The sequence below is a fragment of the Dryobates pubescens genome, chromosome 16 (assembly GCF_014839835.1).
Source record: "Dryobates pubescens isolate bDryPub1 chromosome 16, bDryPub1.pri, whole genome shotgun sequence".
NCBI classification, from domain to species: Eukaryota; Metazoa; Chordata; class Aves; order Piciformes; family Picidae; genus Dryobates; species Dryobates pubescens.
Window position 1 is genome coordinate 25,036,621 of NC_071627.1, and position 139,787 is coordinate 25,176,407.

Sequence of the window (139,787 nt, forward strand, 5' to 3'; positions counted from 1 at the left end):
GCTGATGGCCAAAGTGCTCTTGCACTAGTGATCTCTAAGCCAAACCTCAGGAGCAACTCAGGAAACACCATTTTTGTCCCGAGGAAATGAAGTATTCCACTAAATGTTCTGTACCTAACTTAGTTAGGTTTGGGGTCTGCCCAAATTTGCCTGTGAAATTGCCAGGGGGGGTGGAAATAATGTTGCCATTGCTGCTTGGGACAATTCCTCATCTCCCAGCCAGCTGGCTTCCTGATGTTCTGAACTGGGCCAGGGTGCCTTGTTTTGTTGGCTTTGCCCTGGCACCTGGCCAGGGTGGCAGCTGATGGCCGCCTGGGTGGCTTGCTCCTGGGGTTAGATTGGGTTACTTGCAGTACTCCTTTCCAGGCTCCTTTGTCCCTGCCCCTGAGTGCAGGGCTCCCTGCAGAGAGAGCAGGGTGGTTTGGAGGGCAGGGTCCATCAGCTCCCATCTGGCAGCACCTTGGTGGTGCTGCTTGGCGCTGCTGTGGCGGCTGCCCTGTGCCGGGGATGTGCCACCCTCAGGTGAAGGTCGAGCTTCAGCCCTGCTGTCCCCCTGGAGTTTTGCTGTGGCATTTGTTTTCCTCTTGCACAAGCACAAAGTGCTGCAAATGCCTTTACTGGGTCCTTGTCTCTCCCTGTTGTAGGTCTTCTCCAAAACACTTCAGGCCTGATGTTCCTCTTGCCCATGGCAGCAAAGGTGTTTCTGCCAGATCAGGGCAAGAGCAAATCTCAGCTCTGCAGCCTGTAGGCTTGTAGCAAACAGCAGAAGTGGTTCCTTACCCAGGTCTGAACTTGGGTGGTTGAGTGTGGCTGCTGAGTGCCTCCAGCCCTAGGTTGTGCACCTGAATTGGATGAACAGTTCAGAAGCTGCCCAATGTCAGCTCCCACCCAAGTGCATTATGCACAGCTGTGCAGTGTCACCTGCTTTGCACATGCAGGTCAGGGCGGTGCTGTCTGGGAGCTTTGGTACCTGAGCAGCCTGGGACAGCTCAGCATTGAAACCACTGCTCAGTGTCACTGCATGCAGCAGAGCCAGAGGCCTCTCACCACCACATGGAGAGTGTGAGGGTCTTGACTTCCCCCAGCTGGTGTGCAGGGGACAGCACTCTCTCTCCTCTCTGGTGCTGGTCATCATGCAGAGAAAGTTAAAGCAGGAGATGGTGCAAATATTAAAACCACTGCTCTGAGTCACATTGTGGTGTTGAAGTGGGACTGTGGTGCCTGTGCTTATGGAAATGAAGCTGGAGGTGTTGCCCTCTTCCACAGGCTGAACCACTGCATGGGCACTGAGAGGTCTTCTTGAGCTGCTCTTCCAACCATCTGGGAATAAAAGGAGCAGTAAGGAAAGGGGAGAGAGTGTGAAGCATTCCAGAGGAGAGGCGATGCTGCTTTAAGTGTGCTAAGAGTGAGTCTGGGTACCAGGGAAGCACTCAGGTTTTGTGTTTACTGTAGGGTGGCTGCACCAAGGGCATGAAGCACTCTGGACCTTGCCCAGCTGAGTATTGCAACAGCTGCTGAGGTGGCTGCCAGTGAAACACAGACACTCCTGCTCTGGCTCAGTGCATTCACCAGAGGAAGTGTCTGTCTCTGTGGGCTGTCCTGTGGTGCCCCTGAGGTGGGTGGGTGTTGTGAGTCCTTGGCTGGAGACTTCAGTTGCAGACAGACCTCGAGAGTGGGTTTAGTGGGTTTCATCCCCATCTCCTCTACAACTCCCTGGTCTCTTTCCTGGAGCTTGCTCCTTGCTCTGGTTGTGAGCAGTGTCACCAAAGTGGAAAAGCAGCACTCGCCTTTGGGGCTGCCCCTGTGAGCTCAGGGGGGTTGCACTCTTGGACTATGCAGAATTCCATCCAGCATCACTTTAAAGAATGTGACCAAGAGAACTCTTGAATAAAGCTGTGATTTGTCAAGTGTCTGGTTTGGTTTTCTGTCACAACAGTTCTGGAAGAGAAACCAGTGTAGGCTTTGGGGTCCTGATAACTGCTTCTGACAGAGTGCCCCCACCTGCCAGCATCTCTGAGTGGGACAAGGTTTACCTTGCTTGGATGGAGTGAGGCTTGGGGCTCAGCATTGTGTAGCCAAGAGGCATTGCTGTATTTCAGCCTTGGTTTTGTAAGTCCTGGCACTGGGCCTGGACAGGATCTCTGAGCTCTCATTTAGCCTCTTGCTGGATCAAGATGCTTCCACTCCTGTCTCTGTAGCCAGGTGCTGTCTGTGGTGTGCCCCAGGTGAGCTGTGGCATTCCCTGGAACAAAATACCTGCATGGGAGCTGGATTTGTGTTTTAGTGATTGGAACTGAACACCAGACAGAGCACCTGGAGCCTACTTGGCTACAACTAAAAGCAGGGTAGGAGAAAACTGGTGGTGGTCTCCAGGCCTGGTGGCTTCCCAAGTCTGCTTGGAGTCAAATCCTTCCTCTCCTGTGTGTACTGCCAGAGCAGTTGGCCCTCACCAAAGTCCAGCACTGCTGTGGGCATGGTGCTCAGATTCTGTGTGGGTAACTTCATTGTTAGCTATGGAATTAGGAGTCCTGTTCAATCCAGCACCATCCACTGGTGGCCAGTGAGGACGTGGAACCTGTTTGCACTTAGCCAAGCCACTCTTCGCCCTGGTGCCTCAGTGTGGACAGAAGTGTTCTCTGCAGTGCTCTCCGTGTTCAAAAGCATCATTTACACAATAAACTGCAGCAGGAAAGCTGAAGATGAAAGTCTAAACATGTTCTGAGTGTGGTGTTTGTTGTGCTATCCCAGCCCCTGTTTGAAATTGAAGTGCCAGGAAGGGAGAGTAAGATTCAGGCTTGGAATGTGGAGAAAATGAGTTAAAAACCCTTCCTGTCAAATGCTGAGAGCAGGGCAAGTGCTGCCCCAGTGCAGGGGCTGCGGCTGAGGTGTTTCAGTAGTCTCTGTCAAGAGTTCTGTGTCTGTGTGCACAGAAGCAAATCCTCTGCCTGGGAAATTCTTTAAGCATGGGGAAAAAAGACATTTCCCTTCCTGACATTAAATGAGCTGGAAGGATCTGACCTTGCAGGGGGCTGAGGCTGCCGTGGAGTCCAGCAGCCCCCGAAGAGCTGTGGTATGGCTGGGGCTGTACCCAGGGAGGTTCGCTGCTGGGTCCTCTCAGCCCTGCTTGGCACAGTCCCTGACCAAGGCTGTCCAGCTCACTGTGGCACAGAAGTGTTTCCCACTCCCAGCTCTATCTCCTCCTTAGAAATGTCTGAACCAAGGGAACTTGCTTGCCTGCTCTTGGCCTAAAGGCAGCAGTGTGTTTGGTGGTTATGGTGGAGCAGCCATCCCAAACCATCAGGTGCCCCTTGGTTTTCTTGTGCCCCATTTCTCATGGCAAGTGTCCCATCAGAGTAGGAAATTCATGATAGCATTTTGGAGCCTGTGATGCCTTTCAGTCCAGGACCTCGAAGCTTTCTGCCTGCTGATGCTGCCTCAATACCCTTGTGAGGCAGAGGGCTCCTGTGATGAAGGTGAGGGGCAGAGGGGTTTGGTTGGTTGGTCACTGCCAGAGTAAGAGGAGCTCTCACAGCAGCCACCAGTGACACCAAATGAAATGATTCCTGCCGTGAGCACTGTGACAGTGATGGCAGAAGCCTTCCCCACGAGCAGGCCATGGAAAGCCCTGCACAAAGCAGGTGTCAGTTGGTGGTGTTTGGGGTCCCCTCTGCATTCCTAGCAGACGTGCTGCTCCCAGCTGGGGCAGGATGCAGCAGGCAGCAAGGTGAAAGAGCAGCACAAAGCCTGCAGTGTGCTGCCAGGCTGGGATCTGCTGGGGATTTCTGCTGCTGAGCTGTGCCGTGCCAGCAGCCACCACCCGTGTGAAGGAGGACTCAGAGGGGGCTGGCAGCGCTGGGGGCAAGGGCCTGGCCTCGGCAGATCAGAATTGCTGCTGCTGGGTTAGATGCTGCCCCTGCAGGGCTGGTACCTCACTGCCAGTGCTTTGAGTAACCCGGGGGCAGCGGGAGCTGGAGCAAACCCCTGGCATAGCTTAGGGCACAGAGGAGCTGTGGGAGACCTGATCTTAGCAATTCAGCGACACTTGAGTCCCCAAGGCCAGCGGGGACATAGCTGGGCTGCCGGCGGTGTAGTGTGACAGGCTGCTGCTCCGGGGGGTGCGACTGGTGCCGGTGATAGGTGCAGAGGGGCAGGCTGAGCTCGGGGGAACCTGATCGCGCCCTGCGGGGGGGAGCTGAGGTCGCTCCGGGTCTGCGGCACACGAGGTTCCTGGGCAAGGGAAGCTGCCTTCCTTCCAGTGAGAATGTGGCTCTGGAGGGCAAGGCCGGAGCTTGCATTCAGTCAGAATTTGTTCAAGCCCGTGTCAAAGGCTTGCTGAAACCGAAAAGCTTTGCTAGCAGCGGGAGGCAGGGGCAGCAGTGGGGACTGTGACACAGGGGCTGCCCCACAGGCTGTCCCTGCATCCCCAGGAGATACCTGACCAAGTTCCCAGCTGTGCAGTGGCGGAAGGGAGAAATCAGTTGGGTTGCAAAGTGTCCTCTTGCCGGTGAGGTAAAACGGAGAACAGGGCTCCTAAGGCTGCTCTGCCGCAGCTGCTTTGTGGGCTGCCCCTGGGGCTGGGACTTGGAAACGCTGCTGCCTGTGAAAGCAGAGAGGGGAGAGCGAAGAGCTGCGCTTTAGCCAGGCTGTGCCTGCCCGGCTGGCGCTGCGTGCGGCAGCTTCGTGTGAAACCTGTCCAGCGTCCTGCAGCCCAGCTGGGCTGTGCTCGCTCACAGAGAGCTGCCCATCCTTGGGCAGCTGCTGCCCAAGGACGAAGCTGAGGTCGCTTGTTTTGATGCACTTGACTTCTGACCAGAGATAAGCACGAGGTGCACAGCTCAGACCCGTATTTTAGGCTCTTGTTTATCTGTTGTCACTCAGAGATGGATTTTGAGTTCAGCCTGGAGTGTGGTTCCAGCCCCAGTGCTTGAATGCTGCTTGCTCTTTGCTTTCTTAGAGCAGGATTTTGGTTTAGGTTCAGATAAACTGGAACTGTAAAAGGGAGACTTCTGTCCATGCCTCTGAACTCTTCCTGTCATCGGGCTATAGACTAGATACAGAGATCAGATAGATCAGTGCAGCATTACCTATTGTGTGACAGATCTTGGCCACGACTCTGCAGATGCCAGCCCACCATTGCAATGTGTGAATGTACACACAAGAGGCTTACAAGAGCTCCCTTCAACGTGGAGTTGCTGAGCTGTGTCAGCATGAAATTGCAGAGGACATTAGAACCACAGGATACAGAATTAACCAGGTTGGAAAAGACCTCTGAGATCATCGAGTCCAAACTCCCACCCAACACCATCTGATCAACTGAACCATGGCACCAAGTGCCTCATCCAGGCTCTTCCTAAACACCTCCACCACCTCCCTGGGCAGCACATTCCAATGGCCAATCTCTCTTTCTGGGAAGGATTTCTTCCTCACATCCAGCCTGAACTGCAAAATTGGTTTAGAATCACAGAATGGTCAGGGTTGGAAGGGACCTCAAGGATCAGCCAATTCCAAGCCCTCTGCCACAAGCAGGGACACCTCACACTGCAGCAGGCTGCTCACAGCCACATCCAGCCTGGCTGCAAACACCTCCAGGGATGAGGCTTCCACCACCTCCCTGGGCAACCTGTGCCAGGCTTTCACCACCCTCATGGGCAACAACTTCTTCCTAACATCCAATCTGAATCTACCCATTCCTAGTTTTTTTCCATTCCCCCCAGTCCTATCATTTCCTGACACCCTAAAAGTCTCTCCCCTGCTCCATTTCCCCCTTTTCCCCTCAAACCCACAGCACCTGGACTCTGCTGGAGTCTCCTCCCACCCCAGCTGTGGCCACTTGGCCCTCCCCACCCTCTCCCCTATTTAATCCCCCCAGGAAGGGCAGCAGCCCTAAGCTGAGCCCATCTGGGCTGAGGATCCTCCTCTCGTCCCTGGTGAGTGCCCCTGCTGCACACTGGGTGATGGTGGTGGTGACTCCAAAGGCCGGGGGGCCTGCTGGCCCCCCGGTTGTTAGGGCCAACATTGGTGACTGCTCCAATCCCCTCCACGGGTGCTGGCTGGGGCTGAGCTCCTCTGGGTGGTGAGGGTCTTGCCCCCGGCTCTGGGCTGGGTGCAGGAGTGGTGGTGGTGGAGCAGGAGCAGGAGCTGTTTGGGCAGAGGATGTGATGCCAATTGCACTGCTTGGACCTGGAGGCTCCTGGAGTCTGCTCTCATTCCATAAACCTCTGCTGTTGTGCCTCACTCACAGACCACTGCTTTTCAGAGGCAAGGAAGGAAAGGAGGACAAAAGCAATGAAGCAGCTCTGGAGAAGGCATTCACTTATCAATCAGCTCTGAACAGGAAGCCCCCAGGAAGAGGGGCAGGGTGGAAGGGACAAGACTGCATCTCCTCTGTGGGGGTTATGTTTCATGGTGGTAAATGCTCGGGTGGGTGGGGGGAACATTCAAGCTGGCTTGGAAATCTCAGTCACACTTCTAAACCATGGCACCAAGGGCCTCATCCAGTCTCTTCATAAACACCTCCAGGGATGCTGACTCCACCACCTCCCTGGGCAGCACATCCCAAGGGCCAATCTCTCTTGCTGGGAGGAACAGCTAACATCCAGCCCAAACCTCCACTGGCACAGCTTGAGACTGTGTCCTCTTGTTCTGTACCAAGAAACCCCCAAAACCAAACAGAGAACCACCCCCAACAACAACACCACCCCCAAACCACAAATAAAGATTCTCAGGACTGTTTCAGTGGGAAAAGACCTCTCAGATGGTTGAGTGCAGCTGTCCAGAAGAGCCACAGTGCTCAGCAAAGTGTCTGTAACACATCCTGGGGAGGCTGGCAACCACTGAACACGCTCCTGTTTCACACCTAGCGCATTATCTGGTGCCACTCTTGATAGCCTTGTGACAGCTTGGTGGACAGAGGTCCTGATGCTGTCATTGGTCCTACAGCTCCTCACATCTTCACAGGATACCCTTGTGCAGCAAGGACTCTCTGCATGGACCTGGAGCCTTTAGTGACAGAGCTACTAGAGGCCACTGACATCTGCCAGTCTGAAGCTGTGACACGTTGATCCTTCCAAGAGACTGAGGCCTCCTTCCTCCCAGTACTCTGCAAATCATGGTTCTAGCCTCAAAATGTTCCAAGTGAAATAAAGCTGAGGGGTAAGAGGTGATGAATTCTGGTGTGTCTGGAAATCTGCAGTGATGCTGCATCCCAACACAGTTTTGAACTCCTTGGGTGCCGAGGAAGCCCTTGGCAGCTATGAGGACAGGGTCTTCATTGAATAGAACAGAACAGGGGGGAAAAGACACTTGAGATCATCCAGTCCAGCCTATCACCCAACTAAACCATGGCACCAAGTGCCTCATCCAGGCTCCTCTTGAACACCTCCAGGGATGGTGACTCTACCACATCCCAATGGACAATCTCTCTCTCTCTCTCTGAAGACTTTCCTCCTCAGGTCCAGCCTGAATCTCCCCTGGTGCAGCTTGAGACTGTATCCTCTTGTTCTGGTGTTTGCAGCAGCATTCACTGATGGCTCAGAAAGCCCTTCCATAGTCATCCTGATGAGCATCCCTGGCCATGGCAGGGGCATTGGAACCAGATGAGCTTTAAGGTTCCTCCCACCCCAGCCCATTCAATGACTCTGTAAGTTTGTGTGCTCCAGATACTTGTTTTGGCTCAAAGCATGACCTATTTGCCTACAAGTGTAACCTGGAGCCTTGAGTGCAGCCTCTGAATCATCCCTGCCTTCATCTGGCTAAGAGTTTCCGTGTTTGTCAGTCTAAGCAACTGCAAGCAGCATTGCAGAGCAAGTCCAGAGGCAAGTGAGCTCTGGCAACAGGGTTTGGATGCTGCCTTTTTGGCAGTATCCAGCCTCAGGTGTTGCTAGAACGAGAGGCCTGAAGCTCTCCAGAAGGATAAGCATAGAACCATGGGATCAGCCAGGTTGGAAAAGACCTCAGAGACCATGGAGCCCAACCTATTGCCTAACACTCCCTGACAGCTAAACCATGGCTCCAAGTGCCACATCCAAGGGACAGGGACTCCATTTAGTGGAAGCCTCTGCTCCTGGTAGGTTTTAAAGGCTAAAACATCCAATTAAACAAATCCAGAGTTTGCAGCAGGGAAAATCAAAGGCTTTCTGCTCTGCTGGTGGACAAATAACCACAAGAGACCCTGAGAGAACTCCAGATGTGCAGCTCCGGAGGGGAGAGCAGCTGGAGTGCTGGGAGCTGCCCGGAGCAGCAGCCAGGAGGCAGAGCAGGAGGCGGCAGAGCTGGTGCTGTCGTTCGCTTGTGCTTTGTCCCTGGCACCTGGGACACTTTTAGCACTGCTGGAGGGAAGTTTGGGTCTTCCTGCAAAGTGAGAGCTTCACTAGAGAGGCTTTGGCAAGGGTCTCCCAGCCCCCTGCTCCTCCTTGCTGCTTGTTGGGGGAGCTCTGATGAACAGCCCCAGAAGGCTATGTTGATGTGACATTGGGCCCTCAAGATGTCTATCAGGAGAACCTTTCTGATGCAGGGTCTTCGTTTGTCCTTCTCTTGCCCCCCATCTGCTATTGCCACGTCTGCAACAGCATTTGCTTGCTAAACTTCCTGTTGTTTTCTACTCTGTAATTTGCCTTGCCTCCAGAGTTTTAAACCCAACATGAATGGAGATATTTTTGTTCCTCAGGCTGTTTTGGGAGAGCTTTTCTTCAACAGCTCAGTGTCTAAAATCCTGGGGGAGAAATTTGTGAGGGGCTTGTCTATCAAAGAAGAAATTCTGGTGGTGGTTTGGGGAGAAATGAGGAAAACCAAACCCCAAGTGAATCACTGTGGTTAGCTGAAGTTCACAGAGCTGCTGCAAGACTGCAGAGAAGAATGTGTACCAGAACCTCCTGCATGTGACTGGGATGGAGGCTATTTGTGTCTCTGTAAACATGCCCTGATGAAATGCACACCATGGAGATGTGCTGCTCGAGTCCTCACCTGACCTGCTCAGCTACCGCTGGACTGGAGCCCCTCTGGGGGGACTAAGTGAATTTAACTCACTGCAGAACAGGGAGCTGCTGGAGAGGGCATTGGGAGGGAAGTTGGTCAGGCAAGGAAACCACCCAGGGTATTACCAGGTAAGAGGGAAGCTGCTGGAGGCGTCTGTAGCCATCTCACAGCTTCTGGACATGGGAGGACTTCACAAAGCCAGCATCCAGGGAAAGAAAAATCATCAAAACCTGTGTTCTGCTGGGAACAGCCCAGAGCTGAGGAGAATTCTTGTTACAGAGCTGTGGCTGAGGCTGGGGTCATTTCTGAGGAAACAAGAGGGGGGAAAGTGTCTCCAGATTGCAAAGGAGGAGGAAAAGTCATGGGAGAAGCAGGCTGTTCATGCTTAGCTTCGGTACTCGTTGGGTGGTGCTGATGGAGACCTGCCTGGCACAAGGCTAGGTGGGGAAGGAACCGGTCCTGGAGCCTCTCTCCACTGTGCCCTTCCCTGCTGCTGCTCTTTTCCAGGTGTCCCACCTGCATCCCTGTCACCTCTGCTCTGTGTCAGCTCCAGAGCCCAGCTGCAGCCCAGCTGGGAAGGTCAGTGGTGCTCAGTGGCTGTGGGAGGTCTGCCCTGGCACAGCAGCTCATCCAGCACCCCGGGCAGGTCTAGCTCGCTGCCCTAGGGAAGCTCAGACAGCCTTCTTGGGAGCCAGAGCTCACTGCCAGAGGGGAATGGGTGGGCAGGGAGCGGGCTGTGTGCTGGGTTGCACCAGGCAGGAGCTCCTGGGACAAGCAGCAGCCTGCCTGCCTCTGCCTGTGCAGGCAGGTGGGAGGAAAACCTGAGGCTGTCCTGGGAACTGGGGGGAAAGTCTCAGAAGCACAGAGGTGTTTTGGCTGGAAAAGATCTTGAAGGTCAGAGCCCAACCAGTAAGCCAGCACTGCCGAGTCCACCAGTAAACCAAGTCATGCAAAGAGGGAGAGCAGGAGCATGGAGGGGGAAGAGGAGCCCACTGGGATCCTGGATTTGCTCCATTCCCATTTTTCTTGTCTCAGAAGAGACAATGGAGCTCCTGTCTGCAGCAAGGGCCTGGGCAGGCAGTCCTTGGCTCTCCATCCACACAACATCCCCAGACCTGGCTCTGTGTCTGCCCTCATCTCTCTCCTGTGTAATGAAGCCCGGGGGGGGGTGGTGGGGTGGTGGTGGAAACCTCTGCCCTCCCCTTTAGCCCACAGCTCTGTGTCTCCCATGGGATTCATCTGCTCTCAGTGCCAGTCCCTGGGAGGTGTGGGGGGCTCTGTGCTAAAACTAAAGCATGAGCTGAAGTGGGAGGAGCAGCATCCCTCCACAAAGCCCTCAGTGCTACAGGAGAGGCTGCTGGTGGAAAGCCAGAGGAGGAGTTTGCATCAGCAGCCCAGGCTGCTCTGCCACTGCTGCCTGAGGGCCAGAGAAACCCCCAAGCCCCCAGTTCAGCTCAGTCCCTCCTCAGCCTGCGCTTGTGCCCTGCGCTGTCTGGCTGGGCCAGCTCTGCCAGCAGCCTGCCAGTGGTGACTGCTGGGGAAGTTCTGGCTGGAGATGACTTTCAGCTGGTGAAGGTGAACAACAAAAGGTTGGCACAGAGGAATAGGAGGGCAGGGATAGCTGAACTGTGTGAGAAGTCATCAAGGGGCTGCTGGGGAGAACAGGAATTCTGCCTCAGTTTGAGCTCATCGTGGTGTGCTGGGTATCATTGGTCTTGCCAGCTGTGGGGTAGAGAAGCAGTGCAGCCAGACTGCTTGGGCCCTTTGGGTTCATTGCTACCTGCTCAGCAGCAGCACACAAGGAGAATTGCTGAGGTCTAGGTGCAGGAGAAAAGCAGGATCAGACCTTGCATTTGACACCTGGAAAGGTTTGGGTTTGCTCACCCCTCGGCCACTGCCGCTGCTTGCTGCACAGGGGGGATGTGCCTGCAGCTGGAAGAGAGGAGTCTGGCTCCAAAAGAGCTCCTGGGGAGTGGGATTTCCAAAGGGCTCAGTTGTGATTCATGGCAGAGCTTCAGTGGAGTGGATAATCTGGATGGGGTCTCCTTTGTCCTATGAATTAGAATCACAGAATTGCAGAATCATTTTGGAAGAGACCTTTAAGGTCAAGTCCAGCTGTTAGCCAGCACTGCCAGGCCACCACCAAACCATGGCCCTCAGCACCACATCTCCACAGCCTTTCAACCCCTCCAGGGATGGGGCTGCATTCCCTGGGCAGCCCGGGCCAGGCCTTGACATTTTTCCTGATGTCCAACCTACAGCTCCCTGGTGCAACTTTTGAGGCCGTTTCCTCTTGTCCTGCCTCTTGTTCCTAGGGAGCAGAGACCAACCTCCATCTGGCTCCAGCCTCCTCTCAGGGAGCTGCAGAGAGCAATGAGGTCTCTCCTCAGCCTCCCTTTCTCCAGGCTGAACACCCCCAGGTCCCTCAGCTGCTCCTGTTCTGCAGATCCTTCCCCAGCCTCACTGCCCTTCTACAGACCTTCTCACAGCCCTCGATCTTCCTCTTGTAGTGAGGGCCCTGCAACAGATCCTTGGATACTGCTTCTCCTGCATGAGCTGTGGCAGCAAGGAGCAGCTGTCCCCAGGTGCTGCAGCAGCAGGCAGACTCTTGTCTCTCTAGGCAGCAGGCTGTCAGTGAGCCCTGGCTCGAGTGAGCACCGAGGCAAAGGGAAGCAGCCCTCTGGGCTCACCACTGGGCAGCAGCAGAAGCAAAGTGAAGCTGAAGCAGCCGTGCGCCAGGGCAGCAGCGAAGTGCCAGCGTGGTGCTAAGTGAGGGCTGGCTGCCATCGCCTCCTTGAAGCCCTCCGGGGGCTTGCAAAGTGGTGATGCAAAGTGGTGAGTCAGAGTGCAGAACAATAGCTGCTTCATCTGACATGTCCTGGGTTAAAGCACAAACAGGTTTCTCAAGGAGCTGGAGCTTGATGAACTGATGAAAAGGCAGAGCAGGAGAGGACATCTTTAACCCTGTGTTGGAAGCACCAAACGTTGCTGTAGGGAGCAGGGCTGTGGCTCAGACCCTGCCAGCTGCCAGGCAGCTTCCCACCCTCGGTGTCTGCATTCAGATAACCAGAGCAAAACCCCTGAAGGTTCATACCAGAGACCTGTGGCCATGGCACTCTGGGACATGGCTTGGTGGCCCTGGTGGTGTTAGGTCGATGGCTGACCTGGATGAGCTCAGAGGTCTTTTCCAAGCCAACCAAGGAGCATTAAATCTGATGTACCTATAATGCATCTCATCCAACACTGAGTTGTGGTCTGCAGCATCCTGCCTGGCCTCTTCTGCCTGTCCATCTTAAGGTGTAAGGTTGGTCCTGCTGAGTGAAGGGTGGTCCAGTTTGCAGGTGGGCTGCTCTTGGAGGGGGAGGTGCCCCCTGACACAAACCAAGCAGCCTCTTCCATGCAGCAGAGGCTCTGCTAGCTATGGTGCTATGCACACTACAGGGCTCCTCTGCTTCCTCCAGCAAAGCTGGAATCTGCCACCCCTGCAGTTTCCATGGTCCAGCAAATGTCCTCTTTAGGCATCCTGTAGAGCTGGTTGGCAGAAGTTGTCACCTGAGGATCTGAATGCAAGTATGTGCAATTAGTTTAAGAGTTTAAGTCAGAACAGTTAGGGAAGGAGGAGGTGAGTCCAGTCCCTCAATAACATCACCCTGCTCAGTCAGCCAGCTGGCCACAGTGTGCCTGAGCTTCTGTCTTAGAATCACAGAAGAGACCCCCAGGACCACCTGCCCCCAGCCTCTCTAGGGGATGGGCAGTTGCACTGAGCTGGTTCAGCACCCTGCCAGGATGAGTCTTCCGACTGTCCAGTGCAGAGGGCTCCACTGCTTCCCTTGGGAGGTGATTCCAGTGTCCAGCTGTGCTGATGGGGAAACATTTTCTTCTGGAGTGCCATGGGAATGTTCCCAGCAGCACCTTGTCCCCATCACCCTTTGTCTCTTCCATGGCACTCCTTGCACAAAGGGAGGCTCCATCCTCCTGGTACCTCCCTTTCTGTCCATGCAGATAAGGTCTCCCCTGAGCCTTGTCCTCTCCAGGCTGAACACCCCCAGCTCTCTCAGCTGTTCCTCACATGGGGGCTGCCAGTGCTCTGCCCATTCCCATGGCCCTTCTCTGCACAAGGGCTGTTCACACGATGGGTAAGGAATTTCCCGACGCTCTACCCCAGCCCTCTGCAGCTTGCTGAGTTAGAAGGCTTAGGTCTTGCCCAGGGCTGTTGCCATCTCTCCACCACAGCGCCTCTGGAGCTGTCTCCTCCGGTACTTGCTGCTCTCGCTGCTTTCCATCCGTAGGTGGCAGCAGGATCTAAACTCTTTAACCTCCGCACCGCTGCTCTGCAGGAGCTGCGCAGCCATCTCCAGAGCTTCTTGCCTGGGGCTGCTGTGAGGGGAGCAAACTCTTTTCAAGGCGCTAAAGGCCCTTTGCAGCTCCTGGCCGAACTGCCCTGTGAAGACAAACGGCAGAAAGCCCAACTGAGGGGTAAGAAAATGCCCTTGAGGACCTGTCTGGGTCAGCACAGCATTGCAAAAAGAGCCCAACGTTGTCCAAGCAGCTCCCGGAGAGCTGCGTGAGGCTCAGGGAGGGGCAGCCGAGCTCTGCTCTGTGGTTCTGAAGCCAGTTGGCACAGGTCTGCCACCAAAATCTTCTGAGAAGCAGCATCCTCCCCAGCACAGCCGGTGGCTGCTGCGAGTGGTGGCGGGGAGGGAAGGAGGGGGTCGGGTGCTGCTAGGAGGCCAGGGAGGCTCTCTGGGGCCGGCCCCCTCCAGCGGCCGTGGGCAGAGTGCTGCGCCCCTGTGCCCCGGGCGGGCACCGGCGGTGCCGTGCAGCGCTGACTCCGTGGGGAAGGAGATGCTTTTGGTGCCACCCATTGATGCCTTCTCCTCCCTGCTCTTCCCCAGCTGAAGGTGCCAAACCCGTGCTGAAGTGAGGTGATGGCCCTGGGGAAAGGACAGGTGGCACCCTGGGTGCAGGCACTGGCACAGGCTGCCCAGGGAGGCAGTGGAGTCACCGTCCCTGGAGGTGTTCAAGAAAGGTGTGGCCGTTGCCCAGGGATGTGGTTGAGGTCCTGTACCTGGAGTCATCCAAGCTCAGCCTTGCTGCGCCCCTGGGCAGCCTGCTCTAGCTGGAGCTGTCCCTGCTGCCTGCAGGGGCTTGGACAGGATGCCCTCGCAGGGTCCCTTCCAACCTGATGATCCTGCCGTGCTGCTGAGCTGCACTGAGCTCCACAGGGCACAGCTGTGCAGGGCAAGCAGGCTGGGGGCTTTGGACCAATCCATTGAGGAGCAGAGCTGGAGCTGGGTTGGGCTTCTCCTTTAGGTTTGCATTTGATGGTGTCACAGGATTAGAAGGAAATTGCTCCATGCAGGAGCTGAGCCTCTCAGTCCTCTTGCTCAGATGGGGATCAAGAGCATCTTAAAAAGGGCTGCAGCACCTGTGGGAGGCCAGGCTTGGGAGCAGAGGGGACTGACTGTCACAGGTCCCAGGCAGAGCTGGTGTCAGCCCTTTGCAGCCTCCCCACTGCCTTCTCCTCCCGGGCATGGGTGCAGCCTCCCCTGGGTTCCTGTGTTTCAGGTCCTCCTCACCAGGAGTTTCATTCTGACTGGGCCTGTGGCTGGCTGTTGATGAGGAACCAGCCCAAAGCTACCATGGTCTCCTGCTGAATGTGTTGGCCTCTTCCTTCTGCACCCAGAGGGAACAACAAGACTCAGCCTCACCGGTGCTGAATGGAAGCCAGAGGGGAGCCCTCTCTGATGGACCCAGGCTGGTTCCCCCTGCGGAAGGAACCTCACTTCTCAGCATGCTGTCCAGCCTCTGCTCTAGCTCTGCTGACTCCTGGGACGTGAGGTGCTTCTGCCAGAGCTGCAGATGCCCTGTCCTCTCCCTCAGCTCCCCTGTGCCAGTCCAGAACAACCCTCTTGGTGAAGCTTACGGCCTTCAGCTGTACCTTTCCTGTTGCTTCCAAGCCAAAGGCTCCCTTCTCTCTGAAGAAGGTCAGAGAGCACCACCATGAGAGCTAAGCAGCTTTCCTTTACCCTCCTGCTGTCTGCCACCAACCCCAAACACAAGGACCTGCAGTAGGGACATTCTGGGGCAGCCTTTGCTGGGTTCCTGGTGGTTTCAGGCTGGATGTTAGGAAGAAGTTCTTCCCAGCAAGAGAGATTGGCCATTGGGATGTGCTGCCCAGGGAGGTGGTGGAGTCCCCATCCCTGGAGGTGTTTAGGAAGAGCCTGGATGAGGCACTTGGTGCCATGGTTTCATTGATCAGATGGTGCTGGGTGATAGGTTGGACTGGATGATCTCAAAGGTCTCTTCCAACCTGGTTAATTCTATTCCATTCTATTGGCAAGCTGTGCCCTGCACTTAATGGGCTCTTCTCCAGCATTCCTGCTGAGATGCTGCCAAGCCCCAGAGGAGAGGTGGACAAGGAGAGCCTGAACAATAAAACCTCCCAGAATCAACTCTTTTTCTCTTTCCAAATGCTGTACTTGTCCCATGGGAAACAACCCCTTGCCTGTCCCCTCCGTGCAGGATACTCAGTGTGTATTTGCCTCGTCCCCTGCTCATGCTGACGCTTTTCATCCTTCTGTTACTGCAGATGCTGCAGAGGCAACAACCCTGAAATGTCACAGCTGCAGATCTCTATCACACAGATAAGATGCTGTGGTTAAACAAGGAACTGCTCAGCATCGAAGTATTAGATAAAAGGCAACAAACTCTGCAAGAACAGGAAGAGCACAGCGCTCAGTGCAGCTCTGCTCAGCCTGGGAAGCTCTGAGCAGCCCGGGCTGCCTGACAAGCTGATTTAAGTGGCCTTTAAAGTAGTAGAGCTCAGCCCCCCGGGCTTGCAGAGATCATCCCCCTGAGGTTTAGAACCAATCCCAAGCAATCACACACAATCACTTGGAAAAGGCCTCCAAGATCATCAAACCCAACCATCGTCTAACTCCACCAGGGCCACTGCTACGCATCCTTGAGCTCCGATGGCTTTCAAATGCATCCGGGGATGGTGATTCAACCACTGCCCTGGGCAGCCTGCTCCAGCCTTTGATAACCTTTTTGGTGCAGAAGTTTGTCCTCCCGTTCAAGCCAACCCTCCCCTGGTCTAACTCGATGCCATCTCCTCCAGGCAGTTGAGGAGCAAGCAGTAGGAGAGGGCTGCTGAGGCTCCACTCAGTTTCCAGCTGTGAGCTGGAGGTGCCAGTGACACCTCCCTCGGGGTCGGCTGGGGCAGTTCCTTCACCCTCTAATGCTTGGGGTGGAAAGTGCTGCTCACAGGGGGCAGGTGGGCTTCTGAGAGGTGCCTGCAGGCGCTGGTGGTGGAGGCTTGGCCACTCCTGGCACGCTCCCGGCTCCGGCTGTGCCGGTGCCAGGCTGTGCCTGCACCACGTGCCTGGAGCCCAGCTATTTATAGTGCCTCTTCCTCCTGGTACATTCATGCCAGCCAGCTTCAGAGCTCTTGTCTAGCACGGGCAGGAGACTGGGGAGATGCTTCAGGTCAGAGGAATGACCAAATCCTCACGGCCTGGTACACAACCTGGCTCTTGTCATGCCAATGAACAGCTGCGGTGCCGTTCTGTGCCCAGCTGTGCCTCGGCATCCCCATGCCCCAGAGAGGCTAACAAAGCAGCTGGAGAAGGGCTGGTGGGGAGGAGGTGGCACTCGGGGCGCAGGGGTCCCTGTCCCCAGCCTGCCTGTGCCCACGCAGGGCTGTGCTTGGCCCTCGCTGCCCTGGAGGCTGCTCCCTGTGCTGCCTTTCCAAACTGGGCTGGAGCCAGCTCCTTCCCCAGAGATGCCCAGAGGCAGAACTGGGCCCCCTCGGGGCTGCTGCTGGTCTCACTGGGGACTGAGGACTCCCGTGTCCCTCAGGGTGGCTCAGAGCACAAGGGCTGGTTGGCATCCTTGCTGCTGTGCCTTATCCCCTAGACTTAGTCTCAGGCTGGAGCTGTGAAGCTGCCGATTTCCCCCTCTGGGGACTGCTGCATGGATCCTGCTTGCTGAGCAAGGGCAGGGATTTATCCCCCGTGCAGCCTGAGGGTTATTTCTGGTCTACCGCCACCCCCCACCTATTTTCAGCTGGCTGTGCTTGGAAGGGCTTTCAGTACCTTGTTTTCCTCAGGGATTTCTCTCCCTTGCAGGGTGCCTGGAGCTGCTGGGAGCACTCCAGCCTGCACAGGAGGATGTCTGGGTGGAGGCAGATCCTGTGGCAGGCCCAGACCCACATGCATGGCCAGTGTCCCACAGCAGAGTCCTGGACAAACACAGCATCTCCTGAGAGCCATTCCCAGGAGTTATGGCTGGGGCTGTGTTATTTTGCTTTCTGACCTGCCTGCCTCCCAGGGAAATCCCCAGCCCATTGATCAGAGCACTTCCAGCTCACTGCAGGGCTGCTAATGACCCAGCTGCAGCAGCAATATTTTAACCTCTGCTTTCTCTCCCGGTGCTCAGTGTCAGCTTTATAAAGCACCACTTAGAGCAGAGCACAGGCAGTCAATTATTTTAATCTTTATTACATCTGAACCTGCAGCAGCTGCTCCTGAGCAACAACACCACAGCTGGTGCTCAGCACAGTGCCTTGGGCTGGGGAATGCCATCCCAGCCCTCTGGGAAGCTCCATCCCAGCCCTCTGGGAGGCTCCATCCCAGCCCTCTGGGAAGCTCCATCCCACCATTGCACATACCAGCATAGTTCATGGATACCCCCAGGCCTCATTTCTCCAAGCAGCCTCAGCACCAACAATGCCTCCAGCACCTGACTTGGGAGGGGGTCTACATCCCTCCCACCTCCTCATTCCCCTCTAACTCGGTTGTCCTTTGCATGATTTACACCCCTGCGCAGACAAGGCTCAGGATCAGCACCCACAGCATCGTCCCATGGATGAGGGATGGGTATCAGCAAAGCCAGGGGCTCACTCTGTGCCCTCAGAACTACTTGGCTGGGGGGTTGAGCTCCTCCCCACCATGACTCCAGGGATGGTCTCCAGCATATGGAGCCCTCAGAGGAGCAGAGGGAGTTGCCTGCAGACAAACCCAGCCCCATCTCCTCACTCCTACTCCCCACACTAAACCTCCAGGAATGAAGGTGCCTGGGTAGAGCCTCCCTGCCACACTCCTGATGCTGTTTCTTGTGCAGGAAATGGGTGAGAGCGAGTTGGGGATGGGCAAGATGCCAAAGCAGAGGCTTTGGGACCCAGGGTCAGCACCGGCTGGAGTGGAATTGTTCCCTTGCTCTGTGGCTGAGTCACAGTTTGTTTGTTTTTTTAGAGTCTTGCTTTTCTTCTTATTCATCTGTTGCAGTCACTGCAGCCACATCACTTCACAGCCCTACATGGAAAGGCAAGACCAAGGAACTATTTTTAGCAGAGAAAATGTCTCCCCTAACTGTATGAACTTTGGGAGGGTGAGCGGCGAACGCACGCTCGTGGCACTGGCGCCGCCGATGCCCGGCGTTCGGCGCGGTTGGCAGCACCAGCACCTGAGGGACCTCAGTAAGCCCCCAGCCCACTGCAGCTCTCTCAGGGTAAGCTGAAGGGCAAGGAATCAATTTTCACATCTGTTGCTGGTGATTCTCTGACCCCTTGGTGTTTGTGGGGGGTTCCACAGCCCTCATGCAGAGCATACAGGGACAGCCCAAGGCTTCTTTCGCAGTTGAACTGAAATCCTCCTTTTGCTCCCTCGGGGGTGAGCCTTCAGCACCATCTGTGGTGAGGGTACTAGAGGCAAAGCCCAAGCAAGGCAGAGAGGGAAGCTCTGTGTGCTCTGGGTGCCTATAAATAGGGAGATGAGTAACAAGTGCTTGTTTGGCAACTTTGTTGGGCAGGTTTTACTCAGCCTGGGCTGCAGAAGGACAAAGCAGGACAGTGTGGCCTCTTCCTTTACTTCCCAGCATTTGGGTTCATTTCCCATGCCTGTTCCCACAGCACAGCCACCCAGACCACCTCAGTCTGCTCTGCTGCTGGAGGCATCCCACTGCAGCCTCCTCTCAGGGAGCTGTAGAGGGCAATGAGTTCTCCCCTCAGCCTCCTCTTCTCCACACTAAACACCCCCAGCTCCCCCAGCTGCTCTTTCCCAGCGCTGCTCTTCAGTCCCTTCCCCAGCTTTGTTGCTTTTCTCTGGACCTGCTCCAGCCCAAGGTTCTTCTTCCAGTGAGGGGCCCCAAACTGAACCCAGTATTTGAGATGCAGCCTCACCAGTGCTGAGCACAGGGGGGGCGATCGCTGTCTTGCTCCTCTGGGCACACCATTGCTGACCCAGGCCAGCATGCTGGTGACTTTCTTGCCCACCTGGGCACTACTGGCTCATTTTCAGCTGGCTGTTGACCAACACCCCTTTCCCCAGCCTTCCTGTAGGTCACCTTCAGACAGTGAAATGCAGCACTGAGGTCTCCCTGGAGCCTTCTCTTCTCCAGGCTGAACAACTCCAGTTCTTTCAGCCCGTCCCCAGAGCAGAGGCCCTTTGATCACCTTGGTGGCCTCCTCTGGACCCTCTCCATTGGGTCCCTTGTGCCGGGGGGTCCCATAGCTCTGCACAGCACTGCAGTTGAGGTCTTAGCAGAGCAGAGGGGCAGGATCCCCTCTCTGACTGCCGGCCATGCTGCTGTGGCTGCAGCCCAGGCTGCCCTCGGGCTGCCGGGGTGCTTGGTGTGCCCTTGCCCATGACACCAACAGCGGGACACAGAAACACTGCTTTATTGACTGCATTTGCAACACATTGAGGAATGCAAAGGGGCCTTTGTTTCATCAGCAATGGGCCATGGTCCCAATGTGTATTACAGCATACACTGTATCTGAACAGGATGGAGAGAATGGCAGACAGAGCTATTCCAAGGCAACACAAAGAGCATGCATAATACAGTCTCACACAGAACGAGGTTGGTAACATTATATTGCTTTAAGGATTAACTAACATGGAAAATGTACAAAAAGGAGAAATAGGTTTTTGCATTAATGAAAAATACATTTTTTTTCTCTACAAAGGAATTTCTAATACAAGAAAATAAATATTGCAACATAAGCCAAAAATAATTTAAAATTGCTCTTTTCAATATATTTTTCAATATTTCTCTTTTCTATTAACAAATGGCACATCACGTTCTTTGAAACAGAGGCAGGGGGCTTCTCCCCCTGCGACATTCATATCGTTTCCTGTAACTGATGTGAAGTGGGTTTGTTTGGATGCAGAATGGAGCAAACCGGGGCGGGGGGAATCTCCTTGAAGAACAACCAACCCTCACGCCCTGCCCCGCGGCAGCAACCTCCCGGCAGCGGCCGCTCCTGCGCCCTGCCTCCCCTCCGCACCCCCGGCGGGGCGAGGGCTGTGGGGCAGCAGGCAGCCGGACTCGCAGGAGCAAGGGGCAAAAAAGGCTGTGGGCAGTGGGGGTGGTGCTGGGGCTGTCCTGGGGATCTCCTGCAGCTGTGGGGGCTGAGCTCCACCAGCAGGGCAGGATGCTCTTCGCGTCCTCACCTGCACATCAACAACTGCTGCTTCCCCAAGGAAACAGCTCCCCGTACAGTGCAAATGTCAGTTCCTGCCGTTCATACATCGTAAAAGACAACATTTCCCTACCAAAATAAACCTTTTATTTATCCTTTTCTTTCTAGTCATTTCAAAATACATTTACAGCAACATCAAAAATATTCTCCTCGTACATTTTTCTCTCCTGAACCCGCGGAGGCGGCGGGCCGGGGACGCGCTGGGGTGCCCAGGGCCATGCCGCTGGGCGCAGCCCTGCCAGGTCCCTCAGCCCCTTCTCAGCTCTCTGTTCCCCCCAGCCCGTTCCTCTCCGCGGCTCTGACGTGCAGCCCACCTGGAGCTTTCCCCCCGTGAAACCACCTGCTGATGGCAAAGCAGGGGCCGTGGGGGCGCCTCGGGGCAGCGGCTGCCTGGCGCCGGCAGCGCCGGGTTGGTTGTTCTTGCAGGGGTCCCCTCCGTGCGTTCCTGTGCGGAGCAGACAGGGAGTGCGGAAGCCGATGGGAGGAGCTGTGGACAGTGAGGTTTGTGGATTGCTTTTTTTGCTCTTTTTTTTTTAATCCATAATTGAGTGAAGCACACGGAAGCAAGATTCATTAAAAGGCAGCATATTGATTATTGTTATGACTCTTATACTAGGATACTGTAGCTAAAGCTAGCAAGCCTGGTAAGATAAACTAAGTCCTATTTACTGTATTTAACATTATCTGAACATACTGAGCCTTAATTCATGAGCAGATTTGCATTTCAGCCTCCAGGGATTACACTAATTTGTAACAAAAGTGGTTCCTGGTTTGACGATTTTGGGTTTTGTTGGCCTTTTTTTTTTTTCTCTTAAATGATTAGTTATTTTCTTGCTAATAACATGTTTCCCATCAGAGGAAGGCTCCTCCCCAGGCACGGTGTCAGCTGGGCTAGTGCTGGGCCGAGGCAGGGCCGGGCGCAGGCATCCTGCCCGGAGCCCGCCGCAGCCCGGGGCGAGCCAGGTTGTCATCGCTTATCTCTGCTGCAGTTTGATCAATCGCAAGGACTTTGGAAGGCTGATCAAAGATGATCGACTTTGGAACGCCAGCTGCAGGGGTCTCAGAGTTTCAACAGGAAGCTCACAGTGGGATGAGCACAAAGCACTGGAAATCAAAACGGCAGGGCGCGGGCCGGGAGCAGCAGCATCCCTCGGAGCAAGCCTGGAGCCTAACGCCGCAGCAGCGCGTCGTGAGCGTGCCCTCAGCCCCCGCGGACCCAAGAGCCTCCAGCTCTCGGCGTTCTGCGACTGGCTTTGTTTTCGTGGTGAGTGTCGGCGCCTGGCTGCGCCGCCTGACTGTCAGGATATTCTTTGGCATCCACAAGAGTTCTCTGCCGGCTGGGTCTGACAACTGCAGGGTTTGTTTCTGGCTAGTGACTGGGTGGGACCGGTAGCAGAGGTGTCCCGGCCGGGGGTCGGTGCGGGCTGTGCTGTGGGTCTGGTGGGGTTTGGTTTTTAGTTCTTTTTTTTCTTTTTTTCTTTTTTTTTTTCATTTTTAAACTTTTTTTTAATTACTATTTTTAAAAAACAACAACAGCAAAAGTTTCTCAGTGAATTCCTTTTTTTTTTTTTTGTAGTTTTTCATGTGTGTGATTTTGTTTGTTCCCTGAGCTCACACTGGGGTCACTCCAATAGAACACGAAGCACGACTTAGAACTGTGACCTCTGAAGCCAAAGCCGCAGTCACGGCGCAGTTAAGTGCAAACACGGGAATCCGCCTGGCTCGCAGGGACCGTGGGCTCCTCCACCACATTTAAGGCTTACTGGGGACGTTTTATGCATTAAATTATTGTCAGGACGTCAGCTCCTGCGAATCGCCCTCCCAGGAGGCAACCGCTCGCCACCAGGACCAGAGGAACTCAAACAGAAAGCCAAACCCAGCGAGCGATGGGGAGGAACGGATTCACCGCTGCCACGGGAGCTGTTGGTAGGAAAAGGGAATGGTGAAGCCCCTCCGCCGCCCCCCGGTGCCAGCAGGCTCGGCCCAGGGGCCAAACCCGTCCTTGTGCAAAGGGGACGCTGAAGGTGCCAGCCTGGCAGCCAGCGGGGACGGGCAAGGAACTCGTCGCTCCACCTCCCGGTCGAAGCAGCTCCCTCCCCCGCCCCGGGTGTTGTCTCGAGGATGTGTTTCTCCTGCAGCCTGCCTCACACCTCCACTTCCCAGCTTGCTGCCGGCTGATCAATTCACCTGAGTTAATCACTACGCTGCTTCTCACCGCTTCAATCACCCTGGGGCAGGGATGGCCCCCCGCAGGGATCCCAGCCCGATGGGAAATGAAGGGGCAGTAACGACCAAGGGGTGCTCTCCTCTAAGCCCAGGAAGGTAGCATTGCTCTCCTCCACCCCACGAGCTGTTTGTGCTTTAGTCATCATTTATTTGAGCATCGCTTCTCTTCCTTCCTCCTGCAGACGCACACCGGTGGGAGAGGCCCTTCCCACAGCTACCCAACCCTCCGCTGGCGCCCTGCTCCGGGGCTCCAACCGGCCCGGGCAGGGCTCTGCAACCTCGTTAAATAATGCCCATTAATTAACCTGCCAGCCCTGCAGAAAGCAAGGGGGACCAGCACCCTCCAGCCTCTCAGCACCCTCAGCATGGGTCCTGCCAGGGAGCAGGGTCTGGCCGGGAGCCAGGCAGGGAGCGCGGCTGGCAGGGTCCTCGATGGCGGCGAAGCTGAAGCTGCATCTCAGGCGTGTAGGGAAGAGAGAGACACCAGTGCCGAGGTCCCAGCTATGTACAGGTTAAAAACCCCCCGGCCACGGCACCGGGCGGGCACCGGGCATGGCAGTTGTGGCCGGGCCGGGGCCTCCCCATGGCGCGGCAGGAGTTAGGAGGCCAGGATGCTCATCCTGACGATGTCCTCGCCGGCCGCCTCCCGCTGTGCCCGCTGTGCCCGCTGCGCCCGGCGCCCGCGGGGCTCGCCATCCGAGTCGCTCATCTCGGCGTCGGAGCAGTACCCGTCCGTGGGCGCCAGGTCCGTGGCTGCCAGGTCCGTGTGCGCCAGGTCCGTGTGCGCCAGGCGCAGCGCGGCGCCCCCCGCCTTGCCAGCCGGCGGCCTCCGAGCCCCCCGCGCCTCCTTGGGCGGCCTGAAGCGCAGGGCGGCCTTGGGGCTCCCGGCGGACTCAGGCACTTGGGCGGCGCTGGGCTCCGGCTCCTGGGCGCTGCAGCCCCTCGGCCCGGCCGGGGGCTGGGGCTCGCCGCCCTTTGGGGCCGTGCCCTTCTTGGCCGCCTTCTTGGCCTCGCCCGGCCCTCTGCGGTCCCCGGGAAGCTTCCCTGCCCCCTTCTCTGACCTGCTGGGCACGGAGCCCGGGGTGAACGCGGACCGGGTGGCGTCATCCGACCAGTCGCTGCCGTCGTTAGTCCAGGGCTCCGAGCTCTCCTGCTGGCTGCCCCCCACGCTGGGGTCGCCGCTCCTGGGCAGCTTTTTCTTACTGTTCGTTCTCGTTTTGCTTTTCACCTTCCTCGTGGCCTCGCTCTGCTTGAATGGGGGCCTGAGGGAGTGGTCCATCATGAAGCTGAGCAAGGTCTCCTCATCCTGCAGGAGCTCCTCGGAGAGGCCGGGGGTGCTGTCCTCGTGGTGGGCGTTGTTGAGGGACCACTCGCTCATGGCCATGTTCTCGGCAGTGATCTGCACCGACTGCGCCAGCCAGCTGTTGAAGAAGGTCCCATCGATGGGGAAGGAGGTGGACAGGCCTGAAACACAGGGACAGGCTGCCTCAGAAGCCAGGAACAGCCAGGCTGCCCTTGGATACCACCACCTGCACCCCAGACGCACCTAAAGGTCAGCCACGGAATGCACCACATCAGGACAGAGGAGAGGCCTCCCTCCAGCACTGATGCTGGAGCTGGGGCTCACTGAGGCCACAGCACCACCAGCGCTGTCCCACGCCCGACACGCCGTGCCCCTCCCCGAATCTGCCCAGAGCATCGTCCTGTGGCCAGGAGGCCAAGCCCCAGCCCGCCCCAGCCTGGGTGGAAGAGACACTTCTGGTCCAAGTGCAGGCAAACAGTCCGAGGGGAAACCTAAAGCTGTGGTGACTGCCACCAGAGCAGGAGCTGTGCCCAGGTGAGGGCTGCCAGGCTCCCCAGGGAGCAGCTGCTGCCCGGCTGCATGCTGACTGAACCCCCCGGACACCGGCAGCCTGGTGTGCAGCAGGGGGATGGGACTGGTGCTAAGCCTGTGTCTAAAGGCAGGGAGGGTAGGAGGCAGGTCTGAGAACATCTCTGAATGCTCCAGTGGTGTGAAAACAGCAGCAGAGGAGCAGAGCTGAGTCTGGGATGGAGAAAAACCTGATGCTGCTGAGCTCTGAGAGCGAGGAGAGTGGTGGCTGGGGCTCAGCAGCAGCTGGACAGGCACAGACCTGCCCCAGCACAGCTTCCATCCCACAACAGAAACCCAGGGGGTCAGCAGCAGAGCTGGGGTTCTGGAAGGAGGAAAAGCTGTGCCTGAGCTCTGATCTCAGCCTAGAGCTTTCCTTTGGAAGTCCAGCAACAGAGCAGTGGCGCTGGCAGGGTGACTCAGGGTGGCAACGCCTGCAGAGCTCAGGCACAGCTCTGCACCACCCTTCCCTGTCAGCAGCCATCTGGGCCAGGACCCTGCACTCATCATGCCTGAGCAGCCACCCAAGAGGGACAACAGGACACCCTGCACAGTGCCAGGGCTGCTCAAGGGCAGTACCAGGGAGGTTGGATGCCCCCTGCGAGCTGATGCTGTCAAGGTGGCAGTCCTGCCCTCCTGGCAGGTCACCTCGGTCCTTCTGGAGAAGACAGCTCCCTGCCAGGGAGGGGAAGCAGCAGCAGGGACAAGCTTAGGGCATCGTGTGGTGCCCAGGAGCCCAACAGCCCAAGGCTTTGCCGGTGAGGGTGCTGCCAAGGCTGCTCTGCTGCCTGCAGCCCCAAGTGATGATGCTTCAAGCCCTTAACCAAACCCTGGAGGCTGCCAGACCCTGCTGCAATTCTGCCGTGGCGGTTTGCTGTCCCTGGCTCGCGGCAGTGCAGCTTCTCTCAGAGGGGTCCCCAGCCCTCCATTATTTGTCAGAAAGTCCAACATTGCTTTTAGCAGAGACAGGACGAGCTCAAGAGCCCCATTTCCAAAAGGGCTCCCCCCTGCAACCCAGCACCTCTGAGCTGGACAGAAAACAGCAACAGGCAAAGCAGAGCAAGGCCCCTAGGGCGGCCCAGACCCCCAGAGAAACTCTCTGTACCCCCAAGAGGGTTTTAGGGAGCCCCCGGAATGCCTGAGAGCCTCCAGAACCAGCCCACCCTGAGCAGCCACAAACCCATCCCCTCCTGCCCCCCATGCTAGCAGAGGTGACAGTGCCAGAGGACATCAGACAGGAACCCTGCTCCATGTGAACAACAGTCACAATTGTCATGGATCTGCCCCCAAAGGCCTTTTCTGTTCCATCTGTTTACTCCTGCCCCCAAGCCAAGCCGTGTTAGGTTGCAGCCAGAGCCAGCCTGCATCTCCATGCCCCTTCAGCTGGCTCAGGACACCTTGTGTCGGCATCCTGGCTGCCCCTGGGCCACCAGCACAAGCAGCAGGTCCCCACGCGCCCCGGCAGCAGTCCCCATGCACAGCCCCAGCCGTGTGCTGCGCCCCCCACCGGTGCTCAGCACAGGAGGTGCTGGGCTCAGCCCCACTGCGGGGTGGGTAAGTCTGATTTTATCCCTGGGAAGGGAAATGCTGCTGCAGCAGCACACCATGGCCTCTGCCAACCCCAGTGCAAGCCCTGGGGCTGGGGGGGCTCTGCACCCCTGCCCCACTATTGACCATGTCTCTCCCGTGGGACCTTGGTAATCCAGGAGGAGATGGAAGCGGTCCCCATGGTCCTGGGCATAACTCCACCCTGCACATGCAGGAGGGGTCAGGAGTTGGGCTCTTAACCCTGCTCCCCAAGCAGGGCCCTCCAGGGGCACAGCTCTGGGCCCATAAAATCAGACTTACCCAGCTGTCCCAACACAGTTTCGTTGACTGATTTCCTTTTCTCTTTCTTCTCAGGACTATTTTTTCTACCATCTCTTCCTTTCCTTCTTGGGTCACTTTTCTTACCCTTTGTCTTCTTCCCAGTTTGCTCTGGCATTTTTCAGAGAGAAAGGAAAACTGCATGTGAGACAGGCACCAGGGACGCTGCAGGGAGCACCTCCCCTGGGGCTCACCCCTCACCAGACCTGCACACAGCTCCACGCCACGGGAAGAACAGCAGCCACTTCTTGGCCAGCTGTAGCTTAAGGGCCGCACATCAGAACATCTGCATCCTGCAGGTCATACAGAGAAGAGGTTTGGGCCTTGAACATGAACTTTATGTGGTCACAGGAGCAGTCCCACTGAAGACAAGGGACTCACTGAAGACCCTACAGCCACCACTGTGCCCTCCTGGACCAGGGCTTTGGAGTGAGGCCCTGCAGGAGCAGCAGCAGGAGCAACCCCAAACCCTGCTCAGACACTTGGCAGGAGACACTCGGCCCTCCCAAAGCAGTGGGGTGTCACCCATCACTGATAAGATCTGCTGGAGAGCTGCAGTCTGAGAGCAATGGTACCAGCAGTGCTTGAGAGCAGCCCTTGATCTGCTGTGACCTTTGGCAGGAGCTCAGACTGGGAGCCCCCAGCTGCACAACCGAAGCAGTGCATGCAGCAGAGGTAAGTGGAGGAGAAGAGCTGCCCAGCACTGCCTGTGCATCCAGGGACAGAGCTCCCAGCTGTGCAGACACCCAGCTACAAACCAGCGCTGCCCCAATGGCTCTGAACCGCTGCTCCTGGGTAAACAGGACAGACAGACCAGGAAAGCACAACTTGTGTTGCCAAGCCAAACAGCCCTACAGCTCTGGCTCACTCCCCTGGCTCACTCTCCCACAGAAGCCCTGCTGAAGCTTCTGTTAGTTTCCAGAGGAGGAAGGTTTGGACAGGAAGGGTAAGAAAGGCTGAGAGGGTTGGGGCTGTTCAGCCTGGAGCAGAGGAGGCTCCAGGGAGACCTCCTGGTGGCCTTGCAGTGCTTCAAGGCATCAATAAGAAAGCTGGGGACAGACTTCTGAGCAGGACCTGTCGTGCCAGGACGAGGGGGTGGCTCAAATTAAAGAGAGGGAGATTCAGGCTGGAGAGAAGGAAGACATTTTTTCTGCTGGGGGTGGTGAGTCCCTGGCCCAGGGACATCAGTCTGCTGTGCTGGCAAGCAGCAGAGCTGCAGAGAGCCTCAGAGCTGGACAGGGCCAGAGGGAACAAGCCCTGCTCCCCCTTGCAGGGGCAGTGGAAATGTGCTGGGCAAGCCGGGGCTGCACCTGCCTGAGCCTGGCTTATCAGAGGATTTACAGTCCTGGGGCTGCCAGGCCAGGAACCCCTCCTGAGCGAAGGACTCACTGCAAGCTAGCAAAGCAAAAGCAAAGCTGCTGTTTGCTGTGATGCTGCCAAGCAAGAGGAGGGAGGCAGCCACATTTCTCACTGCACTCACACAGCAAATATCCATCTCTCCTTAGACAGCACAGGGAGGCTGGAGAGGGAAACCTGAGCAGGACTTCTCGAGAGGAACTCTCAAAGCAGTGCCCACATTCCAGAACCACAGTGGTGACCTTCTCCCCAGGCAAGGAACACAGAGGGCAGGGATGGGTTGGTTTGACAGGGGCAGGTCTCACTGGTTTCACTGAACAGCTCCTGCCTCAGTGATCACTTGTCAGTGGGCAACAGAACCCCCCCAGCTCTGAGCTCCCTGTGGGAGCCCCTCCAAAACCACCTTTGTGCCAAAACCATCCTTGGAACAACCCCAACAGATCTGGGTGCATGAGTACTGCAGCAGCAGCTGAAGCCCAGCCTCAACCAGGCCAAACACTGGAGACTTCTTCCCCCCTCCAGGACCCCTCAGGCACGCAGGGCTGGGCAGAGGCCATGTGGCAGGAACCATTCCCCTGCACACCCAGGCAGCGCTTCGCAGCCACCCACGATCCCACCACGAGCCAGCCACAGACCTGCTCCCACCACCTGCTGAGTGCCTTTAACTCTGCAGGCTGGCAGGGAGGAGGCCTAGCCAAGGTGTGGGTGTTGGGAGCGCTTGGTAGGACCTGGAGATCAGGGTGGGCTGTGCCCTGCACTGCAGAGGAGGCACACAGCCATGCCTGCTCTTGCCTGCATGCTGACTGTCACACCCAGCCAGCCTCCTCTCTTCCCACATTTGGGATTGCAGCTCATGGCCTGATGCTGAGTCCTGGCAAGGGAGCTTCTCCCAAGCTCAGGAGAAGTTACACACCAGTGCTGAAAGGCTCTCAGGTCCCCAGTGTCCCTCTGGCATGGGAAGGACTGGTGCCCAAACCACCTGGAGGTGCCAGGTCCAAATTCCTGGACCCTTTTCCCAGCAGTATCGACTCAAGGCAGCCAGGTCCCAGAGGCAGCAGCCCTGCTCAGGCAACAACCAAAATGCCCATCCCAGGAAAGATGAGCCCTCAGCTTGGCCACTTCAGAGCAGAAAATCAACAACCCAACCACTTGCAGCAGAAGCATGAAGCTGTTCCACAGCCTGGCATGTGAGCAGCCAGCGCAGCCCCCCCATCCTGCACCACAGTGGGCACACACTGGAGGCACTCTGGGGAATGCAGGTCCCCAGGGGCATTTCCAGCTGTCCAGTATCCCATGTGTGAGCCCAAAGAGCCCTCCTGGAGAAGGCCCAGGGCCTGCCTCCTCTGGAGAGCTGCAAACCGAGTTCCCCCAACTGAACCGAGAGCACGGTGAGGTCCCTGCAGCCCCCCAGCCCCCCCAGCAGATCACCTGGCATCTGCCTTCAGTGTCTGAGTGTGTGGCTCTTGGCTCCTGCCCACCCCTCCTTCCCAAGCTGGACCTCCCACCTCGCTGTCCTGGCCAGCAGTGCTGTGGCAGCACCCCCTGGCACTAACTGGGACCCTGGGTGCCAGGGAATGCTCTTGGGGTGTGCAGTGTGGGGTCTGCCTGCTAGAACAGCCAGGGACAGCCCTGCTGGTCCAGCAAGGCTGCACACAGCCACAGTGCCACTGACCTGTGCCTGCAGTACCCACAGCTCCCTGCAGCACACCCTTGGCTCCTGCCCACGCCTATCCCACACCGCTGCCTGGCTCTGGCCACCAGGAGGAATCTGCAGAGGCTCCAAGTCACAAAGGTCTCCACACACACATTGCTCAGCCTCCAAAGCCTCAAAGGAAACGTTTGTCAGTCAGGGAAGGCTCAGCCCAGACAGCTCCTGAAGAAAGCCCAACCATGTGATGGCCTCAGAGGCAGCTCCAAAGCCACAAGCGCGGGAGGCTGCCAGAGCTGCAGCTGCTGCTGCTGGAAAAGCCCTGCTGCAGCCACGGGCTCTGGCCTCCCTGCCCCCGAGGGGAGAGGAGGAGGCAGCAGGAGCTGTGGGCTCCAGCACTGCTTGTGCAAAGGGAGAGCAAAACAGGCCAGAAAGAGCCCAGCTTCATTTCTGTTCCTTAACAACATCTTCCAGAGCTTTGCATGCTGCAGTGTGAGGCTCTCCACCAAGACCTGTGTGCAGCAGAGAGCTGCAGATGAACAGAGCTAAAGGAGCTGCTCCCTAGGAGCAACAGCAGCTCAACCCTTAGTTCTGGACAGAGCCAAAGGCATCTGCAGTGAGTCCAGAGGGAGGACTTCTGACCTGTGCCAGGGAGACAGCTGCTGTGGGTCAGCTCCAAGGTCAGCAGCCCCATACCCAGGATTTGCCATCTCCTCCCAAGCACCCAAACGCTGCCCTGGCATCACCACCTAACCAAATTAGGTCCTTCTGACCAGCTCCTGGGCAGGGGTATGACCAAACAGGAGCTCTGTGGCTCTGGTCACCCTGGGTATGGCCTCACTGTGTGCTTCTGAAGGGCAGTGGAGGTGGGCAAAGAGCCAGCAGCTGAGCTGTGCCTGAAGAACACCACGGGGAGGGAAGGGGCAGCTCAGCTTTCACTGGGCTTGGGCACAAGTCAGAGGACAGCAGGGACAGCACTGGTGAGAAGAGGCTCTGGAGAGCAGCACTGACCTGGGTAAAGATCCTTCTCAATCAGCTTCATCTGGAGATGGAAGATCTGCTCCTGCAGCTTGCAGATGGTGTGCTTCATCTTCTCCCTCCTGGTCACCATGTAGCAGAGGTTTCTGACCTGCACAGACACACAGCCAGCCTCAGCCTTAGGCAGGGTCAGCACAGGGCCCCTCAAGCTGTGTGGCTGTTGCTGCTGCCCAGGGAACTCCACACTCCCTGGGATGTGGTGGTCTTCATCACACCATCATCCATAACTTCCAACAGGGGTCTTGGCATGGGCAGGGCCAGGCCCTGAACACAAAGAGCAAAGCCCAGGACAGAAGGCCTCCCATGAGCTGGGGCAGCAGCAGCTCGACCCTGCTCCCCACAGAGGCTGCTGAACAGCCCAGGTGCCAGAGCCATGGTGTGCTACCTGCTGGCACCTGCCTCCTGGGGAGTGCCAGTGCCATGCTTTCTGCCAGCCCCACGCCAGGCTGGCTGCAGAGCAGGGCTCTGTCACCATGGCTGCAGGGGCAGCACGTTGGGAGGAGACAGAGGGTTTGGCTGCCAAGCAGGAAATGCTGCTGGCAGCTAACAGGAGCTGCCAGGCCTGACTCAGCCTCCTGATGCTGGCACACAGCAGACTGCCTGCAGTGAGGCAAGGAGGAGGTGGCCTGAACACAGGCAAGGGGAGGGATGTGTGTGGGTATGGCCACACTCCTGTGTCACCCTGGTGCCTCTGACTGCTCCTCCTCCTCACCTGCAGAGGATGCAGGGGGCACTGCCAGGCTTGGGGCACTGTCCCCATGAGGGGCAGAGACTTTGTGCTTCACACAGGGACAAGCAGGACCTTGTCCCTGCCTTCTTTGGTTCACCCCCACAGGTTGTGAGGGCAGCAGGACGACCATGGCCATCCCCTGATGGCATCAATCTGCTCTAAGGATCAGTGGGAAGCCCACAGGAGGAGAAGCTGCTGCTTTTCCCTGCTGAATCCCTTGCTGCAGACAAAAAGCAGCAGCTGCATGCTGTGGATTTCTGCTGCATCCTCTTTGTTCTGGACCGAAGCAGACACCAAACCGCAATCTCCTCACGAGGGAAACAAGTGCCTCTGGCAGCCTGCACCCCCAAGTGCTTGGTGGCCTCTCCAGGATGTGACATTCCTGCAAGAAAGCATCACTTGGGCTCTGCTTGGAGGCTGCTGGTGTTTACACAGTGACACAGCAAGCACCAGCCCCTGCTGAGCTGCTGGGCCAGCCTGGCAACCAGGATCTGCGTTGCAGCTCACTTCCAACAAGCAGGCCTTGGAGAAGGGACTGGAAAACCAAGACCAGGCAGAGAGGGCTAAAAAAGGCCAACAAGCAAAGGGAGGGGATCCCAGGTTCAATTTGCTGGCTCTGTCAGGTGCAGCATCAGAACTGTTTTGGCTGGAAGAGACCTCTGAGGTCATCCAGTCCAACTGTCAGCCCAGCACTGCCAGGGCACCACTAAGCCATCTCCCTCAGCACCACATCCCCAGGGCTTTTCAGTCCCTCCAGGGATGGGGACTGCAACTCTGCCCTGGGCAGCCTGGGCCAGGCCTGGACAACCCTTTTGGGGAAGAGCTGGAAGAAGTTCCATGAAGAAATGACAGAGGTGAGAGATGGTGAAGGGAAATGCTATCCCCTGGCCATCATCTGCCCTGCTGCTTCTGCCTGCCCAGCTGGTGGATCCAGATCACATCTCCACTGCCACTTCTGCCACATAATTGCTGCAAACTCCCAGACAGCAGCCTGGTGCCCTGGGGACACCTCCTGACAGCCACCCCTCCAGGCTGCCCTTCTCCAAGCCCTATTTGATGTGATGCCTTCCTATTTGCAAGTGAAATGGTGTGGCTGTGAGTGGTGCTGATCAGACACCTGGGGTGTGCTGGCAGCAGTAGGATTTAACCCCCAGCACCCACCTGAGCACTGGACTCTGACCTGCACAGTGTTTGCTGTTCCCCCTCTTTGGAAGCAGAGCAAACAAATGGCTCTGCCAGGGCCCAGCACTGAAACCTGGCAGGGAGTTGCTAAGCAAAGGCTGATGGGGAATGACCCCAGGAAGCCCGGAGGCAGCTCTGGAAATGAGGCCTCTGGCAGCAGTGCCTCTGGAGCAGGCAGCTCCTGCAGCAAGGCCCTGAGCCCGGCTGCCCCAGCTGGGGAAGGCAGGCTGGGAAGGAGAGGAGGCAGCAGGAGGCAGAGCAGCACAGCTGAGAGAAGCAGAGGAGGAGGAAAAAGTGAACTGACCTTGTGGCCTCTGGATCTGGCAGCTGCAACCTGCTGCCTACAGCTTGATACTGGAGAGCCAGCAGCAGCACAGGCCCAGGCCAGCACAGAGGGGATCGCGGTGCAGCGAGACAGACTGGCAGGCTCGGGGCAGGGGTGCACACAGGGATGAAGGCCAGCAAGGTCACAGAGCAGAGACCAGCAGCTCGAGATCCAAGTGCTTTGACACAGAAGGATCTCAGGCTTTGAGACCTGCATGGGGTAGTGCAGTGAGGAACCAGGATGGGCTGGTCCAGAGCTGAACCCCCACCTGGGCAGGAGCAGCCTAGCCACCTGCAGGTCCTTCCCCCATGGGTTAAACGATGATGCAGAACCACAGCAGTCTGGAGAGAGGGTTCAGGGCTATGCAGGGGCAGCATCACTGCAGGAGCATCATCACCTCCACTGGCACCTCAAGGCAGCAGCATGTGCTCTGCAGCACCCTCTGCCCCAGCTCAGGCCATCTCCTCCAGGCCAAGCAGTGCTGTTACTCTGCTTCCCTCCTTCCTTGCCTGCTCCCAAACAACCCCTGGGCACTTCCCTGGCTTTGCACACTGGGTGGGTGGACAGGAGGGGGCCCAGAAAGGGGACAAGGGCCACACCTGTCCTGTCCCTGGCCACTCTTTGCCATCTCATTCCAGGTGCTGTGCTGCTTCTCCTGTGCTTCTTCCCTTCACTGCTTCTTGCCTTCACTCCTCCTCCTCCTGCTCTCCAGCCTGCCTCTGCCTCATCCCTGCTCCTGCCTGCTCCTTCCCTCCCTGCAGCCATCACAGCCAAACCTGCAGGCAGGCAGTGAGCACAGCCAGGGGAGCTCGGGCAGCAGTCCTGGCACTGCTGCTCCTCAACACCTGCTGCCTCCAAAAGCATCCTGCAGGTGGCTGTCCCCTCCCCTGGGCAAGGATGCTCTGCACCATGGGAGCTGCAGGCACCTGCATCCTGCAGCTGCATCCTCCACCAGCAGCTCCCTGAGGAGCTGACCCACTTAGGGCTGCAGGAGTGCTTGGTCCTGCTGCTCACTGCTGCCATTCACCTGCCCTTGATGCTTCATGCAAGGAACCAAGGAAGTGCTCCTGTGCCTTGCTGCTGGACATCATCTGAGGGGCAGCACAGGATCATTCTGTGCACTGAGACACCAAGGCTCAGTGGAGCAGCAGCAGCTGCCTCCCAGCCCCGCTGCAGGGTCGCTCTCCCTGCAGACATTTGCTCTCTTGGAGCTGAGTCCATCACCAACTCCTTCCAGCAGTGGCAGTGTGCTGCAGCAATGACACACTGAGTATGGCTGTGCCTCTGAGTGATGCTCCAGGTGAAGGGACACCACTGCCAGGGACAACAAGCTGACCCAAGGGAGAACAAGGAGACAAGAAACTGCTGCAGAGAGAGCAGCAGAGGCTCCAGAGATGCTGAGGGCCTGGAGCAGCTCTGTGAGGAGCAAAGGCTGAGAGCCCTGGGGCTGAGAGCCTGGAGAAGAGCAGCCCCAGAGGGGAGCTGAGCAATGCTCAGCAAGAGCTAAAGGCTGGGGGTCAAGAGGCTGGGGCCAGGCTGGGGTCAGGCTCTGCTCAGTGCTGCCCAGGCACAGGACAAGGGGCAGTGGGCACAAACTGGAACCCAGGAGGTGCCACCTGAGCAGGAGGGAAAACTTCTTTGGTGTGAGGGTGCTGAGCCCTGGAGCAGGCTGCCCAGAGAGGCTGTGGAGTCTCGTTCTCTGCAGAGCTTCCAACCCCCTCTGGACACTGTGCTCCTGGGCAGGCTGCTGAAAATAGAATAGAACAGAATAGAATAGAAAAGAAAGTAGGAGCAGACCAGGTTGGAAGAGACCTTTGAGATCACTGAGTCCAACCTATCACCCAGCACCATCTAATCAACTAACCAATGGCACCAAGCACCCCATCAAGTCTGCTCCTAACACCTCCAGGGATGGGGACTCCACCACCTCCCTGGGCAGCACAGCCCAATGGCCAACAACTCTCTCTGGGAAGAACTTTCTCCTCACCTCCAGCCTAAACCTCCCCTGGCACAGCTTGAGACTGTGGCCTCTTGTTCTGGTGCTGCTTGCCTGGGGGAAGAGACCAACCCCCACCTGGCTACAACCTCCCTTCAGGGAGTTGCAGAGAGCACAAAGGTCTCCCCTGAGCCTCCTCTTCTCCAGGCTAAGCAACCCCAGCTCCCTCAGCCTCTCCTCCCAGGGCTGTGCCCCAGACCCCTCCCCAGCTTTGTTGCCCTTCTCTGGACACCTTCCAGCAGCTCAACATCTTTCCTAACCTGAGGGGCCCAGAGCTGGACACAGGACTCAAGGTGTGGCCTAACCAGTGCTGAGCACAGGGCAGAATGACCTCCCTGCTCCTGCTGGCCACACTGTGCCTGATGCAGGCCAGGATGCCCTTGGCCTTCTTGGCCACCTGGGCACACTGCTGGCTCATGTTCAACCAGCACCCCCAGGTCCCTCTCTGCCTGGCTGTTTTCCAGCCACTCTGACCCCAGCCTGTAGCTCTGCCTGGGGTTGCTGTGGCCAATGTGCAGCCCCTGGCACTTGGATGTGTTCAATCTCCTGCCCTTGGCCTCTGCCCATCTGCCCAGCCTGTCCAGGTCCCTCTGCAGAGCCTCTCTACCCTCCAGCAGATCAACTCCTGCCCCCAGCTTGCTGTCATCTGCAAACTTACTGCTGATGGACTCCATCCCCTCATCCAGATCATCAATAAAGATATTGAACAGGCTGGGGCCCAGCACTGCTCCCTGGGGCACACCACTGGTGCCTGGCTGCCAGCTGGCTGTGGCACCATTCACCACCACTCTCTGGGCTCAGCCTCCAGCCAGTTCCTAACCCAGCTCAGAGAGCTGCTGTCCCAGCCAGGGGCTGACAGCTTGGCCAGGAGCTGGCTGTGGGGGATGGTGGCAAAGGCCTTGCTGGGGTCCAGGCAGACTCCATCCACAGCCTGCCCCACATCCACCAGGCACTCACCTGGGCATGGGAGGAGATCAGGTTGGTGAGGCAGGACCTGCCCTTCCTAAACCCATGCTGGCTGGGCCTGATCCCTTGGCCATGCTGTAAGTGCTGTGTGACTGCACTCAGGATGACTGTTCCATAGCCTTGCCTGGCACTGAGCTCAGGCTGACAGGCCTGGAATTCCCTGGCTCATCCACCCGGCCCTTCCTGTGGCTGGGCACCACGTTGGCAGCTTCCAGTCCTCTGGGACCTCTCCAGTGAGCCAGGACTGGAGGAAAATGATGGAGAGCGGCCTGGCAGCTCATCTGCCAGCTCGCTCAGCACCCTAGGGTGGATCCCATCTGGCCCCATGGACTTGTGGGGATCCAAGTGACTAAGCAGATCACCAACTACCCCATTCTGGAACAGAGGAAGACTATGCTGCTCCCTGGCTCCTTCTGCCAGCTCTGCAGGCCAGCTGTCTGGAAGACATTCTGTCCTGCTAGAAAAAATTGAGGCAAAGAAGGTGTTAAGTAACTCTGCCTTCTCCTCATCCTTTGTTACAACATTCCCCTCCGTGTCCACCAAGGAGTGGAGCTTGTCCCTGCCCTCCTCTTGCTATTCAGGTATTTATAGAAGGACTTTTTGTTGTCCTTCACAGCAGAGGCCAGTCTAAGCTCCAAATATGCTTTTGCCTCCCTAATTTTCTTCCTACAAGACCTAGCAACATCCTTAAACTTTTCATGGGTTGCCTCACCTTTCTTCCAAAGATGATACACCCTCTTTTTTAACCTTAGTTCTTTTAGAAGCTCATCACCCATCCAGGCTGGCCGTCTGCCCCGGGGCTCATCTTCCGGCGCATTGGCACAGCCTGATCCTGTGCCTTCAAGAGTTCCTCCTTGAAGTAGTCCCAGCTCTCCTGGACCCCTTTGTTTCTAAGGGCTGTCTCCCAAGGAACCTTCTGAGTTAGTTCCTTGAGCAACCTGAAGTCCGCCCTCCGGCAGTCCAGAGTGGAGGTCTTCTTGCTGCCCCTCTTAACTTGACCAAATACTGAAAATTCAATTCTCTCGTGGTCGCTGGCCCCTAAACAGCCTCCGACCACCACATCCCCACCAGCCCTGCCCTGCTGGTGAAGAGGAGGTCAAGCATAGCCTTGCCCCTGGTAGGCTCACGCAGCACCTGGGATAAGAAGCTGTCCTCCATGCACTAAGAACCTCCTGGACTGCCTCCTCTCTGCTGTGTTCAGATCCCAGCAGATGTCAGGCAGGTTGAAGTCGCCCATGAGGACAAGGTCAGGAGATCTTGAGACAGCCTTAAGCTGCCTATAGAATGACTCATCAACATCTTCCTCCTGGTTGGGTGGTCTACAACAGACTCCAACCAGGATGTTAGCCCTGGGGGTGCCCTGCTGGAGCAGGGGTTGGACTGGGCGAGCCTCAGAGGTGCCTGTCAAGCCCCATAGGCCGTGGCACGCTCAAAGCAGCCCTGGTGGAGCACAAGGGCACAGTACTGAAGGAGAAGCTGTACTCACCCTCTCCAGGTCTTGCCTGAGGTGCATGAAGAGCTTCAAGCGTCGGTAGAGGACATCCTGCTCTTGCTGGGCCAAGTTGTCCACTTCATCTGTTTTTGGTGTCAGCAGTGGTTTGTTGGAATTTGCTTTCCTCTTCAGCTTCCAGTATTGGTAGACAAAATCCACCAGGGATTCGCTCAGGTCAAGGCTCTCTGCCACCTCTGCGGGCTTCACCAGTTCATAGAAGTCCTCCTCCAGCTGCTGGAGCTTCTGCTTCCGCAGCGTGACCTTCTCCAGGTCGAGCTGGGCTTGGTCCGGCTCTGTCCGCGCCTCCTCGGGCAGCTTGGCGGCTCCGGCGCTGTGCTCGAGGCAGAAGGACTTGAACTTGACCTCGTCGTTGTCGGCCAGGATGGTCCTCATGTCGAGGCTGTGGTCGAAGGCGCAGGTGACGTGGAACGCGGTGACGCAGGCGGGCATGGAGCACTGCGGGCACAGCACAGGCCTCAGGGCGCCCTGCGGCGCGGCAGGGCCGCCGCCTGCCCCGCCCCAGGGCGCCGCCCGGCACACCCAGGGGCTGGGCAGGCGCAGCGGGGGCCAGCAGGGGCCGGGGCCTCCACTCCCTGGGCTCTCCAGAGCCGGTGGCAAGCACCGGCTGCGGCCCTGCCTCAGCCAAGCCCTGAACTGCACCGGCATGGCTCTGGGCAGGGATGCTGTGCTGCAGCTCCTGCCGGTGCCAAGTGCAAGCAGACGACGAACCCCTGCTCACCCTGCTCCGGCACAGCCAGGCGCTGCTCGCTTCAGCCTTGCGCTCCTCAGGGAACAGCTGACAGCCTGCAAACCTCAGCTCCCCCTGCCCCGCTGCTGGTGCTTGTGTGGGACTCACCGGTGCCCCCCACGCCAGCCCCGGGCACCCAGCACAGCGCCGGGCAGCGGGTGCCCGCCCCTGGCACAGCCTCCCGACGGGGAGAGGCAGCAGCCTCCCTCTTGAGTGTTTCTGGTGCTGGAGGGACAGAGGGAGCTGACTGTGGCCTCCAGATTTGCTCAGTGCAGTCTGCCACAGCCTGGCTTTTAAAGCAACCTGTGGCTTTGGGAGTGAGCACTGCTGCACAGAGATGACCTGCTGGACTCCTCCTCATTGTCATGGCACATCTGGAGGCCTCTGCCAGCTTGCTTCTCTGGTGACAGCACTGCATAGAGCTGTGGAGCTCCTGATGGACTCCTGGTAAAGTCCTGATGCACTTCCAACGTGTGGCAATGGCTGTCAGCTGGAGCAGGGCAAATTTAGGAGGGATGTGAGGAAGTTCTTTACTATGAGGGTGGGGGAACACTGAACAGGTTGCCCAGGGAGGTGGTGGAGGCCCCATCCCTGCAGACATTCAAGGTCAGGCTTGATGGGGCTCTGAGCAACTGGCCCTAGGTGCAGACGTCCCTGCTTGCCGCAGGGGTCTGGACGAGGTGAGCCTGAGAGGTCCCTTCCCACCCCAACCACTCTGACTCTGTGACACATTCCTGCCACGCTCCTGGCAAACTGCTGATGTGCTCCCACCACACTCCTGGTGTCCTCCAGCCTGGCTGCTCTGGGCTAACAGCCAGGGGTGCTTCAAACTCCAGCAGCCTTTTGTGCCCACGAACACCTCCGGCCGAGCCAGGGGACGCCGGTGGCCCCTTGCTGTCAGTGTGCTGGGGATGGGAGCCAGGAAAGCCACACAGCAACCTCCCCACTCTCCTTTTTCTGCCTCCAGAGCTAACAGCAGCAGTAGCAACATGGCTGTGGCTCCTGCCAGGACAACATCCTGCTAGCAGGAACGGCCATCCCTCCACCTTAGGAGCCAAGCAAACTGAGTGACACCCATCCCGAGCTCTGCTCCGACAGATGGCAGGCAGCACTTGGCAGGAACCCTGCCCAGAATGCAAAGAGAAAGCCATCAGGCAGCTCAGCTGACAGGGCAGCCAGGAGAGGGACCTGGCTGGGCACGGGCACCTGGGGACCTTGCCTGAAGTGACAACTGAAACCCACTGCTCCACCCCAGAAGGAACAAAGCAGGCTCAGATGCAAGCAGCCCCCCCGGCTTTGCTACTGACCCTGCTCCCCTACTGCCCACACTTGCTTATCAGTCCTGCTGCCTTATCACTGTGCCTCTCCTGCACCTCTCAGGCAAGGCTGGCAGCTGAGGCAATCCATCCCCAGGCAGCAGGCAAATCCATCCCCAGGTTCCAAGAGAGAGGGTGAAAACTGCACCAGGGATGAATGTGGGCTGGTAATTAGCCCTCCAGCCACTCTGCCTAGGGAGAGAGAGGGATGGTTGGGTTTGCCAGGGGAATCCAAGCAGAGGTTTCCAGCTTACAGTGCTGTGGTTTGGGGCTGCAGGGGAAGGAAGCAGCTCCTCCAACAGAGCTGTGAGGGGAGCTCAGGAAGGAACAATCAATTACCGGTGCTGAAGCCTGGCCAAGCCTCTGCAGCCTCACAGAAGCTGCCACGTGATGCCTGGGGACCACAGATGCTCTGGATCCTGGGGGTGCTTCCCAGCTGAGCTCAGCGACTTCAGCCTCACAGACACCCTTGGGCATGGGGGTAGGCAGAGGATGGGGGTGCTGCAGACAGGCTGCTCTGCCTCTGCACCTTCTCAGGCACAACTAGACAGCAGCTTGGGAACCACCACTGCAGTGATCCCAGGGGATGTGGACCAGAGGCACAAACAGCTCAAGGGGAGCAGGCAGCAGTGAGTAACATGCTGAGGGCTTGTCCTCCAAACAACAGCCCCAAAAAGCACTTGGAGATGGTGACAGCAGAGGCTCACACTCTCTGCAGAAGCTGCCAGCAGCTGACAGAGATCTGGCTTCCTGTGCTGCTCTGAAAAGCCCTGGTGAGCTCCAGTGGCTGTGAGAGGTGAGGAGGGAACTGGTGAGGCAGGAGCTGGGTCCAAAGCAAGCACGGCCAGGACTTGGCTCTGAGGCAGCCCAGCTCCTGGCACTCCCTCTTCTATCTCAGCAATGCAACCAAGCAAGCTGCTGCTGGATCCTGAGCTCCCCTTGGCGTCTCCTGATGTCTGACCACAGGAACCACGATGGAGCCACGGCTTGCCCTGAGCAGGAGCTGGGGATGGGCTGCATCTCTGCCCAGCGGCTGGTGCTCTGGCCACGGGACGCTGGGCTCACCGCTCTGCGCCGCAAAGGAAGGGCAGCAGCAAGGTCAAAGGCATGAAAACGGTGGGCAGCCCTTCCTCAGGCCTCCTAGGGCTTGTTTCCTTTTTGCTGGTCAAGTTTGGACAGGGAGAAACATCTCAAGACACAGCAGTGCCCGTGGAAAACAGCTCACATTTGTCTCTGCAAGTGTGGTCTGGGTAGGTGTTTCTTTACGCTGCAGGACAGCCCCTGAGCCTCCCTGGGCCCCTCTGGGATGAGTCTTCTGCTCCTCCAGCTTGCCTTCTAGATTCTTCCTCCTGTTCTGGCCAAGCCCAGTTCCAACCAGCCACTTGGAAACCCACCTCCTGTGAGCAAGACCCCCTCCCCCCTCCCCAGAGCTGCTGAGGCTACAGGCTCAGGCCTTCAGCAGCACACAGGCTGCTCCTGGCAGAGCTGGGTCACCCTGCCTGTGCTGACTGGGCTGCTCAGGGACACCTCCACAAACAGGCACTCACCAGAGGTGTGCTCCAGAAACAAAGCTTTGCAAGCAGAGCTCTGTACCACTGGTGAGTACCCAGTGGTTATTTGTCTGTGGCTGGCCTGGTGGCTTTACCCCAGGAACCCTTAGACCAAGACACTGCCTGCTTTCCTTCCTCTTCTCCCCCTTCTTGGAGCAAAACCATCCCAGCTGTGCTGTGGTCACCTCAGCAAATGCTCCACTGACAACCTCATGAAGCCTTCTGCACTGCGAGCTGCTGGCACACGAGACAATGAAGCTCCTGTTCCATCTCTGGTGACCTTTAGTGCACATCCAGCGAGTCCCTGGGATCTCACAGCTCCCATGCCATGCTGGCAGCCAGAGGATGAAGCCTCAGAGATGCTGCCAAGCCTGTCTGCCTCCCTGCCTGCCCTTCCGTTCTTTGAAAGCAGCTGCTGCCATGGCACAGAGTCTCCATCTGGCAGGGGGAACAGCCAGATCCACCCAGAGCCACCAAGGAGAAGTGAGTCAGCGCTGGAGATTTAAAGCAGCATGCTGAGATTTCACTCCAAGGGAAGAGGATTGCTTTGAAACAGCTCCCTTTGAAGCATTAAACACAGGGGGTGGCACAAACACAGCAGAACCTGCAGACCCCCTGTTGCTATCATCCTTCTGCACCCAGCCAGCTCTCCTGGTGCCCCAAGGGTCACTGCTGTGCCAGCCACCCTGACAGGGGCAGCTCCTGGTGCTGCACAGGAGCTCATCAGTTGGGGCTGGTACACATCCCAAACTTTCTTCCCATTTTTCAAAGCTACTCCATCCCTCCCTGCATGCCAAGGCTGCTTGCACACCTGGTGTGCCACTGCAAGCACCAGCAGCTGGTGCTGGAGTCCATGCCCAAGCACCACCAGGAGGTCACACTGGGCAGAGGGCAGCAGGGGGGTCGACTGCATGCAGCAAGGCTCCCCAGGCAGGCTGCATTTTGGGGGGGAGCTTCTTGAGGCCTTGAAGGAGACCATGACAGAGGGGTAGGAACAGGATCATCTCTAAGGTCTCTTCTAACCCAACCCATGCTTTGCTCCTCAAGAAGACAGCTCATGATCCAGGAAGCTCTGTCCCACTTTTGTAAGAGGAAACCCCAGAGCATCCTGCTTTTGGCCTGGGATGGGAAGGTCTCCCCCCTGCTCAGCACACTGCTGTGTGGGGAGAGCAGGCAGCCAGTGCCTGCTGTGCTTTGCTGTGGTGTGGAGAAGCTGTGGCACTGTCACATGTGGTAAGCACTCTGTTTGCCAAGCCAGCAGCCTAGTGAGGACTACCTAACCCCAGGGCTTCCTGGTGTCCCCCCCAGTGAAAGGCTTCCCAGCCAGCCCCCCCGGGTTTGTGAGGTGCTTGGGCCACGGCTCTCATGCACATCTCACTTCCCTGGCAGCTGCATCCAGCCTGCTGCAGGCTCCTGATTCCAAGCCAAGGTCATTTGCAGTGCTGGTAATCAGTGTCACCCCCGCTGCAGCACTGGGCCATGCACAGGCAGCTGATGGAGGTCCCTAGCACTCAGGACGGGCAGTGGCTACAGACAACCTCTGCTGCTGCCCCAGGGCTGCTCCTGCTCCCTGTCCCCAGGCTGGCCCAGAGCAGGAACAGGCCACAGCCAGACCACGGCCACCACCACCTCAAGCATCTTCAGTGGCTGTTCGAGGCACAGCCCCGGGGGTCTGAGCCTCTGTGGTGCCCAGCTCCATACCTGGATGCAGGTCCCAGTGCACTCCTTGCAGAGGCTGCAGGACAGAGCCCATCTGCTCGCTGGGATGTGGGAGATCTTTGTAATGGGCTCCATTTTCTCAGGACAGCCAATGCTAACCTGGGCATGGAATAGAGAACAAGTTGTGACTGCTGGGCACCACCCCACCTGTCCTAGAGGGGCTGCTGGCACCGAGTGAAGGGTGGAACTCTAACTGATTGGCTTTCAGGGTCACCTGGAAGTGGGAGAAACCCCACCCCGGTCAGCAGCGAACCTGGACAGCGTGCACTGAACGAGTTCCTCGCCTGGACGTGGCTGTGCAGCTTGGCTGGGCACAGGGCATCAGCTTTGCCCTGCCCAGAGCTCTCCTGAAGGCCCCCAGCTGCGCCCTCCCTGCACGGGGCGCCCTTGGCTGCCCACCGAACCCACGGCTCCAACCCTGGCACCGGGCCTGCCGCTCAGGACGCGGATGGACACCCCGGGCCCAGGCCTGGCAAGCAGGTCTGTGCCCCTCTGTCTGTCCAGAGCAGGCTGGCAAACATCTCACCTCAGGTATCCATAAGGCACAGCTCACGTGGACCCACTTGGTCCCGCTGCGGGTGGGCTTCAGCGCTCCCCCCCTCTTGGGGCACAGCAGACACTTGGGCTGCACGCCCAGGGCGCAGGTCCGGCACAGCCAGCTCCCGATGGGCACCTTCAGGATGCCATAGCAGGCCTGCACAGAGGTGGAGAAGATGGGTTAGTGCCAGCAGCCCAGGAGGAGCATCCTCCCACACCTCCTCCTTCACCACCACAGCTGGGCACCCTGCTGCAGCGCAGACACAGAGCGGCCCCACGGCCACAGACAGCGAGCTCAAGCTCTCCCCTCCTTGCTCCCTTCCCCCTCCTCACATGGACGCTGCTGCTGGATGGGTGAGCATGAAGCCCTGCTTTGTACCGGGGGATGGGCAAGGAGGCCGCTCGCCAGCGCCCCCTCCGGGGGCTGTCTGCGGTGGGACATCTGCCTGCTCATCTCCTGCCCGTCCCTGAGCAGCCACCAGATCGATGGTGACTTGGAGAAGTAAGAAATGCCTGTGGAGAAAGCCCCCGAGGTGGCTGAGGGCTGGAAAGCCACAAGCCAGGGCTGAGCAAGATGGTCAGGCTGGTCACACAGCCAGCACAGCCTGGAAAGGTGCAAAGAGGAAAACAGTGCTCACAGAGCCACAGACTCAGAGAGCTGCTCTGGAAGAGAGCTTTCAGATTAGCCAGGCCAACCCTTACCCCAGCACTGCCAGGGCACCACTGAGCCATGGCCCTCAGCACCGCATCTCCATGCCCCCAAAACCCCTCCAGGGATGGGGACTCCACCACTGCCCTGGGCAGCCTGGGCCAGGCCTGGGCAAACCTTTGGGGGAAGAAATTGCTCCTGATGCCAAACCTGAACCTCCCCTGTTCCAACTTGAGGCCAGTTCCTTAGGAGAAGAGCCCAACCCCCACCTGGCTCCAACCTCCTTGCAGGGAGCTGCAGAGAGCAATGAGGTCTCCCTCAGCCTCCTCTTCTCCAGGCTGAACAACTCCAGGTCCTTCAGCTGCTCCTCACCAGCCCTGCTCTGCAGACCCTTCCCCAGCTTCACTACTTGTTTGGACACACTCCAGCCCCTCAGTGTCCTTCTTGGAGTGAGAAGGAAAACAAAGGAACCATAGGGGATGATAAATGTAAAGGAGGTAGGGAGAAGCCTGCAGCCCAGAGAGTGTGGCCTGAAGGCAGTGGGAGCTCCCCGAGCTGCTGTGGCAGCAGAGGATGCAGGGAAGCCAAAGTGCTCCACAAGTATTTCTGTTCTCAGGGCAGAGGCAGCTGATGGAGCCTTATCACACAGTGCTGATGATAAAAGGCTTTCCTGGGCAGCCACAGCTCAGGACTGTGTTAAACAGCTCCTGCTAAACCAGGACAGCTCCTGATAGGCAGCACTTGAAGGGTTCCCAGAGTGGCAGAGCAGTGCCCTGGGCACGCAGGTGGGGCTGTGGCACTGCTTTCACTGAGGGGATGCCCTCAGTTCCAGAGCTGGCTGCTCTGACCCCTCAGAAGGCAAGTGGGCAGTGCCAACAAGATGCCCCAGTGCTGGGGCTGTAAACTGAGCCCAGGCATTTTGTCAGCTGCCCTCCTTGGAGCTTACCCCAAAGGAACAGCTTCTCATCCTGCTGCTGCAGGGCACTGCCCCCGAGAGTGACAGTGCTGGAAGGGGGCAGAGGGGACCTGTGGAGCTGTGTGAGCATGGGAAAGGGGCAGCCTCAGCCTTCTCTTCCTAAGAGCAGACTTCATCACATGGCTTTGGTGGCCCCAGAGCATAGATCAGTGACTTCCAAGACATAAAAGCCACTCTGTGAGCAGACTGTTGGGACAATGAGGCGTTGAGGGAGGCAATGCCGCTGCGGGGCTGCACGGGTCAGAGACTGAGCTCCTGTGTCTCCCAGCACCTCCAGCCTGACAGGGAAATCATTCCTGGAACAGATCTACAAAACATGAGGTCTAGCACCATCAGAAAGCAGCCTGGCATGTACCACCAGGAGAACAGACAGGCAGACTGACCCCAGAACTCCAGGGAAAACAGGAACTATGCTCAGTGTCACACCTCCAGCAGAGCCCTGCCGCCGGCTCTTTACCCCTGGAGGTTTCAGAGCAGCTGAAGGTGTAGCTCTGCTTCTGGGAGCAAACAGCACAGAGCCTCTGTGCCAGCCAAGGAGAAGCTCTGGAAGTGGGGTGGTTTGGACACAGTGTCCCAGCCCAGCAGCAGGCAGAAGCTGCTCCAGGAGCAGTTGTGAGCAGCAGCTGAGCAGCTGTTCTGTTGCTGTGCCTCTCCCTGCTGTGATGCCACCAGGAAGGGGACACCAAAGAGGGAGGATGCTGAGCCACAGAGAGACTTGGTGTGGTCCTTGTGGCAGGGGGAGGGCTTGGCTGTGTCCCACACCAGGGGGATGGGAATTCGATGAGGACAGGACCAGGATGCAGGGGCTGGAAGCTGGGGCTGGATCATTCCCCTGCTAAACAGAAGCAGAGAGCCTGAACCACAAGGGTTCAGCAGCAGGGGGGAGATTCCTCCTCTCTGAGCTCTGAAGGGAGCACTGCCTGTGCTTTCCAAGAGCCACACTTCACAGCAATTAATTACCAGCAAGCCTCAGGGCTTGTGTGCTGCAGATGAGATGATTACAACCATCCCTCCCAGCACCACCAGCAACCCAGCACCGTGTCTGAGCACAGCCCTGCCTCTGCCCCATCCTGCTGGGGTGCAGGGGGGCGAGGCACAGCTCCAGCCACGTCCCATGGCTGCCCTGCACCACTCTCACATGCATGAAGGCTGTGGCACTGGCACCCAGCTGCCTGCAGGACAGGTCCCCAGCAGGCTTGGGATGTGGGGCATGGGGCAGGTTAGGTAAGAAATGATGCCACGGAACACTGCGGGCTGCGGCTCTGGGCTTGGGGGCTTAGGGCATGAACCAGGGCAGAGATTAAATCACAGGCAGCTTAAGGGCTCAGGGCTGGACTCTGCTCCCTGAAAACAAGGGAAAATCTCCCTCTGCCTTCAACAGCCTTGAAATCCAGCCCACCTCATCCTCTTCTTGGACCCGAAGATCCTTGGAGTCCCTTCCAACCCGGCATTCTGTGACTCCTGCAGCACCACTCTGCTCCCGGCACTGAAAGCAGAGCTGCTGCCTGTGGTGGTCACAGTGGGGGTCAGTAGAGCCCCCTGGCAGCCCTGGGCACACTGCCTGCCTTCCCCCAGGCTCCTGCCCCTGGCACCCGAGTCTGCCAACAGGGACTGTGAAAACAGACACCCCAACCCCCCCCCAGCGCCAGCCCGGAGCGGTGCCGGTGGAGTCTGAGTCACTGATGGAAACCATTCCCACACCCACCTCCAGCTATAGATATCTGCAGTGCCTTCCCACCTCCGGGAGAAGCTGCCCAAGACGAGCAAGTGGCTCTCCTCAGAGGGAAGAACCAAACCCTTCAGGCAGAGGGAGAAGCCCAGGAGCTGCCATCGCTGTCCCAGCACCACACACCGCTTCCCCTCTCAGCACGGCCAGCAGAGCCTCCCTGGACCCACGCCGGACCCAGGGCAGCCTCAGACAGCTGCTTGCTCCATGTCAAGCTTCCCCCAAGTGCAGGAACCCACAGCCCCCCCCAGCAGGGGCTTGGAGCATTTCTATCAGCCCTGAAACAGAATTGCTTCCTCCAGGCAGCAAGGGGAAACGAAACCCTACCCTGCTCAGCAGGCAAGCTGGGGCAGAAACCCTGGGAGGTAAGACAGAGCTGTGCAAGGTCCTCCTACCCCCACAGTAATGCTGTGGAGGACACCAGAGGTCCAAGCAAGCCCAGTGAGTGTGAGGTGAGTGCAGCCCTGCACCCCTGCATCCTCCCAGCCCATCAGCCAGTCCCACACACGGCACTGGTCATCCCTAGGTGCCCACCGCAGTTTAGTTAGGGAAAAAGGGGCTGAGAAAGCAGAGTAAGGACAGGGATGGAAGAGGAGGTACAAAATGAACCACCACAGAGAGCAGAGAACAGGAGGAGGGCAAAGCAAGCTCACAGGAAGTGGCTTTCTAGCTGGGATTGTGCAGGAGACCTTCCTGTGGCCTGCCAGAGGGACAGAAGTGAAGCTGGGACAGAGCCTGCAGGGCCTGCTGAGGGACAGGGGCAGATGGCTCACACCGCAGGAGGGAGACTCAGAGCGGACACGAGGCAGAAATCTCCTGCCCTGAGAGTGGTGAGCCCCTGGCCCAGGCTGCCCAGAGAGGTGGCAGGTGCCCCATCCCTGGCACCAGGTCAGGTCTGGGGCTCTGAGCAACCTGCTCTGGTCGGGGATGTCCCTGCTGGCTGCGGGGGGCTGGACTGGATGAGCTTGGAAGGTGCCTTCAGCCCAAGCCACGCCAGGGCCCCGCGGCACCGCTCCGCCGCCGGGGACAAGCAGCGGAGCCAAGCACGCGCGCCAGGCGCGCCCCGAGCCGCCCGGCCTCGCGGCGGCGGCGCAGCAGCTGGGCAGGGGCCGGCGGCCGGCGCAGGGGCAGGAGCCGCCCCCGCTCACCTGGTGCACGCAGACGTTGCACTTGTCGCAGAAGACCATCTCGTTGCCATCCTCGCCCTCGGGCGAGCGGCACACGTCGCACACCACGTCCTCGTCGTACTCGATGCCCAGCCCCTCCTCCGTCTCGATGGCCAGCGCCATGTTCTCCTGGCACGCCGTCTCCAGCTCCTCCAGCACGCGCTCCAGCGTCACCTCGTCCAGCTCCGGCTTCTCTGCGGGGCACAAGGCGTGGGGGAGGCTGCCGAGGCTGCCGCTGCCCCCGGGGGGCTCTGGGCTGCCCGAGCCTTTCAGAGGGCAGCTCTGGGGGCAAAGGGGCAGCAGGCAGGGCTGCATGTGGCTGGGCCTGCAGGCTGTGTGGCACGGCACCATGCTGCCTGCCAGGGAGGGCGCCGCTCAGCCGCAGCAGGGTGGGCACCGAGCTCTGGCAGCGCTGCGGAGGTGCTGGTGCCCAGGCAGGGCTCCCACCAGCCCTGGGCACACAGGGGCAAGGCTGCAACTGAAACCCTTTTAAGGCCAGCGAAAGGGAACTGCAGAGCTGGAGCCGAAGGCTGAAATTAAGCCCGGGTCAGGGTTTTCCTCCTGGCTGGCTCTAGTGGAACCAAAAGGGCAGACTCCCATGGGCTCAGCTCTGCTGCCTTTTGTTCCCCCCACAACAGGACCTCTAGTAGAAAGAAGTGGCACTGGTGCTTTGCCAGAGGTTTCTCCAGGGTGACAACCAGGAAAGCAAGGCCAGTAGCCAGGAAAGGCTCCTCCAGGGCAGTCATTTCCAGCAGCAGGGTACCCAGCCACCAACCATCACAGGGGGATGCTGCTGCTGCCAGGAGCTTGGCAGCACTGGCACAGGGCAAGGCTGAATGCTGTTCTCAGAAGTGCTGCCTCTCACCCACACTCAGAGATCCTGGTGCCACAAATGCAACCTGAGCTCACTCCAGAGAAGTCACAAAAGGGAAAAGCTCTGGCAGCAGCAGGAGTGAGGGCAGAGTTCAGTCCTCACTGCACCCTCTCCCTAGTCCATCACCAAGGCAGGCACAGAGAGGGGCATGGAGACACCAGCAGGATGCAGCACAAGACTCTTGACCGCTGCACTTCGTTTGCATGACGTCCATGAGGAAGGCCAGGATGCTGCAGAAGGCAGCAGCCAGCAGAGCAGCCTGAGCCATGCTGCTGTCCTCCCTCCTCGAGGCAAGGAAGCAGGAGGAAAGATCTCATTTACAAGCAGCACAGGAGGAAGAAAGGCTGGAGGCAGCACCAGAGAGAGGCACTCATGAATGCCATGCTCAGGGGGAAACCTGCCATCCTGGGCAACTCCCAGGCCACAGAGTGAGGTCCCTGCCCTGGGTCAAGCAGGGGCTGCCCCCTCCCCCAGTCACACAGGAGGACAGGGTCTGGAAGGGCCCTCTGGAGATCATCGAGTCCAAACCCCTGCCAGAGCAGGGGCACTCACAGCAAGGTGCAGAGGCTGGCATCCAGGGGGGTCTGGATGACTCCAGAGATGTAGACTCCACCACCCCTCTGGGCAGCCTGCTCCAGTGCTCCACGACCCCCAGAGTAAGGAAGCTCCTCCTCACCTTCAGATGGAACTTCTGCTGCTGAGGGCAGTGCCCATTGCCCCTTGTCCTGTCACTGGGCCCCACTGAACACAGCCTGGCCCCACACCCCCTGACACCCACCCCTTCAGTACCTGCCAGCACTGGCAGGATCCCCCCCAGCCTTCTCTCCCAGCCACGAGGCCGCAGGGCCTCCAAGCCCTCGCTCCGAGACAACGGCCAGGGAGCGGCTGCGGAGCTCTGCCGCGGGGGAGCGCAGCCGCAGGGAGCCTGGCGAGCACAGGCACCATTGTCTGCTTCCTCAGCTCTGCCCCAGCCATGCACACTGGCATGGTGCCCCTGGCTCCACAAGCCTCTGCAGACAGCTAGCCTGGCATCGTGCAGGGCTGTGTCGAGCCTGAGATGCCACCCGAGGCAGACAGCCCTGCTCCCCGCACGGCGCTGCCACGCGCCCCGCAGCCTGCCAGCGCCTGGCCTGCGGGGAGCGGCCCCAGAGCGGGCTGCAGGAGCTCTGAGAGCTGGCACAGCCTGCCCAGGCTGGGGCTGAAGGGCTGGAGAGCAGCCCTGTGGAGAAGGACTTGGGGTGCTGGGGGTGCAGAGCTGGAGGTGAGCTGGCACTGAGAGCTGCCAGCCCAGCCCCAGCCTGCCCTGGGCTGATCCCCAGCAGTGTGGGCAGCAGGGGCAGGGAGGGGATTCTGCCCCTCTGCTGTGCTCTGCTGAGACCTCCCTGCAGTGCTGGGGCAGCTCTGGAGTGCTCAGCACAGACAGGGACCTGCTGGAGCAGGGCCAGAGGAGGTCACAGCAATGCTGGCAGGGCTGGAAGCCCTCTGCTGTGAGGCCAGGCTGAGAGAGCTGGGCTTGGTCAGCCTGGAGAGGAGAAGGCTCCAGGGAGTCCTTCTGGTGGCCTTGCAGTGCTCAAAGACGGACAGTAAGGAAGCTGGAGACAGAGTTTTATCAGGACCTGTTGTGACAGGACAAGGGGGAATGGTTTGAACTGAAAGAGGGAGATTCAGACTGGAGAGAAGGAGGAAATCTTTCATCCTGAGAGTGGGGAGAGCCTGGCCCAGGGTGCCCAGAGAGGTGGGAGCTGCCCCATCCCTGGCACCACTGCAGGTCAGGGTGGCTGGGGCTGTGAGAAGCCTGCCCTAGTCGGGGATGTCCCTGCTAAGTGCAAGGGCTGGACTGGAGGAGCTTCAAAGCTGCACCTGCCCTGTGCAGAGCCACAGCCATGGCTGCATGCAAGCATTAAAGCAGCCCAGCAGGAACCCACTGCTCCACAGCTGTGGCTGATCCTGGGCACTGCAGTGTCAGCCTGGAGCTACTCCCTTTCTTTCCACACATCAGGCTCTGTCCTCCCTGGACATCAAAATGGTCACCAAAGAGTTCCTGCTGCTTTCCCCCACAGGCTGTGCTCAGGGAGGAGGGCAGGCAGGAAAGGGAGGGAGGTTCCCACAGGAACCATGACCCTGAGCTGCCCATGGGGTGAGGCTCACACTGACATCACCATTCCTGTCTCACCTGCTCCCATGCCACCTCCTGCACTTTCCACCCACAGCCATGCCCTGGCAGCACCAGCTGAACCCTGGGCAGCAGCTGCCCCTGATCCCACAGAGCTCGGTGCTGGAGCAGCAGCTCAGGCAGGTTTCCTTCCCAGCCCCTGTGCCAAGTGCCTGTCAGATGGCACAGATGCTGCTCAGCTGCACTGACACCAGGAGCTCAGCCCTCTGGCAGCCCCCTGGGGGGCTCAGGGACTGAGGATGGCCCTGGCTGGGCAGCCATCACTTATGAAACCTAAACCATGGGGCCTGGGGGAGCAGCTTCTGCTCCCCACATGTGCTCCACTGGTCTGCAGTTGGTGCTGCTCAGCTGCACTCACAACACTGGCAGCACAGCAGCTGTGCTGACTGTGGGCAGCTGAGCAGCAGCCACCCCCAGAACATGCCCTGTGGCCACGCACAAAGGACACCCCTCCTGCCCCCAGGACAGGGAAAGCACAGCCCCAGCACTGTCCTGGCTACAGTGAGTGAACCAAGTGATGGCCAGGAAGGAGGGCACAGCTGAGATGAGCATCAGGCCCAGGGCCTCTACCCCTGACCAAGAGGAAGGCATTTCCTTTGCTTAAGGTGTGCCAAGGTCCTCCATGAAGGGACTGGGGGAGGAGGGGGAGGAAGAGAGCTTCTTGGAGCCTCTGCAGGGAAGGACACTGTACCAAGGAACCCCAGTGTGGGGGGCTTGGAAGGGACCCATGGAGCTCACCCAGTCCAACCCCTGCTCCAGCAGGGCACCCACAGCAGCCTGCCCAGCAGCACAATGCCCAGGGGGGGTTGGAAGCTCTGCAGAGAAGGAGACTCCACAGCCTCTCTGGGCAGCCTGCTCCAGGGCTCAGCACCCTCACACCAAACAACTTTCTCCTCAGGTTTGAGAGAAAGGATTCATACCACTGCACCCCAGCTGGACAGAGGCTATCCCCCCTGCCACCCCAGCTGGACAGAAGCTATCCCCCCTGCCACCCCAGCTGGACAGAAGCTATCCCCCCTGCCACCGCAGCTGGACAGAAGCTATCCCCCCTGCCACCCCAGCTGGACAGAGGCTATCCCCCCTGCCACCCCAGCTGGACAGAGGCTATCCCCCCTGCCACCCCAGCTGGACAGAAGCTATCCCCCCTGCCACCCCAGCTGGACAGAAGCTATCCCCCCTGCCACCCCAGCTGGACAGAGGCTATCCCCCCTGCCACCCCAGCTGGACAGAAGCTATCCCCCCTGCCACCCCAGCTGGACAGAGGCTATCCCCCCTGCCACCCCAGCTGGACAGAGGCTATCCCCCCTGCCACCCCAGCTGGACAGAAGCTATCCCCCCTGCCACCCCAGCTGGACAGAAGCTATCCCCCCTGCCACCCCAGCTGGACAGAAGCTATCCCCCCTGCCACTCCAGCTGGACAGAGGCTATCCCCCCTGCCACCCCAGCTGCAGAAGTCTGTCCTGCCTCAGCCCAGAGCAGGATGCTGGAGGTCAGCAGGTACCCAGCTGTGTCTGAGAGCAGAGGGGAGACTTTGCTTCAGCAGGGGAGCAGTGCCAGAAGATGATGCTCTACAGGAGGTCTCCAGGTCTGCTTCCAGAAGGGAAAACATCCAGGACCTGGGACTTTCATCTGCACTTTGCTCCCAGCTGAAGCTCCTCACTGCATCTCTGCTCTTGGGCTCTGCCATGATCCCTGCAGCTCCACAGTCACCCAGCACCCCTGCAGTCCCTGGGGGCTCCTCAGCTCCCCAGACCTCTCAGCATCTGCCTGCACAGCACCTGAGACCACACTTCAGTGTTTTATCTCCCAGGAGCTGGGATTGCTGGCCCCTGAGCCTCAGCAGTGGGCCTGGGAGCAGCACCAGGCACTCTGTCCAGCACTGCTCTCCCTGGAGATCATTTCTGGAGCACCCTCGCTGATGTGGCCACCAAGGAGCAATCTTCCTCTGCTGAACCACTTCTTAGCTGCTCCTGGCTGTGCTGGAGCTGACTCCCTGCTTGGGGAGGAAATGGCTGGGGAGCCACCTTTCACCAGACAGAGCTCTGCTGAAGTCAGTTGACTGAAACAATAAATCCCTTGGCCCTGTGGAGGACACCTGGAGATGGAGCAGCTCCTGAACAGAGCCCTCAGCGCTGCAGGCTGTGCCAGCAGCTCAGCTCTAAACCTCAGAGCCTGCTTTGCAGCACAAACCCCAATCAACAGGCAAGAGGGCTTCAGAGCTAGGAGGGGAAGCATGGTTGAGGTGATGCAGCCTCCTGGTGTCTTTGAAACTGAGAGTGAAAGGACAGCAGCTCCCTGCTGGGGTGGGGGGTTCATACCTGCCAGGGACCATGGGCTCCTGAGACCTCATGGCAGCTCTTGGTCCCTCCAGCTCTGGGGGAGTCACTCTGAACCTGCTGCTTGGGCTTCCACCCTTGCAGAGCTGGGCTGAGCACTCTCCTCTAGGGCCAGGAGGATGGAGACTCCCTTTGAACAAGGAGTCCATGGAAAAGACAAGGTGGGGACAAGGTACTGCTGGGGACATCCCCACTGGCATCCAAAAGGAAATGTTTCCCCATGAGCACAGCTGGACGCTGGAATCACCTCCCAAGGGAAGCAGTGGAGTCTCCTCCCTTGGACAGCTTTACCTCTCAGCCTGAGAGGCTGCTGGGCCAGCTGACTGCAGCTACACCACCACCTAAACAGGCTGGAGCAGCTCTGGGGTTCCATGAGAATGAAAGCAACCCAACGATGAGAAGCAGGGGCTGGGTGCTAGACCTGAGTCCGGTCACTGCTGGGCACAAGGATTTGCTTTGCCCAGCAGGACTGGGGATGCCTCATCCCTGAGAGGTTCAAGGACAGCTGAGGTGGAGCTCTGAGCACCTGACCTGGCAGGGAACTGGATGACCTTCAAGGTCCCTTCCAACACAAACCAGTCTGTGATTCTGTGATTGGCCCCTAAGTAAGTCTGGGAGCTGAGCAGCCACATGTTCCAGGCACCCATGGGCACACCAGGCACCCATGGGCACACCCCTGCCCCAGGCCAGGTGCTCCCCTGCCTATCCTGAGTCCTGTCCCAAGCACCCTTTGAGAAGGTCACGGAGGTGATGGACAACCACCCAAACACATGGGACCACCTGGCACTCACCCAGCCACCTCCAGCCCCTCACCTGCAGGCACCCAAGGAACTGCACCTTCACCCTTCACCAATGCTGCTCACAACCCAGCAGCCACACAGGCTGCAGCCTGAGCACCCCAGAGCAGCCTCCAGATCTCCTGGTGCCATCCCCAGCCCTTCAAAGGTTTACAGGAGCCAGTTCTGACCTTTCTGCCACCCGCCACCAGCAGTTCCTGCTCACATTCAAGATGATGGCCAAGTGCTTCAGAAGCCACTTTCCAAGGAGCTCTCTGTGTCTCTCCAGCAGAGCTCAGCACTGTGGAGCTGTCCTGCAGAACAGGTGAAAGACTCCTTGCCCCATCCAGCAGCAGAACTCTGACTGAGGGGGCCGAAGAACAGGGAGGTAAGATGCCTGTGGCTTCTCCTGCTGAATTCCAGCCCTGCTCATCTGCACACCAAGAGCACTTCCCTGCAAAATGTGCTCCTACAAGGACACAGAGAAGCTGCAGTCTCCCTTCCACAGGCTCAGGGTGTTCTCAGCTCTGCCAGCTTAGGAACTGCCACCTGAAGTACCTCTGGATTCCCTTGCTTAAAGAGAAGCTAAAAGGTGAAGGCCATTTTCATAGGAAACTAACCTGCACTCTTTCACCCTGAATTCTTCTCCTCCTTGGGCCCCTCACTGCATGGACAGTGAGGGGCAGGAGCAGAGCCAGGGAGGGGCAACAGAGCTGGGGCAGGGTCTAGGGAACAAGACTCCTGAAGAGAGCCTGAGGGAACTGGGGGTGCTCAGCCTGGAGAAGAGGAGCCTGAGGGAGACCTCCTTGCTCTCTGCAGCTCCCTGAGAGGAGGCTGCAGCCAGGTGGGGGTTGGGCTCTGCTCCCAAGGAACAAGGGACAGAACAAGAGGAAACTGCCAGGAGAGGTTTAGTTTGGACATTAAGAACAATTTCATCCCCCAAAGGGTTGTCAGACCTGGAGCAGGCTTCCCAGAGAGGCTGTGGAGTCTCCTTCCCTGGACCCCCCCCAGCCACTGTGCTGCTGGGCAAGCTGCTGTGGGTGCCCTGCTGGAGCAGGGGGGTTGGACTGGGTGAGCTCCAAGGGCTCTTCCCCACCCCAGCATGCTGGGATGTGTGATCCCACTGTAAGGACAGACTCTGTACATCCCCCAGCCAGTCATGGCTGGAGAGCATCCCTGGGGAGCTTGGCAGCCACTGGCTCCCTTGCTTTGGGGGCAGTGGTCCCTGTCCTGCCTCTTCTTCTGGGCAGCTGCAGCAGCAGGGCATGGAGCTGTGCCTCTGCCACGGCAGCACTGCAGGGAACTTGTGCCCAAAGCTGCTGAAGTAAGAGAAGATGGAGCTTGGCCCTGGCACGCGTGGGGGTGTGGGTGGCAGCTGCATGGGGACAGTCTCTGCCTGAGGTGTGCCAGTGTGGGGGGGAAAGGGGCTCCCAAAAGGACATGGTGGGATGGGGGTGGCCTTGACCAGGGCCTCCAGAAGCTGCCAGGCAGGCAGGCAGCTGCTGTCCCAGCTGTACACTTAGCAGCAGCCTGTGCTGCACTCAGCACATCTTGCTGGGCTTCCTCCACCACCTGCAGTGCATTCCAGGTCCACCTGAGCACCCTCACCCCTGCCCAGGGGGCAGCACCTCACCAGCACACAGCCACAGCTCAGGTTGTGCCTGCTGCTGCCACCCACAGCCAGGAACACCTCCAGCTCCCAAGACAGAAGCTGTGCTGGGCATATCTGAGCAGCAGGCTCCATATGGATGGAGCCCAGGGTGTGCTGGATCCCTCAGCCCTGCCCTCAGCAGTGGCTTCAGCAGCCTCTGGAGGACCTGGGCTCTCTCCACCACCACTAAGGCATCTTTCAGCTCTGGGCTTTGATGTCTCTCCAGCCTGGCTCTTAGCAGAGATGACAAAATGTCAGCAGGGAAGGAAGGCTCCTGTGCAAAGGCAGAGGCCAAGGTGTGTGCTGCCTGCAGCAGCAGGGACACAGCCTGGCTCAGCCTTGCAGGCAGTCTCCTCCAGACACTTTTCTGGTACTACCTCACATCCCAGCAGTGGCCAATGGAACACTCAGGCCTGCTGAAGTACTGACTACATCTCTTCAAGCAGCACATCTCTGCTGCCACAGCCTCTCTCTGTGGGGCTTTACAGCTATTTAAAGCTGCTTTAGTGCAAACCTTTTGCTTGCCCAAGCGTTGCCACCTAACTGGGAGAGGAGCAGGCAGGGCACAGGGAGCTGCAGCTATCTGGAGGCTGATCTGAGCTGGGTGATAAAATTCTGCCCCTGGGGTGGCCTAAAAAGGACTGGAAAAGGCAGGAGTTGTGTGACAGGAAGCCAGCAGGATGATCTCATGGGTGTTTTCCAGCTCTCCTCTGGAGCCAGTCAGAGGCCAGGCTCCTTCTCTGCCATTAAATGCTTTGGGAATGAGACACTGTGCCCCTGCAGTGCCCAGGGACAAGAGCTCAGCCAAGCACCCGGGAGGAACATCAGCTTCTGCCTACCCCTTGAGGCTGGGAGAGAACTGCTGACTCCCTGAGCAGGAGAGGCTGCAGTTCCAGTGAAGTCATGTTAATGATCTCAGAGATCAGCAGAGCTGCTCTGGAGCTCTCAGGGTGTCATTAATGTCAAGGGCTTCCGGGACAAAGCTATTTATGGGCTGCCTGCAGCCCAGGCAAGCATCCACCCTCTGCACTGGGTGCTGAAGGGCACCCAAATTCCACCCCTGCTGCTCCTGGCTTCTCCCATATGAGAAGCAGAGGAAGCAGAGCCTCTGCTCCAGCACAGCCCAGGAGATGAGCAGTGATGGATTTGCGGCAACAGCTTTGTAAGCCCCCAGGCCCACCGCTTCCCCAGGCACACACTGCATCCTCCCCATGCAAGCCCACTGCCCAAGCAGCCCTGGTGCCCTGCAGCCCCTGCAGCCCAGCACCAGGCATGGCTGCTGTGGGTGATGTGACCATGGGGCTCCAGCACTCATCCCATTCCCTGCCTGCAGGACCCCCAGCCCTCTACAACCTTCTCAAAGTCCTGGAGATGATGGCAACAAAACTTGGGTATAAATCAGGAGTACATCAGAAGAACAGAGATGTGCTGCCACCAGGCCCAGCCAGCATCTGCCCTCTTGACTGTGGCTGGAGAAATTAGGACATCAGGATGAAGTTCTTTACTATGAGGGTGGTGAGACAGGAACAGGCTGCCCAGGGAGGCTGTGGATGCCTCATCTCTGGAAGTGCTCAAGGCCAGGCTGGATGAGGCCTTGAGCAAGCTGGGCTGGCAGGAGGTGTCCCTGCCCATGGCAGGGGGTTGGAACTGGGTGATCCTGAAGGTCCCTTCCAACCCAACACAATCTGTGATTGTGTGTAGGCTGGAGAAAAGCTTTCAGATGTGGGCAGAGGAGTCAGGCTCAAGGAACCCCCCCGGAGCAGCCCCTCCTGCAGGGCAGATGCTGCAGGGATCAGTGTGAGGCTGACGATGGCCATGCAGCCAGAGCACTGTCAGGAGTGATCTGCATCTGTCAGTTCTTCTGCAGATGAGACTCCTGCTCTGCTCCTGTGCACCTGCACTGTACCAGCCCCTGGCTTGCCCCGTGGCTCTCCTTGCACCATTCCCTAAAGCCAAGCTCCTGTCCACACCATCTCTCTGGGACAGCCTCCATCAAGATTTCATCTTCAAGGCCTTTTCTTCCACACAATTACTTAAAAATCCTGCCTGCCCACTCTGGGCTGCCCAGGCAAGAAGCAGGACCAGCAGCTCTACTCACCCATCTCCTTCAGCTCCATATTGACCAGCTCCAGCCAGCAGGCATCGAGCTCGTCCAGGTCGTAGCGGCTCATGCCCTGCAGGCAGGTCCTGCTCGCCTCCGAGAGCTCAGAGCCAGGCAGGCCGGCTGGTGGCAGCTGTGCAGGGCAGCCCTCCAGCTGGGGTATGATCCTGCAAGGAAAGCAGCAGAGGTTCAGGAACAGCTGAAGCAGGTAAGGCAATGCCAGAGCACAGAGGGCCTCCTGCTCTGTGAGGTGTCTGGGGCAAGGCCACCGTGCCCCCCTGGGCGGCAGATACCCCGAGGTCTGCAAGCGCTCAGAGAAGGAAGCTGTGCAGAGCTGTCCCAGGCAGTGGGACCTTGCCTTGCCCAAGGTCAGGAAGGAAATCTGTGGCAGGGCAGGAAAATGAACCTGGAGTTGCTCCAGACCCAGACATGCAGTTTAATTGCTGCCCTTGGCAGTCACTCCCAGAGCCACCGGTGGGAGAAGCACCAAGGTGCTGGCTCCAAGAGGGAAACGCCAGGGGAGGGCTCCCCTTGGCCTCTTTTGTCTTGCCTTCCCCACCAGTAAATTGGAACTCAAGATGTGTCCCAAGGACATGCTCAAATTTCATTGCAGGGTCTGAAAGCAGCCCCCTGAACAGAGAGCTCTCGGTCCCCAGGCTGTAAAACAAGCTCTCTGTCAGCTGGGCCAGGGCTTAGCCAGGCCAGGGCTTGGGGCTCAGCCAGGCCAGGGCTTGGGGCTCAGCCATGGCTGCATGTAATGCACTGAAGCCAGGCATGCTCTGCTCAGGCTTCAGGACTCTCATCGAAGGAGCTCAAGGCCCTCAGCACAGCAGGCACTGGCCCAACGTGCACTGAACCACAGAACCCTCCTGGCTGGAAAACACCTTCCAGATCCTCAAGTCCAACTGGAACCCAACAACATGCCCAGAACCCACCCCCCAGATGGCAGGAGAGCACCTCCAGGGATGGTGATGCCACCACCTCCCTGGGCAGCCTCTCCCTGTGCCTGACCACTCCTGCAGTGAAGGAAGTTTTCCTAATGTGCAACCTAAACCTTCCCTGCTGCAACCTGAGGCCATTTCCCCTTCTCCTGTCCTGGATACGTGAGAGAAGAGGCTGACCCACACCTCATGCAGCCTCCTCTCAGCGAGCTGCAGAGAGCCACAAGGTCTCCCTCAGCCTCCTCTCCTCCAGGCTAAACCACCTCAGGAGCATTCGCTGCAGCAGCCGCTGGGCTGCAGGAGCATTCGCTGCAGCAGCTGTCAGGCTGCAGGAGCATTCACTGCAGCAGCTGCTGGGCTGCATTCACTGCAGGAGCTGCCGGGCTGCAGGAGCACTCGCTGCAGCAGCTGCCGGGCTGCAGGCGCACTCGCTGCAGCAGCTGCCGGGCTGCAGGCGCACTCGCTGCAGGGGCTGCCGGGCTGCAGGAGCACTCGCTGCAGGAGCTGCCGGGCTGCAGGCGCACTCGCTGCAGCAGCTGCCGGGCTGCAGGAGCACTCGCTGCAGCAGCTGCCGGGCTGCAGGAGCACTCGCTGCAGGAGCACTCGCTGCAGCAGCTGCCGGGCTGCAGGAGCACTCGCTGCAGGGGCTGCCGGGCTGCAGGCGCACTCGCTGCAGCAGCTGCCGGGCTGCAGGAGCACTCGCTGCAGCAGCTGCCGGGCTGCAGGAGCACTCGCTGCAGCAGCTGCCGGGCTGCAGGCGCACTCGCTGCAGGAGCACTCGCTGCAGCGGCTGCCGGGCTGCAGGAGCACTCGCTGCAGGAGCTGCCGGGCTGCAGGAGCACTCGCTGCAGGAGCACTCGCTGCAGGAGCTGCCGGGCTGCAGGAGCACTCGCTGCAGGAGCTGCCGGGCTGCAGGAGCACTCGCTGCAGGAGCACTCGCTGCAGGAGCTGCCGGGCTGCAGGAGCACTCGCTGCAGGAGCTGCCGGGCTGCAGGAGCACTCGCTGCAGGAGCTGCCGGGCTGCAGGAGCACTCGCTGCAGGGGCTGCCGGGCTGCAGGAGCACTCGCTGCAGGAGCACTCGCTGCAGGAGCTGCCGGGCTGCAGGAGCACTCGCTGCAGGGTCTGCCGGGCTGCAGGAGCACTCGCTGCAGCAGCTGCCGGGCTGCAGGAGCACTTGCTGCAGGAGCTGCCGGGCTGCAGGAGCATTGGCTCCTCCGTTCACCCAGCCAGGCAGAGACAGAGCACCGACAAGTCCCAGGGTCTCCATCAGTCAAGGGCTCCTTTAAACAAAGGGCTGGAAGCTGGGATCAGCCTGAGAAGCACAACAAAGCCGAGGCCCTTAGGCTGGGAGTGGGTCTGGAGGGCACTTGAGGCAGAGGAGTAAGTGGACCCCAAGACTCTTGAGAATCTCATCACTCCCTGGAGGAGAGGATGTGGTAACACGACACTCAGCACACTCCCACGGTGAATCATCTCTGCAGGCTGAACACTGCTGTGGCTGAGGGCAGCAGGCATCCCCCTGCAAGCTTCCCCTCCCCTTCAGACACCAACAACCCACCCTGGGCAGCACCTCTTCTGAAAATGCCTGCTGCAGCCAGGCCTGCTTACCTAAGCTCCAGCCTAAATTAGTCTTGTGCAGCATCCATAAATAAATCAGCTTAGGGCAGGCAATGGGAAGAGAACTCTGCCAGCAACCTGCAGCAGCGCTGCTGCTCCTGCAGCCAGCTCTGCTCACAGGGGACCTCTGAGGCTCCCAGGGACTCGAGGGCACAGCTTAAAGGCATGGTTTGCATTTTCTGGTTGTCACAACAGTGCCCAGCAGGCCACAAAGCCAGGGTGCCCAACCTCAGGAGACCTCCAGCTGGCAGGTTTTGCAGGCACCGTCGCTCCTCGATGGCGAAACAGGATTTAAGGTGTTAGAGACCGGTGGCATGAGGGCAAAGGATCACAGGCTGGGCTGGGCTGGAAGCTGAGCAGCCCAGGCTGCTCCAGGCTCACCACTCAGGGACGGTGGTGGACGGTCACAGCAGAGCTGCAACCCACAGAGAACTTTCTGTGGCCTTCAGTGACCCCAGAGCCATTCGCCGACCATGCCCTGCCCACTCCACTGCCACGGCTGAAGCCCAAACCTGCCCTTCCTAAGCTGAGCTCAAGGAAGAAAGGGAATGCCAAGAAAATAAGTTAGGGATTAAATGAAGTGGCCTGATGTTCAGACCTGCCTGCGAGCTGGCTGGAGCAGCCGGATGAGCCCAAGAGCTTCTCCAGGATCCAGGCCTTGGTGCTAACAGGTGCCTGTGTCCTTCACTCCCCTGGTGCACAGGAGATGCTGCAGGTAACAGCTGGAGCACCCTGGTCACCAGTGTAGGGTGCTCAAGAGATCAGAGCCCTGTGAGCACCCTGCTGCCACAACACTGGCAGGAGACCTGAAACCAGAGCTCCTGGGTTCCAAGGGAAGGACCAGTGGTACCCAGTGCCTGCCAACACATCCTCCTGTGTGGTGGAGCAGGGAGAAGGATGGAGATGGCCAGGGAGCAGAGCAGTGATGCTGTCTGGACTGGCACCAAACCCTTTTGTTTTAAAACAAACAAGAACCTCCAAAGAATTCAAGCTCCATTTTCAGCTGGCACTGCTGGGACTGCTCTGCAGCAAAGAATCTGCAGCATTTCCTTCTTGGCTGCTGGAGCCAGGACTCCTCCAGATGTGGCAACAGCCTCTGCAAAGCCACAACAATTCCTAAGTGCATAACAGAAGTGGCTGCAGGTGCAGGGCTCAGCCCAGGGCTCAGAGATGGCTCTGGGAAGGGGAACCTGTGGTGCCTGCCCCGTCCGGAGGCCCAGTCTGCCACACCACTTTGTGCCACTCCCAGGTTCTCCTCACACCAGGGGCTGTCAGGAGCACACTTCCAGCAAATTGAGGTGGATGTGGGAAAGGTAACCCCAGCCCCTTCCCTGCACAGCCGTGCTCCTGCCAGCAGCTGTGTGCAGCACCGCCACGCGGGCGAGGGCCGGGCTGGCACCGCCCTCTGGCATAACCCAATCCTGCCCCAGGATCTGCCAGGCAGAGCTCTTGGCTCAGCTCTGAGCCTGCCACCTGGCTTCTTGCTGCTGCTTCCAGAAGAAGGAAGCTGGATGTGGCCCCTGGAGGATTCCTTCAGCTGCTGGACCGACAGCACCCATGGCCCAGAGGCCTCCCCCGACTGCAGCCCCCAGGAGGTCCTCACTGCTACCGCAGTGGCACTCGAGGGGCTCAGGAAGGAGTTAACCCTGCCTGCAGCAGCGTCCTGCCCCCGGGACTGACAGCCAGTGGCTGCGGCTCCCGGTGACGTCATGAGCAGTGCTGCCTGGCTGCAGGCTGCACCTCATCCCTGCACCTCATCCCTGCACCTCATCCCTGCACCTCATCCCTGCACCTCATCCCTGCACCTGATCCCTGCACCTGATCCCTGCACCTCATCCCTGCACCTCATCCCTGCACCTCATCCCTGCACCTCATCCCTGCACATCATCCCTGCACTTCATCCCTGCACCTCATCCCTGCACCTCATCCCTGCACCTCACCCCTGCACCTCACCCCTGCACCTCACCCCTGCACCTCAACCCTGCACCTCAACCCTGCACCTCATCCCTGCACCTCACCCCTGCACCTCATCCCTGCACTTCACCCCTGCACCTCATCCCTGCACCTCATCCCTGCACCTCATCCCTGCACACCCATCCCTGCACACCCATCCCTGCACCTCATCCCTGCACCTCATCCCTGCACCTCATCCCTGCACCTCACCCCTGCACCTCAACCCTGCACCTCAACCCTGCACCTCATCCCTGCACTTCACCCCTGCACCTCATCCCTGCACCTCATCCCTGCACCTCATCCCTGCACCTCATCCCTGCACCTCATCCCTGCACACCCATCCCTGCACCTCATCCCTGCACTTCATCCCTGCACTTCATCCCTGCACTTCATCCCTGCACCTCATCCCTGCACCTCATCCCTGCACACCCATCCCTGCACCTCATCCCTGCACTTCATCCCTGCACTTCATCCCTGCACCTCATCCCTGCACCTCATCCCTGCACCTCATCCCTGCACACCCATCCCTGCACCTCATCCCTGCACTTCATCCCTGCACTTCATCCCTGCACTTCATCCCTGCACTTCATCCCTGCACCTCATCCCTGCACTTCATCCCTGCACACCCATCCCTGCACACCCATCCCTGCACCTCATCCCTGCACCTCATCCCTGCACCTCATCCCTGCACCTCATCCCTGCACACCCATCCCTGCACACCCATGTCTGCACAGCCAGACCCTCTGCAGATCCCATCCCTCCTGCATGGGATATGCATCAGGAGGATGCAGGATGCATCAGGGACAGTAGGATGTGTCAAGGCCCCTGGGTTGCATCAAGGACCCCAGGGTGCATCAGGAACCCTGGGATGTGTCAGGGCTCCTGGCACCCTCTGGCCCAGAGAGTGAGGCTCAGCTGCATGCCACCATCCCTTTAGCTGCTGTTTTCCCAGCTGAATCATAGCTACTCAGAGAGTTATCCATGAGTATCAGGAATCACAGAGTGGTAGGGGCTGGAAGGTTGCTCCAGAGATCCAAGCCTCTGGAATGATCACTATGCAACCCTGCCCAGCTCTGCAGGACACAGCCCCAGCACAGCCTGCCCAAGGCACACACCTCAGATGGGAAACACCCTCTGGCTCAGGGCCATGCCAGGGCCCTTCTGGGCTTGGAAATGCTCCCAGGACAGTGTCCTTCCTGTGCAGAACACTAAGGACAAGCCGTGGAGGCCCCTTCTGTGCTGCTGGCAGGTCCAGATGTGTGCAGGCAGCTTCTGCAAGTTGTGCAGAAATGCAGCTGCTGCTCCACGCTGCAATGAACAGGGCCAAGGAGAAAAATGCTCTTTGCCCTTCTCCATCTCAGCTCCCCTCCAGCAACAGCCTGTCACCAGAGTGGGTCCTTCCAGCCCTCTGGAATAATGTAATCCTCTAAGGAGAAAGTGATTCACTCTCCTTTGATGTGATAGAAAGAAGCAAACAAGTGAACAGGAGGCACTAAACAGCCATCCTGTCAAATGCAGACAGCTCTGCCAACTCCCTTCTGAGCCCCATGCCCAGCAGCCTAGCTAGGGAGCAGCGTGCTGAGGCCCCTGCCTCCCTCACCTCGCTGTTCCAGCCCAGTCTCACCAGGACTGAGCTCAACAAAGGAATCATTTGAACCTCAACACAGTGCCCAGAGAGCCATTCTGATGCAGACCAGAGAAGGGACCTGGTAAAGAAGAGCTCAGGTGGGAGGTGGCAGAGCAGCTTCCCAAGGTGGAGCAGAGGTCAGGCACTTCGCAGGGGGCACCTGTGCAGCTCCTGTGCAGCAGGAGACACAGCTGCAGGACAGACAGCTGCGCAGCGCTGGCCAGGCAGCCTTTGCTGGTGGGCTGCCTGCAGCAACAACCACACACAGCTGCCCTGCTGGGGACCAGACACAGCCAGTGCCTGGGCTGAGAGCAGCAGACATCACTGGGATGCTGTGCAGCAGCTCCATGCTGCTCCTGCTCCCCTTTCCCTGCTGAACCATTCAGCCTCAGCAGCAGCTCTGAAGGCAACAGGAGGGGGCTGTGACCTGCTGCTGGGAGGAGGCACAGCCTGAGCTGATCTTCTGCCTCCAAATCCCAGTAAAACACAGGACCCCAGCACAGTGCAGGTTGGAAGGGACCTCTGGAGCTCACCCAGTCCAACCCTCTGCTCCAGCAGGGCACCCACAGCAGCTTGCCCAGCAGCACAATGGCCAGGGCGGGTTGGAAGCTCTGCAGAGGAGAAGACTCCACAGCCTCTCTGGGCAGCCTGCTCCAGGGCTCAGCACCCTCACAACAAAGAAGTTTTCCCTCCTGCTCAGGTGGCACCTCCTGGGTTCCAGTTTGTGCCCATGGCCCCTTGTTCTGTCCCTGGGCAGCACTGAGCAGAGCCTGGCCCCAGCCTCTTGCCCCAGACCCTTTAGCTCTTGCTGGGCAATGCTCAGCTCCCCTCTGGCGCTGCTCTTCTCCAGGCTCTCAGCCTCACAGAGATGCTGCAGGCTCCTCAACATCTTTGTGACCTCTGTGGGACTCTCTCCAGTAGTTCCTCATTTCTCCTGACCTGGGGAGCTCAGTTTATGTTCTCCTGACCATGCTGGCCCCCAACCCCAGGGCAGCTGCAGAGGATGCTCAGGCAGCATCTGCTCCCTGCAGGCAGCCAGAACAGCAGCAGTGGCAGCAGCCACGACCAGCACTGCTGACCTACAGGGTGGCTTTTCAGGGACTCCTGTCTCATGCCCACCTGCTCCAGCCCCAGGCAGCAGCTCAGGAGTGCCCTGCTCATTTCCACTGAAGCAACTGGAACTGCCAGCAGGGCAGCCAGGGGCACTGGAGCACGTTTGTGGATAGAAAAGGATGGAAAAGGCTCTTGGTGTGAGCGAAGCCCAGGCAGGGACCTCACAGCATCTGGAGCTCCCCCCCAGCCAGATAATGTTTGCAGTCTGACTGCAGGAACAGGACCAGCTCCACACAGATCTGTGTCACCTACCAAGGAGGGGCAGAGACAGAGGCTGTGGGTGACGGCTGCAGCTTTGCCCCTGCCAGGCTCTGGGAGGGGGCTGCGGGTGAGGCACAGCAGATCACGCAGTGGCCAACCCCCCCTCGGCCCTGCTGCTAACAGAGCAGAGCATCAGAGAGCTCCAGGAGCAGCCCCAAAGATGCCTGCTCCATGGTCAGCACTGTGCCATCCAGGCCTCCTCCCACGACACCAACCCCTGCAAGCGAGGCGGAGGGATGCGGCAGGGCAGCACCCAGCCTCTTCTGACGCCTGAGCCACCGCTCCAGCGCTGAGCCCTCAGCACCTGAGAGCAGCTCTGGCCCTGAGCCCTGGGAGGCAGCCTGCAGATCCCAGAGATCCAGCAGGGATCCCTCTGCCTCTGGCACCTGGTCCCGGTGCATCTGGGCCGCCAGAGAGGGTCTGCCCCGGCCAGCAGCGGTGCGGCCAGCAGCACCAGGACTGCTCCCCTCTACTCAGCACTGCTGGGGCTGCACCTCTAGTGCTGGGTCACCTTTGGGCCCCTCACTCCCAGAAGGACATTGAGGTGCTGGAGCAGGTCCAGAGAAGAGCAATGAAGCCAGGGAAGGGTCCAGAGAGCAACTGTCCTGAGGAGCAGCTGAGCACACTGGGGCTGCTCAGCCCAGAGATAAGAGGCTGAGGGGAGACCTGTTGGTGCTCTACAGCTCCCTGAGAGGAGGCTGGAGCCAGGTGGGGTTTGGTCTCTTCTCCCAAGGAACCAGCAATAGGAGAGGAGGAACCCATCAGCTGCAGGGCTGTCCTGCTCCTCCCATCCCCCTGGAGAGCACTTCAGAGGGCACATGGGGGGCACTGAGCCACTGCCAGGCTCTGAGGGCATACGAGGGGCACTGAGCCAATGCAAAGAGATTGGCACACAGCTGCAGATTCAGCAGAGCCTGGTGACAGGCCAAGGAGTGGTGGTTTGAAATCAAAGGAGGGAGATTTTGACTAAATACAAGGAGGAAATGGTTTACACTGACCCAGGGGGTCAGAGGATGGTAGGTGCCTGGAGGTGGCAGATGGTGAAACCACTGCAGCTCAGGCTGCCTGGGGCTCTGAGCACCCTGCTCTAGGTGCAGCTGTCCCTGCTGACTGCAGCAGGGCTGGACTGGATGAGCTTGCAAGGTTCCCTCCAAAGGAAACCATTCTGTGAGTCCATGACTCTATGAACCCCTGCCACACTGGCACCACACAGCCCTCTCTTCCCAGTGCTTGCAGGGACAAGAGCTGCCTGAGCAGACCCAACTGGGAACCTTTTCCCAGCAGTGGAGCTGCAGAGGGACCCTCTCTGATGTCACCTGGCTGGATTCTCTCTTGCTGTCCTGGGCCAGTGGCAGTGGCCACCACCTCACCCTAGCTGTGGCCAGGCCTCTCCCTGGGGTGCTTGGGAACATGCAAGCTCTCTGCACTCCCCCAGCCCAGGGGCTGTGATCTAACCACTGGGAGCTGGGCAGCTGGGATCTGTGCTCCTTTTGGTCAGAGCAGAGGCTCAGATGTTGAAAAGGAAGTATTTGTGTGCCTCTGAAGTGCACCAGCACCCAGCCTGGAGTAAGGGCAGGCAGGCACAGAACAGGGGCAACTGACCCCAGGAGCAGCTCTCTGCACAAGCTGCCAGTCCCCCCCCTCCAGCTTGCAGGAGGAGCTGCAAGGGAGGGCAGAGAGAAGGCAAAAACCCACACAAGAGAAAAGAAAATGCAGAAAGCTCTGTTCCTAAAGCTCCACAAACTGCTGCAGAATATCCTCCCTGCCCCTCCTGCAGCAAAGCCCAGGGGAGGCTGCTGCTGAGTCAACAGGCAGCCAGCACAGGCAGCCTGGCCTCAGACCGGGCACAGGGGGTGCTGGGCACAGGGCTCAGCTTGGGAGCCAAGCCTCAGCCAGCCCTGCCCAGGCCAGGAGTGGTGCTGCCATGGGGATGCTGCCTGGGCCTCTGCCAGGGCTCCTGCTGCACCCTGGGTACTGCTGGGACATTCAGATCATGCTGGGCAGCCTGGCCACAGCCCCCTGGCACTGCCATGCTCCACACCACGGCTTGGAGTGCTCCCAGGGTTATTATTGAACCTTTGCTGGAACTGCTCCCTCCCTGTGCTGGGTGTCCTGAACCTGGCCTCTGGCCCTGGTGGTGTGAGCCAAGGGAAGCAGGGCAGGAGCATGCCCCAGACCCACATTCATGACTGGTGCATCAGTTAATTGGCCACACCACAGAACCTTCCCAGTTCAACACAGACAAGGAACTACTGGAGAGGATCCAGGGCCCTGGGGCTGAGAGCCTGGAGAAGAGCAGCGCCAGAGGGGAGCTGAGCAATGCTCAGCAAGACATAAAGGCTGGGGGGCAAGAGGCTGGGGCCAGACCCTGCTCAGTGCTGCCCAGGCACAGGACAAGGGGCAGTGGGCACAAACTGGAACCCAGGAGGTGCCACCTGAGCAGGAGGGAAAACTTCTTTGGTGTGAGGGTGCTGAGCCCTGGAGCAGGCTGCCCAGAGAGGCTGTGGAGTCTCCTTCTCTGCAGAGCTTCCAACCCCCCCTGGGCATTGTGCTGCTGGGCAGGCTGCTGTGGGTGCCCTGCTGGAGCAGGGGTAGGACTGGGTGATCCCCAGAGGTCTCTGTCATCTTCTACACTGCTCCCTGAGAGCAGACCCAGTCTGCACTCCTCCTGTCCTCCTGTTTGCTGTGACACTGGTATTGCAAAACCACACCACGACTGTCCCTGCCAACAGCTCTGCACTCTCTGAGAGCTGCTGGACCTCCTGGAGCAACTCCCTGCGGGACTGGAGGCAGTAAGGAGCAACACAGCTTGAAGGAGATGAGCTCTGAGCAGCTGCCCAGCTCAGTCCGGCACAGCCAGCCCTGCACCAGCCCAACACGCGGCCAGCAGTGCAGCAGGCAGCTGCCTTACCTGCGGAGGGGAAGGGCCAGGAGGGGCCCAGGGGGAGGAGGAGCCCAGGACACAACCCAGCTGGTGCTGGCCCAGGCCGTGCCCTCCTGTTGGCACAGCAGTTTCTGTTTGCTGTTCAAACAGGGCCAGAGCAGCGAGGTGAGGGCAGAGCCACAGCACCACGAGCCCCCGGGAACGCTGCCAGCAAGAGGCAGCCTCCTGCTCGGCCTCCTGCTGCCTGCCTCACAGGCAGCAGAGCTGCAGCGCTCTCTGATGTGGCTCAGCACCCAAAGCCACCTCGAGGTGCTGCCCAGGGAAGAGCCATGCAAAGCATGAAAGAAAGGAGGAGTGAGAACCTGCAGAGGTGCAGGAATGCCACGGGGGGAGCGCTGCCCCACGGAGGGATGCTCCTGTGCATGGCCCCAGCACCATCCCTGGGGGCAGGGATGAGCCCAGGGCAAGTCCCCGCACAGCCCCTCTGCCAGAAGGGCCTCACAGCCCCCTGCAAGCACCCACAGCACAGCAGCCAGGCCAGCTCTCCCTCGGGTCTGCCAGGCTGTGTCTGGGAAGATAAAGCTCATGCTGGGAAGGAGGCTGAGGGCAGACCTCACTGCTCTCTACAGCTCCCTGAGAGCAGGCTGGAACAGGGGGTCAGGCTCTGCTTCCAAGAAACAAGCAACAGGGCAAAAGAGAACAGCCTCAAGTTGAGCCAGGGGAGGCTTAGGTTGGACATTAGGAAAAGTTTCTTCCCCAAAAGGGTTATCAAACCCTGGACCAGGCTGCCCAGGACAGTGAGGGGGTCACCACTCCTGAAGGGATCGAAAAGCTTTGCAGATGTGGTGCTGAGGGCCATGGTTGGACTTGATGGTCTCTAAGGTCTCTTCCAATCCAAACAATTCTCTGATGCTGTCTAAAGCTTCCCTGTTCCATTTCAACAGCTGAGGAACCTCCAGCCTTGATGCTGCAAAGCTCCAACTCAAGACATGCTGAGATGGTCCAGCACTGCCTCCAGCACCCACCTGCACCCCACACCCAACTGCAACCTCACACCTGGTTCCAACACTGACTCATGGCAGCCATCTCCATGCCTCAGTTTACCCATTTGTAAAGCAACTGTGGGGCTCACACAGCAGGGAGCTCACTTCTGCAGGGACACGCTTCAGCTGCAGGCTCCAGCAGAGGTGGTGTCAGCACCACCCACATCCCAGGGTGGGTGACCTGCAGCCATGCAGCCAGAGGGTGCTGTCCTCACTACCTGCAGGCAGCTCTCCTCACACGCTTGGGCAGCTCCCCGGCACACCAGCGCAGGGGGCACGACCCTTCCCAGCAGCCCCGAGCCAGGCGTGACTGGAGAGCACAGGGCTGATCCTGCACTGCCCGACAGCCCTGGCACACGGGGGGCCACCAGCAGCAGCAGGGTGGCCACCAGCAGCGCCCCTGCCTGGCTGTCCCGGGAGGCAGGGGCTGTGCCCCTCGCCCCTGCCCCTCTCCTCGGCACTGCACTGCGTTTCTGCTAACCCAGAAAGGGGCCCGGGGCTTAAGGTGGCTCTCCGTGGAGGCACCCCGAGACTGCTGCTTTCTGGGGAAAGCATTCCTTAAAAGACAGCTCTTCCCTTCTCTCCCCCAGCTTTTGCCATTTCAGAGCTGCAGACACAACACGTTTCAGGCAAAAGACCCAATGCTCATCCTGGGGGGCAGAGCAGCCCCGAGGCGGGGCGCGGGCAGCCCCGGCTGGCTCCCGGGCGCCCAGGCGGCAGCTCCGCGCCAGGCACCTCTGGAGGCTGAGGTCCGTCCCCGTGCCCTGCGTGGCCAATCTGCTCACCCAGCCCGGGAGCCAGAGCCCTGGGAGCAGGCTCATGGGCTGAAGATGGTTGTGCAGGCAGTGCTGGCCCGCTCTCCAGCTGCCAGGGGCTTCTCCCTCCCCCAGGAATTTCACATGGAAATGGCTGTCAGCAGTGACAATCTCAGGACTGGATCACCAGGGGCATCCTGCCCCGGGATACTCTGTCGGACCGGGGAAAGCAGAGGAGGAGCAGCCCCTGCAGGGCTCCACATTTCCCAAGCCACCAAAAAAAGCAGTGCCAGGATTTTCGTTTCAGCAGGGCAAGGAATCCAGACTGTCCATATCTGACACAGGATCCACTATCCACCCATAGCCCAGCGGGATCCGTGGGGCTTGAGTGGAATCGTTTGTTCAGGGTAAGGGAAAAGGCAAACTGGGAAGCAAAGGGAGCCCCTGGTGCAGAGCCCACGGGGCAGCAGCTGCAGGGGGGGCAAAAGCAGCAGCTCAGGTCATGGAGACGGGGGCTAACTGCAACAATTACAGTGGGGAGGGGAGCTGTGAAGCCTTTTGAGGCTGCTCTCTCTAGGCAGATGAAATACAGTCATGTGCTGTGAAAACCCTGACAGTTCTGCAGAGGAGGGCACGCTGAAGGGGCACTGGGCTGACACCGCAGCTGGGCAGGGGACCGCAGTCCTCATCGGCCCCCACCGGTGCCTGGCACTGCCACCGCTGCTCTCCTGACTCCCATCACTGACCCAGGAGGGGAAACACTGACAGGGAAGCTATCAGAGGGAGAACTGCTCAGCAGGAGGGACACTCATCTCTGCTGTGCCTTCTGCTGGGCATGTGGAGAGATGCTGGCTTGATCAAAACAAAATCTGGCAGTGTGGCAGCTTGTGCCCCTGGGACGTGCATCGTGGCCACAAACCAGGTGGAACCATCAGCTCCTCCTTGCACTCACACACGGTGCCAGCCGAGGCAGCACAGCCTCAGCAGGCTTCAGGAGGGGGACAAATCCTCCAGGCCGTGCTTGCTGTGCTGCCAGCAGAGGCAGGGGTCAGGCAGGTGAGGTGCAGGAGCAAGCAGAGCAGGAAGCTCCCCCAGGCAGCCAAGGCCACGGTGTGGCAGTTTCAGGCTAAGCCTTTAGAATCTAGCTGCAGAACCAGAGAGTAGAAAAATCTAGAGATCACTATTGGGTGTGAAAAGGAAAACAAAAGGTTATTCTAAACAAATGCACTGGATGGATGTCTGGGAAAAGAGGAGCTGTACCCCAACAGTTCTCCACTTCCTCACCTCTGATCTTGGCTGTTCTGCTTTGCCCAGGAGAAGACGACGCTTCTGGCTGACCTTGAGCTAAGCCTAACCCACTGCTGCTCTCTCAGCTTCTCTCCCTGGTACAGGGGGTCTGAGGGGGGCAGTGGAGCAGCTTCCTCGGTCTTTGTGACCAGGGGGGTTTCTCTGCTGTCTGCTAGCTGTAAATATCTGTCTAATACTGTAATCCTGCACATTTTGTACACATTCACTGCACCCCCTTGCAGAGTGCTCTTGGTGCTGGCACAGACAGCTTCGTTTGCTTCTAACTGAGCTGGTCTGGCTGAAAGTTAACGCTGGGGGAAACTTCAGCCCACCACACATGGGTAAGCAGCACTGGAAGGAACGGGCTGGGGTGAGCAGTGCATGCCACAGCCCAGAGGAGCACCAGAAATCCACCTGGGATCAGCCCTGAATGACAGAGCCACTATGAAGGGTCTGAGGGTCAGATTTCAGAGGATCAGAAGCTGCCTCCCATGATCTGCTCTGAACATGAGAAGCCCACTGGAACACATCAGTCATCTATAAACAACCTGTGTGGACAGACACAGAGCATGGGCATGCAGCATGGGCTGGGGGCTCTGCAGGGCACAGGCAGGAGAGCATTGGTCTGCCTGCACTGCAGCTGGGCTGCTGACTTCTCCCCTGACTCTGGCTCACCACCCTCAGCCTCCTGTCTGCAGAGACTGGTTCTGTCCCCTGTCCCCTTCCCCTTTCAAGTCCAGTTTAAAGCCCTGTCAATGAGCCCTGCCAGCTCCCCTCCTAAAGCCCTTTCCCCCCCTGTGGGACAGCCTATTCCCATCTGTTGCCAGCGGGCCTGGCCTCTTATAAATCCAGCCAATGGAGTCAATGGCACAAAAGGTCTTTTCCAGCCTTAATGATGCTGTGATTCCACAGGGCTGCTGCTCACACTCCTTCCCAGTGATGCTTGCTTCAGCCTCCAATACAGTCAGCTCTTGAGACCTTCCCCTACTCAAATTTGGATCTGATGCCCATGTACTAGGACCAGAGAACCACTCATGGTAGAGCAGTGCAGCTCTCCCCTGGAAGAACTCTCTCTTCACTGTTCCTTGTAACTCCTGCACTTGTGCCTGGAGAACAAAGGGTTTCCATCTCATACTCAGATTGTCTCCACACTCACACAGGAGAGGCCACAGGGTTCCTTGTGGCATGGACTGTTCCTGTTCAGCTGTAAGAGAGTTCAACTATGCTCCCTAAACCCACTGGCTCCTCTTCAGCCCAGCAGTGTCCTGGCTGCACACAGCCTGCCCTCCCCCACACACAGATGGGCAGGAAAACAAGCCCCCAAACCCCTCTGGGCTGAGATAGTTTACTGATAGCTATATAATTACCTTAGCAGAAGCTGGGGGGGCGGTATTTATTGAACTCAATATTGGCCTATCAAAATCATGCTTGGGTTTGTCAGTAAATTCTCTCCTATGCAGGAGTGGAACACCCTGAAGCTAGCCATGTTAAGCACCAAGCAATCCCTACAGCTCAGTAATTCATATTTGAATGTTATTTTCATTCCCATTCTTTCTCAACAACACTGGTTTCACACTCTGCCCCTTTGCCACCCCACCCACCCCATTTCCCCCTTTTCCCCTCAAACCCACAGCACCTGGGCTCTGCTGGAGTCTCCTCCCACCCCAGCTGTGGCCACTTGGCCCTCCCCACCCACTCCCCTATTTAATCCCCCCAGGAAGGGCAGCAGCCCTAAGCTGAGCCCATCTGGGCTGAGGATCCTCCTCTCGTCCCTGGTGAGTGCCCCTGCTGCACACTGGGTGATGGTGGTGGTGACTCCAAAGGCCGGGGGGCCTGGTGGCCCCCCGGTTGTTAGGGCCAACATTGCTGACTGCTTCAATCCCCTCCACGGGTGCTGGCTGGGGCTGAGCTCCTCTGGGTGCTGTCTTGGCTGCTGAGGGTCTTGCCCCTGGCTCTGGGCTGGGTGCAGGAGTGGTGGTGGAGCAGCAGGAGCTGTTTGGGCAGGGGAGGTCGGTGCCAGTGCTGCTGCCTCTCCGAGGGACAGCCTGGTGTCTGTGTCTGGTGCAGTAACCACAGCAACCCCCCAGCTCCTTTCTCCTTGCTGTCTTAACTGAGCAACTCCTTTACTACAAAGCCAGCACCACTATGCCTCAGGTTACAACAGCATCCAAACTACAACACTGTCAATAGCCCTGGGGTCTGTCACAGCTCTTTATGGAGGACCATCTCCTGAGCTTCATCCAGCCTCTTTTCCAGCCACAGAACCATACCCTTTGACCTCAGCCTAGAGCAGAGAGTACTGAGGGGAGACACAAGGGCAGCCCAAAACAGAGCATCACAGAAACCCTCCACTTGGAAAAGCCCTTTAGGGCCACCCAGTCTAAACCAGACCTGACCCTGCAAGGTTGGTGCTAACCTGTGGCCCTCAGCACCACATCTCTGCAGCTCTGAGACACCTCCAACGCAGAAGATACTGAGAAAGAGCTGGGGTTGGGGTAGGGCAAGGTGGGATGGGGACACCCAGGGGACAACCTGTACCAGGCATCACTTCAGGAGTGTCCCTACATGGGCACACATTGCACAGCCAGAGCTGCCCTGGGCAACACCAACAAACAAAGGCTTGGAGAGAAGCAGAGAGGCTCATCTGCAACCCACAGCTCCGAGCTCTGGGATGCAAAACCTGACTTGAGGGACAGGCAGCAGATGCCACAGGCACCCCACCTGGCAGGCTGGCTCTCCACAGGCACTGCCAGCCTGGGCAGCACCAAGACATCACTTCTGGGCTGGAAACAGCATCAGAAGGAGCCCTCAGCTGGGAGCAGAGTGCTCAGAGTCCAGCCTGTGAGTAGCTATCAAAGACACCTAAAGAAAGCTATTCCACACACAGGGCTGGGGTTTGCCTCTCTTTCTGTGTGTGTTGTGGTTTTTCCCCAAGGATTACATCAACCCAGCAGCCCCCTTCACAGCTCCCCTTTGATGTGCTCAGACTCACTACAAGTTTCATTGCTTTCTCCCTTTCCCCGGGGGAGGAAGGGAGTGTACACAAAAGTTCACTTCAGCAGTGGGGTCGGCAGCTGCAGCAGCTGCTCTTGCTGTGGGACAAGCAGAGCCTCCTCCAGCCTCCACCAGCCTCCTCACGCTGCCCAAATCCCCCAGCAAAACACGACTCCCCCAAAGCCCACAGCACCATGCTGGCCCAGGATGAGTGCTTGGAGTCACGCAGCGTGGAGTGAGCAGCAGAGAGCTGCAAAGCTCCAGCAAGGTCTGAGGTCTGACCCAGCAAGTTTTTGAGTCCAGTCCTGGGAGTCTTCAGGTCCAACCCTAAGAGTTTCTCAGGTCTCTTCCCAAACTACCCCATTCCCCCCAGCAGCACCAGCCCTCCCTTGCACCCTCAGCCCTGTCTCTGGGACAATGCCCAGCACAGCGAGCAGCTCCCCCTGCTCTTCCCCAGCAGCTGCTGAGGTGCCCCTTTTAAACTCCAGCTAATGAGATGCCAACCCAGGCAGACAGCCATCACCTCCAGCAGGCCTGTGGGATGCTTGTCTGCAGCCAGCATGTTCCCAACAGGCCCCAGCAGCTCACATGGGAAGTCTTTAAGGCCGGGGGCAGCTTCGGCACCCTGCCGCGAGACGGCAGCGGCACAGCCACAGCTCTCTGGATGGAGCAGCACCAGCCAGCCAGGCAGGGGCTGCTCTGCTGGGGGCTCTCCTGCAGGCACTATCTCATCCTCCCTTTAGCAGGTCTTGCTAAAATTCCCTGACCAAGAGCAAAGGAGGAGCTGGTCCACCTGGCACAGATCCTCACTGCTGCCTTCAGAGAGGGAGTGCCCGTGGCAGCAGGAGGCCCTCACGCACCGCCATGTAACACCCCCTGTGACGGTGGGCACCCTTCCGAGGCAGAGAAGACCACATGGAGAACACCCATCGAAGGGGACCCTGCAAAAGGGACCCCCATGAGGAGACCAGGTGCAGGCAGCCCTGCAGATGGGACCCCACTCTCTTACCTGACCACGGGCTCTGGGATGGCCTCGGCGCTCGCTGGCACCTGGACACCCTTCTCCCACTCCTGCCTCCAGGGATCAGCCAGGATGTAGTACTCATCAGGGCTCAGCTGGAAGGAGTCGGGGATCTTCATGGCTGTTATCAGATCCGTACGGAAAACCTGCCCCAGGACACAAAGCAGGCAGGGTGAGGGCTCGGGCACAGGCTGGGCACACGTCCCCGGGGACAGTGCAAGAGTGCCTGCGTCCCCAGCAGCACCGCTTCGGCGTGCCACCTTGTCACCTCCAGGATGAGACTCTGGGGAGGTGCACAAGCAGGGACCCCCCTGCCTGGCCAGGTGGTGGCAAGAGTCCAAGGTCCCTCACACCAGGCAGGGGGAAATCCAGCCCCAGGGTGCAAGCCTGGCCAAGACATGGACCAAAACTGAATACTAAAGAAATGAGAGGCTGCTTTTTCTTAGGGGATCAGGAGCTTAACAGCAGTAGCTGCTCCAAATGCTAAGGAATGCACAGCAAAGAGGCTTCTCCACATCCAGCCTTACTGGGGGAAGCAATGTTCTTGGCATGAATGAAGCTCTGGGGAACACAGAGCTACCTCATTGCCCTGACCACCTTCATGTCCCCACCGCATCACCTCGCTGCCCCACAAGGGGACAGCCAAAGGTATCCATCAGGGCTCGACTGCCCCAGGGATGTTTGCACATCAGGGGTCAGAAGACAGAATAAAGCCAGCTGAAGCTAGAGGGTACCTGCCTAAGTGCTGATCCAGGTGCCAATACACAATTTCCTGGCTTAATAAAGAGATGGACCCTGGACCCCCTCAGTGACAAGCCTCCAGCTCATTCTCTGCCTCACTTCTGGCCCTGCAGGGTTTTCTCTCCACACACCATGATGAAAAGCTCATTCCACAAAACCCCAGCACTGACTGAAGCAATCCTGCCTCTTGCAGCAGGAGAATGCTTGAGGTGAGGAGAAAGTTCTTCCCAGAGAGACTTGTTAGCCACTGGAATGTGCTGCCCAGGGAGGTGGTGGAGTCACCGTCCCTGGAGGTGTCCAAGAGGGGATTGGATGTGGCACTTGGAGCCATGGTTTAGTAGTCATGAGGTCTGTGGTGACAGGTTGGACTTGATGATCTTTGAGGTCTTTTCTAACCTTTTTGATTCTATGAATGCCTTGTCACTGGGAATGGATGAGTTCTCCTCTGCCATCTGCTATTAGCTGCAGCCAGAATGGGCAGTGCCAGCCTGGACACCACCCTGCTCTGCCTGCTCCAGCCTGGCAGCACTGGCACGGGGCTGGCATGGATCAGGTGCTTTCCTCAGACCCTCTTTAATCTGCTCCTGGAGTCTGTCCTCCAAAGGAGCATTGCTCTGTCGGAACCACAACAAGGTGGTTTGACAGTGTGGATACCAAGACAGCACTCTTTGGGGAGTATCTGAGGAGCCAAGCAGCTGAGATGCAGGAAACAAGGCATTAACTAAGCCCACTGAGAGAAGTATTTAGGTCAGTTTGCTTAATCCTGAGAGTCTCAGCTGCTAACCCAATTAGAGTCCAACAAAATACATAAACAACCTTTCCTCTGCTGGGACCTCCCTCCTGATGCCTCTGCTTGAAGACCTTCTTGACCAAGCTATATAAACCTGATTTGAGCTGGCTCAGCCCATCCTTCAACAAGCATCATTAACAGCCTACACATTACAGTCAGGATTAGGCTTGGTTTGAGAAAGATCAGGTCCCTCTAAGCCTCCACTTGCTACAAAGCCATGGGTGTGGGTGCCACACTAACCTTTCACTGTGCTGACAGTGTGAGAAACTGAAAAGGAAAGGAAAACATGTAGAGGAATATTCAGCAAACATGAGAAGGGCCAGGTGAGAAGGGCTACTGTCCTGCCACAGCCATCTGGCTGTGGAGCAAAGCAACCAAAGTAACCCCACTGCAGCTCATCCTTTGCATTGTGTTCTCCACACCTCTGCCCAGCCAGGGTCCCAGCTAAGGCAAATGGCATCTCTGCCACAAAGAGTGGTGCCCACCTCCAAGGCGGATGCTGCGAACCCCCAGGAGCCTCCCCGGCTTGGGCCGCCCTGCTCTGGCAGACAAGATGCTCCCTGGCACCTGGTGGAGGGCAGTGCCCGGTGCCAGGGTGTTGCAGCACCTCTGCACCACTGCATCTGCAGATCTGCCACAGAGAATTCTGCTCTGGAGACCCTTGCCCTCAAGATTCATGGCCCATCACCTTCCTCCTGCTGATGAGGAGCAAGAGGAAGGAGCCTGCATGACAACATGCAGCAGCCACACTGAGGAGCTGGCAGCACTGCTGGGAAGCCCCCAGGGCTGCCATCCACGAATAGGAAACAAAGCAGCTCCTGGTGTCAGAAGCCAAGCAGTTTGGCAGTGCTGACAGCTATTACTTAGGCAATTCCTCCAGTGCTCTGGGCTCTTTGCTGGCCTCGGGGCTTCAGCAGCCCAGGTGCCCAGCAACCTCCCGGGGCAGCTGGCTGCGCACCCCACACCGCTCACCACCACTCTGAGCCAGCAGCACCAGCCTCACCAAGGCTTCCTAGCACCCTCAGCAGATGCCAGCCCCCATGGCTAAGAGCCATGTGTACCTCAGCCTCCGTGCTGGGAAACACACCCCCAGGCCCAGCCCTCGGTGCAGTTTCTCCTCTCTGCACAGTGTGGATCCCAGCCGGCTGTTTGCCTTCCCCTAACCGCCCCCCCCAGCTCCTCAGCTCCCATCGGTGCAGGAGCTGAAGTCCTCATGTTCAGCCAAGCAAGCAGGATCATGTCTGTCTGCCCAGAGGTGAAGAGACACATCCTGGCTGGATTTGCAGTCCCACCACTGCATCTGTGTAAATCTTGTCGGAAAACAGAGCCCTCACCCCTGCACAGGCATCAGCAGGGCTGCGCCTCTGCCTCCTCATGGAGATGCTCAGATCATTATTAACCATTAAAGCAGAAACTTGAGGAACAACAGAAGGGCCCAGGAATTGTAAAGGAAAGCAGCTCAGTTGTCTGGAAACCTCCCAGCAGCTAATATGCACAAATTGTAATCTAAATGTCTTTTTGTTTTGAATTGTCTGGGATTAGGGCTGGGAAAAGACTCAATTATTCGACTCCAACTCCTCTGAATTATTTATGACAATCAAATAAAGGATAAATTGGGCACTGGCAAACTGAGGGCCTGGGGGGAGAAAAAGATGGGCACCAGGCAAGAGGCACAAAGCTGGAGGGCACCAGGCAAGAGGCACAAAGCTGGAGGGCACCAGGCAAGAGGCACAAAGCTGGAGGGCACCAGGCAAGAGGCACAAAGCTGGAGGGCACCACACAAGCAGCAATTTCCCCTCCAAAGGAGGGTTTGCTGTTTCTCCCTGGTGGCAGGAGCTGGCATTGTTCCCCACAGCCAGGCTGCTCCTGCCACAGCCCTGCCCAGGCTCTGTCCTCCCCTCCCATCCTGGCAGCAGGGTCTGGTTTATTGCCTGCTGATCTGCCAGGCACAGGGAAGGCCAAGCAGAGCTGCCCACTTAATTGCCTCTGCTTGCTCAGGAGCCTTGGGCAGCTTGCAGCGATGCCCCCGGGGCCAGCATCGCCCTGCACTACCACCAGCACTGGAGAGCAGCAGTAAGAATCACAGACCCCTGCTGGCTGGAAGAGACCTTCAAGTCCAGACATCAACTTAGCACTGCCAGGGCACCACCACCCCATGGTCCTCAGCACCACATCCACACAGCTTCGAAATCCTTTCAGGGATGGGGACTCCACCACTGCCCTGGGCCGCCTGGGCCAGGCCTGGACAACTCTTTTGGGGAAGAAATTGTTCCTCATGTCTGACCTAAAGCTCCCCTGGTGCAACCTGGGGCTGCTTTCTCTTGTCCTGTCACTCATTATTTGGTTGAACAGACCAACCCCCATCTGGCTCCAGCCTCCTTTCAGGGAGTTGTAAAGCCAGAAGATCTTCCCTCAGCCTCCTCTTCTCCAGGCTGAACAACCCCAGCTCCCTCAGCTGCCCCTCCCCAGACCTGTGCTCCAGCTCCATAGAACATGGAATTGCACAAGCCCAAGAGTTTTTACTTCCTACTTCAAAGCCAGAGGGACTTTAGAGTCGGTGTGCTCTGCAGCCTCAGACCCCAGGCAGCAGAAAGACACATGGAGAAAACCTTCCTCTTGGTCCCCTGATGAGGCTGGAGATTAGGAACCAATTCTTTGCTGCAGGAGTGGTCAGGTCCAGGCACAGGCTGCCTGGGCCAGTGGTGGAGTCACCATGTCTGGAGGTGTTCAAAAACTGTGTGGCCATAGCACCTGGGGACAGGGCTTAGTGAGCATGGAGGTGTTGGACTCCAATGATCCTGAGAGCCTTTTCCAACCGCAACGACTCCGAGGCTGACTCTCGGATCCCACTCCCAGGCTGAGCCACTGGGCAGAAGCATTCCTCCTGCTCTGCCTCTCCACACCTGACAGCTCCTGCCTGAGCCTCTCCACCACCTTCTCTGCAATGCTGGAATCGATTGCCAGGGTCTCTGACCCTCTCCGGAGCCCCTCTCCTCAAGAGGCTCAGCAATCTCACCGCCACTCAGCTCCACTTTAGGCTCTCAAGGACTCAGCTCTCCAAGCGCTGATACTGCAGCCCTGAGCCTGCCAACCATCCTCAGCCCCAGCCAGGGCTCCGCACCGCCCCGGCCAGATCCTGCACTCCTCGCTTCCCACTCCTACCAAACCAGCTCCTGGGAGAGGGCCAAAGGCCGGATCTGGTTTGGGCTTTCAGTCCAAACACACAAGCCCCTGGCCCAGCACTGCTTCACTTAGTCTCAGCACCAGCCGGGGCCGCCGGCTGCCGGCGCCTGCTGCAGACCAGCCCGGCTGAAAACCAGCCCCACACAGATGGCTTCCAGCAGGCTGGAGCCCTGCACACCAGGATTTCTGAGCCAGTGGGGATTGTTCTGTGTTTTCCCCTGCCTCTGACCTTGGGGCTCTCAGGCCTTGCTCCTGGGGCAGAGGGAGAAGCTCCATCCCTGCTCCCAGTCCTGGCACGGGATATCACTTTGTTTACGTGCCAAAGCATCCACATCCGTGAAAAGCCTCGGCAAAAAGCCTTCCCAAAGCACCCACCTGTGAAGTACTGCAACAGAAATGAAGCCCATGGCTCAAAATCAAGTGCAACATGCTCACTATGGACAGGAGAGGTAGGAAGGGACTGGTCATAACCTGCATCTGCAATCTCATTTTGAATCCATTCCCTCCCACCCCACAAATCTGCCACTGTCCCCCCCCGGGACCTCAGCAGGGTGACCTCTACAGCAAGCACACAGCACCTGAGCCTGGCTCTGCAGGATGGGCAGCAGCAGGGCCACTGCACATGGCAATGGTTTTAGCACCAAGGTAATAGACTGCCTCTAAATTTGGGCTCAACAACCTGCCCCCTGACTGCAGTCCTTGCAGCTCTGGCCCTTGTAGCCCCCCAGCCATAATCCCTTTCCTCCAGCCACACTGGGGCCTGGGCAGTCTGGGGCTGCCTCAGGCACAGGGCTCCCTCCTTGTTTCCAGCCAGTGCTATCAGCCCTTCACTTTTTCAAGCATAAAATTGTTTGCTGTAGCTCATGAGTCACAAGGACTTCCAGAGAAGAGAGAAAACAACAGGAACAATGGGAGCCCTGGGAATAGTTTGGGGTTGTACAAACTGTCTCCATATCAACTTCAGCCAGCACCTCGGTGGGTACAGCCCTTGGCTGCCTATCCCTGCTCCCCTCCAGCCCTCCCAGCCCTATTTCCCTGCTGCTGTATCACAGTTTTCCAGCCCTTTCCAAAACAAGAGGAGCAGTGATGCTGAGGAGCACAGCTCCAAAGCGTGGCAGTGCCTGGTGTGTGTTGTAGGCAGTGATATCATCTGCCTGTGGGTCCTGTGCTCATCTGGGAGCCAGCCCCTAATCTCTGCATCTACTCTTGCTCCTCTCCAAGTGCTGAATGCTGAAGATTCAAAGAACAACTGAATTGAAAAGAGGAACAAGCAGCACTTTTGTCTGCCCCTTCTCAGCACTCACAAGACAATGGTATCAATCTGTCATCCCCAGACAACTTGGGACAAAGCCACCACAGCCAAACCCCTCCAGCAAGAAGGATTTTCTCCTCATCCAGGCCAGCCCAAGCACGGTCAGGCTTGCTTGGCCATACTCAGGAAAGCCCTCCTCCAATTGTGGAGAGCCCAGGGACTAAATTCACATTGCCCTGGGGCACTGTATGCCCTGACAGGGAAAAAAACCCAAGATCTAATGTCCTAGGAATGACTTCCCAGGAGGGAAACCAGGAGGATGTTTGCCAGAGGGGCTGAATCCTTGGGAGGGGATAGAAAAAGACATCTTTCAAAACACGGAAGCAGTATCTAAACAAGGCAAGCAGAAAATAATGTAAATTGTATAAATCTGTGGTTTCCCCTTCATCTTGAGCCCTGCCTGCAGCTGGCCCCCCATCTCACCCCTGCACTCAGCACTGCTGGAGCTGCAGCTTCGATACTGGGGTCAGTTCTGGGCCCCGCACTCCCAGAAGGAAATCGAGGTGCTGCAGTGGGTCCAACAAAGCTGGGGAAGGGTCTGGTGAGGAGCAGCTGAGGGACCCAGGGGTATTTAGTCTGGAGAAGAAGAGGCTGAGGAGAGTCCTCATTTCTCTCTACAGCTCCCTGAAAGGAGGCTGGAGCCAGGTGGGGGTTGGTTTAGTTCAACCAAGCCACAAGTGATAGGATGAGAAGAAACGACCTTAAGTTGCACCAAGGGAAGCTTAGGTTGGACATCAGGAAGAATTTCTTTACTGAAAGAGCTCTCAGGCATTGGACCAGGCTGCCCAGGGAGGTGGTGGAGTTATTTAAGACTTGCAGATGTGGTTCTCAGGGCTATGGTTTAGCCCAGGACTAAACTCGTCCAACTTGGTTAGACAAGGATGAGCGGCACCGGTGGAGGAGAGCTCAGACTGCGCAGGGCTCTTCAGCCTGGGAAAGGCATAGCTGGAAGAGTGTCAGGCAGGTGGTTTGCCCAAACAAGCAGAGTGGATGTTCTGACTCCACAACATACTCAAGCAGTGCAGCTCCCCACAGGGTAGTGCTTTGGATCCCAGAGAGCTGAGGAGCTCACGACTAAGGCAGCAGCTCAGGCAGTGACTCAGGCAGCATCCCAGGGAGTCCCCAGGCTGCTGATGGCTGGGAGCTGGCAGATTGAACTGGTGACTATCATGACACGCTTGCCTTGTTCTCCCATTCCCTCCTCAGACACTGACAAGTGTTGCTTGTCAGGAGCAGGAGAGGGCCTGATGGCTGCAGGCTAAGCAGTGAGGCTCGCACCGGCACGGCCCGGGGCTCGGCAGCACCAACAGGGCACTGCCAGCAGCACTGATCCAGGCTGCAGGCACAGCTCCTCCCCTGCTGCTCGCTCAGCATCCAACACAGCCAGCAGCCCCACAAGCATCCTCCAGCTCCTGGGGCTGGGAGCAAACCCAGCATCTTCTTGAAGGGCTCTGGGTGGGTGAGGAGGGCAGACTGAGTGGAGATTAGGAACTCCTTACACTGAGGGTGGGGAGACACTGGAACAGGTGCCAGCAAGGCTGTGGATTCTCCCTCCCTGAAGGTGTCCAAGGCCAGGCTGGATAAGGCTTGGAGCAGCCTGCTCTAGTGGGAGGTGTCCCTGCCCATGGATGGGGTTGGAACTTCAAGGTCCCTTCCAACTCACACCATTCTATGAATCTCCTCACAGGGCTCCTTGGCTGCTGGTGCCCAGGGATGGGTACCAGCCAACACATTCCCTTTCAGGTTCAGAGATGAAGGAGCCCTACTGGGCTCCATCACAATGCCCAGCTTGGCAGACTGCTGTCACTGCAGATGCAAGAAGATGCTGGAGGCTGCCCACAACCACTCTGTGCCTATGGGCAAAGGCAGAGCAGAAGAGCCATGCCCATACCTGGGGTACCACCAGCATCGCAGCAGGGCTTTGCCCTGAAGTCTCTGGCGCCCGGGCGCGGAGCGTGGTGGGGAACAAGTGCCACCTCTGCCAGGGAGGCAGCCAAGATGCAGGGCTGGTGCCTGGGCCCCGTCAGGCAGAGCCCGTGGCAGGCACAGATAAATGCAAGCAGCCTGGCAGCGGCCCCTGGGCGGATGTTTACCAACAGCTCAGTACTTTTCCACACTAAGGAGCTTGCTCCTCCAGATGCCTTCTCTCGGGTGGGTTTTCATGTCTAGAGCTAATCCCCTCACACAGTCTTTCATAATAAACATCACCTCCTGACCTGGCTAATAACTGTGCAACACTAATGCTTGTGATTCCTGTGTCCCCTGCTCGGGCTGGCAGGGGGAAGGCAGCCGGCGAAGGAACAGGGACGTGCCTCGCAGAGGGGCAGCAGAGCTCGGGGGGGCCACACACCAAGCTGCCCCACTCCTCCAGCATGGCAGCTCCTCAGGATGTGCCTGGACCCCTCTGCACCTCAACAGCAACCGTGAGTAAAGCTGGAGCTGGAGTCGCTGTTTGAAAGTGCCTGTGCAGCCCCGCAGCGCCTGCAGCAGGCTGCCCAGGAGGGTTCGGGATCCGCCAATACATTCACTGTGCTCTCCCCACCCGCCCCGAGCCACCTCACCGGAGACAAAAGCCTGTCCGGAGCAGTGCTGCAGCAACAGCTCTCCCAGCGCAGGATCTCTTGCAGGAGGGTTTCAGTGGGCAGCGGCAGGTGGCAGGGGTGGCACTGTCAGCGACCTGAGTCCCCTCCTCAGGCACCTAACCACCACCCTACAAGGCACCTACACAGCTGTCCCGATGCCTCTACAGGCACTGTGGGCACAGGGGTGGGATGTTATCTCAGAGAGGGGCTAATAGCATTCCAGGAGGGGGAGATGCCCTAAATGCTTCACTTTCCAGCTCACAGAATACATCCCCTACAGACATCCAGAACCAGGAACTGACACTAGCATCCCTAGCATCCCAGCAGCCTTGTCAGCAGCCAGGGGCGTCTGCACCTTGGTTCTTTGCTCTCTGGAGCGTTTCCCACTGCTCAGCTAGGAGCAGGAGCTTTTCAGCTCCTCTCTTTACCCAAGACACAAACAGCTTGGACTCTTCCAGTCTCTGCCCACTGCCAGCACATCAGATCTGGCAGAGCAAATCTGCCTGAGTGGTAAGGACCAAGTGCAGCTGCAGTTCAGGCAGTGACCACAGGAAAACCTCAAAATCTCTACTCAGCCTGATGCAAAGGGAAGATGTTAGAGAGGTTTGTGCTTACCAGGTCACAGCCTCAGCAGAGGTGTCATGGGGGCTGGGAAAGCCTGTGAGCAGGAATGAGCTGTGCCAGCTTCCCCTGCTTCTAAATTTAGCTCTGACTCCAGACCCTGGTCCAGAGGAAAGGGAATGTGAGAATAATGTCCCTCTGGCCTTGCTCATGTTGCTCCTGAAATGAAGATGACCACTGCTAAACACTGCAGTTGCTACAACAGCAGCTCGTGCCTGGTATAGTTTCCATGCCGAGTGGAAAAGCATCTGAGACACGTGAGGGAAAACAGGGGAGCAGCAACATCCCTTCAGCAGGGTCCCCAGGAAGCACAGCTCCACCCAACCTGGTCCTAGGCCCTGCGCTGCACAGCAGGCAGGGGTGACTTGGGCAAGGTCCCTTGGGGAGGGCAGCACTGCCCAGACCAGTTTGCAGTGAGGGAAAGGCCTGCAGCAAGGTCAGGCACCAACAGGCTCAGCTCAGTGCCCTTGGGCCCCGTGACAGGAAGAGACCAGCACGACACAAGCTGCAGCTCAGCTGGACTGTCTCTCCTTTCATGGCCTTCTGCACCTCCCACTCCTTCCCAGGGAGGAGTTTCCATGTCACTAAGCCACCCTGCCCTGGCACCAGCTCTATCACCTGTGCCATTAATGAAAGCACATCCAGGCAGGCACTCACACTGGCAAACCTCAGCTTGCAGCCACCCCCAATAGTGCAAGACCTCCCCAGTCCCACCAAACTCAACCTCTCCCCACCTGCACCAACAGGGATGAAGGACCCCAGTGGAGTGAGCACACCCTCCATCAGAGATTGAGTCACAACCCTTCATCAACAATGCCCCCTGGGCACCTCCCAAGGCCAAAGCTGGCACCACTGGCAGGAGCTGCGGACGTGCAGCATGGGCTCTGGCTTCTTGCAGGCAGCCCTGTCCTGGCACCCGCTGCCCACACCCAGCTGGGAGCATGCTGCTGCCAACACACCTGAGCAGGCACTGCCCCAGGGGAAACTCCCTTGGCAAAAGCCCACCTACCTCAGAGGGCTTCTTCTCCTTCTGGCGTGACCAGGCAGATTTGGTGCTGGGAATTTTGGAGCACCTGGAGGCAGATGTGGTGTGACCTGCAGGGAGGCAACAGAAACAGCTCAGCTGCAAGGGCCTGTGCCACCAGCCCCGCTGGCACTACAGCCTCGACCAGCACTGTGGGCACACAGAGGCAACCACAGGGCCTGGGGTTTGTGCACATCCCAGGGTACTTCACCGAGCAGGGGAACATCACTCTCCTGCTGCTACAGCTGATGAACCAGAGGCCTCTGGAATTCAAGAACACTGCTGGCAAATGCAAACAGCAGAAATGAGAACCCAAAGTCACAAGCAAGAACAGCTTCTAAGGAGGAATGAACCAGGGCTCATTCTTGGAACCAGGAATCTGTTTGGGTCAGGAATTAAAGAGATGTGGCTACAAATTTTCTAACAAAGATGCTCAAAGACAAGCATCTGAACTGCTCCAGGACTTCACACCCCATGGTCAGAAGTGGTGACCAGAAAGGCAAAAGGGACCAGTCCCTTCCATGTCTGTGCAGCTCTGCACCTAGAGAGAACCACCCAACGAGACACAGCAAGCCAATGCACTTGGCAGCTTTTGGTAGCTGAGAGCTGGCATGAGGGACCAGGATTGTCCTGGGTGAGGTACCACTGGGATGGGTACAGCTCAGGCAGTCGAGTCCCTCAGAGCCCAGAGAAATGCCTGCTGCTGCTGGCAGGGGAGGCACCACTTGGCCCTGCACTCGTGGGAAGCCTCCTCTGGTGCTGCACAAGGTGGAGCCCAGGGCTGCTGGCAGCAGGTGCTCCCTAGGGACAGCAGCTCAGACCAGAGGTCACCAGGAAGCCTCCACAAAGCAGCATTTTACTGCTCATTTCAGGAGGCAACAGGCAAAGGCCTCTGGAAGTCCCCAGGCTGCGGCCACTTCCCTCAGCCAGCTGCTCAAAAGCAGGGCAGCAGCAGCTTAAACTTTGCCCCCACCTGGCCCCCACCTCTCAGCTACACCCTGGTGCTACAGGCGTGCAGACAGGCAACAGGACAGCAGCAGCCCTGCCTGGGGAGGCGTAACCAGGGTCACCACCTTGCTTGCAGCCATCCTGCAGGACAGCAACTGTCACCGGCTAGGACAGCACCTGCAGCACACCGCCCGAGCCTGGCAGAGGTAAGGCAGAGCTGCTCCATATGCTGCTTACAGAAGCCTTGCCCCAGAGGCAGGCAAGGCAGTGAGCACAGCTCCTTGGGAAAGCCTTGGAATGTCTGGAGGTTAGGAGATGGAAGTCTGGAGCACAACTTCCACAACAAACCCTTCCCTGAGACAGAGATGTTTTACTTCATGAGGAGCAAGAAGTCTTGACAGAGCCTGAAACGCTCTCTGGAGGCATGGCTCAGCCCCCAGAGATCCCTGGCAGGAGGGGCATCCCCTCCAGCAGCCCAACAGCAGCTCCTCCTTGGCAGCAGTGGTGTAAGCCCCACACACACTGACAGCCTTTTTGGCTGCCGCTGTGGGCAGAGCAGCCAAAGGCAGCGAGCTCAGCCCCTCCACAACCCCTGTAATCTCCTCCTCATCCTGTTAGGAAGGGCCCGGGAAGCGCAGCGTCGTTAGCCCCTTCCTGCTCAGAGATCCGGCAGCCAGATCCCCTGCAGCGTGCAGAGCAAGCTCCCCACACAGCCCAGCTGAAACCACTCTGACACTGGCGAGAGCAGCTCGTAGGGAGGGATCAGAGCAGGGCCCCCAGGGCCCGCGGCCGGCGGTGAGACCCCGGGGGAAGGGAGGGAGGGAAGAGCTCTATTTAGAGCCCAGCCCAGCAGGCTGGCACGCCTGGGGTCGAGCACATGCTGCTCTGCTTCCCTGAACCGGGATGAAGTGAGCTAGGTGGTGAAAAGCAAGCGTGGGCTTGCAAGCCTTGCTGGCTTGAGCCTTATTCCTCTTCCCACATCGCTCTTCAGCTTGCAGGAATCACTGAACCAGACTCTCAGGCTGGGTTGGGAGGGACTCTTAAGGGTCATCCAGCCCAGCCTCCTGCAGCTAGCAGGGACAACTGAAACTAAACCAGGCTGCTCAGAGCCCCAAACCACCTGACCTGCAATGGCTGCAGGGGCTTCTGTTACATCTCTGGGCAACCTGGGTTAGGCTCTCACCACCTCCTCTCCGGTCTGAATCTCCCTCTTACAGTTTGAACCACCCCCCTTGTCCTGTCACAACAAGAACTGCTAAAAGCTCTGTCCCCAGCTCTCCTTTAAATACTGAAAGGCCACCAGAAGGTCTCCCTGGAGCCTTCTCCTCTCCAGGCTGACCAAGCCCAGCTCTCTCAGCCTGGCCTCACAGCAGAGGGCTTCCAGCCCTGCCAGCATTGCTGTGGCCTGCTCCAGCAGGTCCCTGTCTGTGCTGAGCACTCCAGAGCTGCCCCAGCACTGCAGTTTTGCCCCGATTCCAGTACAAATTCCCCTTTCCCCCTGCACAACTCCAGCAAGAGCTAACTTGTGTGAGGCTGCAGCTCACAGGGAAGGACAAGCTGTCTACAGAGGGTGCTGGCTTCGTTAGCAGGTGTGCAAGCAGCAGCTCCCAGGCTCTGCACAGGACTGAGCTGCTCCCACCAGCTCAGAGGAGCCTCAGCCGGGGCCTTTAAACTGCTGACAGCCTCCCGCTGCCGGAGCCAGCCAGGCACGGAGCGCCCTGTGCAGAGCCTTGCCCAGGAGCACAGCTCCCTGCACACTGCACAGCAACCACCCTCAGGCTCTCCCTCGCCCAGCTCCCTCCCCCAGAGCCTGCAGGCCGGGGCCTTACTGTCGGTGGTGTCCGAGTTGTCGCTGCTGATCGAGTACTTGCGGCGTTTTTCTTCCATCTGCAACAGAAGAAATGAAACTTCACTCAGTGCCCAGGGAGCTCCTCCAGCACCACAGTGCTGTCACCTCTCAGCACCTGCACCCCCTCTCACCTCAGTGCTCACCCTCAGGACAGACACCTGCCCGGCAGCACCAGAGGGGAGGCAGACAGGGCTCACAAGGCTTCCTCTCAGTCTCCCAGGGTGTCACTGTCTCTCAGCAGCTCCCCTGCTCCTAGGAGGCACAGGGAGCACTCTCTGATCACTCCTGGCACCCTTCACATCCCAGTGACTGCAGGAACACCCCACTGCAGGCAGCCTCACCACGGGGGATGCCCCACCACAGACCGTGGAACTGGATGATGAGACAAGATGTCCTATGGACCATCTGGGCTCCCATCTGAGAAGTGCCCAGCTAGAAGGACTGAAACTCTGTGCACTCTCAGTATGTGTGCAGGGGAAGTCCAAGCATCCCAGAGCTGCAGAGGACCCTTCTGTGCCACCAGCCTGGGTTTTACCCTCTGACTCATCTTCCCACTCAGGCAGCAGCTCCTTCTTTGAAGACTTGTGGTGCATTTGTCGCACAGCCAGGAGCATGCTTCCATCACACAGAGCTGCTCTGCTTGCTCCAGCACAGCCATCCAGCCCCCCACCAGCACCACAGCTGCCAGGGGGTGAGCAAACAGCTTCTGCACAGCTGCTGGGACTTCTCCATCCTCTGGGAGGCAAAACTACATCAGCAGGTAGCAGTGCACCAGTGGGGAGGACAGGAGGCCCCTTTCAAGCTGAGCTACTGATTTGCTTTGTGACTTTGAACAAGCCACAGCGAACCTGGAATCAGCAGGTTCTCCTGAACCCACCCCTTAGCAACCAGCACTCAGAGCTGGAAGTCAGGTCCATGACCCAGTGGGTGCCTTAAGTGAACAGAAAAAGATAAGGGAACCAGAGCTGTTAACTTCTGCAGTTTGTGGATGTGGCTGATCAATGTGGCCTCCCAGCACAGGGCTCTGGGCAGCTCTGGATGCAAAGGGCTGCCCACGGAGCAGACAACTGCTGTCCAATATGCTGGGAGCTAAAACACAGCTGCCCTGTGAGCCTCATGGGACTCCACTCAGCGCTGGTCAGGCCAAACCTGGACTATTGTGCTCAGTTTTGGTCCCCACTGTACAAAACATTTGTAGACAGGCTGGAAAGTGTCCAGAGAAGGGCCATGGGAATGGGCAGAGCACTGGCAGCCCCCATGCGAGGAACAGCTGAGAGAGCTGGGGGTGTTCAGCCTGGAGAAGACTTAGGGCAGACCTTATCTGCCTGGACCAGGACAGAAAGGGAAGCTAGCAGGAGGATGGAGACGCCCTTTGTACAAGGAGTACCCTGGAAGAGACAAAGGGGACAAGGTACTGCTGGGAACATACTGCTGGGACCAGATGGGATCCACCCTAGGGTGCTGAGCGAGCTGGCAGATGAGCTGCCAGGCCGCTCTCCATCATTTTCCTCCAGTCCTGGCTCACTGGAGAGGTCCCAGAGGACTGGAAGCTGCCAACGTGGTGCCCAGCCACAGGAAGGGCCGGGTGGATGAGCCAGGGAATTCCAGGCCTGTCAGCCTGAGCTCAGTGCCAGGCAAGGCTATGGAACAGTCATCCTGAGTGCAGTCACACAGCACTTACAGCATGGCCAAGGGATCAGGCCCAGCCAGCATGGGTTTAGGAAGGGCAGGTCCTGCCTCACCAACCTGATCTCCTCCCATGCCCAGGTGAGTGCCTGGTGGATGTGGGGCAGGCTGTGGATGGAGTCTGCCTGGACCCCAGCAAGGCCTTTGCCACCATCCCCCACAGCCAGCTCCTGGCCAAGCTGTCAGCCCCTGGCTGGGACAGCAGCTCTCTGAGCTGGGTTAGGAACTGGCTGGAGGCTGAGCCCAGAGAGTGGTGGTGAATGGTGCCACAGCCAGCTGGCAGCCAGGCACCAGTGGTGTGCCCCAGGGATCAGTGCTGGGCCCCAGCCTGTTCAATATCTTTCTTGAGGATCTGGATGAGGGGATGGAGTCCATCAGCAGTAAGTTTGCAGATGACAGCAAGCTGGGGGCAGGAGTTGATCTGCTGGAGGGTAGAGAGGCTCTGCAGAGGGACCTGGCCAGGCTGGGCAGATGGGCAGAGGCCAAGGGCAGGAGATTGAACACATCCAAGTGCCAGGGGCTGCACATTGGCCACAGCAACCCCATGCAGAGCTACAGGCTGGGGGCAGAGTGGCTGGAAAACAGCCAGGCAGAGAGGGACCTGGGGGTGCTGGTTGAACATGAGCCAGCAGTGTGCCCAGGTGGCCAAGAAGGCCAAGGGCATCCTGGCCTGCATCAGGCACAGTGTGGCCAGCAGGAGCAGGGAGGTCATTCTGCCCTGTGCTCAGCACTGATCAGGCCACACCTTGAGTCCTGTGTCCAGCTCTGGGCCCCTCAGGTTAGGAAAGATGTTGAGCTGCTGGAAGGTGTCCAGAGAAGGGCAACAAAGCTGGGGAGGGGTCTGGGGCACAGCCCTGGGAGGAGAGGCTGAGGGAGCTGGGGTTGCTTAGCCTGGAGAAGAGGAGGCTCAGGGGAGACCTTTGTGCTCTCTCCAACTACCTGAAGGGAGGTTGTAGCCAGGTGGGGGTTGGTCTCTTCTCCCAGGCACCCAGCACCAGAACAAGAAGACAGAGTCTCAAGCTGTGCCAGGGGAGGTTTAGGCTGGATGTTAGGAATAAGTTCTTCACAGAAAGAGAGATTGGCCATTGGGCTGTGCTGCCCAGGGAGGTGGTGGAGTCAGCATCACTGGAGGTGTTCAAGAAGAGCCTGGATGAGGCACTTGGTGCCATGGTTTAGTTGATTAGGTGGTGTTGGGTGATAGGTTGGACTGGATGATCTCAAAGGTCTTTTCCAACCTGGTCTAATCTATTCAATTCCCATGGCACTCCAGAAGAAAATGTTTCCCCATCAGCACAGCTGGACACTGGAATCACCTCCCAAGGGAAGCAGTGGAGCCCTCTGCACTGGACAGTCGGAAGACTCATCCTGGCAGGGTGCTGAACCAGCTCAGTGCAACTGCCCATCCCCTAGAGAGGCTGGGGCAGGTGATCCTTGGGGTCCCTTCCAAGCTGGCATTCTGTGAAATTTCCCTATCACTTCCTGAGATACTCTACAAGAGCCCAGAGCTGCCAACATGGCACACACACACCAAGGGCACCGACAGCAAGAGACTGGCATGGTGCGGCTGGTGGCAGCAGGTGCTGGCAGCACACCAGCTGGAGGGCAGGCCAGAGCATGCCACTTCCCCCCAGAGCAACAGGAAAGGCTCCACAGAAGCAGCTGGGCCCCTCCAGAATGCCTCTGTTTGCTGCTGCCTGTGCTATGTTGGATCACACCACAGTAAGGGCAATACTACCTCAAACACCTGAGCGAGGCCACACCACCCCAAATGCTCCTGGAGACCTTGGCACTGCCAGTACCTGCCCCCAGTGATTCCAGGGGAAACAGATGCTAGGGAGCCAGTCCTGCTCCAAGCAGCCACTAGATTCTGCTTGGGGAAAGTGATACTGAGGGCAGCTCCAACCACAGTTTACTCATTTTTAGTGGAGTTCTATCTGAGGCTTTTAATCTGGTTCCCACTGCTCTGGAGCAGCAAGCAGGCTTTGGAAGCACAAAGCTGGAGCTATGCTCTCATGGATTCTGCACTGCAAATAAGCCAAAGCCAATAGGGAAAACACCTGAGCCGAAGCAAAGCTACCAACACCCAGTGGGATTTGCAGTGTTCCCCATCTCTGCTTTACAGCAGGACACTGACATCACTCCCCGAGTAGAGGAGAGAATGGGGCACAGGATTAATGCACAGCACAGGTGTGAGGATGCTGGGACCGGGTTTGGCTCTCGTCAGCAGATGCACAGATCAGCACTTGGAGTGAACTTGGTCCTTGCATCCTGTTCCTGTCCTGAACAATGCACTCTGTAACGGCAGGGATTTATATTCATACACTGAGGTGGCTCACACTGCAGGTGAAGCAGTGGCTCTGCTTCAATAAATCATTTTGCCAGCGTTTGGCAGGATCCAAGGCAGCATCCTCTGAACCAAATTGCATTTCAATTGCTCTGAATGAAATTCTGGCTTGAGCAAAGGACGGACAGCAGCACTGGAATGCAACCACTGCCTGGGATGAGGATGGCACACAAGGACCCACAGGTACTGCGCTCCTTGAAGGGAGTGAACCTTGGGGCCAAAACCACAGGGTTCAACCAGCCCTCTCCAGAAAATGTTTTGCTTCCAGGCAGTGCGAGGAAGATGCTGGTTTCTGAGGACTCCTCTTCTCAAGCAGCCAGCCAGGGTAAACCACAGGGTAGTTGAGAGGAGTTTACTGTAGGAAAAGGGTAACTGGGCCACTTCCCCATCTGCAGCTCGGGGTTATAAAGTCTGACGGTGGCTGGGTGAGCCTCGGACTCCTGACACCCAGCCCGGGGGACCCGTCAGCCACAGCCCTCCCACCCCACGGCGGAGCTCCGGCCCTGAGGAGCTCTCGGGAGCAGTTCAGTTGTGTACTTCTGAGCAATTTAAAGCCTCTATGAAATACAGTCTCTGCTCCAAAATTAATCTTTTGCTTACATTAGAAGCTAATTTCACCTTCCACTGACCCATTCCCTGCATGGCATCATTATTACAGCCATAAACAAATACCAAGAAAATTTGTAATACTTTGAAAAGGTCACAGTTAGGTCAAGCTTGGCCCAAAACGGAGCTTTTACAGAGCCAGAAAACAAGAGAAAGGTTTCTATGTATGCTTAAAAAATTCAAGCAGAAACAGATGTGGGTTTCTTTTATAAACAAATGAACATCCCCCTGAAGTGTCTGCAACTCAAATCCAGAGGCAGAGCCTGGTGCTAATGACTGGAAAACCAAAAAAAGGAATTGCTTGCAAACTAAGGCATGTTCAGCACTGCCTTTGTTCAAGCTGAGGAAGGCAGAGAAATGCTAAACCCAGGAAGATGATGGCCCTCCATCAACCTTAACAAATGTAAATCACCAGGGCCTCGGACAAATTGGCAGCAAGACTGGTGGGAAAATTAAGTTGATGGCTTCAGGCTGCCTGGTCCTGCCTCACAGCAGGGGAGGGTTGAAGAGGGAGATTCTGGAGATGCCATTTTGCCCAACCTGTGTAACCTGGGAGCAGTGAAGGCAGCAGCACCAACAGCAGCACACAGATGCCCCGAGATCCGCAGCTCCCGTCCCACCTGGGACAGCCACACGCTCCCACGCACCCCAGAGTGCTTCGTCCAGCAAACAGCTCTGTGGACCCCTCCACCGCCCCCCCTACGCTGGGCAACCTGCTGCTGCTTCCTGCAAACTTTGCTGCACGTCAAGTCCCCGCGGGACTGGAAACTTCTCCTGGCACCCCAGTACCCTGTGTGCGAGAGGAGCCCTTCTGGGCAGCGACAAGCAAACCAGAACACCTACGTGCCTCTGCCCATCGACCCACAGGGACCGGGCACAGCACCCTGCACAGGCTGCAGCAAAAGAGCGAAGTATTGGCTCCTGCCCTGCTGCCAGCGCTGCGAGAGGGATGCGCCGCGCGGTCCCCCTGCGCCGTCACCTCTGACGCTGTGACAGTTGAGCAACAGCAGCTGAATTGTCTGCTCTGTTTGTGAGCTGCAATGAGACTGCAGAAAAACCACTTCCCTGTTTGTTCTTCCAGCACAGAAATAGGAACACGACCAGAAGAGTGCCCCCAGCGGCATCCACACCGCTCCAGACAGCCCGGACGCCGCTCCCAGGGACCCCAGCCCCCTTGGATCCCCGCTCAGGGACCTCTGCTCCCACAGCACTGCTTCCATCGTGAACATCACCCTGGGCGCTGCTCCCAGGGACCCCTGGATTCCCGGTGCCAGAGCCTCTGTCTCACCATGCACACTGCTCCAGTCAGCCCAGATCCCTGCTCCCAGAGATCCCCGGATCCCTACTCCCAGGGACCCTGTCCCATCATGCTCACCACTCCAGAAAGCCTGGATTCCTGATCTGAGGGATCCCCAGATTCCCAGTTACAGGGCCCCCTGCTCCCAGGGCCCCTATCTCATCATGCTCATCACTCCAGCCAGGCTGGATGCCGCTTCCAGGGACTCCTGCTCCTGCAGACTCACAGAGCCTCTGTCCCATCATTCACACTGCTCCACTCAGAACAGACCCCACTCACAGGGACATCTGCTCCTAGGCACTCTCTGTCCCATCATGCACATCACTCTGGCCAGCCCAGACCCCTACATCCAGGACCCTTTGTCCTAGAGACCCCTGCTCCAGGGATCCCCCATCCAAGGGACTGTGCCCTATCATGCACACCACTCCAACCATCCTGAATCCTTGCATCCAGGGCCCCTGAACCTCTGCTTCCAGGACCCCCCTGTCCCAGAGCCCCAGTCTCATCACCAGTGTCCAGGTGGGTGACAGGGATGGAGAGCAACAGGGTTGGTGAGCAACAGGGATGGAGTCAAGGGGCTGCTCTCCAGGCTTCCCTCTCTCAGCCTTAACTATTTCCTTACTCTGTCTAGGAACATCAAGCAGTTGTTAGAAAGTGGACAAAGGGTGGCCACCGGAAGGTCCCAGGCTTTACAGCACAGGAGCTTCGTCCTCCAATTGCCTTCCTTTCCTCATTAACTCTGGAGCCAAATGTTGCTATAGGAGGCTCAGAGCAGCAGAGCCCCCATCGCGGGCAGAGCCCCCAGTCTCAGCTGCAGAACAAACTTTTCGAGGGAGACAGAGGCAACGCCCGTGCCGACAGCCCCACCAGCAAACCCTGGGGCACAGCCCTGCCACCATGCTGCTCTTTCCTTCACCTCCCTGCTAGCCCTGCGAAGTGTAAAGCCAGGCAGAGACGATCCTCCTGCCCTGGACACTCATTTTTTGTGCAGCAGGAGCCTGGCCCTGCCAGCCAGGGCTCTCTTCCCCTCTGCCTCCTGCACAACCTGCTGTCAGCTCCAACATCTTCAGCAAGAACTCCAGCAACTGCCCAAGTGCAGCGAGAGCCGAAGCGCCTCTCCTCCCCAGCTCTGCTTGCTGGCTTGGCTCCCTGGGGCAAAATTTAATCTCATTTAAATTTGAAACAAAACAAGTCCTCCTTAACTTCCTGTGCTTTGCCTTTTCCCCTATCTACAAGGGGATTTTCTTTCTTTACTATTCACTACTTCGCTTGCCTCTGCTGACTTGTTACCCTCTAATTATCCATTTTTACCTCAGCAAGCCCAGACAGAGCACAGGTAATCAGAAGGTTACTGGGGCCACCCTGCCTTGGGGCAGGAAGGAGCAGGCAGGGACACCGGGCAGGGACACCGGGTACAGCTCCTCACCTCCATCCTCCCGGTCTCAGCATCCTCAACTCCAAGGACAATCGACAGGAGCTAGGGGCACTCCAATTTCTGTACCAAATACCCAAAGAAAGGCAAAGACCCGACCGTATTTAAAACTTCGAAGACCACCTACCCACCAATTCTCAGCACCTTATGTCAAGCATCATCAACAGCCACCAGTATTTCAGATGAATTGCATCTTCCTGCCTCCAGACCTAACACCCACCCTCCCATCCTTCACTCTGAACCTTCATTTTTGCACATCAGCCTCAACTTTTCTAGGAAAAACAAATTTAACCTTTGATTTAACCTTTCAGTAGGATATTTTTGCTTCCATCTCAAGCTTATTTTAACCTCAGTAGCCAATAAACGCTTAAAGGTCAAACACCATTCCTAAGAGCCGGGCTCCCTACCCTTGGGAGGAAGGCTGAGATCGCTGATTTCCACCACATCCCCCAGCCCCAGTCAAAATCTCTTCGAATTGTCCCAGCGGGATGAGGGTCTCCAGGAACAAACCCCTAAATAAACAGTTTTCACTGCGTGCTGTATAAAGGAGCTGGGAATTTTCCTTGTGGGAATGCCATCCTTCCCTTCCCAGTCCACCAGCGCTCAGGACGCACAGGTCCCTATGGAGACATGCGTGTATTGCCCGCAACAACTGCACAGGTAAGCATCCATCTGCCTCTCCCCTAACTGCTTGGCAGTTCAGCACACCCTCCCCCGCCCCAGCCTTTGCACCGCTCCCCAACTTCCAGCTCGCTGCTTCCATCCCCGGGAGCGGAGCGAGGGGCGGGGAGTGGAGAGCGGAGCAGGGTCAGGGCAGAGTACCGGCGCTCCCAGCCGGCATCCCGAAAGCGACGAGGCAGCCGCTGCCCTGATCGGCAGGTGGGGAATGGGCTGGAGCGTCTGCGGGGGCGCTGCGGGAGCCTTCCCCCGGAGAAAGGACGGAGCCCGAGGATGGCGGTGGCTGCCCCGCGGGACCCCGGCAGGGCCACGGTCCTGGGTACCGGCGGATGTTTTCGGGTGATGCAGGAGTGGGGGAAGGGATGCGGCCGCCTCCCGAGCCCGGCAGCCCCGGGGAGGCAGCAGTGGCGGAGAGGGAAGCGGCGGGGAAAGCCCCGAGGAGCGCTGGGGAGGAGGGAAGGGACTGCGGGGGGGTTGGGGGGGGGAAGGACAGGCGGGAGCCGGCAGCCGCCACGCCCCCGGGCACCGCCATCCCGGCTCCGCGCCCGCGCAGCGCTTATCCGGCCCCCGCGGTAGCGCTGCCCGGAGCCCCGCGGAGCATCTTCCTCCATCCCCCCACTTCCCAGCCCGATACCGGCACACACCGGGACCGGGAAACCGCGGCGTGCTCGTCCCCACCCCCGGCGGGCAGGGGAGCGCGGCAGCCTCTTGCCGCAGTCATTAATTTGGGGAATAATAATAATAATAAAATAAATAAATAAATGAAAAGGCGAAGCTGCGAGCCTGAGCCTTTAAAAGTTCTTGTTTACATCCCCGCTGCCTCCCTCGTCGACTTTAAAGCAAGAGTGACCAACATGCGCAATCCAACACCACCACCCCCCCCTGGAAAACGCTGCACATCCCCCGCCCGGCAGGCCGGCGGGGGGGGATAAATAATGAGAAATAAATAAATGCCAGCAGAGCAGGGGGAGCTGCGAAAATGCCCCCCCGGCTGCAAAATAAAGCCCGCTCCCGCCGCCAGCCCCCGCCGAGCCCTTTACCTTTGCCAGGAGAGTGTCCTCCAAGAGTTGAGGCTGTCTCTCGGGTTACGGGCGGGGAAGGAGGCGGGGGGCGGGGGGATGCTCCCGCAGTCCCCGGCCGGCAGAGCCCCCCTCGGCCGCCTCAATCCGGTGTCATTGCCGGGGCCGCGCCGGCCCGGGCCCTTCTCTCAGGAACACCCTCCCGGGAACTCCATGGATGCGGCCCCGCTCCAAAGCCGAGATGGCCGCTCCGCGGCGGCCGGGCGAGCCCTGCCCGCCTGTTTTCTCCTTTCTCTGGGGTTGTGTTGGGCTTTTTTTTTTCGGTTGGTTGGGGTTTGGTTTTTTCTGTTGGGTTTTTTTTGTTGTTGTTTGGGGGGAGGGGGGGCTGTTGGTTTTTTTGTTTTTCACCCCGCACTTCCTCAGGCTTTCCTCGCCCCGCCGCCCGCCCGCCCGCCCGGGGCTCCGGCAGGGAGGCGGGGAAGCGACTTTCGGAGCGGGGACGGATAATGGTGGCGGTGCTTCCACACCCCCCCCACCCCCCAAAAAACCTCCCTCCCTCCCCTCTTTGCCTGCCCCAAATTGTCAATTTTTCCCCCTCCTGCGCCTTCTCCCTTCCCGAGGCGCAGCGGCAGGGCCAGGTGCTGCCAGCACCGGTCCCATCCCGGGCCACGCCGCCGCCGCCCCCCCCCCCCCCCGTTCCCCTCTGCTCCGCTTCTCACCCCCCCGCCGCTGCCGCCGCCGCTCGCCGGGGCCCCCCCATGGCGTTGCCCGGAGCCCCAGCACCGAACCCCCGGAGCCCGCTCGCTCCGCTGGCCCTTCACACACACTCACACTCCTTTCCCTCCTCTTCCTCCCTCCAGCCCCCCCGCTCCGCCGCTCCCCGCACAGGCGTAGACGGAGCCGCTTCTGCAACCTTAAAAAAAAAAAAAGCTTATACTTAAGGAAAAAAAAAAAGCCACCCTTTTGGCGCCATATTAATGACGTACTTAAAATTTGCCATTTCTCCTGCGTCAAAAAACAGACAGCTCTTGCCCATCGCCGAGCCGGCGCGGGGGGGCTGCGGTGTGCAGGCGCTTCTTTGCCTCCCCCCCAATCCGCCTCCCCACCGCGCACACACACCGCGCAGCCAACTTCCGCGGGTGCGCGCACCCCGCGGGGGGCCGATGAGAGGGCGGGGGGCAGCAGCCAAGCCCTGCACCCCCCCACCCGCCCAAGGGTGGGAAAGGGATCATCTCGGCCCCCCTCTCCCCCCTCCCTTCCAAAAAAATCAAACAACAAAATACCCAACAAAACCCCCAAAACAAAACAAAAACCTCACACCACCCAACCATCACCACCCCCCCCACCCCCAACACACACACACAAAACCCTCAAGGAAACTTCACGGAGTTTCTGCGTGGAGGAGCAGAGTGGGTGCTGCTCACCCTCCCCCACGCCCATCCCGGGGTCACCCTGTGCTCCCCGAATGGGCTCGGGGGGGCAGATACTGCCCCTATTTAAAATGTGCTAAAAACATCATGATGATGATGATGATGGTGATGATGCAGATGCATTGGAGGGGTCTGCGGAGGGGCTACAACATCCATCGTTCCAAACTTCTTTGGACATTGTGCCTTACACTGCTTTACATCACCCCTGTAGGAGATTAAAATTCAGGTTGAAGCTGGCCCTTTCCATCACAGGCTGCCATCATCTCTTACGTTTGTTGAGCTGGTCAGATCTGGCAGTTGCTAAAACCATTGGGACCACAGCTGGAATCCCCGCAGCTGGAACCACCACAGCTAAGTTGGTCAGATCCTGCCCATACCCCACCTACAGATCATCCCATCCCATCCCATCCCATCCCATCCCATCCCATCCCATCCCATCCCATCCCATCCCATCCCATCCCATCCCTGTACTGCATTAAGGGATATTTTGAAGGTTGCTGTTACCTGCTCAGAATATCCCAAAGGTCTGAAGTGAGGCATTCTGTACTGATTCATGGAGGTCTTCTCCAGCTACATCCCTGTTCTGGCTCCTTAGGATTTGCCAAACTGGAGTGAATTAAGCTGCACCTTTTGGCTTTGGCAGCTTGTGCTGAATGTTTTCTGAATGCTCTGAGGCCTTTGGCTCTTCCAAGGATGAACGCAGAGAAGCATTGCTTTGGTCATTCTTGGGCTCATTGAGGTTTTTGTGGACCTATAACTCTGGAAATAGGGTCATGAAATGTGGCATGGGGCAGAAACTGTTTCTTTAGATAAACCTAAATTAGTCACTGGGCTTTGGAGAAGAGAAGCTCACAACAGGTGATGAACACAGAACCACAGAATGGTTTGGGTTGGAAGGGACCTCAAAGGGCATCCAGTCCCCACTCTGCTGCCATGGGAGGAACACCTCCCACTAGCCCAGGTTGCTCAAAGCCCCATACAACCTGGCCTTCAACACTTCTAGGGAGGGGCATGCCTGATCCTGGCATCCCTCAAGATGCTGCTCTTGGGGCATGTGCTGGCCCAGTGCTCAGAGCCTATTCAGCAGCTCCCCAGGGAATGGAAAACTTCAGCCCCTAGTTTGAAAACGCCTTTCCTGGTAGGACAAGAGTGGTGGGACTTATGAGGACAAGAGTGGAGGGACTGCCCCTTCTGCCTGTCCTACCAGCCCCAGGTACCTGGGCAGCAGCTGGCCCAGCACCCATCACCCGTGGATGCCACCCGTCTGTGTGCACAGGTGGCATTAAGGGATGTTTCAAAGGTCACTGTTACCTGGTCAGAAGGTCAGAAAGGTCCGAGGTGAGGCATTCTGTACCAGTTCATGGAGACTTCCTTGCACACCCATATTCCACTGCACTTCTTAATCACATTGTCACAGTCTGTTTGCCCTCTCTCACCTGCATGCCACAGACCTGCTCTGTGAATCAAAGGAGAACCAAATGTTTGGGCAGATCCTTATCTTACCTGCAGAGCCAAGCACTGCCCATGGAGCGATGGAAAGGATTCAAGATGTGGGTACAGTCTGACAGCAAGGATGTGATCAAACTCTCCTGAAGAAGAGGATTCTCCCCTTGCCACAGACTTTGTGACAAAGTCATCAAGCCCAGCTCTTGGGTGCTGATGGCTGGACTGGCCATGCTATGGGTGTGCATCTTGAAGCCTTGGCCTGAGCTCCTGCTGTCCCTCTTCATCCAGCTGGCAGCAGTGGGTGCTGTGTGTTGCGAGCTGCTCTGAGCGGGCAGGCTTGAGGCTTCTCAACTGGAGCACCCTGAACCAGTCACAACTGACCTCCACCCATCCATGTGTCACCATGCCCCTCTTCGCTTTGGGCTGGACTAATGAAGGTGCTGAGGCATTGGTGTGGTGTAGTGAAAAGTTCCATTGAAGAAGCCAGGAGTGAATGAATAATTCTGTCTGCAGAGGAGCCTGCCCATGGCCCTGCTCTGGTCCCATGCAGCACTGAGGCCCTACAACCCTGCTGGCCTTTTCCCCAGGATTTCTGGCCCTCTGGAGAAGGTGGCAGTGAGTCAAGCTGCAGGAAGGCAGATGGGCTGCCCACAGCAGCATGGCTGGAGGCAACATCAAAGCCTTCTTCACATCCAGAAGGTGACCACCTTTAAAAGTTCTGCATTAAAACCTGCACAGAGGAATATTGGAGCTGTGAAATGCAAAAGTGGTCAGACATGAATAGTGTGCTGAGCTAAGGCCTAGGATCATCTGCTGAGCAACAGAAACCAGCTGGTGCTGCTGAGCCCCTCACTGACCACCTCATGTGCTGCAGGGTCTGTGCATGCAGTTAAGATCTTGTCCTGGTTCAACACACGGGTGTGGATCAAGTTGCATCACCAACAACCCCCAGACATTTCTGCATCTTGAGTTCTTTCCTGGCCAGAGGGGAACCTCCTGAAGTTCATCAAGGGCAAAGGTAGAGTCCTGGGCCTGGCAAGGGGCAATCCTCTGCACCGGTACAGGTGAGGGCTGACCTGCTGGAAAGCAGCTCTGCGGAGAAGGGCTTGGGAATGCTGGGGGGCAAGTCCCCCATGAGCCAGAAACGTGCCCGCATGGGCAAGAAGGCCAACGAGACCATTCTGCATTAAGAGAGTGTGACCAGCAGGTCAGAGGCAGTTCTCCTCCCCCTCTACTCTGCCCTACTGAGGCCACATCTGGAGTACTGTGTCCCGTTCTGCGAGCCCCAGTTCCAGAGAGACTGGAAACTACTGGAGAGGGTCCAGTGGAGGCTACAAAGATGCTGAGGGGCCTGGAGCAGCTCTGTGAGTAGCAAAGAGCCCTGGGGCTGAGAGCCTGGAGAAGAGCAGTGCCAGAGGGGAGCTGAGCAATGCTCAGCAAGACATAAAGGCTGGGGGGTAAGAGGCTGGGGCCAGACTCTGCTCAGTGCTGCCCAGGAACAGGACAAGGGGCCATGGGCACAAACTGAAACCCAGGAGGTGCCACCTGAGCAGGAGGGAAAACTTCTTTGGTGTGAGAGTGCTGAGCCCTGGAGCAGGCTGCCCAGAGAGGCTGTGGAGTCTCCTTCTCTGGAGAGTTTCCAACCCCCCCTGGGCATTGTGCTCCTGGGCAGGCTGCTGTGGGTGCCCTGCTGGAGCAGGGGTTGGACTGGGTGATCCCCAGAAGTCCCTTTCCATCCCTGCCGTTGTGGAATTCTGTGATCTCAGAGGCTTTTGGCCACCACGCCTGCAGACTGCAGCAAAGCTCCTCCGTGGCTGCCTGTGTGTGACAGGCGGATCCAGGACACCGAGATGACCATGCCCAGGAGCTGTGTGGTGCTCGGTTTGCACGGGATGACAGCTCTGCAGCAGCCACGAGGAGCTCTGACAGGGTGTTGTCAGTTGCTGTTTGTTAAGAGAAGAAATAAATCTAATAATAAAAACAACAACAACAAAGCGCTGTGGAAGAAATAATACTGCCCGAGCGCTGCAGAGGACAGAGCTGTCTGCACAACAAAGGCTCAGCTGATGGATGCTAAAATAAGCAGTTATGCAACAAGTCAGGAATACGATCCCCAGGGAAGGCAGCGGCCACGGTCGCCTTCCATCGCCGCTCACCGGGGCTGGTTTTTGCAAACCTGGGGGCACTATTCCGGGGAAGCTGTGGCCAATAAGCACCGGCGTGGGGCTGACGGGCGGGCTTAAGGCAAGGACCGAGCCTCTCTAACTTTCGTAGGAGCTCGGCGGAGTCAGATCCTGTCTGTAGCCCTGAGTCCCGCACGGAGATGCTGCCCGCACCGCCTGTCCCTGGGGGCTGCTGCCGGCTGCAGGGAGCTGGTGCTGGCTGCAGAGGCAGTTTGGGGGTGAAGTGGCTCAGCCCAGAGCCAGCATTGCACAACTACTGGAGCAGCTCTGGAGCAAGCCTAGCAGAGTTCACCTCCCCACACTTTGGTTTGATGGAACTCCTCCATTGACTTGAGACCAGTGAAAATGTCACTGCAGGCAGATCTCATGGGAGAGAAAGAAAACACAACTGCCTTATTGGATCAGACTGGATAGAACCATGGACTGAGTTGGAGGGTCCTTTGCAGCCCATCCAGTCCACCCCCACTGCACTCAGCAGGGACAGCTGCACCTAGAGCAAGTTGCTCACAGCCCCAAACAGCCTGACCTGGAATGGTTCCAGGGGTGGGACAACCACAGTTTTGTGCATCCTGGGCCGGGCTCTCAGCACTCTCAGAGCAAAAAAGTCTGCCTTCTCTCCAGTCTGATCTCCCTCTTGCAGTTTGAACCACCCCCCCTTGTCCTGTCACAACAGGTCCTGATAAAAGTCTGTCCCCAGCTTTCTCATAAACCCCTTTAAATATCAAAAGGCCACCAGAAGGTCTCCCTGGAGCCTTCTCCTCTCCAGGCTGAACAATCCCCAGCTCTCTCAGCCTGGCCTCACAGCAGAGGGCTTCCAGCCCTGCCAGCCTTGCTGTGGCCTCCTCTGGCCCTGCTCCAGCAGGTCCCTGTCTGTGCTGAGCACTCCAGAGCTGCCCCAGCACTGCAGGGGATCCTCAGCAGAGCAGAGCACAGGGGCAGAATCCCCTCCCTCAATGTCCTTCTGGTGCTCCGGGCTCCAAGGCTGCACCCAGCACTGCAGGTGGATTCTCAGCAGAGCAGAGGGGCAGACTCTCCTCTCTCATGGCCACTTCAGTTTGTAGAAGAACCAGAACGATGTGTGGCCGTTGTGGGAGGGGAGCAGAAAGATGCTGAAGGTGCCGCTTCCGCTGTGCCCAGGCAGGGGGGCGCTGTCCTGGCTCTGAGCAGGATATTTAGTTGTTATTAAAAGCTGTGTTAATTTGGCGAGCAGGGAGCAGCAGCAGCAGAAGGAAAGCAGCAGCTCTGTTCTAAATTACAATAATAATCACTCCCATCTTCCAGAATGAACTGCTGGGGAAAGATCAAGGGAGAGATGGCTGCTATGGTCATTATACAAACTAATCCCTTTCCTTTCTCATTCACTCTGCATCACTCTTCTCCCCTCAGAAGCTAAGGAAAAATACCATGCTTACAGGGGAAGAGAATTTGATTTGGCAGATCAGTGGATAGTGAGATTTTGTTTGCAGTCTCAATTACCTTCAGCAGCTAGAAATTGGGTATCAAAATAAACTGTAAACAACAACAGCGGCCGTAAGAAAACAGATCCAGCATTGCCGTGTCCTTCCCTTGATGGACAGCTCAAACATTCTCTGTGCTCCAGCAACAGCTGCTTTAATATCTTGCAAAGAAATGGCAGCAGCTCTCTCTCTGAAGGGATTACCTCTCAGGAATGAATCTGTAAGTGGGTTTGTGCAAGGATGCTCACGCTCTCCTGGGCTTGGGGCACTGGCTTTTCTGCCCAATTTGAGAGTCATTTCGTTGTTGTTCTCTCTGTTTTCTGAGTTCAGTTCTATCACACAGCACATCTAGGGTGGCAAATGTTCCATCCAGTCCCCAGACTGCAAGAACTGGGGCTTTCAGAGGGTTCTCAAGGGGAGATTTGGGGAAATAAGGACCCTCAGTGGTTAGCTGAACAGCTTCAGAGCAGCTCCTGTGACAGGAGACCTGCTGTAGCTCCTCCTGCTTTGGATGGATCCTTGGGCAGACCCCTGCACCACACCTCCTCACTTTCATTGCTTTGCTCCCTCCTTGTTGGCATTTCAGACTTTCCACACAGGATCACAGAACCATGGACTGGGTTGGAAAGGACCTTTAAAACTCACCTGGTCCAATCTCCCCACAGTGACATCTTCAACTGGAGCAGGTAGCTCAGAACCCCAAACAACCTCACCTGCAATGGTGCCAGGGATGGGGCAGCTCCCACCTCTCTGGGCACCCTGGGCCAGGGGCTCACCACCCTCAGAGGAAAAAGTGTCTTCCTTCTCTCCTGTCTGAATCTCCCCTTTCAGTTCAAACCATCTCCCCTTGTCCTGTCACAACAGATCCTGATAAAAAAATCTGTCCCCAGCTTTCTCATAAACCCCTTTAAATATCAAAAGGGCCACCAGAAGGTCTCCCTGGAGCCTTCTCCTCTCCAGGCTGAACAACCCCAGCTCTCTCAGCCCAGCCTCACAGCAGAGGGCTTCCAGCCCTGCCAGCATTGCTGTGGCCTCCTCTGGCCCTGTTCCAGCAGGTCCCTGTCTGTGCTGAGCACTCCAGAGCTGCCCCAGCACTGCAGGGAGGTCTCAGCAGAGCACAGTAGAGGGACAGAATCCCCTCCCTGCCCCTGCTGCCCACACTGCTGGGGCTGGGCTGTGAATGCTCAGTGCCAGCTCCCATCCCAGCACCCCAAATGGCATCCCCAGGGTGCAGTGATGAGATCACAGCTCCTTGGACCATGCTGAGTTTTATGTGAAGGCATTTGGCTGCTTAGGGCAAACTGCAGTTCTGGGTGATGGACAATGAAGACAGAAGTAGATTTGGAATAGTTCAGTTAGGAGGGACCTACCTGATCATCTTTTCCAGCTCATGAAGGGCCATCCCAAAGGCAGGACATGCCACTGCAAAGCCTTGTTCTGCCTGTTCCCATCCCACAGTCTGGGGAATCACAGAACCACAGAAGTGTCGAGGTTGGAAGAGACCTTTGAGCTCATCCAGTCCAACACTCACCAGGAGCTCACAATCTCACCACTGCCACTGAACCACATTGCTCAGCACCACACACACGGCTTTTTAACACCTCCAGAGGTGGGGGCTCCAGGACCTCCCTGGGCAGCCTGGGACAGTGCCTGAGCACCCTTGCAATACCCAACCTGAGCCTCCCTTGGCACAGCTTGAGGCTCTTTCCTCTTGTCCTGCCACTTGTTGCATGTCAAAAGACACCAACCCCCACGTCACTCCAACCTCCTTTCAGAGAAGGATCCACCTAGGTGTAAAAGCAGTTGTCTTTTCCTCCCCTGAGCAGGCCAACAGGGTTTTCCTCCTCCCACAGCTGCCCTAGCTTGGGAAGGAGGCTGACAGCCAGGTAGCAGCAGATGCCTCCCCAGCTGCAGATCCCACCACAGACCATGCAATTGCTCTCTCCATTAGAAGGGAAAAAGAGACAGGCAAGCTGCGAGTCACACCTGGATGCAGCATGCGAGGGAACAGTGCCATGCAAACAGCAGATGCACCAAGGCTGCAGTCACCCACGTGTGGCAGGGATTCCCTCTGGACACTGGCTTTGTAACCTGCTTGGCTGTTTCCCTGCATTGCTCTGGAGTTGGAGGGTGTGAAAAAGACATTTCCATTCCATTGACTGCGTTCCCAAGGGGAGAGTTGGTGGAAGTGCCAGAGCATAATTTACTGCCTGACAGGATAAAGATGGGATCTGGCTTTAAAAAAATAGTAATCATTAAAAAAACCCCAACAGGGTACCCTGAACCCCACAAGTGCTCAGGCAGACATTTGTTTTCTGTAAGTACCATATTGCAGAAGCATTTAATTTAGCTCAGAAGCACTGTTAAAAATATATGCATTGTAAATTGCAGCTGTAGAACATGATATTTATCAGCTAATGTCACTGAATAGTCTCCTGTTGCAATATAAATGCCAAGGCATTTACAGAAAATAAATGCTGGAGGAGAGAGCTTTCTTTTCAAAGTGGAAAAGCATTATCTCATCCAAACCTCATAAATAAAATGATGAGGGTTTGCTTACAGGGTTGCCTTTAATCATAGGGGGGCTGACACCGGCTCTCCACCGCCTTGAGCAATACTCCCAAGCAGCAAACTTAGCCTGGATGCAGCGAGCAGAGAGGGTGGCACCTGGGACATGGGACTGGTGGTGATGGAGCAGCAGGACCTAAGAGTAGGGAAGGTTTAAGTCATATATGAGAAAAAGAAGTTCTTTACCGCAGGAGTGGTCAGGGTTTGGCACAGGCTGCCCAGGGAGGTGCTGGAGTCCCCATCCCTGGAGGTGTGCAAGAAACCTGTGGCCATGGTGGTGTTGGGTTGATGGTTGGGCTTCATCTTGGAGGTCTTTTTCCAACCTTTGTGGTTCTATAACACCAGCAGGACACATCTTTGAGCCACATGAATTCAGGACCTCAGTAGTGATGGCTCCTTGCAGAGGGGGGCTCAGGCTGGGCATTGCCCTCCTGTGAAGGCAGAGGGCTGGAGGCTGTGCCCCACATTTGCAAACTACCACAGCAACAAGAGCGCAAAGAGTTGCAAACCAGGGCCCAGCACCTCCTGGGACAGGGCAAGGGACAGAACTCACACAGCTCCATCTGGATGGACCCTCTGGCAGCAGGCCACGGGCAGCCCCACATCCACCCGAGCACCGGCTGGGGAGCTCCAGGGCTGGCAGGCACCCCCGGGAGCAGCAGCCCCTGCATGGCAGCACCCTCCCCACGCTGCACGTGCAGCACGGCCCCTCCGGGGGGGTTAAGCTCCCAGTCAGTCGCAGCCGGCAGCGGAAGGTTAACACTAACGACTTTCCTATTGTGGATGGGAAAAGCTCTGGCAGCTAATGAGCAGAAGCAAGGCTGCAAGGCTGCTACCTGAGGAGGTGACTCCACGGTCATGACCAGTGCTGGGGCAGAGCTGCAGCCACGCTTGCTTCAGCACAGCAGATCCAGAGTCAGTCCAACAGGTTGTGCTGCCTTTGGAGCTGAGACCCGAGTTCAGAGAGGCATCTCAGCTTCTGTAACAGCAGGGAGGAGATGGTGACCCCCCCTTGACCCGGGTGCATCACCCTTCCCTGCAACCATAGAATGCTTCAGGTTGGAAGGGACCTTTCAAGGCCCCCCTGCAGTCAGCAGGGACAGCTGCACACCGGGCCCCAAACAACCTGACCTGCAATGGTGCCAGGGATGGGACATCTCCCACCTCTCTGGGCACCCTGGGCCAGGCTCTCACTACCTTCAGTGGAAAACATTTCCTCCTTGTATCCTGTCCGAATCTCCCTCTTTCAGTTCAAACCATCCCCCCTTGTCCTGTCACAACAGGACCTGCTCAAAACTCTGTCCCCAGCTTTCTGCTCACCCTTGAAGCACTGCAAGGCCACCAGAAGGTCTCCCTGGAGCCTTCTCCAGGCTGCACAGCCCCAACTCTCTCAGCCTGGCCTCACAGCAGAGGGCTTCCAGCCCTCAGATCTTCTTTGATTCACACTGGGTCTGAAGTCCAAGGGCAGCTTCACTCTTCCTAGCCAGGGCCAACTGTGTGCAGGGGGAGTCAGTTCACCTCTACCCTGACAGCCAGCAGCAAAGGGGACTCAGGGAGCTGTACACTGAATTTCCCAGCTGGTCCTGCAGGAAGCAGGGGAGCCAGGCAGGATGCAGAGCCTGGCCCAAGCGTGCAGTGCCCGGGGTGGTGGCATCTGCCCTGGCATAGCTTGAGGAGCTGCAGACCTGGCTGCTGGAGGAGCAATAAACAAACAGGGTGAGTCAGAAAGGCAGCAGCATGCCGGGGACAGGTACTTATGCAAATAGCTGCTAACACCCAGCCAGCCAGAGCTGATAAGCTCCTAGGCCAGCTGGAGGCTTCTTCACCCTGCTGCAGGAGCAGGACAGCTTTCAGTAGCAATGGGAAAGCAAAAAGGAAGAGCACAGCAGCTCCGGGAAGGCTGCCCGGGGCTGCCCGGCTTCAGTTCCCCTCCGCGGCACCTTGCCGTGCCAGCACCAGTTGCCATGCCCGGCTCTGCTCCCAGAAGCATCCTCCCACACTGGTGCAGCTTAGCCTGTGTCATGGTGCCCACCACCAGTACCTCCGGGGTGCTGAGGACCTCCCAGTGTGCATCTGCCTGCACAGTATGGCAGCAAGGGCATCAGTCAGGCAGCAGCATGGAGGCTGCATCCTTCCCCCAGGCTGGTACCAACCCCATCGCCCTCCTCCTCGCCACCCTGCTCCAGGAGCATGAATGGGAGGCCAATGATCCTCCTGCAGTGCTGCTGGGGATCCCCAGGAAGCTTCATCTCCAGCTTGCTGGTAAGCAGATAGAGGGGGTTTAAAATAATCAAGCCTAAGCAGCTGAAATCCAAACTGGGATAGGTAATGGGGTCAGAAACCAAACACCATGTCCAGGGCACAGCTGGAGGGCCCCGTGGACAGGGCACCACACACCCCCAGGGCAGGCTGAGCCAGGAGCAATGGTGCCCCCCAAACAGAGTCTCCCAAGTCCTGTGCTTTCCTGGTGCTGGGAAATGTGTGAAAGGCTACAGCCCCAGCAGTGCCAGAGCTCAGGGGATGCAGGACAGCTCCCTGCTCCTGTAGCAAAGAATCATAACATTGTTTTGGTTGGAAAAGGCCTTTCAGGTCAAGTCTCACCCTTCCCTGACTCTACCAAGGCTGGTGCTAACCCATGGCCCTCAGCACCACATCTCTACCTCTTTGAAACACCTCCAGGGACGTGGCTGGATTCAACCCCCTCCCTGGGCAGCCTGCTCCAGTGTTTCAGAACCCTTTCAGTTAAGAAATTGCTTCTGATCGCCAACCTAAACCTTCCCTGGCACTACCTGAGGCGGTTTCCTCTCATCCTGTCACTTGTTCCTGGGGAGGAGATGGAGACTCACCACACAGGCTCCTGGTCCCCCATCCCACACCCTCACCTGCCTCACTCCTGGGCAGGGAAGAGGGCCCAGGAGCAGCAAAGGAAGGCAGGGAACGCTCAGGTCAGGGAATGCTTCCCCTGCCGCTCAGGGCTCCAGCTCCTGCTAATGACGCAATGCTCTGATGGTGAGAAGCTGAAGCATGCCCTTCCCTGTGGTATTCCCTTAGGAAAAAAATATTACTGCAATGTAAAACTGCAGACTGAAGCAGGCTGTGATTCACTGAGAAACGCCTCTCCCTTCTGCCTGTGCAGCCAGGCAGAGAGGAATGCTGTGAGGTTTGAAAGGAAAACTGAAAAAGCCTTTAATTAATCCCTGGAGGCTAAACTGCGCCAGATAGGGACAGGATTTCTCCTCTGCCTCCTTTCTGGAGCAAGACCATGCTGCTGCCTTCCTGCCCCAGCTCTTTCCAGGGGATTCTCCAGTCCCCAGAGGAGGATCCAAAGCTTTTTCTGGGGGGAGAGCATAGCTTGCAGGGAAACCTCTCTGCTGTCCCAAGGCAGCCAGGAGACCAGGAGTCTTCTCTGGTATTCTCCAGATCCTTGCAGGTGTCTGGGAGATCCTACCTGCTGGGAGAAAACTTTTCCAGTTGAAGGTCAGGTTTGTTTGCCTTCCATCCTGACAGGCACAAACTGTTATGCAATATTCAGGAAGTCACTTTTATCAGAGTCGATTCAATGTGCAAGATTAAGAGCATGGAAAAACAAACACTCGTGCTGGATGGAAAGTGTGGCACCAGCCAGGCCAGCACAGGGCTCGCACAGGGCTTGCTCGCAGGGTATCTCTTCTTTCTAGAAGTCAGCAGGGGCAGGACACAGAATGTGCTGCTTTCTGCAGGGGGCTGGTGATGGTGAGGACATTTAACCCTTGCTTAGAGAGCAACATCTGTGATGGCTCCTGCAGAAACAGCTTGGGAGCATCCCGGGATGGGAAGCCAGAGCTCAGCCCCCAGCAGAAGGCAGAGGACTGCAGCTGCACTGCTGGCAGTACCTGTGCTGGGCTTGCTCAGATAGAGCTGCCTGAGTGGGTACCAGCAGGGGGAAAGGCTCTGCAAAGTACTGGGTAAAATACAGACCTTGTGCAGAGACTTGGGGGTGCTGGTGGAGGAGAAGCTCAACAGGCGCTCTCAGTGTGCACTTGCTCTGGTTGGCTTTCTGGGCTGCAGCAAGAGAAGTGTGGCCAGCAGGGCAAGGGAGGTGATTCTCCCCCTCTGCTCAGCTCTGGTGAGACCCCACCTGGAGTACTGCCTCCAATCCTGGAGCCCCTATTACAAGAGGGATCTGGAGGTGCTGGAAGGTGTCCAGAGCAGGGCCAGGAGGATGAGCAGAGGGCTGGAGCACCTCTCCTGTGAGGACAGACTGAAGGAGTTGGGGCTGTTCAGTCTGGAGAAGAGAAGGCTCCGAGGTGACCTCATTGTGGCCTTCCAGTATCTGAAGGGGGCTCCAAGAAGGCTGGGGAGGGACTGCTCAGGATCTCAGGTAGTGATAGGACTAGGGGGGATGGAATGAAGCTGGGGGTGGGGAGATTCATACTGGACGTGAGGAGGAAGTTCTTCCCCATGAGAGTGGTGAAGCCCTGGAATGGGTTGTCTGGGGAGGTGGTTGGGGCCCTGTCCCTGGAGGTGTTTAAGCCCAGGCTGGATGAGGCTCTGGCCAGCCTGATCTAGTGTGGGGTGTCCCTGCCCATGGCAGGGGGGCTGGAACTAGATGATCCTTGTGGTCCCTTCCAACCCTGACTGATTCTGTGATACTATGATCCACAGCAGCTGGCACAGCCAAGTGACCTTGTTCAGAAAATGCACTGGAGAAAAGCAAGCTTCACTTGCAAAGGGAAAACTGCACCAGGAAAGATCTGCAAGGCCTGAAGCCTTCAAAGATGAAAAGCATCAGGAACTGCAGCAGAGGAGCACTGGTCCTTCATCCCACAGAGCAGAGGCTTATGCCGGGGTCACCTCAGCCACAGCCCAGGAAACTGCACCTGCCTTATTGACCCTTTCTGCACCCAAGCTCAGTCATCAGCACTGCTGAGCCGAGCTCAGCCCAGTGACTCCTGCTGATACAGGGAAGCAAGGTGGAAATTCTGCCTGCCAGCACTGTGAACTCCCTCAGCTCAGTACCAGGAAAAGAGATGTTACACACAAAACTAAATGCAGCAGTAAGGGGCTATGAAGTTTGGAAATAGCTAAGGGAGAACCTGGGCTTGGAAAGAAAGCTCTTGGCAGTAGCAGATTTGCAAGGTCGGTCGTGGGAAGGAGCAGAAAACCTGAGCACATGCTACAGACATCTCCCTTTTATTGAGTGCTTTGTGGGGAGCTGCATTCCTAGCTGAAGTTGGGAGCTGCAGATTGCACTCTGTTGATTCTGACTCTAGAGTGGGGGCAGTTAAACCTCTGGAGCACTAAGTGACCACTTTAACCAAATGCCTGCATTCTATCTTGATGGGGGACTGGGAGCGGGGCTCACAGTAAATACAAGCTGTTGGCTGTGTCACAGATCATCTGTTTCCTCAACTCAAACAGGAGAAAATCCTCCTCTGTGGGTTCTCCCTCCCTTTTGCAGAGCACACACTCCTGGAGGAAGCTCAGCAGCAGTACTGCCAGCTTCTGCACATACTACAATCACGGAGTGCCTTGAGTTGGAAGGGACCTCAAAGCTCATCCAGTTCCAACTCCATAGCCTCATCCAGCCTGGTCTTAAGCACAGCTTCTCTGGACAAGCCCTTCCAATGGCTCACCACCCTCACAATAAAGAACTTCTTCCTGATGTCCAGCCTAAATCTGCCCTGCTCTGGTTTCAAACCATCATCCCTAATAATAATTACAATCAGCATGGCTCCTTAGCACTTCATCCAGGGAACTGTGTCCTTGCATCCACATGAGGACACAAGAGCACACAAAAGTTTGCTCCAGCAATCTCAGTGTCCAAGGCCAAAGTCAGGAACAGCACAGCCCCCAGGTTTACAGCCTGGCCATGAGCTGTGTCTAGCACCTGGCTCTGAGGAAACAATCTTCTCTACAAGCAGAAGTGTAAAGTGCAAGCCCAGTTTAATCTTAGGCTCAGTTCTGTGATGACAACCAAAGGTCTGTGTCACTGCATACCTGTAGCTTGGGAGCTGGGCAAATACAGGCACTGCAGGTGCCACAGATCCAGGCCAGCCATCTAACAGTGGAGGTTTTCCACCCAAACTAAGGAGAAACTTTTCTGCTGTGAGGGTGCTGAGCCCTGGAGCAGGCTGCCCAGAGAGGTTGTGGAGTCTCCTTCTCTGGAGAGCTTACACCCCTCCCCAGCCATTGTGCTGCTGGTGCCCTGCTGAAGCAGGGGGGTTGGACTGGAAGACCTCCAGAGGTCCCTTCCAACCCCAGCATGCTGGATTCTGGGACTGGGGGGAGGACTAATTCTATGATCTTAAAGGTCTCTTCCAGCCTGAAAGAATCTATGACTAAGGAGGACTATTTCCCATCATGAAAGCTGCCTGTTACTTTTCATTCTGGAGAGCCCAAGGCAATGTGTCAAGCTAAAGGCATTTGGGGTCAGTTTTCTGTATTTTTGACAGAAGCCTTTCTTGTTGTTGAAATACATCATCTAAACTATTTAGCTATTTCTGGCAGGGGAAAATGGGAGGTTTTTGTTAATGCAAGAAAAAGCAGGTTTGAGTGGGTGAGGTTTGGTATTATAGGGCAGAGAGTTCTGCAGCAGCAACCTCTGTGTTGTGTCAGTCACAGAAAGAGTAACTGGCCATGGGGGTGTGCTGCCCAGGGAGGTGGTGGAGTCACCATCCATGGAGGTGTTCAAACAGGGATTAGATGTGGCACCTGAAGCCATGGTTTAGTTGTCAGGTGTTAGGCAATAGGTTGGACTTGATGATCTCTGAGGTCTTTTCCAGCCTGGTTGATTCTGTGACTGTGAGGGATGAGAGGTGATGGTTTGAAACTGGAGCAGGGCAGGTTTAGGTTGGACATCAGGAGGAAGTTCTGCACAGTGAGAGTGGTGAAATAGTGGAACAGATTGTCCAGAAGGGTGGTGGAAGCCTCATCCCTGGAGGCATTCAAGGTCAAACTTGATGGGTCCCTGAGCAACCTGCTGACTGCAGGGGGGTTGGACAAGATGACCTCGGAGGGTCCCTTCCCACCCAGAGCATTCCATGTGTACCACCTTGAGCCCACCTCAAGGAGCAGCCTGGGGACCTGAACCCTGTAAAGCCACAGTGTCATTGCAATGAGCAGCAACACACTGCAGGACTAAAAGTGAGATGCTGAGCAGCAGCAGCAAGCTCTGGCTCATGCAGTGGCTCCAAGGGCTTTGGGAGATGCCTGCTCTGATAACCAAGCAGTTGCTTGTGCAGAGGTGGGGCTCAGTGGCTTTCAAAGCACAACCATGGCCACAAAGGCTTTCATGCCCTGCTCCTAGCAAAGCACCTCCCTGCCCACAGCTGCAGCAGGTCTACCACAGGCTACCTGTGGTGTTAGCTGTCTACAGAGGCAGTTCTTGCTCACCCTCCTGCTCCTTATGCAAATGGCTGTCAGCCCTGGGAGCACAGGGTGAGGAGGCTGCATGCAGGGCTGCAGGAGGTGCCCATCCTTGTCTGCCGTCATTTCATCTGGAAAAGACCTCTAAGATCATTGAGTCCAACTGTTGACCCAACACCCCCATGCCCACTAAACCCTGTCCCCAGCTGCCATGGCCACAGGTTTCTTGAACACCTCCAGGGATGGGGACTCCACCACCTCCCTGGGCAGCCTGTGCCAGAGCTTGACAACCCTTTGGGGGAAGAAATTCTTCCTCATGTTCAGCCTAAATTTCTCCTGGCACAATTTGAGGCCATTTCCTCTCCTCCTGTCATGTGTTACTAGGGAGAAGAGACCAACCCTCACCTCGCTCCAACCTCCTTGCAGGAAGCTGTAGAGAGCAATGAGGTCTCTCCCCAGCCTCCTCTCCTCCAGACCAAACACCCCCAGGTCCCTCAGCTGCTCCTCACAGGACTTGTTCTCTAGACCCTTCACCAGGGTTCTTGCCCTTCTGTGGACATATGATCCATAAGTATCACCTCCCAGAGATCCTCTCCAGCACTACTCCTTAACTATCCCCCCCCAGCTGGAGCTCAGGACCTCCTTGGGGAAGCCCAAGGGAACTCAGAGCCAAAGCTGTGATTCTGCAGACAGAACTAAGTAGGATGGCTTCCATCTGGAAAGGGATTGCAAAGCTGTCACTTCTGGAGGAAGCAGTGCTGGCTCCTGAAAGGGCATGAACTGGTTTAGCTCACATCTCATGCAGGGGATGAAAGCTAAAGGCAATACTGCTGCCTCTGGATGCAGTACTTCTGCCCTGCTTTCCAGCACACCACACTGGGATGTGATGCTCTCCAAGTCTGACATGACCCCCCACCCCCATCTCTGGTTGTTCCACAGCCTGGGTTTGTATCATACCATGGACAGAACAAAAGCTCTGGATAACCCAGAATGCTTTTATCCAACTAAGTAAATTAAGGAAGGAAACCAAATCTGCTTCTTCATGTCTGTAATGTAAGGATTTGGGGCAGGAGAAGGAAGGATCAGATTATCTTCTACATTGGCTAGGACAAACACAAAAGCATCCACAGTGAAAGACTCACCTGGGCAATACTCTGCACCCTGACAGCAAGGGAAGGGTCCCTTGACTGCATCTTTTCTCAGGAATGGGTAAGCTGCTCTGCTGGACTGGGGAAATCCATCCAGCTGGGGTTTAATTCTTCTTTTCCACAGACCATTGCCATTTTTTGAGTGGTGGCCAAAGTCCAAAAGGATAAACCACCACGAGACAACATTTGCTCAGAGTGCTTGGCTGCTCTGAGCTTCTGGAAGTAGCAAAGCAAATGTACCTGTGTGAAGCTGGTGCCAGCTGAGGAACCAGGCTGGAGGGTACCACCCACAGGCAGCCACATTCACCCCCTGCCAAGGCCTCTAGAGAAGGTCACACAGGAACACCTTGAGGCAGGTTTTGAATGCCTCCAGAGATGGAGACTCCACCACCTCTCTGGACAGCCTGCTCCAGGGCACTGCCACTCTCAAATTACAGAGGTTCCTCCTAATGTTCAGATGGAACTTCTGATGTTCCAGTTTGTGCCCCTTTCCTGTCACTGGGTGCCACTGAACAAAGCCTGGCTACCAGAATCAGCAATGAGTCTGTTAAGAACTGAGATCACTCAAAAAGGAGGCAGCAGCTCTCCAGAGCAGCTCAGGGCTCTGCTTCCCACCCCTCTGGTAAGCTGGGTGTAGGCAGTTTGCTGCCATTCCCTCTCTTTCCCCCTTTTTCTCTCACTCAGCAACATCTCATCCTTCCTCTCAGGCCCACAGCCTTCATCCACCACCTGCAGACTGGATTTCTTTGGGATCACATCTGAAGTTTGGTTTTTAACACCCCTAAAACCTTTTTATCCAATACAAACCAAACTCGCCTCCCAGCCTCCCCCTTCTCTGTCAGCTGCTGTAATCTTTGGCTTCAGCAGCTGCCCTCAACCCCACATCCCTTCACCCTCGCACTGCCCTTTTGCCCACATCACTGCCCAGCTCCTTGCCCTCTCCTCGTCGCTGTTACCTTCGCACACCTCCCCTCGCCCGGCTGGACCCACGCCTGGCTCCCTGCGGCCAGCCCACAACCTTTGCCCTGCCAGCCTCCATGCTCCGCCCGCCAGCGCCTTCCCCAGGAGCAGCCTCCTCTTCTTTCAAGCCTGGGAAAAGCTCCCCGATAAGATCTGCAGAGCCACTCCTTCCTCCTGCTTCAGAACCATCCTCAAGCTCCCTGCTGCCAAAAACCCCTGCAGGCACAGCCCTGGCTGCGGCTGGGCCACGCAGTTAGGATTTTCTTCCTTGCCTTCCTTGCTCCCTCCCAGCAAAGCATCACCCAACCCAAACTGCCCCCAAAGGGTCCTTGCTTTAGGGATTTGGAAATGTTTAGGGTTTTTTTGCATGCTCTATCCCCATGGGTTTTCATGCCTGCAGAGCACAGGAGCCTTGGGGCAGGGATTGCCTTTCATTCTCTTCTGCGTTTGCAAAGCGCCCAGCACAGCCGTGGCTCAGCTCCCTGCCTCTGCTCCCAGACTGTAAACACCCAGTACCAGCACATCCCCTGGAGAGCAGCAGCACAGCTGGCAGTGGCCAGCGAGCTGCAGCTGGCACTGGCACAGAGCAGGAGGGTGAGGAGACATCAGACCAGTTGGACACAGGGCAATGAAGATGGGGAGGGGTCTGGAGAACAGGGCTGGTGAGGAGCAGCTGAGGGAGACTGGGGTGTTTAGTGTGGAGAAGAGGAGGCTGAAGGGAGACCTCATTGCTCTCTGCAGCTCCCTGCAGGGAGGTTGGAACCAGGTGGGGTTTGGTCTCTTCTCCCAAGGAACAAGTGATAGGATGAGAGGAAATGGCCTCAAGGTGCACCAGGAGAGGTTTAGGTTGGACATGAGGAACAATTTCTTCCCCCAAAGGGTTGTCAGGCCCTGGCCCAGGCTGCCCAGGGCAGTGATGGAGTGCCCATCCCTGGAGGGATTTCAAAGCTGTGTGGACGTGGTGCTGAGGGAGATGGCTTAGTGGTGCCCTGGCAGTGCTGATGATCTTAAAGGTCTCTTCCAACCAAAGAGCTGACAAGAGCTGAGAGCACTGATACTGGGGACAGCAGCTGTAGGAGCAAGTGATCAGCAGCACTTCCAGCAGCTCCTGCATGTCCCTGCTCCAGCTCAGCACAGAGCCTTCAGCCCTGCTTTCCCCACACTTCCAGCAAACTTTCTTGTCAGCAACCCCAGCGAGTTCAGCCTCCCCTTCTAACCCCAGCCCAGATTATGGCAGCTGAAATGCCAGAGCCAATTATGAAGAGGAAGCTGCCCAGAAACCAGCCAAGATGTGCATCTGCCACCCATTTTCTGCAGCCCTCTCCAGGGCTGCAGCAAGTCTTGCCCTAGAAGCAGGGAGCTGGCTGGCAGCTGGGTCAGCCCTGAGTTACAGCCTGGCACAGGAACTTCCCTTGTGGTTGCAAAAAAAGAAAGGCTTTAAACCCCTGATGTTAAATGATGCCCAGGGGTATATTTAAAGCCCAAGCAGCCAAATTCCACCCAGCTTGCTGGAGCACTGGTGGGGCTGCAGAGTAGATAAGAGCCCGTGGTGTCTGGCTAATTCCTTGTGACCACCATTACAGCTTGGTGCTGCCACTTGGACTCCACAGCCACTCTGGCACAGCCACTGCAGCTGCACTGATTCACTAAGTTGATGGAGTGCAGCGGTGCCAAGCTGCCTGGGCTGCACCTCGAGGTGCATCCCCAGCCCGATCTGGCTGATCAGCAATCCCATACCTGGCTGCAAATGTCCATCCTCCCTCCTGCTTGTTTTGGTAAGCAGCTTTGTCACCAACACAGCAGAGCCAAGTAAATAAACGTGTCTGTAGTGCTGGACCCAAGGCAGGGCAGAGTTGAGAGCTGGGTGGGGCTCTGCAATGTCCTCAGGCCAGCAGTAATTCTCTGTAGATTCTCCATTTGGGTGCATTTAAGGCCCTGGCTGCTCCAGAGAGAGGTCCTTGTAGCACGAGGGCCTTGGCCAACACCACGCTCAATAAAACACAATTAATTGAGGTTATGCCCCCCAAGGGCCCTATGTCTACAGGTTTATTAAGCCAAGACTTGATGTCTTCACTTAGAATATGGTCCTTAGCTGTCCCTGCTAAGAGAGGAAACCAGGCCTCTGGGAGCAGGCTCTCTGCTATGGGGGGCAGCACTTGGGCACCTGGAATATTGTGGCCACCAGGACCGGGGCACGGGGCGCTGGCAAGGCCACACCTCAGTCACTGGGTTCAGCACTGCATCCATGAGCACATGGCATTATTTGGAGAGGAGAAGGGCAGAAGTGTGCTGCTGTGGCACCAGCTGCCCCATCAAACAGCTCTGGGCATCACCAGAGGGTCACCTGTGCTTTCTGCTGTCCCACAGACAGGGTGCATGAGTCCTCACTGCCATCCCTTCCTTTGCCTTGTTCTAGAGACGTCCAGTCACTGCTGCTTATGTTCTAAACGGCCAGAGCTGTGTTAGATGCGTGGTGGTTACCTGGTGGCTTCCCATCCCTGCAGCCCTTTCTCACCAGCTCTCCAGGATGCAGGAGAGGAAACAAGCAAACAAAGGCCCTTGAGTCAGGAGAGGAGAAACAATCTGTTATTTTCAACTATTTTCAGCACTTTATACTTTTGATACTTTGGATTCTGCCCCACAGAGCATTGTTTTCCTCCTGTTAGCTCCCTGAAAACATCTGACAATGGCTTACCCCAGTGTGAATGAAATTCAAGCCTAAGCTGCTTCCCCTGTGTGTGTCCTTTAAGCTACCCCCTTTAAACCTCCGGGATGCCAGCATGCTGCAAGCAGCCACACTTCATTAGCTGGTTCTCCAACCTGTCCACAAGAGAAATTGCAACAAAACTCTTCCATACTTTATTTATTTCCTTTTTTTAATGGCTTTTGCTGCTGCAGACTTAGAAGGGCTCTGGCTTGCTGCTCTGCAGAGCCATGGGGCTGCCTGGAGCACCAGCCCTGCAGCAGTGACTCTTGGAATGATCACAGAATCTTGGAGCTGTGAGCCTTGGAAGGGACCTCTCCTGCTAGCACAGGCGTGCCTGGATCAGGTTGCATGGGATCATATCAAGTGGGGTTTGAGCCTCCAGAGGCTCTGCAATGTCTCTGGACAGCCTGGTGCAGTGCTTCAGCACCCTCAAAGCATTTTCTCTTTAACTGCAAGTGAAACCTCCTGTGTTCTAGTTTGTACCTATTGCTCCCTGTCCTGCCACTGGCCACCACTGAGAAGAGCCCAGCCCTATCCTCCTGACCTCTACCCTTTAGCTCTTGCTGAGCATTGCTCAGATCCCCTCTGGGGCTGCTCTTCTCCAGGCTCTCAGCCCCAGGGCTCTCAGCCTTTGCTCCTCACAGAGCTGCTCCAGGCCCCTCAGCATCTCTGGAGCCTCTGCTGGTTCTCGCTCTCTCTGGAACTGGGGAGCCCAGCACTGGACCCACGGTGATGTTTGACTGAAGAAGTGGTGGAGAAGGCCTCAGTCCCTGCACATTCAGGGCATGTATGGCACAGGGCTGTGACTTTGTGCATGCTTTAGGAGGAGCTCAGCAGAGTCATCACTCAACGAATCACCTCCAGAAGCAGGTTGTAATTGGTTTGCAAATGGTTAGCATTTGCTATGCCCCGCTGCATGTAGAACCCAGGACAAACACCCTCCTGGTAAGGGCCTGTCCTGCAACAACTCCTCAGAGTGCCTGCTGCTGTCAGTGGGATGACAGAAGCCATCCTGGTGATTGATGTGAGCCAGCAGCAGGCACCCTTCCCCTGCATTTCATTCTGAAAGTGCTCTTCAGTGAGGGTGTCCAGTGCCAAGCCCTCTCCTGCCTCCTATCCCAGCCTGGCTGCACAGCAGCTCCATCCCACATCTCTGACTACCTCTGTCCCTTCAAACTGCTTCTTCTGAAACCTGAATTCCAACCCCAAGATGAAAAACCTCCCCCAAAGCCAGCACAGTGCTCCCAGCAAGGCACACAGAAAACCAGGAGAGTGCTTTGCATGCAAAGCACAAAAAGAATCTGCCCCAGCCAACTGGAGGGGATGCATTAATTGAGCCACGAATGTTCTCTCCCCTGGCTCTTCATGGGCAGGGAGCTTGGGCTGGTTCACAACAGATGCAGAAGGTAGACATGTGAGGGAAATGTGCACCAGCTTTCAATGATCTGTCAAGGGCAGCAGCTTGGCAGGAGCCTCTGCTGAGGCACCAGTGAGCATCTCTCCCACTCCCAGCACTGCTGCCAGTGACTAAGCACTTTCTGCAAACCAAGCTGCAGCAGAGTTCAGAAGCCCAGTAACGAACTGAAGATGTAAAATAACACCACCAGGGTGGGTTTCATGCTCAGAGGTCACAGACAAGTGTAATGGGCACTCTGATGCCGGGGCTCGTAGCTTGCTTTCCAATCATTTTCGCTCTCTATTTGATGTCTGCTCTGAGAGCATTAGAAGCTGGATTTAAGCAGTGCAATTAAAATGCAGCAAAGCACCAATCTGATCTTATTTTCTACTTCTTGCCCTAGTGCTCCACTTTCTCCTCCAAGCCCTTCATCTCCCAGAAGCGTTTGCCATGGCCTGTCTGCGGTTTGGTGCCAGCTTTTGCCTTCTGGGATGTCAGCAGGGGCCCAGCTGCCCATCCTGCTCCCTTTAACGGGCAAGGTCATCACAGCAGCTGATGTCCCTGGGGTGGCTGTGAACCAGCAGCACCCTGTGCAGACAGCCTGCTCAGCACCACCAGCACCAATGTCACCCAAGGCTCTTGCCCCATGCAGCTGGACTGCCTGATGGTGCCCCTGCAGCTGGCACAGGGTGAGCCCTGCTTATTGCATTCACTGTAACCGTCTCCTTGTTGCTTTGTTTATGTTGGTACAGCTTAATCCAACTAATTGCCTCCATCAGCTGTGGCTCATGGAGGCCCTGGCTCTGCAGGGCTGCTGCGCTGCATGGAGTGCAGTCCTTCCTAACCCACCCTGTGCTCCTACCTACCAGTGTGCCAAGACTGCAGCGGTGGAGCAGGTTGACAGCCAGGGCCCCCCAGGCCTTGGCTGTCCATGTGCTGAGGGGGGGTCTCCAGGGCAGGCACAGCTTGGCACTGCTGCCTCTCCTGGGGCAGGCTCTCACACGTGTGCTCAGTCCCAAGCTGGGATCAGACATTCCCACAGCAAGATTCATGGAACCTTACAGAAGTCCATCTCCCTGTCACCACTCCCTGGGTTTCATCAGGAGAAGGCAGTTTCCTGGAGTTTCCAACCCAGGGTCAAGTGCAGCATGGCTCAGGACCAGGCAAGCTCTCCTTCTGGACAAAGCTGAAGGACCAGCTCTGGATGCTTTTAAAGAAGAATCATAGAATGCTGGGGTTGGAAGGGACCTCTGGGCATCATCCAGCCCAACCTCCCTGCTCCAGCACCTTGCCCAGGCTCACAATGGCCAGCAGGGTTTGGAAGCTCTCCAGAGAAGGAGACTCCACAACCTCTCTGGGCAGCCTGGGCTCAGCACTCTCAAAGCCACTTCTCCCTAAGCTCAAGTGAAACCTCCTGTGTTCTAGTTTGGACCTGTTGCCCCTTGTCCTACCACTGGCCACCACTGAGCAGAGCCCAGCCCCATCCTCATGCCCTCCCCCCTTTAGACATTTATATGCACTTATAAGCTCCCCTCTCAGGATGCTCTTTTTCAGTCTGAAGAGCCCCAGGGTGGGGACCAGGACTGACCCTGCCCAGCACTGGTCACATCAACACAAGGCACTGCTGATGGCACAAAAAGCAGGAGCTCCAGTGCTGCCCAGGCTCTGGTGTGCTGGAGCAAAGGGTGCAGGAAGATGTCCCACTGCAGCAGCACCTCCACAGCTCTGGCAGCTGGGGAGGGATTCCTCTGCCAACACCAGTCCTTTGCCCAGCTGCCATCCTTTGCTGCCTGCATCCCAAAGTGTTCTATCACTGGGGAAGAACCCACACATGGCAGCATGATTTGTCCCCAGCAGACTGTCTTGCAAACCAGCATGGTGCTGATGGAGCACCCAACTAACCCAGCAAGTAACCCTTCACGCTCCTGCCATGGAGCCAAGGGCCTGGAGCTCGGAACTGGTGCTGCTGGGGAGGTCAGCAAGAGGAGCATGCCTTGGAACAGCAAGTCAGGATCAGAAGGGTTAAGTGTGAAAATAAGACCTTAGTGATTTTGATGCTGCTGAGCTTGCTGGAGCTTGGGCCCACTGGGACCCAGAAGGAAGCTTTTGCCTCTCACAGCCTCAGGTTCTGCAGGACTCAGGTTTGAGTCCTTGCTGCCAGCAACAGCAGAGTGCCAGAAATAATCCTACTGGAGAAGAATGCAGCTTTGTGCCACGTTGGGGTGGGGGTTAGCTTACTGCACATGGCTTCCAGATGGGGAAACTGAGGCACAGGAAGAGAGTGTTGTGTTTGCTAGCTGGGAGATCCCACTGCCTCATCAGGCCCATGGGAAAAGCCCCAGTGCTCCATACACAATGTCAGGTGTGTCCATGGAGCCCTCCCTGCACCCCACTTCTACCCTAGGTTCAGAGGAGCCTGCTGCAGCTCTGCTGCTGCTGGAGACCAAGCAGAGCTGGAAGAACTAATCCAACTCTCCACACCCAGTTAATCCTCTGCTCTGCCAGTAACTACAACACCTAAACCCCAGCTTTATTGTCAGAGGTCCTGGGTGCCTGCACAGAGTCCAGAGACACCTGAGGATCCTCAGAAGTGCTGGAAGCCAGGGCACTGTGCCTCAGTCAGGATTGATGTCACTAGCACATCCTGCTCACAAGGGGAACTGCAGAGGCCCCAGGCAGCACCTGAGCTGAAGATGGAGCTGCAGTCAGGTCGTGGCAGTGGGCTCCAGGAAGTCCTGCGGGAATCACTCCATTTCCCAGTGCCCTATTTCCCCATCTGTGGAATGGGGAGAACAAGGCATCCTGCTGCAAGGTGCTGAGCCACTCACAGCTGTTATGGAAGCTGCAGAGGCTGCTATAAATACCTGGAGAAGGAGGGCATTCGGTGCCACACTGGTAGAATACAAAGTCTACAAAAGCCTTTGCATTTCAGAGATGAAGGCTTGAGATAACTACAGGAAGCTGAAAAAAAATCCTCCCAGACCTTCATCCACAGCCACTGATGTTCCTGTGCAGAGCAGGGCAGGTTGATACGGTGGGAAGGCAGAATTTGTTCTCTGCAGAGATGGGGATCTGAGAGCCTTTGAGCTGCTGACTGGGTGAACTTCTCTTTCACAGGGAGAAGGTTATGGTTTCAAAAGTAAGCAGCAGGGCTTTGGAGCTCGCTTTCAAGTTCAAATTAGGCCAAGTTTGGACAGACTGCAGATCATTTTACCACTCTTGGCTACACCAAGTCCCCTTCATATCACCCAAACAGCACAAAAAGGCCTTAGAAGAAATCCATCCCACACTTCCCAAGGCAGCTCCAGTCCTTTCCCTACAGCAAGGTGCTCATTGCTGGGGCCTCCTGTTCCTGCAAGACCCAGCAGATGCAGACAAAACAAATGCATGAACCTGATGGAGAAGGGAGGAGAAAACCTGCCCCTGCACAGGTGGTGCAGAATAGCTTGTCTGGAATCATGAACCTCCCTTTAGGTTAAGGAGTCTGCTTCTGTGGGCAGCCACAGCTGGCAAGTCTTTGCAGCACAGCCCTAAGCCAGCAAAGCAGGAAAAAGCAGACTCAGACAGCAGCAGAGCTCCACCTGCTTGTACCTCCACTCCTGGAAGTGATCTTCAGCCTCTCCAGCTTGGTGAGCTCCCAACATTTCCTCCAAGGGGCTGCAGTAGGTTTGCTTTCGTTAGTTACTCTTCCCAGACCCTTGGAAGGAGCCCACGGACACCTTCTGCACTTATCACAAGTGAGAACAAACCTCTCTGGAGGAGTCTCAAGAGTCCTGCAGATCTCTGAGGATCAAAAGGATTTTGCAGAGCTAATCCTCTTTCTCCTCCAGGGCAATTTAGCAAACAGGCAGCACAGGAACTTCTGGTGGAGTGTTGGGTTTCCCCCCATGCTGTGCTGGTGGCTGTGAGGAGAGGCAAGCAGAGGGAAGTGGGGAAAGCTGTCAATACTCCCCCAGGGCTGTCACCATCACCCGTCCTGTGTGCTTTCTTGGCAGCAAAAGGGGGGTGCCTCAGACAGAGAAATGCCATGAGAAGTCCTTCTGCTCCCCCTGACATTGCCAGGCCACCTTTGCCCCTGGTGAGATGTTTCCTCTCCCTGGCACAGGGACCCACACCTCGTGCTGGCTGCCTCTGCAGGGGCAGGGCTGGCTGAACACTGACCTCAGCAGCCTCTGGAGCTGCAGTAGCTCTGCCAAAGCTGTGATCAGAGGCATTTATGGAGCCATATGTGTGAGAGAGATCAAGATGAATTGGGAGTCTCTGCCCATTAATCGTGGAGCCTGCCTGACCACCCAGCACAGGTCACTGGTGGGGCTGCAGGAATGCATTCACCCAAATGCTGACATTGGGCTGGAGATGAGGGAGATTTGCTTTACTGCAGGAGTGGTCAGGCACTGGCACAGGCTGCCCAGGGAGGTGGTGGGGTTACTATGCCTGGAGGTGCTCAAGAAACATGTGGCCAGGGCACCTGGGGCCATGGTTTAGTGGCCATGGTAGTGCTGGGTCAGCAGTTGGACTGCATCTTAGAGGCCTTTTCCAGCTGAAACAATCTTATGATTTAACCATGGGGTTAAAATGTGCTGGGTAAGGTCAGCTTGAAGCAGCATCCTGATAGAGCTGCTGCCCAACCACACAGGGAATGTTTAGTAGAAAGGAAGAACTTAGAGCAGTGGACAGGGCTGCTTCTGACTGAGGACGCTGCCTCCAGCAATGGAAACAGACTAATGCCATAATGCACCTAAATCCAGGAAACCTCTGAGCTCCAGCTGCCAACATTACCCTCCAGAGAAAAAGCAATGAATGAAGTTCTGCTCCTGAGTGATGCATTCACATGCACGCAGCCACAACACCCCTGGGCTCTCATGCATCAGCGTCTGGGCAAGCTCCCTGCTCCAGCAGCAGCCTCTACAAGTGAGGCTCACGGCTTTGTTGTGACCGTGTGGTGCCCAGGGCAGCGGTGGAGTCCCCAGCCCTGGAGGGTTTCAAAGCCGTGTGGTTTAGGGGAGACCCAGCAGTTGGATTTGTTGATCCTAAAGGTCTCTTCCAACCAAACCACTTCCCTGATTCTGTGTTCTCACGTGTTACAAAGTGGGACCTTTCACCTCGAGCCTCCCCTTTGCCAGATGTATTTAAAATGCTTTGATCAGCCTCCTGCACATCTGCCTCGGTGCCCAGGGCCGAGCGTGCGTCGGTGGCAGCTGCAGCCGTGCCGACACAGAAATGGGCGCTGCGCTCGCTCCTTAGGAGCAAGGCTCTCTGAAGGCAGAGAAGACACCTGCTAGGCTGGGTGTGAGGAAGAAATTCTCCCCAGCAAGAGAGACTGGCCATTGGGAGGTGCTGCCCAGGGAGGTGGTGGAGTCACCGTCCCTGGAGGTGCTTAGGAAGAGCCTGGATGGGGATGCTTGGTGCCAGGGTTGAGTTGGTTAGATGGTGCTGGGTGATAGGTTGGACTGGATGATCTCAAAGGGCTTTTCCAACCTGGTTAATTCTATTACATCCCATCCCATTCCATTCTAAGAACAGTGCCTTTGGCAGTGCCTCAGCCTCCCCAGCCAAGTGAGATTTCCAAGTCCCCCCTCTGTGATATTTCACACCTGATATTTTATCTGGAACCACAGCAATACCCACTCTGGCACATGCTCCAACCCTCTGGTTTGGCCTTGGTCCTTCTGGGAACACTCTGCCCTTTTCCACCTGCTGTTTGCCCCAGATCACAACAGGAGCAGGGAAGTGTAGGCAGCACAGAGCCACCTTGGGCACAGTGACAGTGTCTCTGTGCCACCCCAGCTCTGCTGTGCTTCTCAGAGGTGTCGTTGGCTGGAGCCACTGCAAAGATAATTATTTCTGTCGCTCCCCTGGGCTTAAGTCTTATTAATTTGAGTATACTGCTATATAAAGGATCACCTCATGGCAATATTGATTAATTAGTGGTCAATTAGCATTCCTGCAGGTGAGGTGGCAAACTCAAAGCTGATAGGTTGTGGTCCTAGATTTGCTAGGAGGTGCTCATAAATCAGCAACGGACAAGGAGAAACCCAAGTCCTTTGCAGGGAAGCAGAGCCCAAGCCAGGGCAAGCCCCAAGACTGAAGGCAGTCCCTAAGTGTTAGGATTTTATCTTTGGGTGAAAAAAAATCATCAAGGGGAGCAGACTTCTGTGCTTGTGTTTGCCACCACATCTCCTGCATCCTCTTGTGGAGCATCTGGAGCTGGCCACCACCAGAGACAGGGTGAGGGAGGCAGCTGGCCCACAGCATGGTCCAGTTTGAGACCTTCTAGACCTGACCACAGCCAATCTCACTCACATGGCCGTAGGAAAGAACCAGAGTCTGGAGCCCCTGCCCACTGAGGTCTTTAGCAATGACCTCAGTGAGAGTCCTGGCTTTGGCCTGTCCTGTGCTTGGAACAACTGAGAGCAGAAGGATGCAGGGACAGCCTCGCACTCTGTGAGGGAGCAAATGAAGAGTTTGGAGCTAAAAGCCTCCAGGCTCTGAAGAGGTGCAGGTCCAAAACTGCTTTCCAACCCTTCACCTTTGTTTGTGGTTTCTCAGTTCTCTTGGCACTGCTGTCAGCTTTTCAAGCAGCAGATGTGGAACCCTGTGGGAAATGGTTCAGGAGCCTGGAATCTACCTGAGACTGACATCTGAGCTCCACTGTTAGCACTGGGTGAGCAACATTTCACCAGTTCTCATCCTAAAGCCATGGAATCCAACCCTCACCTCAGCCAGCTGCTTATCACAATGCAGTTCTGCACTCTCTACAAGGTTCCTCTCGTCCCTCTCTACCCATTTACAGCAGCTCTGCCAGCAAGCCCCAAGCAGGACCAGCCCCAGCTGACCACAGCTCCAGGCTTCTGGTGAAACACTTCTCAAAGCCTGCATGGGGCTCAGGGGGGCTTCGAGGCCACCACAGCTGCTCCTGGCCAGCAGCAGGACAGTGGCCTCAAACTGCCCCATCTTCAACCAAGCCCTTTCTCCTGCACCCTGAATATGACTCCAGCTATGCAAAATCCTACAGCAGCCTATTTAAGTGCAGCTTTCAACTCCCAGCAGACCCATGTTCCCTCTTTATTTCATCAAAGCCTGGGATTTCTTTCTGGTGACACAATTTGTCAGCACAGGCAGTTCTGGGCAGAAAAAAAAGGGTGATCAAAGAATAGCAGGTAACTCTTATTTACTGCCTGATAGCAAGCTAAATTGCTGCTGGAGCTTTGTGTTAGCAGCTCCACATTTAGTGCTTTTATCAGCATTTCAGCTGCAACACACTCTTCAGCTCCAGACAGACAATTTCATAACCAGAGAGGAGGATTTCTCCCCAGCTCCTCTGACAGACAAAGCTCAGTGCCAGTGATACGACACAGGAAGAGTTACCTACAGCTGGGGATTAACCCCAGATCAAGTACTGGATTTGCACCTCATGTGGAAGGATGAGGAGCAGCACATGGCTCTCTAACCACAAGACAATGCTGCAAGGCTGGGGGTGCTTCTGGGGGGCTTCTCTCTGCCAGTGAGAGGAGCAAAGGCAGCAGAGGTGGTTGGAGATGTAGAAGTGAGGGGTGGGTGGCAGCGGCTGGCTGAAATTCAGCTTCAGATTCCCAATTTGTGGTAAACTCTCTGCTGTTTGGCTTTCTCAGTTCAGCTACATACCAGAATAAACTCAACTTCCATATCACTTAACCCTCCCTAAGAGATTATCAGCCCTGGACACCACCACATCCAAGCACAAACTCCCAGCCCTGGGGAAGGGTCCCATCTTATCGAACTCTTCATGAGTCATCTCACCAAACTCAATCCGAAATAAAGTGATTTAAGGTTCAAAAGTCTTTACAAGAACAGGAAGAGAGGAGCCCAGGCTGGTAACACAGCCAACCCCTGCACTCAGCAGGGACAGCTGCCACTGGAGCAGGTTGCTCAGAGCCCCAACCAACCTCCCCTGCACTGGTGCCAGCCACGGGGCATTGCCCACCTCTCTGGGCAACCAGGGTCTCCCCACCATCAGTGGGACAAATTTCCTCCTTCTCTCCAGCATAAGTCTCCCCTTTTGGTTCAAACCATCACCCCTTGTCCTGCCACAGCAGGCCCTTCTAAAAGCATCTGTCCCCAGCTTTCTGATCAGCTCCTTTGAGGCCACCAGAAGGTCTCCCTGGAGCCTTCCCTTCTCCAGGCTGAACTGACAGGCTTCAAGTTATACCAAATCCAGCCTGGGCAGCATTAGCAAGGTACTGTCAGACTCTGCTCCTGGTTTTCTGTATGAACTGTAAATAATGGCCCACAGTTAAGATCTTGTGAAGCAAACACCATGAGATGAGGCCACCTCCTTGCTCAGAGCTACATCAAAGGCCAAGCTGCTTCCTTCAAAGGCAGGCAGAAGACTTGTTCTGGAGAAATCCACACCCCAACTCCTCAGCATATGTGAAAGGGAGGAGTTTTCCACTTGGGGCTCAAGTGACTTGAAACAAATCAGATGTTGAACCATATGGGTTGGGGGTTTTTGAGGCTGTAAACTTCTTTCATTCCAGATAAAGCCAATGAAGCAGCAGCTGCATGCCCCAGAGCTGCAGGCCAGGAGCTCTGAGGATGGAGAGGGGGAGCAGGACAGGGGGTGGAGTGATGCTGTGACAGGACAGGGAGAGATGCTGTAAGCACAGAGAGGGTGAAAATCACAGAAGGTGATTATGTGGTGCTGGGTCTGGAGTGACAGAAGCTTCATGGATATCACACACAGGGTGAAAGGCAAAACTGGCCCCGCTTAGAGGCAGGTTGCTGGCTGAGGGGAGTGCCTGGACACTGCAGAAGACAACAAACTGATCCTGCTCTTGACTTCAGGTGATTATTTGCTCCAGCTTCCTCCTGGATGTTGAGGGCAAGCTGACAGCTGTACAGCCCTGCTCTCTGCCCTCTCCCTTCTCCTACCAGTTAGAGGGAAGCAATACTTCAGGCTGCTGGTATCACCCCAGCCCATCCCTGAGTTCAGAGATAGCAGTAACAGTGTTGGGATAACTAAAGCCGGTACTGCAGGATAAAGTCAGCCCCAGCCAGTGTGAAACCTTCTAATTTACCTAAGTATTCTCTAACCTGGTCTCCTCCTAATCTATGCTGAGGTAGTTCTTTTTGTCAGTGTTGACTATGGCTAACACTTACTCACTGTTTATTCTGGGGAAAAAAAGGCAGCAACTCTTCTTATTTTCACTGATCAGGAGCTTTTCTCTCCACAAAGTAAGGGACAAATCTTTCATTTGTTCTCCCTCCCATTATTAATGGCTGAAGAACTCTTTCTTGTTATCCCTGACAGCTCTTGCAAGCTGCGTTTGGGTTTCTGCCTTTTCTGTTCTGCCTTTTCCCTGAAGTATTTGAGCTATTCCTTTATGAACATCTTCAGCAATCTCAGTAATTACAGTCCCTTCCTCTGGTGTCAATAAGGAATTTATGACTCAGCAGATCAGATGTATTTCCTATGCTCTCTCTGCACTGGGATGAGCATTTCTGCCTTCTCTCGCCAGTGGAAATCCTCTGTTCTGAGTGCACTGAGACCAGGCACTTCCCTTTCTCCTTGGCAGTGCCACCAGGCTGCCTTCTATGTGTGTATTTCCAGCTCCTGAAAGGAGAAGATGCCCAAGAGCCTCCCCTCCAATACTTTTGCTCCTCTTCCATATCCAAGCATGGTCTGAAAGGCTCTCGGAACAGTTGGCGCCATCCTCTAAAAGCCTCAGGCTCCTCTGACCACTGCTTTGGTCTTTGGATGATGCTTTCGTCACTGACAAAAAGCATCAACCCTCTGACCCTCCTGACTCTGCAGCAGGCTCAGAGATCCCCGCCTCTGAAGTGTGAGCTTCACTTCATTATTAACAACCTCTTTCTCTCTGGCTTTTCAGCCCTTCTCTTGCTGCTGTAGGTCATCTACACTGCAGTGTCCTTGATTCATTCTTTTTCTTCCAACGTTGGCAAGTCTGCATCTAAAGTTTGGGCAGGTTTTTGTGGTTGGTTGCTTGCTTGCTTTTCGTGGGGCTTTACTTTGTAGCATCAGCTTCATTTACCATAGAATCACAGAATTGTTTGGGTTGGAAGTGACCTTTATGATCATCCAGTCCAGCCTTCAACCTAAGGCCACCATGGTCACTAACCCGCGTCCCCAGGCGCCATGTCCACAGCCTTCTGCAGCACCTCCACGGATGGGGCCTCCACCACTTCCCTGGGCAGCCTGTGCCAGTGCCTGACATTACAGAAAACAGTGTGTGGAGCAGCCTCGGCCATGGCAGTTGGAACCCTCTTGGCAGTATTACCCAAAGCACCCTGTGGGTTTACAGCCAAGCTGTGGGGCTGCTGAAGCTCCAGAGATAGGCAGAGGTGGCCACGGGGCCCTGTGCACTGCTTCACAGCTGCGACTGCCACAATAACCTGTGGTACAAGATCTGAGATTCCAGACGTGCCCACCTGGCTAGGACCTGTATGAAATGCTCCTGTTGCCAGAACTGAGCCTGAATTTGCAGCTCCCTGGCTATTCATCATTTTTTCCAAGGGTCATGAGGAAGATATCATTGAGCTGGCAGTGCTGATGCTAGGGCACATCAGGGATTTCACTGTACCAGAAACTCAGCTATAATTCTGCTTTCCACATCTGGAGCAATGGCAATAGCCTTAACTGAGGCTATAAACTTGCTACCAATGACATTTGCTGCCAGGCCTGTGTATGGCAGAGGACACATGGGCACTGAGAAGGCTCAAAGCACTCCTGAGCCGGACCACAGCATCAATCGATTTAAATCTGTTGTTTAAGAGCAAAAGGTTCATTGGAAACTGCCTGCCACTCTCAGCAGCAGAGACTCGATGGGGGTGTAGATTTATCCTGCACCAAGTCTCTTCCCACAGGTTTTGTTTGAGCTGGTTCCCTATCAAAGCTCAGTGGCCAGTCCCCCTTGCTGCATCATCTTCTGGAGGCTTATGTCAGCAGCAGGTTTCAGTCAGGCTAAAGATCAAAGGCTTTGATCTCCATTCATCTCGAGTTAGCTAAAAGGAAGCCACATCTGGAGAATTTATCTAATTCTGCAAGCTATAAATATCTGTGTCTGGGTATTATGTAATTAATCAAAAGCTAACCTGCAAAGCTGCTGGACCACAGACTACAGGAACTGAGGAAGTAGCTCCTGATGCAGCCTGCAGTGGAACCACTCAGTGCTTCAGCACTTTAGCTTGGTTTAAATGGAGCTCGGGACCCAGGACACAAGCATTCCAGTACCCTTAAGTCACTTATTAAGCAATCTCTAAGCAAGTGCAAGTTTCCTGTAGGGGAACAACCCACAGCCTCAGAAGCATAGCAATGTTTTGGTTGGAGAAGACCTCTGAGACCATCAAGTCCAACCATTGACCTAACATCACCACAGCCATTAAATCCTTGCAGGATTTTGCTTCAGTCCCCTCTGAGGCCAGGGGCGTCAGCAGAAACCTGCTGTTCCCAAATCAGCTGTTTCTAAGCACAGGCAAGTTCCCTACAGGGAGACAGCCCCAAACCTCCCCATCACAGAGGCACAGGGCTGTTTGGCTTGGAAAAGACCTCTAGCATCATCAACCCAGCACCACCACAATAAATCCTTGCAGGACTCTGAACCAGCCCACCGTGAGGGCAGGGCCCTCAGTATAAAACCTGGATCTCAATCTGGGTTTGGAGTCCCGAATGTCTCATGCTCAGAATCAAGATCAGTTTAGTCTCTGGATCTCACCTCTGATTTTCTTCCCATTGTCTCCAAATCAGCCACAAACAGCAGCAGTTTCATCTCATCAAGCAGCACTTTTAAAACCTGCAATCAGGCTCCGGGGTGCCTGCCTGCTCCAGCCCCCAGACGCCCGGGCTCTGCGGCAGGCACGCCGGCCGCCGGCGCTGCTCATTAGCCGAACGCTCCGGGGGGCATTTCCCGGCTCCTGCGCTCCTGCTGCTGCTCTTTCCAGAGGATGTAGCGGCTGTGCTTGAAGGCTGCACCTAAGAGCTGGGGGCATATTCCCAGCTGTTGAACAGCCCGAAGAGTAGAACCATAGAATTGTTGTTTGGAAAGGACCTCTAGTCGCTGAGTCCAGCCATCAACCCGGCCCCAGCATGCCCTCTGAAGCATGCCCTGAAGGGCTTTCGAGCACTTCCAGGGATGGGGACTCCACCACCTCCCCAGACAGCCTGTTCCAATGCCTGACCGCTCTTGCAGGAAAGATTTTCTTCCTAATAACCAATCTAACCCTCCCCTGGTGCAACCTGAGGCCATTTCCCCTCATCCTATCACTTAATGCTGGGGAGGAGAAGGTGTTTGCCGATTAGTGGCAAAGGTCTCTGCTGGGACAGGGCTGGGGTAGCAGATACATTGCCTCGCCGGGCTCCAGCCCCCAGATTCCTGAAGACAGGCTAGGAAAATGAGGAGGCTCTCCTGCAGACACTTCCCACACCAAGCAAACCAGCACTGTGCCCCTGAACAAATCTCCACAGGGTCTTCTCTTGCCAGAGCCACAACCCATCTGCAAAAAGGCAGAGCCCAGAAGGCTTTTCTCTGTGCTCATCACTGGCAGTGTTCTCATTTCTCTCTTAAAACTCCTTTTCACAAGAAGGGGGAGAATAAACTGCAATGAAAGCAACAGCCCAGGACAGTTCTCAGTCTCCAAGCAACACAGGCACTGGCCATGACTATTATGATTTCACCTTTTACAGCATCTCCTGACCATGACTAATTTTACATCATGAGCTTTATCAATATTAATGAATCCTCACCACTCATGGGTGAGGTAGCTACGTGACACAGTTCTGAGGCAACAACAGAGAAGTTACAAGGTTGTAAAGGAACGATGATTGTAATGAAGTCCATCTTCAGGACCCAATCTAGACCTGCTGCCTCCCCAGCAGCTAGGACAGCTCCTGCCTTCCCAGGCAGCACTCAGGGCTCCATAGCATCTTACAGCACCCAGCACCAGCGGCCATCCAAAGCTGAGCAGGGTCTCTAAAAGAGAAAAACAACCAGGGGAAAAGCATCATGCCGTAAGTCCAGCATGAGGAATCACCTCTGGCAGACAGTCCCATCATACCTTGAGGCTTCTCCACATTTTCTGCAGCAATTTCAGAGCAAGGCCTGACCTGCCTTAGTTCCCAAAGCAAACCACTTCTCCTCCTCTCTTCAGAGGAAATCTGTGAAAGGCTTGGCTCTTCCTGCCGCTGCCAAACCCTGGCTGCAGGCTGCGAGCACAGCCCTGTCCTGTGGCGTCTCTCGTGGCGCACCCAGAAGCAGGAGGTGTTGAACCTTGAGTCATGCTCCGTCACAAGGAGACCACCCTCTTGGGCAGCACCTCCTCCCCTGCTGTGCTGAGAGCAGGACCCTCGCAGAGCCCTCACGGGCCTGCTGCTGACTCGGGGCTTTTCTCCTCTGCTCACACTCATCGCTGGGCAGCGGCAATTTGATTGCTGCTGCTTTGCACCTCCAGAAGACAAATGCCACGGGTTCCAATGGTGTGTCCCCGTGGAGCCTCTCCATACCACCTCCTTCATTAGCTAGCTTAGAGTCATTCATTATTATTAAGCCTTGTGTGCTGGGTTTGGGCAGCCACTTACAGCAGCAGTGAGAGGCACTTTCCAGAGCTGGTCTCTGGAGTTCGTGTCACCAGGTTTTTGCATGCTTGGCCGACCTAGCCTGCAGTGTGGAGCCCCAGGAGCAACACAGAAAGTTTAGCTTTCTGCTGGCTTTGAAAAAACAACTGAAAAAATCTGAGTCCCAAATGTGTGCCTAGGGGTGCAAAGGAGAGAAATTGATTTGTATTGGGTGTTTAATAGTTAGCAATGAAGAGCAGCCATGGTCACCTCCATGAAGGGAGTTTGTGCTAGACAGGGCAAGCTCTGGGGCTCCAGATGGGCTGGGGAGAGGTTGGTGTCCCAGCTCCTACACCCCAGGCAGATCTCCCACCAGAGATCCCCTGCTGCCGGCTGACCTTGCCAACAGGGCTCCAGCTCACGCTGGGGCATCTCCTGCCTGTCTTTTGCAGAGCTCACAAGCTGACAGCTGCCTGCCTTAGGCAGTGCGAGGTGGTAGGGAATGGCCAAAGGAGACACCTGCTTGTGGGACACCTGCCTGGAGAGCAGGTCTTGGAAGGAGAGCCTGAGGCAGCTGGGGTTGTTTGACCTGAAGAGAAGGCTGAGAGGAGACCTTCCTGCTCTCTACAGCGCCCTGACGGGAGGTTGGAGTGGAGGCAGTGTTGGCCTCTTCTCCCAAGTAAGTAATGACAGAACAAGAGGAAATGGCTTCAAGCTGTGCCAGGGAAGGTTTAGGTTGGAGATTAGGAACACCTTCTCTGCTGCAAGAGTGGTCAGACCCTGGCACAGGCTGCCCTGGGAGGTGGTGGAGTCCCCATCCCTGGAGGTGTTAAAAACCCATGTAGCTCTGGCACTTCAGGACATGGGTTAGTGGCCATGGTGATGTTGGGTTGATGGTTGGATTGGATGACCTTAGAGGTCTTTTCCAACCAAACCAATTCCATTATTCTATAGCTTGCAGAGACCAGACTCCCTCTGCTTTTCAGCCAGGACAGCATCCTCCTTCCAGCAGACTATGACCATAAATGACACTGAGTTGCTCCTCTCACAACTCTTTAAGCTCAGACCTGAAGCAGGCAACATAAACCTTGAAGCAAACCTCTGAATCTTTCTACAGTGAGGCATGAAGCAACAGAAGAGCTTCACCAACCCAGGCAGAACTGAAGAGCTGAGACATCCTGAACCCTCACTTTGCATTGCCACACCTGGTGCCACAGCAGCCTGATGGCTCCCCAAGGGCTCTGCTGCAGAAGAAAGTTGTGTTGCTGCAGAACTTAACACAGATCCATAAACCAATACAGTTCAGCTGGAGTGAGGACTGTGTGGACACTGATTTCCATATAAAGTAGCTTATTATGGGTTACTCAAATGTGTTCCCAGCCACACCAGGAAAAATGCTATTACTGTATTGATTCAAATGTAGAGATTGCTTGTAGTGAGATGGCTCTCTCCTGTAGATGGTCTCTGTGATGAGGACAGCACATTAAGAAGGCAGCACAGGGAGCTCCATCTCTGGCTGCAGATTAGTTTTCTGTTGTCCCTGCAGGACCTCACCCTGGGCTCCAAGAGGTGCCCCACGCTCTGGGGCATGGCTGCACAGCTGGGGTGAGCATGCTCGTACTGCACCGGGTGTCACAGACTCACAGGTTGCACTGGGGCAGACGGGACCCTCCAAGGACATCTTGTCCACCCTCCCTGCAGGCAGCAGGGACAGCTCCAGCTAGAGCAGGCTGCCCAGGGACACAGCCAGACTGATCTTGAATGATCCCTGGGCAGCCTGTGCCAGTGTCTCCCCAGCCTCCCTGTGCAGAGCTTCCTCCTGATGTCCAGCCTAACTCTGCCCTGCTCCAGTTCCAAACCATTGTCCCTCATCCTGTCCCCACAGCCCTTCTGAACAGTCCCTCCCCAGCCTGCCTGGAGGTCCCCTTCAGATATTGAAATGCAGCTCTGAGGTCACCCTGGAGCCTTCTCTTCTCCAGGCTGAAGAGTCCCAATGCTCCCAGCCTGTCTTTGTAAGAGATGTGCTCCAGCCCTCTGTGCTTCTTTGTGGCCCTGTCACTACCAAACCACAATGGTTTTACCTTTGTCTTAAGGAGGGCTCCAGGGGCACCTCAGAGCTGCCTGCCAGTGCCTGAAGGGATCCTACAGGAAGGATGCAGGGAGACTTTTCCTGAGGGTGTCTGGAGCCAGGCCAAGAGGGAATGGTTTGAAGCTGAGTCAGCAGTGGTGTGCCCCAAGGATCAGTGCTGGGCCCCCTGCTCTTTAACATCTTTCTTGATGATCTGGATGAGGGGATGGAGTCCATCAGCAGTAAGTTTGCAGATGACAGCAAGCTGGGGGCAGGAGTTGATCTGCTGGAGGGTAGAGAGGCTCTGCAGAGGGACCTGGACAGGCTGGGCAGATGGGCAGAGTCCAAGGGCAGGAGATTGAACACATCCAAGTGCCAGGGGCTGCACTTTGGCCACAGCAACCCCAGGCAGTGCTACAGGCTGGGGGCAGAGTGGCTGAGAGCAGCCAGGCAGAGAGGGACCTGGGGGTGCTGGTTGAACATGAGCCAGCAGTGTGCCCAGGTGGCCAAGAAGGCCAAGGGCATCCTGGCCTGCATCAGGCACAGTGTGGCCAGCAGGAGCAGGGAGGTCATTCTGCCCTGTGCTCAGCACTGGTTAGGCCACACCTTGAGTCCTGTGTCCAGCTCTGGGCCCCTCAGGTTAGGAAAGATGTTGAGCTGCTGGAAGGTGTCCAGAGAAGGGCAACAAAGCTGGGGAGGGGTCTGGGGCACAGCCCTGGGAGGAGAGGCTGAGGGAGCTGGGGTTGCTTAGCCTGGAGAAGAGGAGGCTCAGGGGAGACCTTTGTGCTCTCTCCAACTACCTGAAGGGAGGTTGTGGCAAGGGGGGAGTTGGTCTCTTCTCCCAGGCAGCCAGCACCAGAACAAGAGGACACAGTCTCAGGCTGTGCCAGGGGAGGTTTAGGCTGGAGGTTAGGAAGAAGTTCTACACAGAGTGATTGCCCATTTGGGATGTGCTGCCCAGGGAGGTGGTGGAGTCGCCATCATTGGAGGTGTTCAGGAGGAGACTTGATGGGGTGCTTGGTGCCATGGTTGAGTTGATCAGATGGTGTTGGGTGATAGGTTGGATGTGATGATCTTGAAGGTCTCTTCCAACCTGGTCTGGTCTATTCTATTCTATTCTATTCTATTCTATTCTATTCTATTCTACTCTAAGGCAGAGCAGGGTCAGACTGGAGCTGAGGAAGAAGTTGTTCAGTGTGAGGGCGGTGAGACTCTGGAACAGGCTGCCCAGGGAGGCTGTGGCTGCCTCCTGCCTGGGGGTGTTGAAGGCCAGGCTGGATGAGGCCCTGAGCAGCTGAGTCTAGTTGAGAGGTGTCCCTGGGCATGGTGGGGAGATTGGAGGAGATATCTCTGAGGTTCCTTCCAACCTGAGCCATTCTGTGATTTAGGGAAGGTATACTTGGAAACACATCTCAGAAAGGTGCTGTCACCTGCTGCTGACACACAGAGAGAAGATATTTTCACAAAGTAGAGGAACTGAGAGGAGGGATCCATCAAGGTATGATACCAGGAAGCCCTTTCCCCCAGGACCAGAGTGGGAACAAGTGGAAACAATTATTCTGGGGAGTAAGTAACTGAAATTCCTGTTCCAGAGACTGTTTTAGCCATAGGCTAGCAAAGAGATGAAAAACTGCCATTGGAATGAAAAGTGCTAGAAGCAGCAGAAATGTCTGCAACTGAAAGGTTAGCAATTGGGTAGGAAAAAGGAGAAAAAATCCACCCTGCAGAATGCTCATTCTCAGCAAAAATTGTAAGGAAAAGCCCAGCAGAGTCTGTTTAAAAGAAACCATTTACAGCAATTTTCCTTACTCCCAAGTTACAGCGGGCATGTTCTCGGTGCAGCTGAATAAGGGAAGCCTTTTTGCTGATGCAGAACACATCTTTAGCAGCTCGTTTTCAGTACAATGCACAGAGAATTAGGTGCACAGCTCCTGGTAACAAGAATGGAGCCCGTGCAGGGCTGCTTCCCTCCTGCGGCCCCGCGGCGCACACCGCCGGAGCCTGGGGCGGGGGGCACCGGGCGCACCACCGCCTGTGCCAGAGGGCTCCGGGTAAAAGCTGTCCCAAACCAGGGCAAATGTTGCTCTGCTGCAGCAGTGCTCCCTGTCTACCATCCCCAAGAGCGATGACCAGCCTCCATATGCAGCATCTGAATACAGATCAGGCTGCGAGCTGGGGCTGAGCAAAGCCGCCGGCAGCCAGCGCCTGAGTTCCACCTTCCCAGCGCAGGGCAGCACAGCACAGTTCCTCCTGCTCGTAGGCTGAGCTCAGTCAGGGCACAGCTCAGCTCTGAAGGGCTTTCGTAAATAAGTGACTGACCTTTTCCAGCATGTGACATGGGCTTCAGCAAGGCTCCACTGGCTTCAATATCTGCCTGATCCTCTGAGGCAATGAGCTCCTTCTGTGCCCCTTGAGCTCACCAGGATTTAAGAGCCTGCAGGGTCTCAGAGCTGGGCCCTAAGCACTCAATTCAGCATCTCTGAAACAAGCATGACATTGATCCTTGACTTTGACAGACACAGAGGTCTAAGCCAGAGCAGTGGCAGAGCCATATTCAGGCACTTAGGAAGTGAAAGGTGTTTTTTCTTGCAGCAGAAGGGCAGAGAAGCTCTGATTGGTTTATGACAAAACTTCCATCCTCCTCGCAGGGCTGTAATGTCTGCTGGGTTATGGCTGCTTCTAATTGGATTTTTTCCTGTGAGCAAGACAAAAGAGTATGTCCTAACTGAGCTGAAGATGCTGGGCTCTTCCCTGGCACTGGGGCCACCACCATCGCTATTGAAGCCTTACCCTTTTCAGAGCAGAGTCATAGAATGATAAAATCATAGAATCATTAAGGCTGGAAAAGGCCTCTGAAATCACTGAGTCCAACTGTCAAACCCAGCACCACCATGCCCACTAAACCAGCTCCCAAAGTGCCATGGCCACATGCTTTTTGAGCACCTCCAGGGATGGGGACTCCACCAATTCCACGGGCAGCTCATTAAAGTGGTCCAAACCACATACTGAAAATGGTCTAAACTAACTCTTAAGTCCTACATAGGACATAGACTCATAGAATCAATAAGGTTGGAAGAGACCTCAAAGATCATCGAGTCCAACCTGTCACCCAGCACCTCCTGACTAAACCATGGCACCAAGTGCCACATCCAATCCCCTCTTGAACACCTCCAATGATGGTGACTCCACCACCTCCCTGGGCAGCACATCCCAATGGCCAACAGCTCTCTCTGGGAAGAACTTTCTCCTCACCTCCAGCCTAAACCTCCCCTGGCACAGCTTGAGACTGTGTCCTCTTGTTCTGGTGCTGGCTGCCTGGGAGAAGAGACCAACCCCCACCTGGCTGCAACCTCCCTTCAGGTAGTTGGAGAGAGCACAAAGGTCTCCCCTGAGCCTCCTCTTCTCCAGGCTAAGCAACCCCAGCTCCCTCAGCCTCTCCTCCCAGGGCTGTGCCCCAGACCCCTCCCCAGCTTTGTTGCCCTTCTCTGGACACCTTCCAGCAGCTCAACATCTTTCCTAACCTGAGGGGCCCAGAGCTGGACACAGGACTCAAGGTGTGGCCTAACCAGTGCTGAGCACAGGGCAGAATGACCTCCCTGCTCCTGCTGGCCACACTGTGCCTGATGCAGGCCAGGATGCCCTTGGCCTTCTTGGCCACCTGGGCACACTGCTGGCTCATGTTCAACCAGCACCCCCAGGTCCCTCTCTGCATGGCTGCTCTCAGCCTCTCTGACCCCAGCCTGTAGCACTGCCTGGGGTTGCTGTGGCCAAAGTGCAGCCCCTGGCACTTGGATGTGTTCAGTCTCCTGCCCTTGGTCTCTGCCCATCTGCCCAGCCTGTCCAGGTCCCTCTGCAGAGCCTCTCTACCCTCCAGCAGATCAACTCCTGCCCCCAGCTTGCTGTCATCTGCAAACTTACTGCTGATGGACTCCATCCCCTCATCCAGATCATCAATAAAGATATTGAACAGGCTGGGGCCCAGCACTGATCCCTGGGGCACACCACTGGTGCCTGGCTGCCAGCTGGCTGTGGCACCATTCACCACCACTCTCTGGGCTCAGCCTCCAGCCAGTTCCTAACCCAGCTCAGAGAGCTGCTGTCCAGGCCAGGGGCTGACAGCTTGGCCAGGAGCTGGCTGTGGGGGATGGTGGCAAAGGCCTTGCTGGGGTCCAGGCAGACTCCATCCACAGCCTGCCCCACATCCACCAGGCACTCACCTGGGCATGGAAGGAGATCAGGTTGGTGAGGCAGGACCTGCCCTTCCTAAACCCATGAATAACCTAAATAATCCTAAACCATGAATAACCTGGTAAAGTGCTGACCCCATGCTAGGGACCAGCTAGCAGCAGGAAGCTCAGCAATGGTGCTGTGCCCTGTCCTGGCACAGCTACAGCCAAACTGCAGGGGATGAGTCTCCTGGAAGAGCCAGCACTTTCCAGCAGCATCCTTACCAGGTGTCCCTTGGACACAC

The 139,787-nt window shown here is 56.9% G+C and overlaps 1 protein-coding gene across 3 annotated transcripts; it reads right to left on the reverse strand.

Annotated features, from left to right (window-relative positions):
• Positions 1 to 22,512: 22,512 nt before the first annotated feature.
• JADE2 (jade family PHD finger 2) lies at positions 22,513 to 97,915 on the reverse strand. 3 transcript variants are annotated; one of them, XM_054168209.1, is made up of 12 exons: positions 97,780 to 97,915; positions 87,979 to 88,036; positions 85,187 to 85,272; positions 74,937 to 75,094; positions 57,449 to 57,618; positions 47,523 to 47,734; positions 43,013 to 43,180; positions 42,469 to 42,585; positions 37,148 to 37,609; positions 30,436 to 30,553; positions 26,403 to 26,531; positions 22,513 to 24,148 (listed from the first exon to the last, which is right to left on the reverse strand). In XM_054168209.1, the coding sequence occupies exons 2-12, from the start codon at positions 88,034 to 88,036 to the stop codon at positions 23,283 to 23,285; spliced, it is 2,544 nt and encodes an 847-aa protein (XP_054024184.1). In that variant the 5' UTR covers positions 97,780 to 97,915; the 3' UTR covers positions 22,513 to 23,282. The 3 variants fall into 3 exon arrangements, with proteins under 3 accessions (XP_054024184.1, XP_054024183.1, XP_054024185.1); XM_054168208.1 differs by lacking the exon at positions 97,780 to 97,915 and adding an exon at positions 97,082 to 97,756; XM_054168210.1 differs by lacking the exons at positions 26,403 to 26,531; positions 97,780 to 97,915 and adding an exon at positions 97,082 to 97,756.
• Between the last annotated feature and the right edge of the window lie 41,872 nt (positions 97,916 to 139,787).

What these genes read in the sequence shown, in the direction of transcription:
- JADE2 (XM_054168209.1), bottom strand. Translation starts at nt 88,036, where the DNA reads ATGGAAGAAAAACGCCGCAAGTACTCGATCAGCAGCGACAACTCGGAC. An exon ending in GCAACGTCTGCGTGCACCAG is followed by an intron (nt 43,181 to 47,522) that starts GTGAGCGGGGGC and finishes ACCTCTGTGCAG; the next exon opens with GCCTGCTATGGCATCCTGAA. An exon ending in GTGCCTTATGGATACCTGAG is followed by an intron (nt 42,586 to 43,012) that starts GTGAGATGTTTG and finishes TTCCATGCCCAG; the next exon opens with GTTAGCATTGGCTGTCCTGA.